The following is a 144,179-nucleotide window of genomic DNA, read 5'->3' as shown; positions in this document are numbered from 1 at the left end:
GAAAATCCCTTATTAAAATATCTGTCTAATTTTTCTTTTAAAAAAAATGCTAATACTGGAACCCAATCATTTTTGGCTTGCGGTTTTGGTACAAAAAAATAATTAATAGGTAAAAGTAGATATTTACAGTTTATAAATTTATACAAGTAACTATTGTGTTTGAATACAATATTTATACACACAAAAAAAATTCTTTTGAGGAAATGGTGAAAGATGCTGAGATTTTAAACATGATAACAAGTGTCACCGCATTTTCAATGCATCAAAGTTTGTTTCTATTGGTAATTTACCTGCTAACAGTTCGTCTGCAAAGGCAACAGCAAACAATCTACAACTAAAATCATCTGATTGTTTTTGTACTGGCATAAAAGTTATAAGTAAAGTTTATAAGTAAATCTTCGTTGCTATTAGAATAGTTTTTATATAAAGACTGAACACATTTTAAAGAAACAAGATTAGTAAATTATAAAGACTATTCAGTAAGTTATAAAGACTATCACAAATATTGACTCTTCCATTACAGCAAAATGTAAGAAACCAACGGCATGAACCATTATGCATAAGTTGAATATGTTCATTATTGACTGGCTGGTATGGATTACTTGAATATTTTTGACCATTTAGTAGAGATTGGATTTCTGCATTTGGTCCTAGTTGCTTACAAATAAGCATTTGTTCAGCATCCATGATGTTGTCATTTAGCGACGAATTATGAGACAACAAAATCTTTTTTTTTTTTTAATTTATTTTTTATTTTTTAGGTGCCCCAAGAAGTCCTAACGGTTTTGTCACAGAGCACCGCGGAAGTGCATTTAACCAGGAAGTTCACGCCTCCTTCCTTACCGTGACGCGAAAATATGTCCAGAGCTCGTTTCGAACCTGGATCTCCTGCTTATAAAGCAAGCATTCTAACCACTGCGCCACGGCCGCACAGTGGTCAACACACAATCTGTTTATCTTCATTTTTAAAATGATAAAAATTTAGAAAATTTAACCATAGTTTTTCAGGTTTTAAAGCATTTTTTGAGTCAACTGAATTGATTTCTTGATGTGATTTCCAAAACGTTTTTTCTACTGTAAACCATGAATGTTTTTCTGCACAAATGATAATCCATGCAGATTTCCATTTTTCATCATTGACAATATTGTTCAAGCGAGTTGCAACTCCACTAAAGGGTCCAAATACTTTTAATAAGTTTTTAATACTTACTTTTATTTTATTGTTCCGTTGCATTACATTTGAGAGTTCTTGATCTTGAAATTTAAGGAAAATACGCAGAAGAAACTTTTTTTTTGTTGCAAAATGTTTTCAAACCTCATACAGGTATGATACAACGATTGTTATGTTTCCGTATTATTAATGGATGTTTTCACTGCACTAATCAATACCATTTCAACACATTCGTCAAGTAATATGCACCATAAACTTGTAACTTTCTCTTTAGTTTCAACACAAGAACTCAACATATCATTATATAATGACTTTTTATTTTCATCAATGTATGGCTTAAGTAAAGAAACGTTGTATTTTTTCTTTAGAGTAGTATTTTTTTTGGTTAACCAAAGTGCACAAGTTGTTTTTAGAAATTGAATGTACCGTATATGGACCAAGCCATTTAAATGAAAAACTTCCTCCATTTCTATCAATCCTTTTTTGATTTTTTAAAAGAACTTTATCACTAAATGATTGATGGTGTTTATTGTAATCTTCCTGTTGTTTATTTTATTTTAAGCAGTTGAAGAATGTTAAGAATGTTCTTAAATGCGGTATGGTAAACTTTTTCTCGTAAAGAAATAAAAAAGTAAGAACTGCATCAAAAGTTTCTCTGTCAAAACTTTCAATGTCATGCTTCTTAATATCAATCAATCCGTATTTAACATCTACAGGTAAATTAGGTTCTCGAATATATAATAGAAAAATTGGTGAATATTTTGTTAAAGTGTGCTTGCTAACACGATGTGCAAATAATATTCATTCAATAATTTAGGGCCATTCCACAGCTTTTTCATCAAGAACTTTAACTAATGCTTCTTTTATAGTTCTATTCTGACCCTCACTTAAACCATTAGATTGGGGATGATAATCAGAAGTTACCCATTGCTTAGTTCATGTCATTGTATGCAGTTTTTTACTGACTTCATTTACAAGCTCTCTTCCTTGATCATTAATTTGTATTTTAATGCACCTGTATTGACAGGTTACTTCATATAAAAGTAGTGCAATTGAATCAGTAGTTTTGTTTTTAAGAGATTTAGCTTGTGACCATTTGGTAAAATAGTCTATACAGACAGCTAAATGTTTAAAACCATCAACCTCTGGCAAGTTACAAATATCAATTCCAAATTGTTCCATTGCTTTACTTACAATTGGAACGGAATGGAATTCTGTTAAAGAACTTATTATTCTACCATGTTTTTCGACATAGAGCTTATTTTTTACTAAACTCTTCTACGTCGAATTTAATATTGTGCCAGTAAAATCTGCTAAAGATTTTGTGATAAGTTGCATTTCTTCCACGGTGTGAGGCCATTGCTTTTGCTTGGGAATTTTCACTAAGACAAAATGCGGTAGTGGTGTAGTGTGGTATAGCTTTCGCTTTATAAGCGAAAGGTTCCGAGTTCGATCCCCACCACAACCCTGGTAGTACCGCGTTTAACTTATTTCTCCGCGTAGCGGCCTTGTTCGTCAAGGTTCGTGTTTCGGAGTGATAGAGTTGAGAAAGGGTTATAGCCACTATTAAGTAGCCTCCTCATCTGTATTGGCCTTCTCGGCCTTAAGGAGGTAAATAACAACAACAAAAAAAATGAATGTCAGATATTATTTTTTGCTACAAGCAATGACTAACTTTTTGCTACGGCATAATAATTGTCCCGTTAAAATGCTAAAATTTTTGGAAACTTTTCGAAAATTAGATTTCTTTCCTTTATCAGCCTTAATTTCTAAAGGATAAACTTTTTCTGTAAGGTACTTTTCAATTGTTACAAAATCAACATATCGCGCCATTTTTTATTCTAAGAGTATGGAAAACTTAATTTCGATACAGAAGAAACAATTTTACGACAGCGATGCATCGCAATGTCCTAAAATGTTTCATTGGGAGTACTTGTTTACAAACGGGAGTATTTATTTACTAGCCTAAAATGACTGGGGGAGTACTTTTTGACTAAGAAATAAGTACTCCGGAAGTATTTATTTACAGGGAGTTATTTTAAGCTGCTACACCGGAATAACTCTCTACCACAGTCATGCATCAATAAATCGGGTTTAGAAAACTTTGCTATGATGCGATACTACAGTAAAGCATAGAATTAAAGCGATGGCAGTTAACGTGGAAAATAAACTGAAAACACTTTCCACCAACAAATAATAATTGTCAAAAAGGATGTCTTTTATTTAGCAGATATTTTGAAGAGGTTTAATGATATTAATTTACAACTCCAAGACACTATTAAAACTCCTAGGTCATTCCACTTCAAACGGTCCAATTTCTGCAATCATCCCCACTTGACAATCTCAGATTTTGATAAAACTTTGTCAGTATGTAGTTAAACATGTTTCATAAACATTGCCAAAGTTTCAGGTCAAAATGTTTGTTATTTCGGATTTTGTGGTACTTTTTGTAAGGCTTACCTAAATTTTAATATCAGTCAGTAGCCGAAAATCGTATTTTTGGGGTCTTATATTTTTGCAATAAAAGGGTAACATATCTCAAAAACATGGGTTCTTAGTAAATCGAATGTGTAGATTTCAAAGTATCACTGCTACACGCATTAAATTTATTATAATATTAAATTAAATAAACGCATTTGTAGTGCTGCTGTTTAAATCCTTTTAGTAAGGCCAATCGTTGCTAAGTTAAAGGGTTGAGATGTATTGACTGAGAGACTGCAGACTGTTATTCAGAGTTAATAAATAAAGTAATTTATATAGGTCAAAAATTGTGTCCAAATTGCCGAAAAGCTTTTTCAACTCAACTCACAAACTCAAGTGAAAAAATTGACGATATTAATGGCACAGATGATTTATTGTGTTCAAGTGACTAGTCTTTTCGAGATTAGAATTTCACCTTTAAGAATAAAACGTGTTAGTAAGAGAGATCATGCAAGTTATGTAAAAGGAAAAATTCGGAAAGTACAAATAACAGTTGTTGAAAAAATAGCTACTGTTAGTGGTTTATCACCAAATAATAATCTTCTACCACTAAGCACTGCCAGTGTGGAGTGTGAGAATTGCATTGACAGATCAGATTTGAAAATCAAAAAATTTTTGACAAGTTTTGACAAGGAGGAGCGAAGGCAGGGGGGAAGGTCAAGAAAAATTGACGTTAACAACGTAACTTTTTCAATAAATTTATTTACTTAAAAAAAGGAAAATTAGGCAGCGTTTGTAGTCTTGTGTTACATACACACTCAACCTTCAGTATTTTAATGACACTAACTATATTTCTACTTTTTTTAAACAGTTTGGTGCTTTAAAAGTACCATACACATACAGAACTAAATAAGCAAATAAGAGATGTTTAGCCGTAACACTATTAGTTTTTCAAAGTTTGTGTTTTTCGGGTTTATGTAAGTGCATAGTCTACATTATATTATTAAAATGTTTAAACAAATATTGAAATACTAATTTAATATTGAAAACAAGATGTTAGTAGCTCTTTAAAAACTAAAAATTGTTTATTAATTGTAAACTTAGGCTCTTCTGTCTTAAAAGATTCCCAAACCTTGGTTTATACAAGTTATCAAATGCATTATTTTGTTTACTAAACTCTTTTTGTTGTTGTTGTTGTTGTTGTTGTTGTTGTTGTTGTTGTTGTTGTTGTTGTTGTTATAATTTAGACGTGAACTTCTTGATAAAATGCATTTAACAAGAAGTTCACGCCTCCTTCCGTACGAATAGGCTAGAGCTGGCATCGAACCTGGAACCTCTAGGTTCGGAGCCAGAACTTTAACCACTGCGCAACGGCTGCTCAAACTCTATTAGAAATGATTTGCTTTCAATGTGAAATTGGCTTAAGTCTAAAGTTAAAGTAAGGAGGATTGACACATTTACGGATTGTGACTCTGCACTCTACATAAATTATGATAAATATTTAACATTATCTAGGTCAAGGACTGTCGTCGAGTACACGGGTACCTGCCCGTTGTTCACTACTGGGTAGCATTATCAAATGCTACCTGTTATCCTAAATATATATATTTCATAATTTACAGATGAATAATTATATATATATATATATATATATATATATATATATATATATATATATATATATATATATATATATATATATGTATATATATATATATGTATATATATATATATATACATATATATATATATATATATATATATATATATGTATATATATATATATATATATATATATATATATATATATATATGTAATATATATATATATATATATATATATATATATATATGTATATATATATATTAAGTTTCCAATTACCAATTATTAATCGTAATATAACAACTTAAAAATATAAACTTGTTTTGTGAAAGAAGATCTTGAAAATCTTTTTTCAGGAAACAAGTTGGGTGTTTTAAAGCCAGGCGTTTAAAACACCCAACATTTTTGCCCAAAATCAAACTGGTGGTGACCCTAAAAATTATATATTTTCATATAAATGGTCAATTTATAAATCGATTAACGAGTTTAATTTCTAAAATTGATAAAATATGAAACACGCAAATGTAGATACACAATAAATATTGTATATAAACGCATTTATACACACATAATATATAGATACATATTCCAACCATTATGATAAATTATATTGAAGTTTATTCTCCTCAGGCATTTGCCGTGCAGAGTTTTAATAATGAATACAGTAGTTATATTTTCAATTTGGTCTACTGCTCCACTACTACGTAAAATATAGACATAGTCTTTAGAAGCTACATCAAATAAAACGAAGAAGAAAAAAAGAACCAAAAAACAAAAATAAACAAAAAAGCAATATAAAAAAATAAAAAAAATTCGAAAAATGATCTCGGCATCTCAGTTTAAAAAACGATTGTTGTTCATTTTTATTTTAATTTTATTTTTGTTGCTTCAGATTTGTGCAAGTTCTAAAAGAAGAAAATCCTTTTTTTTTGTTTGCTTCGAAATTTCAAATTCTTGTTACAGAATCTTTTTGATTTTGTTTATGGACTTTTCGTGGAATGACCTCATTCTGTTGCAGTATAATTTATATAAAAGCTCATTAAATATTAGGATCATTTTTTATGTACCCTCTCTTTTTAAATACTGATTTGGTAGGTAAAACAAAGTGTATGAGTTTATACCTTATTTTATCTGCTTTGTTATTGGTGTTGATTTTGTGGATTGAGCAGAATAATTGCGACCATTCTTTTGCTGTGGTGTTTTTCATGCTATTTTTGAAATGATCTTGCCACCTGAAATATTTTTCGGGTAAATTTGTGTTTTTGTAGTTCTTTGAGATGATGTATATAGTATTTGGATTGAGGTCAATAATACGAAGGGGAGGTCTATTTTTAGGTGAATTAATGTCAGGTGGTAAGGAGTTTATAATTTTTGTTAGGAGGAGTTGTTTTATACCGATTAGTAGATTTACCAGAAATCCAGGAATAAATACTTTAGCGATATCACCTAGCTTTATTACGTCGTTGTTTGTGGATTTTTGAGTTGGTTTGAGAGTTTTATTTTTGTAGCGTATGTATGGGTTATAGAATATAGGTTGCTTTAGTATTTCTTCGATTGTGAGATTTGTGTGGTTATTTGTTTTTCTGTATAAGCAACTCCATTTTTTTATAGTTTGGTGATAGTAAGAGTTTTTAACAATTCTGTTGAGTGTGTGGTGAGAAAGAAATGGTTTCCCTGGTTGGCGTTTCTGTAACTGTTGAATATGTAGAAAGCTGAATTTTTCCACGCTCCTTTTTCATTTTTATTAAATATTTTAAGATCCAACTTAGTTGTATAGATTGAAGTTTTTCCTTAACGTCTATGATATTTAAGCCTCCCTTATCAACAGGGAGTTTAGATATTTGTCTTGGAGTTTTTATGGTGCAATTGTTCCAAAGAAAACTTTCGATTTTTTGTTCTATTAGTTTAATTTTTCGGTCTCCTGGAATAGGAAGCGTAAAGGCGAGATGCTATAAGCTGTTTAAGAGTATTTGGTTAATAATAATAGCTTTTCCTTTTATCAATAATTGAAATCATTTCCAGCTTTCTATTTTTTTGCTGATTTTAGCGATACCCTCATCCCATTGGTGGTTGGTATATCGACTACAACTTGAGAAAATAATACCTAAGCTCCAAAGTGTGGTGTTTTGCCACGAAAAATTTAAGAAGTTTTTTTTTATCATTGATCTGTTCTTTCCGAGCAACAACCCTTGGCATTTGGCAGTGTTCAATTTAGTACCTGTTGCTAATTTATAAATGTTTATGATGATTGGGAGAAAGTTTGAGAGTCGGTTTGATATTGTTTTGGTAAGAATTTTGTAGTCCGTGTTTAAGAGAGATATTGGTCGCCAGTTTAAAATGTCGGTTTTATCTCCTTTTTTAAAAAGGCAAGTTATAATGGCTTGTTTTTGTGTAATAGACATTTCGTTTTTTTTTTATTATTTCATTTAGAACTGTAACTAAACTTTCACCTAAAATGTCAAAATTGGATTTGTAGAATTCGGCGGTTAAGCCATCATTTCAGGGTGATTTATTATTTTTCATAGTTTTTATTGCATTTTCGACTTCACAAAGCATAATCGATTCGTCTAATGAGCGTTGTTGCTTGGTAATTTTTTTATGTCTGTGTTATCGAGTAAAAACTTTTGTAGTGTGACGGCATTATTAGTGTTTTTATACATTTTTTTATAAAATTGTTCAAAACTTTTAGTAATATAATGGGTGTTTTTGTTTTCATTTCCGTTTTTGTCTTTTATTAGCGTGATGATTTGTTTAGATGTTTTTGCTTTTTCAAGCTGGAAAACGAATTCGCTGGATTTTTCACTATCCGTTCGCCATTTTACTTTTGCTCTAGTTTCTGCGCAGTTTATTTTATTTATTTCAAAGCTTTGAAGTTTTACCTTTAGAATTTCGCTGAGATATTTCATTCTGGGGTTATAGTGGGACTTTTAAAGAGAATTTTTCAGTTGTTTTTTGATTCTATATTCCTGAAATCGTTTTTTTTTTGCTTCAGATTTACTGAATTTTTGTGAAAAATTTTTTATTTTTTTGTTTAAGAAGATCCCAGATGTTTTGTTTTCAGAATGATATATTTTTGGCACCCTGTTTTAATAATTTTTAAAACGTTGTCATTGTAATTATATTTGCTTAAGTTTTTATTATTTAGAACCCAGACTTCTTTTCCAATTTCTATGTTGTTCATCAAAATGGTGGCGAATATAGCATTTCGGTGGTCTGAAAAATCATTGGTTCATGTTCGATTGATATGAGTTGACGCATGTGTTTGCTTATATATAGTCTATCAAGCCGAGAAAAAGATATATTGTTTGTTGATTTGTATGTGTGTTCTCGGGCATTTGGGTTAAAAATGCGCCAGGTATCTTCGATATTAAGTTTAGTTAATAAAGTTTTTAAATTACATGTTGACAAGCATTTTCTCCTGTTGATTTGCGGGTAGCGATCTTTATCGTCTAAAACCATGTTAAAATCACCCCGAGTATTGTAAACTGATTATTTGAGTTTTTAATTTTTATTTTTTTAGATATGTTTTTGAATAACCGTTTTCTTTTGATTTGATCAGTGTAGCTCGAACCAGATTTTGCGCAAACGTTTATTATTAGAATAATGTGGTATTCGTTTTCCACTATAATATAATTATAACCCAGCTAGCACACTTACGTTGGGCCAACGTATGTAAAACCATCGTAAACGTCGGCTGTTTTTTCTAATGCAAAACCAACGTTGATCCAATGTCATTTGTTTAATGATGAAATTAATACCGATGGAACTAAAAACAGCTGGCTCATTTACATTGGTTCAACGTATGTAAAAACATCGCAAAAAATTGATTGTTTTTAGGATGTAAACCCAACGTTGATCCAATGTTATTAAACCGACGTTGATTTAATGTGTATAAACCAACGCTGAATTAATGTATGTAAAAACATTGCAAAAGTTGATTTTTTTTACGATCTAAACCCAACGTTGATCCAATGTTATTCACCCGTCGTTGATTTGATGTATATACATACATTGGAACAACGTTGGATTTTATACAGTGGATTAACGTTTTTTTTTTTTTTTTTTTTTAGGTGCCCCAAGAAGTCCTAACGGTCTTGTCACAGAGCACCGCGGAAGTGCATTTAACCAGGAAGTTCACGCCTCCTTCCTTACCGTGACGCGAAAATATTGTCCAGAGCTCGTTTCGAACCTGGATCTCCTGCTTATAAAGCAAGCGTTCTAACCACTGCGCCACGGCCGCACAAAACTGACTTCCATAAGTATTTAAAAACATCAAACCTTGAATCTCTTTTCATGAAACCTACTGACAAAAATGAAATTCCAGTTATTCTTTCAATAACAATGCCAAGGCTTCTGTAACAAACAGCATTCCAACATTACGTTTGCATAGAGAAAAGGCGGATATACAAATATACATTTGTATAATTTATGAGAATTATTTGTCATTTAGATATTTCAGTTCATCATGGAAATATATTTGCTTATATATTTTTCTCTTTTTTATGTAATGAAATATCAAGCCACAAGCAAAACAAACATAAATAATGTCTGTTTAATCAGATGCAATAAATTATAGGTTAATTTATGTGTAGTAAAAATTGTTAACTCAGCATCAAAATGGCAGAAATGCGTATATATAAATGCCAATGATATATTATAAATAATAGATGTCTAACTTCCGCGTATTTTTTGAAGCAAAAATCGGCCATTATGGGGGGCAAATTTAAAAAATAGTAAATCACGGTTGTTTGGATCAAATAATATTTGATATTTAATATTCAAAATTTATAAATCATGGTTAATTCTTGTGCTGCAGCTGGTTGCACAAATAGAGCAATGAAAAACGACAACAGAGCATTTCATAAATTTCCAATTAATAATAGGGAACTCTGTAAAAGGTGGATTGTTGCTATAAAACGTGAAACATTTATTCCTACTGAGCACAGCCGCATATGTAGTGATCACTTTTTACCTTCAGATTACAGTATACCTGATTTTAATAACAAGCCTAAATTAAAACCTTTTTCTGTGCCATCTTTTATTATTGATTCAAAATCAAAAGTCAAAAAAAAGTTTAGTTCTATATCGCCACAAAAAAATAAAAAGAGACTCATTAAAAAAGTTTCAGAAACAGGCAGTCACCATCACATCAATTTCCATTCGGATATAAGTGATAACAATAATGTTGCTGCTAATAGTAACGAAATTTATATTAATAGTGTTATTTTAAAAACAACAGAGAGTATTGATTGCCAGGTGGATATAGATAGTAGCTTTAATATTATCGAAAGTAGTAACAAAATTATTAATGATGATACTATTATTTCTAAAAGTACATTATCGACAAATGCAAGTCCAACTAAAGCAAAATTAAAGGCAAAAATTAAAATTCTTAAACAAAAGTTGTGACGAAAAGAAAAAAAATAAATTCATTAAAAGTTATGCTAAAAAATCTAAGCAAAAAAAATTGTTTCTAACGATGCTGCTAATATTCTTTGTGAAAACTTTAGTGGATTGACTTTTGATATTATAAAAAATCAGTTTAAAAACAATACCTCACTTCCAAAAGGGCATAGGTATACTGATGAAATTAAAAAATTTGCAATAACTCTGCATTTTTACTCACCTTAAGCATACAATTTTCTACGGCCTATACTCCATTTACCTGCTTCAAGCTCTCTAGCCAACTGGACTTCCTCTGTAGATTGTGAACCTGGTTTTTTTGAAGATGTTTTAAGTACAGATACACCAGCTACAGAAGCATTGGTATTTATGCTGGTAGGATAACGAGGTCATTGGAAAACACCTATTGGCTATATACTGTGTAGTAAAATAACAGCTGAAAACCTTTCATGTCTTATTAAAAAAACATTAACAGTTTCCTCTGATAAAAAAGTTAATGTACGTAGCATTACATTTGATGGTGTAAATGTTAACTTTAATTCTGTTGCATCACTAGGATGTACATTTGGGAAAAGACAAGAAAAAATTAATGGAAGATTTACTTTTGAAGGCTATAATCACTACTTGTATGTAATCCCTGACCCAAGTCATATGCTAAAATTAGCTAGAAATGCATTATGTGATTTAGAGGTACTTAAGGATTGTGATGGAAAATACATTAAATGGAGTTATATAAAACTTTATATGAAATACAGGAAGAAGAAGGATTAAAATTTGCAAATAAAATCTCAATAAAACATTTATTTCCAGCGTCACAAAATGAATGTTAAGTTTGCTGCACAAACACTTAGTAGTTCAGTTGCAGATGCAATTGAATTTCTGATGTTTTCCAAACGTCCAAATTTCAAGCATGCTGAAGGAACTATAAATTTTATAAGGGTCATCGACAAATTATTTGATATGCTGAACTCTAAAAATCTTTTTTCAAAATCGTATAAGAAAGCTCTTTTTTTGAATGATTATCCTTATTGGAATGCAGCTTTTGATCAAATAATAAACTACTTATCAAAGTTGACAGATGCTAATCGTACTCAATTATCAAAACATAGGAGAAAAACCTTTGTATTAGGGTTAATTGTGGCTGCAAAAAGTCTTCAACACTTAGCCTATGAGCTTTTGACTTTAAATGTTCATCCTTTTAAATTTTGCCTAACATACAAATTTTCACAAGATCATCTTGAGTTACTGTTCTCTTGTATTTGTGGAATGAATGGATTTAATAATAATCCAGATGCCCTCCAACTTAAGTCATCTTTAAAAAGAATTCTTTTGCGCAATTCTATTGTAGGCTCAAAGCATGCAAATTGTTTAACATTTAAGGATAATGCAAATGGCTCTATTTTTGCATTAAAGTGGAGTAAAAAATATGCAATTTATTCAAATCCTGAAACAGATTTTTTAAACTTTGATATTGATATTGTTACAATTCAAAATTATCTTGATAATACCTTTATCTATAAGGAAGCAATACTAGGATATATATCTGGATTTATTGTAAGAAGATTATTATCAAAGATAACATGTTCTGTGTGTGCAAACTCACTTATTTCCCAAAACAATTTTGTGGAACATTCTTATGGAACATCAGTTTTTTCATTGATTAACATAAAAATAGGGGTGGGCTTATTGCTCCAAGAAATGATTTTATACAAACTATAATAGTATGCGAGAGTGTTTTCAAAATTTGTGTCTGCGGTGACAATTTTAAAAAACCACAAATGAATGTGGAACAAAACCTTAAACTGAAAATGATTTATGAAGTTAATAAAATTATTAGTGAAAAACATTTTTTTAAAGACCTAAATGAACACGATGCTGAGCATGAAGCTGTCACTGAAGACATGCATTCCACACAACTGATAAAAATGTTAGCAAATGACTTTTTTACAATCAGACTGCAAAGATATGGCTAATTATATACAGAAAAAGTTTTTAAAAAATCAATGATTGGTCTACGTCAACAATCTAATAAATTAATTACATTCAAAGGCTTATAATATAAATATAAAATAAACAATATAAAAGGATAATAAATTACTTAAAAATTCAGTTTATATATATATATATATATATATATATATATATATGTGTGTGTGTGTGTGTGTGTGTGTGTGTGTGTGTGTGTGTGTGTGTGTGTGTGTGTGTGTGTGTGTGTGTGTGTGTGTGTGTGTGTGTGTGTGTGTGTGTGTGTGTGTGTGTGTGTGTGTGTGTGTGTGTGTGTGAAAATATTATAAATAAAAATATTAAATTAAATTTTATTAACTGTTACTTTTCTTGATTTGTTATTTATATTGAAAGACTCTTATTTCAAAGGAAAGATATTCTTTATATACCTGAATACCTATGGAGCTTTTTTTGTATTGAAAACCTTACTAGATTATAACATAACATTGAACTAAATTTATTTAATTATTGAAGGTAAATCAATTATAGAAAAAAGTAATAATGATTTTTATGATAACAAGAAGTTTTAACCATAAATAAAATTCTAACATTTCTAGAAGGAACCTCTAAGTTGTGTTACACAGAGCTTAGTTAATAGTCAAAACAGTTTTATAAAATGTTTCATTACAATTTTTGACTCTGCTTACCTTGCAGTTATGTTATAATACCTCCTAGCATTACTGCAGAGGGTAATTAATGACTAACAGGTGCATAAAATGTAAATAGATTATAGATTAAAATTCAACTAAATCTAAGATTTGAGTTAAATGTTAAATTTTAAAATCAAAAAAACATGAAATAAGTATGATTTTGAAATGTTTAACAAAAAAAAAGAGCATATTTTACTTAATTATTAAATTTTAAATCAAAATAACATCAAATTTTTCAGATATCTGTGTATCGATTTTTTATTGATTACATTAAATTAAACAATCTTAAGCTTCGTATTTGTTTTGTTTTGATAAATAGCGTAAAGATTTTGCCCCCCATAATGGCCGATTTTTGCTTCACTTTTTCTTATGCCGATTTACGGCAGTTAGACATCTAGTTATTTTTAGTAAATCATTGATAAATGCATATATACATATATATACGATTATACACGTGTATAAATACATAATATTTTATGTTTAAATGTATATGCATAACATGAAGAAAAAAAATTCGGTTTCGATGAAAGGTAAATATAAAGTTGAGGAAACGTAAAATATAACGTTGAATCAACTTAAAATACAACGTTTTACCAACGTAAAATACAATGTTTTACCAACGTAAAATACAACGCTTTGCCAACGTAAAATACAACGTAAAGTACAACGTTGAATCAAAGTAAAACATTACGCAATGCCGACTTAAAATACAACATTGAACCAACGTTGTTTTTTGGTTGTTGGCGACGTCGCATTTGTAACCAAAATGATATAAAAACAACGTTGGCGGTCGATGTTGGGCCAACGCAACGCACAACATTGTTCTAACGTTTTATCAATGTATGTGTGCTAGCTGGGAATGACCATCAAGGTCTTCGAAATGTTCAATTATTTTAAAGTTATAATTAGTTTGGTTAGTTAAGATCAAAATACCACCTATGTGTGACGTACCACTCGAGAAAAAACCTGGAATATACTGCCCTTTGTCGTGCAACTCTTTTCGAGCCTTCCTTTTGAGGAGTCGGCGATGGTGCATTTCTGCTACAAATATTTTTGTCGTTTTTTATTTCGATTAACTCACCTTCTTCAACGTCGCTTTGACTTTCGCTGTTTCTTTTTAGTTATAGTTTTTCTTCTCGATTTTGTTAGCAGCTTTTAACAACTTGAAAGCTTGGTTCTGTAGAAACACTGACAGGTATTTTGCTGTCAGTTTGCTCTTTAGCAAGCGTAATATTTTCAATCGTTTTCTCTTTTTCCGCCAATTTTTCGCTATTTATTTCGAGAGGCTGTTTTCTTTCTTTGGGTTTTTCTGTTGAGTTTTTAATAATTTTTGAGGGTTCCTTATGTGAAATGCATTGTTGTTGGGGAGGGTGTGAGTTGCAGCATGTTTTGCAGAGAAAAGATTTCCCTGCAAAATGTAAAGCGATATTTATTCCATCAATTTTGATCGTATGTGGAATTTCTTCTAGTCTTACAGAAGGCTTTATTTGAATCAGCCTTCGACCGTCTTTCATATTTCTGTTAAAGCGGTACGTTGTGTGAGTTACTGAGTATAACTCGCTTATAAAGGGCTGCATTTGTGCTAAAATTTCATCGTCCTCAATTTTAGGGTCACATTTAACGATTATTAGAAGACCAATGTCACTCCGTATCTTAGAGTTTATATTCTGGTTACTACCAAAGTATAATTGTACAATTGTATACTTGTTTCATTAACGAGAATCGCATCTTCTTTTTGATTCATCTCTATCACCCAGTTTCCTCTGGTATTGTATGTCATACTGCTGACTTTATTTTCGCCAACAATTAGAGATATTTTTTGATAAATTTCCTGGGCTCGATTTCTTTGATATTTCTTGTTAAAAATTTCGTTAGGATTCATAAACACATTATTATCAATAACACGCTCCATACGATGAATTTTGTTCGAGACAACTCCAGCGTAACTAGCCATTATAAACAATCACCAAATAAAATTAAAAACGAATACCTTATTAACACAAATATAAAACTGTTAGTTTTTTGTGTTTTTTTCCGTATCAGCCATTATGATAAATTAACGTTGTTGTTGGGTATTGTGGTTTATCCTCCTCCGGCTAATTGCCATATAGAGACCACAAACCCGGGCCCGTGAAGATAAGTTTAGCTCACCAATCAGCATCATCACCAGCATCGCTGATCAAGAGTAAGTGAATTTAGGAAGAACGAAGTAAGTTAGAGTGAAAGTCAGAAGAAGTTGAGTTAGAAAGATAGCATAAAGAAAGCGGACAGAATTAACGTTGTTGTTGACGTTTGAAGTTATTTATTTGCTATACCAATATAACATTTGATAAAAAAATCATTATTCATGTTTGCTTGTAGCTTAATATTTTGTTGTAAAAGAAAAAGAAAAATAAAGCAAAATGTATCTTTCAATTGGAAAATTTGAATGAAAAATAATTCTTATAAACTATACAAGTATATATATATATATATATATATATATATATATATATATATATATATATATATATATATATATATATATATATATATATATATATATATATATATATATATATATATATATATATATATATATATATATATATTCTTTCTTTTTTACTTATTCATCTCTCTTAGGTCGAGAAAGCCACAACAGTAGAGGAGGCTTCTTTCAAAAGATATGTCAATTTATAAATACTTCAAAAAATTATATTTTAACGCTGCAGAAAGGTACAAAAACAAACTTGCTATCCTTTTAATTAATCAATGTACGTACAAGTTCCCTGCAAATGCTTGGAAAGATGACCCAACAGAATGGCCATCCGTTCAATACTATGATGTTAATCATTATTTAATAAAAAGTCTTAAAATCTTTTCTCATGAGGCCATGGATAACTGCAAAGCATTAGATGCTTATGTCTCTGTATTTTGTCTCTGGTTGGGTGCAAGAAGTTTTACATATGACAATAAGCTCAGGTTTTGTTGTTTTTAAAGCAGAAGTTAGGCCATCTTACAAAACAAACGACCCAACTCACACACCGTGGATTGCTGTTAAAAACAAAGGATCAATTATATTAAGTCACTGTACCTGCATGGCAGGGTAAGTTATATTAAATTTTTTTTTTAATTTTCCCCATACAATTTTCTAATCTTATGTAGGATTATGTGGGTTAAAGTTATACATAATAACTAATGTGTACGTGGTATGTATATGCTTGATAAAATAATTTAATTTGTAATTAAGTACAAAGTTCTAGAAAAATGTGATCCTACCAGAACTAATCACGTCAGAAAGACTGAAAATAATATATATGACTTTAAATGTTACAAAATTAAAATTTTATATGCAAGTGACAGAAGAATTCGTTTATGAAAATTCATTTTAAAAAATTGATGAAACTTTCTATTGTGTGTCATATTATTATACATGTATATATATATATATATATATATATATATATATATATATATATATATATATATATATATATATATATATATATATATATATATATATATATATATATATATATATATATATATATATATATACGGCCCTATCTTATATATCGGTGCCGGTCTGAAAGAGAATATATTATGAACACAACATGGCGCTACGAGTATGCAAATAAACGTGCGAAAATTAAGTTTTATAGTATTTTCTAATTACCTTGTTTAATCTTGAGTATCTATTTATAAAAAATGGCAGAAAGTGGTAAAGTTGGTGTTTCTCCTCCAATGTTAGATTTAGTTGTAGATAGGTATGCTGCATTTTGCTCCTGGATTGATAAATGGCAGGATTATGTTTTGTTGTCGGATTTAGAGAAAAAACCACTTGCGTATCAAGCTGGTATGTTAAGGTACAGAAACTTGAAACATTTACGAATCATTAAACCTAACCGAAAATGAAAAAGCAGATCCAGCTATTATATTGGAGAAAATGGAAGTGTTTGCTAAAGGTATTATTAATGAGACTTTAGAAAGACATAAATAGTTTAAACGTTGTCATGAAGATGGTGAATGCTTTGATGATTTTTTAACCGAAGTTAAATTATTAAGTAAAAATTGCAATTTTTGTAATACTGAAGATTGTTTTGGCAGTTTATTAAGAGATAAAATTGTATATGGAATACGGTGTGACAAAGTACGTGAGAAATTACTTGCTGAAAAGACTTTGACACTAGATAATGCAGTAGAAATTTGTCGTTCTTCAGAAAAAGCACGAGATGGTTTATCTGAGTTGCGAAATAATAAAAGTGAAAGTGTAGATCGTATTGGGAAACAATTGTACAGTAAAAATAAATTTAAATCACCCACACAGAATAGTGATAATAGAGATTTTAAATTTAATTCATTGGTATGTAAATTCTGTTTAAAAAAGCATCCATTTATTCGTGGATCATTTCCAGCATGGGGTAAAAAGTGCAGAGACTGTAGCATTATGAATCACTTTTCAAATAGTTCAGTTTGCCTAAAAGCAAAACCAAATATTCCTGATAGAGAAGTTGATCAACAGAGCGATGGTAAAAATTCATCAACTATGCAGCATCTAGGTGCGTTGTTTTTAGGAAGAGTTGGAGCAGATTGTGTAAACAGACCTTGGGAAATTCAATTAAAAGTAAAATATGGAAAAATAACATTTAAAATTGACACAGGCGCTGAAGTCACAATTATAGGAACTAAACATTTAAAAAAGTTTGGAATTAAAATTGAACATTTATACACTACTAATAAACGACTAATTGGTCCTGATTATAAGCAACTCAATTGTCATGGATATTTTAAAAAATCATTCTCTTTAAACGGTCAGAACAGTAAATTAATTACTATATATGTTTGCGATAATGTGCAAAATGCTTTATTAGGAAGACCAGCCTTACAAAAGTTTAACCTAGTTAAAGTAGATATTCCTGAACAATTCATGTGTGCTATGATTTCAAAATCAAAAAGTAACATTGTAGAACAGTTTCCTTCAGTATTCAAAGGGTTAGGAACTATTAAAGGTGACCCTGTACATATAACAACACAAGAAAATACAACACCATACCACATTAGAGTACCACGACGAGTAGCGTTCCAACTACTAGAACCGTTGAAGCTAGAGCGTATGAAAGAGATGGGTGTTATCAAAATAGTAAATCTACCTACAGACTGGTGTCATCCAATAGTAATTGTGAAAAAACCAAATGGACTACTTCGTATCTGTATTGATTTAACACAATTAAACAAAGACACCAAGCGTGAATTCTATGAACTGCCAAGTGTAGACGATTCATTGGCCCAACTTGGAAATAGATGTAAATATATGGCAAAATTAGATGCTAACTCAGGATATTGGCAGTTACCAATGGATATTGAAAGTCAGTTAAAATGTACATTTACGACACCTTTTGGGCGATTCTTCCCAACGAGGGGTCCATTTGGATTAACGTCACACCCTGAAATTTTTAGTAAAAAAATGGATAAAGTTATTGATGGTCTAAAAAGAGTGGTTAAAAGTATGGATGATTTTTTAGTTTTTGGAAATACAGAAATGGAATATAACGAAAAACTTGTAGCATTGTTAAATATATTTGCTGAAAATTGAGTTACCCTTAATGTAGAGAAATGTTTATTTGATCAAACAGAAGTGGAGTTTTTAGGTCATAAAATTTCAGCAGAAGGAGTAAAACCATTGACCAAAAAAGTTGAAGCAATAAAAAATTTTCCAAAACCAACAAATATCACATCTTTACGTAATTTTCTTGGCATGGCCTAGCAATTAGCAAAATGCAATCCATCGCTTGCTAAAGTAGCTGAACCCTTGCGAGATCTTTTGAGTTCAAGATCAGCATGGTTTTGGACTGAAAATCATACTAGAGCATTCAATGAGGTAAAAAATAGTTTAACCAATCCACCCATTTTGGCACACTACGATGTTAAAAAACCTGTAAAAGTAAGAACAGATGGAAGTTTATTAAATGGACTTAGCGTAATAGTTTACCAGAATCATAATGGTATATACAAACCAATTGATTGTGCATCTAGATTTAATACGACAACTGAAAAAAATTATTATCCAATTGAAATGGAAATGTTAGCAGTAACATGGGGGTGCACACGCATGTCAAAATATTTGTATGGTTTGCCAAATTTATATTAGAAACAGATCACAAACCATTAATTCCAATATTAAATTATCACTCACTTATTGATATGTCTCCAAGAATTTAACGTTTAAGAATGAAGTTATTAAGATTTTCATTTACTGCAGATCATGTTGCAGGCAAATCTATTACTGATGTAGATGCAATATCTCGTGCACCTGTATCTAATCCTACAAAAGAAGATGAGATTGCAGTAAATGATCTTAATGTGTATGTAAATTCAATAATAAAAAGTATGCCTGCTACAGAGAGTCGTTTAGAAGAAATTAAACAAAAAACTGCAGAAGATGAACTTTTAAACCATTTGCATGAAAGTATCATTTCTGGATGGCCAAATTCCAAAAAATACTGTCCGGCGAATCTCCAACCTTATTGGGATATTAAAGATGAAATAGTTAAAATTGATGGACTCTTATTGTATCAAAATAGAATAACAATCCCATTTAGTATGCGAAAAGAAATTCTTTCAAAATTGCATGAAGGTCACTTGAGAATGGAGAAATGCAAACGTCGTGCACGTCAGAGTGTGTTTTGGCCAGGTTTAAATAACTAAATTGAACAGTTAATTCGAAAGTGTGAGGCATGTATGAAGTATCTCCCATCAAAGCCGAAAGAACCTCTCCTTATTCCTGATGTCCCAACACGACCATGGCAAAAACTTGGAACTGATTTTTTTCAGTGGGCTAATAAAAACTATTTAATTATTGTCGAATATTATAGCTTGTGGACTGAGGTGTTTCTGCTTTCAAGTACTGGATCAGCAAATGTTATACAAGCATGCAAAGAATCTTTTTCTAGAAATGGTATCCCTGAGGAGTTGATGTCAGATAATGGTACACAATATAGTTCGAAAGTGTTTCGTCAATTCTCTCAACAATGGCAATTTAAGCACATTACAAGTAGTCCACACTATGCACAATCGAATGGTTTAGCAGACGCAACTGTAAAATCAGTAAAACTGTTGATAAAGAAATGCTATATGTCAAATGAGGACATTTATAAAGGTATCTTAATTTTACGTAATACTCCAATAAAATGTGGTTTATCTCCAGCGGAACTATTACATGGGCGTCAACTGAGAGATAACTTACCCAGGTTTCAATCTCGAAATAAAGAACAGTCAAAATTTGCAAGAGATATAGTCAAAGGAGAGTTCAATCTAAAAAGTACTATGATAAAAATATTGGTGTTTTTGAACCATACATCTAAAGACAAGGCCAAACTGTTGCAATTCAAAACGAAGTAACTCGTGAATGGAGTCTTAGAGGTAAAATAATGAAATGCGTTGCCCCTAGATCATATGAAGTAAAATTAAGTCACAATGAACATATCCTTCGTCGAAATCAGATTCAACTTTACGGAGCAGATATAGCGTAAACTTTAAAAAGTTTACGCTATATCTGCTCCATGCCTGACTCGGGATAACGTGGCTATAATGCAAAGAGGACAAACTATTCTTTCGTTTGATGGATGCAATAGTGGTACAACGTCATTGGAATTGGAGAACGAGAATAATAAAATAATTAAACAGAACAATTTAGTTGAAAATACAAAAGAAGATCAAACAATTCGATTATCAAGTCGTGGACGAAGAATAAAGAATAAAATACCACTCGATTATGAAGATTTATGAGTTAATTTGATTTCGTGACATTTATATATATAGTTTGTTTATTAGGGACATGTGTCATATTATTATACATGTATATATATATACCGCCCTATCTTATATATCGGTGCCGGTCTGAAAGAGAATATATTATGAACACAACATATTGATAGGTTTAAATGGAATCAACAACTTAATTATGTTTTGTAAACATTTGTCAAATTAATTAAAGTTATAAGCATCGTTGCCTTTGTGCTTGGTGCTTTTATAAATATCTCTGTTTCTAATTAATATATTTGTACTCAATTATATTTGCATTTAATGATGTTCAGTTATTTTGAAAAAAGGATCTCGATTAATTTTCTCATACTTAAATTTAAAAAAATCGCAGTAATTGGAGCCTGGGAACAAAAAATACCTCTATAGGTTTACCTTACCTAAATCTAAAGGTAATGGTTAAATAAAGTATTTTAATTGACTCTAAATTTAAACTCGTCTATCGGTTTTAATTTTTATATCAGTTATTTATACGCGTTCCAAAGTTATGATCATAAAATTTTATATGGTTAGGTTTTTTTTACTCGATTGCACATTAGACTGAACACCATTTAAAATTTTTACCATGCTCAAAAATTTACTTTGCTTTATTTTTATCTAAGTACCATTAAAATTTTTTTTATTTGTATTTAAACTTAAATATATACATATATTTTTCTGTTAAGGACACCGGTACCAGTTTATCGGAGGCCTTTGAACAACAGGCTAAAAATTCTGGGTCCGAGTACCCGGCACCGGATAAATTTTTCAATGTTTGAAATTAAGGCTCATTAAATTTCGCGCGCAGCTAATTTGGCGCTAATTAATTGACGTTGTTTTTTTAGACTTATCAAAAGTGATTTTGTAAACATAACTTTTTAATTGTTTTTTGTTTAACGTCGAGTTCCAAATGATCCATGATGTCAAATTCTTATGTAATATTAAAGTAATGGGTAATACCCATTCATTTTTTGCCTGAATCCGAGTTGGTCCCCTTCAAATATAGAATCGTGACGTGTCCGATTTTAGAACTAAGATTTATTTTAAATTTTAAAATATTTTAAAAGCACATTATTTATGCTCGAAATCAATTGGTCGAGATATTTTTATTTTCTCTCTACAATTACTATTATTAGTACAAGTAGGTTACTACTGTTATTTGACAAACAAAAATGTTTTTCTTTTCTTTGATTCTAGTTTTCTTGTATTTTCCCTAGAATGCCAGACTCTCACAAGCGGCAAAAAGCTACAAATATAACTAATACGAAATCAGATTATTTTATTTTCTGCAATTTTTATAACAATTAAAGTGAAATTAAATAATCTTTGGGAACAGTTGTCAGGCCTTTAACAATCGGTTTAGAACGTTAGGAAATGGCTTAAGGTAATTATAGTCGCAATAAGTCAATTAAGCTTATTGGTTTGTTATATGATGTTGAAAGTATTGTAAACCCTATTTTGTACTAAACAATGGCCTACTTAAATTACACGGCCTGATTTGTTGCATTTTCCGTAAAAAATAAAGAGGCCAGTTTTTTTGCGGCTTTTGTATAAAAGCTAGAGCTCCTGTTATTGTTAAGAGTCGTGTTTGCACCGTAAATGTTTTATTCTTATTTTATTGAAATTATTAAATAATAGTTAGATATTTTTATGAGTAATTACTTTATTTTTTGTTGGATTTTTCGCTAACTGATTGCCTGCTTCAGTTTATTCCAATAACACAGAATACTGAAATAGGCTTTTAGATAGCTATATCAACATATATCAACATGCTACTAAAATAACCTTAAATGCTGTTAAAACTATCCACAACTCTTCTTTGGAAATCATTTTAAAGGTTTGTAATTTTGTATTTCTTATAATTGCAATTATTAGAAATAAAGATAGATTTTCTTAGTAATATTTACACTGCAAAACAATTATGCGGCATGTTTCAAACATGCATCAATTCAAATGCAACAAATTAGGCTATTTAATTACAGTAGGCCAAGAAATATCAGACATACCAACTGTTTTTGAGTCAATGGCTGTTAAAATACTTAATTTTTCATTGCCTTATAAATGCTATTACATTTCTTTACCTATATGGTTTCGCAGCGATGAAAATTACAAATTAAAAAACTGTGGTTCAAATTAAAAAAATTGTATACAATTTTTGTCTATAGTTTTTCTAACATACGAATGCGAATTTTCATCGAAAGGTTATCACTTAAATGTAAGATGTAAGATGTACTTGTTCAAAAAATTCTTCATAAAGAAATTGTTTTCGTTTTTATGATGGAAGGGCTTTAAAAATTTAATCTTATGTTGTGAAATTCTCACCTAAAGTTTGCATAACAGGTTATTACCTCAATGCACCAATCAAAACCTAAAGTAAGAGCTGTTGTTACCAATAACCATTCTACCAATGTTGATGAATTTTTATAGGTTCATAAAGCATATACTGGAAATAGAAAATTATTTATTTATCATCCAATTAATAAAAGAGCGTTTTAAACATAATTGATATTTGATATTCTTTGTTTTATAAAAAATGTAAGAAACAACTCGTTAAATGCAAAAAAATGTTTCTTTTTTCTTTTTCATTTGGTTTTTCCAGAGAGTAAGTTGACGTAACTGCTGGTTGCATTGCAGGAAATATATTTCAAAAAGTTTATTAAGAGATCAGTTACTAAACAGGCAAGAAAAATTAATTATCAAGTCACTTATCTCGGAAATAACAAACAAGTTGTCAACCTTAAATTAGCAATATTTGACAAAATGTTGAGTTATTTTCCTGAAAAACATAATGGCTATCATTGTTGTATAACATATTTGTTATACATAATTCAAAACAGATAACAAAACTTAATTCACCCAATCAACTCAGCAATGCTGCTGTGAAAGGTGATAACAAACCCATACTTTATAGAGAAATAACTAACTGTATTAAAAATTAATCTAAATGTAAACATTTTGCATTAACTGAACAAACTTCTCATGCTCTAATTACAACACTGCAAGTTACTGTAACACTTATGAATGATTTGTTTGAAGATGGCTATACATTTCTTTATACTTCATATTTCATTATACATTGTACATCATACTTCATACTTCATTGTACATCATATTTCATTATACATTATACATCATACTTCATATTTCATTATATATACTTTATATTTCATTATACATTGTTCTTACGTCAAGTTTACAAAATGATCCATCAGAGTTAGGTTTTGATAATTATAGTTAAATGACCAGTGGTAGACCAGTTTTGAGTCTTTTAGAAATATACATTAGTGAAAAGATTTAGGCAGAAATCTGCTCTATAATATTTTCTGAGAAGGAAATATTTATCAGACATTAGATAATCCTTAAAAAATATTATGCAAGATATTGCTCAGTTGTCTGCATAAATACTAGTGTCAGCTTTCTGAAGATAGTATAGATACATATACTGTAGCAAGTTACATTGGTAAAAAATTAGAAAAAAGAATTGGATGTTGAACTTATGATAAATTTTATTTTATGCAGAGGAGAACCTATATATTAAATTCAACCTCTGTCTGATTTTTTTTATCTTTTTAGTATTCTATATGTTATTTCTCTTATTTTAATCAAACATTGCAGTCTTTTTTTTTCAGTTGAAAATTTGAAGAACAAATTTTAAAGATTTGTTATAGCAGTGTTAATTATAATGGTAAAAATCAATAAAAAGGTAAATGAGATGTAGATCTTGTATTGTTAATAACATTTTTTATAATCATTTGCAAAAAGAAATTACATATTCAGCAAGTAAAAGAATTAAAAAAAAACACCGAAAAAGACCGAATAAATATTTCAAGTAAAAAGATATTTCTTATTTCAATTACAATAAATACAAAATTACAAACCTTTGGTTTTATTTTCAATGAAGAGTTTTAGGCACTCTTAGAAATATGTAAATTTATTTGTAGTAGCATGTTGATATATAGCTATTTGAAAACCTATTTCAGTATTCTGTGTTATTGGAGTAAACTGAAGCAGGCAATCGGTTAGCAAAAAATCCAGAAAAAAATAGTGTAAGTACTCAATGAAAATCTAAATATTATTTTACCATTTTAATAAAATAAGAATAAAACATTTATAGAGCAAACACGACTCTTAACCATAACAAAAACTCAAGCTTTTATACATTAACCGTAAAAAACTGCCCTCTTAATTTTTTTACGGAAAATGCAACAAATCAGGCCGTGTAATTTAAGTAGGCCATGACTAAACTAGTTTTGAAAATTCAAAAGCGCTCAATCATTTGTTTTCAACCTTTTAAATAGCGCTACCTGACCTATTCTGTATGTCTCAATCATTTTTTGATTAGGCTCCGTTAACTTTAAGACAAATCTATAAATTGGCGGGAGATTATTATTATTAGTTTTTAATCTAGTTAATGAAAACAATTTATATGTTTTTAACTTGAAAAAAAAAATTATGCCTTAAGCGTATTGCTTGTTTTTATATTAAACTAGTTTAATCACGTGTTATTTGACTTGCTTGGAACATACTTCATTGTTTTGTATTATATTAACATAAAACAATCAAATTCGGAAGTATTCAACGAGATTTTGGAACTTTACTGGAGACCTCATTGGAAAAGGTTTTTCTCATATATAAAATCTTACATTGCCTTTGCATTGAGGTCTTTAAATATTATTTAATTTTCGATTCTGTTCAGCTTTTCAGCCCAGAGGGTTCAAGTGATACTAAACTTTTACAGCCATAAAAAATACATAAAGGTTAACCTTAAAATATTACTTATATTATATTATTTACATTATTTATATATTATATTGTATTATAACATATTATTATATTGTATCATAATATATTATGTATGTATTATATTCTTAAGATATTCTAGAAAAACTAAAAATTGGTGTGACTTGATCAATATTGATCAAGCTATATAGTAATGTTACGAAAAGTGTAATAATATTACATGCTAGCGAAAAACTTTCTCCCGAGTTCGTTAAAACACACACACCAGAACAATTTTATCACAGCTTGTATGTATTGAAGGATTTGCCTCATCCTTTAGATGTTTCACTAATCTTATAGGCAAGATACCTTTTAGAATTTTATAACAAATTTTCACTAATCCTATAATTCTTTCTATATGAATACTTACAGATGCAATTTTTCTGGTAGGTTCAATTTCATCAGCTGATAGTTGGCATTTGTTTTTTATGAATGCAGCAACCAACAGTTCCGAACCGGAATGAGCAGCAAAACCATCTTTCAGTGTAAAACCACGATCAGCCAAAATTTGATCTCCAGGGTAGTGGTATTTTGATGATTTAAAGCTTGACTCTTTTACAATTTGAATGTCGGAAGCACGACCACCCCAACATTTAGATAAAGAGTTAATGGCACCAATTATTAATGTAAGCCGAGGAAACTTTGACTTAAAAATATGTGATTTGGTTTCAAAAATGTGCTCTCAAGCTCCCATTCTTATTAAAAATTTTAATTTTTCTGACATTACATCTATCCATTTGCAAAAATATTCAATAGCTGTTGTTTTACTTATGAAGCATAAATGGGCCAATCAAAACTCATATTGTGCTTCAATTTAACAATTGTTAAAGTTATTTGATCTTCCATAATATTTCAAATTGGTCTATGATCACTATTATGTTCTCCTATACAAAGGTAATCGATAAGAGCATGTTAAAATGCCAAACCTTAAGCCGGTTAACATCAAGCAATTTTCAGGATTTTCCCGTAAAACTTGATGAATAAGGAGAATGAATAAGGAGACAAGTGCACAGGCAACAACAGTTTTTCTCGTTGTGTATCTCTTTCTGATTGTAAATAATCCATTTCATGGTATATACTTTCTCGTTCATATTCACAGACAAGACACTTCATGGTTATTGTGGGGCTAGTTGGTGAGGCTAAGGGCATATAATTTTGTTCTTTCATATTAGAGCATCCTGCTTCATTGATCATGTTATTGTGTACTATTTCTACAATGTTTTCAATTAGACTAGATCTTTCAGACTGCATATTATCTATTTCACAGTACATATTTTCTCGTTCACATATACTGATAAGAGATTTCAGAGCTATTGTGGGGCTGGTTGGTGAGGCTAAGGGCAGATAATTTCGTTTGATCATAGTAGAACATCCTATTTCGTCAGTTATGTTACTGTGTATTATTTTATCAATGTTTTTAATTTGACTTGACAGCAAATCTGGCTGACTTTTAGCAGGTGCATGGACAGCTTAAATAAATAAAAAATCAAGTTGTGTGCATGTGTTTATGTTTATTTTATTCGTTTGGCTAATCATACAAATAGATCCTTAAATTCTTACCTAATATTTTATTATAATTTAATACACATTGTCGATGAAGAGCTTGAAGTTTCTTTCCACATTATTTGTAAGAAAACTCAGAAGGTACATAATCTGGATCACTTGATTTTTTTTTTTTTTTTGACCTGTGAAAAAAAAAAAATACATTGGTACTATAGCTACATGAAATACACAACCAATATCTTTAAAAAACTAAATAACTTATGCTAAACAGCTCAACCAAAAAAACCGACCAGAAATAAAATGTTTAGAACAAACATAGTAATATTTGGATCTCGATGACCAAAGTTTGTTTTTGAGAATATTTCCATCTTTATCTAAAGCAGTACGACTGATTGCATTGAGCCAATGTTTAAAATCCGAAACAACAAACATTTTGACCTGATACTTTGGTAATGTTTATAAAACATGTTTAAGGGGAAAGGTCCCTCAAAAAATTATTTTCTAAAGCAAAACATTTACAAAGTTGTTATGTGTTTTAAATAAAACTATATTAAAAATCAAAAAGTTCTATCATAAAATATAGCACCATGTTGCCATGGTAACCTGGTAACTAAGGAAAAAAGGGAAATTAGTTCCTTCACCCTAGCAAAGATTGCAGTCGATCAGAAAGTCATTAATAGCTATTTTTTCCCAGTTTATTGATGAAAGATAGATCTATGCAATAAACAGACAGTTTTTGTTAACAACTTTTCTGTTAGCCATGTTTAATTTAAAGGTGGTAGCCATGTTTAATTTTTGCTATCATTTTACGCACAAAAATTATAAACTTTTTCTAAATTTTTTCTGCTTAAAAAACATTTTAAAAAAGTTGTTTGTTTATTGTATACATCTTTATAAGAGGAACACTTCCTGAAATTTTCATATAAATCGGTCAAACGGTTTTCGAGAGGTTAAAAACCTGCCTTTACCATTTAAGCCGTTGACTTGTTTTTTTAATTGCCGACAATGAAATCCAAGGCGCTTTTGAAAATGTTCAATATAATCCAGTTTAATTATTTCAACATCCTTGTGTGTTCTATCACCATTACCTAAGTATTCTGTGTATCGCAAGTTAAATTTCTCTAGAGAGCAATTAAATATCTTTTTTGCACCAGCAGTTTCCATCCCACCAGCTGATTTTTCATAGTTTTTATTGCAAATGTGTGCTTTTTTTTCTGCTTGTTGCTGGTTTGAATTAGTGGTATTTTGAATTTTTTCACATATTTTACATTTTCTAGATAATGTTTCAACATCTAAAACCTTCCCATTTGTGATGGACAATGCTGCGGTAACACCATTATTTGAACTATATCCCCTTTTTTTGCCATGTTTCATCAACCAAAACTCCAGTATCTCATTAAGAGATTTGCCTTCTCGGAGTTCTTGCGCAGCTTCATGCATAGTATCGTTAGCAACTGTTTGTGCTGCGGTTGTCAATTTCTGAGCAATAACATTGTAGTTTTTTTTACATAATCTTTTAGGCATATTCATTAACATGGTAAACCGATGTAGACCAGAGAAGCCTTGACCGAGTGTTCTCATTGCATATACCACTCTTTTATTGATATCATAACCTGCTACATTTTTTGATGATTTAAAGTCTAATTTAAAACCACAAATGCAGCTTAATAAAAAATTGGATGCAAATCCTTTGCAAGACTTTTCATTCTTGCTTAACAATAACAGAGATGATTGCAAACATTCAGGACATGCAAGTTTCATAAATATGGAGGCAAGAATTTCCATGTCAATAAATCTGTAGCCCCTAACATAGTCTGAGTTTCTACTTTGTACCATTACTGGATTCACTTTTCTTTTTAATGCACTTTCATATACATATTGTCAATATGTATATTAAAGTGCATCAATATTATTGACTTTCAGTATTTACATAGTTTACATCATTACTATTGACACTATTTGTACCAATATTTACAGCTTTTTCTTGCTTTCTCATTCCATAAAAAGAACGTTTACGTTTTCTAAGACGTTTAGTAGAAATCTTTACTCTATTAGTAACACTTTCATCACAATTTGCTATTTTAGATTTGTTCATTTTTACTCAATTACAGATTTTTAGCTTGAAAAGATGACTTAAAATGAGGGATCTAAGCACGGATTTTCACATATGAGGTTTTGAAATATGACTTGTAGCTTGCATTTCTAACAAAACTAAAAAAATAATGCAAAAAAAGGAGAATGTGTTTTATTGATAATTTTCCTGTAACCAGGGACGTTGCTAGGGAAAAATGACACATAAATGACCATACAAAAATGTAATTTATTTAACAAAAAGTTTTGCTTTTTAAAAACTATTTTCACCATTCAATTACTTAATAATTTTGCCTTCATATTAGCAAATAAAATCAAAAAACTCCTAAACTTTGAGGGACTTTCCCCCTTAACTACATAGTGACAAATTTTAATCAAAATCTGAGATGGTCAATGGGGGCCTCTGGACCACTTAGCATGGAATGACCCTCATTCCACGCCTAGTGAAATGAGGGTCATTCAACCACTTGGCGTAAATGAGGGTCATTCTACTTGTCAATAACACAATAGTGTGGCAACTTATCCGACATTATCTATTCAATAGAAAGTTTGATCAGTTTCATGAGTTACCATCTATAAAAGATGGTGTAACTATAGAGAATATTAAAATATTCAGTTGCCAACTTAATAAACTTAAATCTGACTTAAAAATATGAGTTACAGATATTTTGAACTTAAAGGCGTGCGGTTGGATTAAAAATCTAGGTACAGCAAATTTTAAGCTGAAGCAAAAGCAAAGTGTCAAATTAAACTTTTAGAAATATGTTAAAGAATTAAACAAAATTTCCATAATGATGGACATGAAAGCATGAAGCAAAATGAAAAATTGCCTCTCCTATATCCAAATATGCGGAAACAGGGATTTAACTTATTGATACCTTCCCCTATCTTGTATCTAGTAGAATCAAGCTTTAGTGCTATTAAGCAAATTATGGCCAAAGAAAGAAACCGCCTAAATATTTCTACTACATCAAAAATTATGTAATCACAGGTGGGCGTTGACAATATTTTACTACCAATCGAGGTGAAAAGGTGGACAATAGGTATAAAAAGTTTGACTACCCCAGATTCATATAATGAAATTGAAAACGATATAAACTTATTTGAAGATATGTAATATTGATAAACTTATTTGAAGGTACTGATAATAATAAAAACGACTTTTTACCTTTGAAAATGCCACAAAAGTGATGTTCCTGTAGCGCCATCAACTTTTTTGTACACTAATCTGATTTTATTCATTCTATGTGCCAAATTTTAGCTTTATATTACTTTTTTCCGGGTTCGACTACGTTTTAATCTAATTCCCTGCGGCTTTAAAGATTCCTACTCATGCCTATATGATACTTCATACTCATATCCCTTCATTCATGAACCTTATTCAAGTTTAGAGATTTAAGATTTCGGGCTACTTGATGTACTTTAGGACAGCTCCGTAAACATGCGACTTTCAAAAGCTTCAAAAAACGATAAGTTAAAGTTTTTGCCAGGTTCCAAATAAAATACTTTAACTTTTTCAACAAATCCGATTAAATTAGCTCCTTACATTATATTGCACAAGTAAAAAATTATGTAAAATTGAAATTTTTGAATATTTTAAGTCGCACGAGATGTTGTTAAGAACGCTCATATTTATCTATTTCGCTCAACGAGGTAAAAGTTTTATCTTGCTATACTTTCCAACGTTGTTTATAACCTATATTAAAAATCAGAAAAGAGTGGCATGTCAAAAAGTTAATTATGATAAAAATATTTTGACTTTTATGGTTGTTTTCTGCTGTTATATATGAATAATTCCGTTAATAATAAATCAACTTTAAATAATTTATTTAAAACATTAGATTACACTCATTGTAATTCAAAACTAAAATTTTAATTCTACAATTTAATGAAAAAAGCAACGTGTTTTATTATAAACCAAGCTAGCGAAAAGTATTCCTAGTAAGGGACTTTTTAAAAAAATATTTAGAGTCAATATATAGAGTCAAGTCTGCAAACTAAAACATTTTCACTCTTAGTTTTTTTTCTTTTTCTTGGATGTCTATTTTATTTTGGATGGCCATGATTTATATAATAAAGATTATAAAACTAATAATGGTTGGTTAAGCGCTTTGCTACTCCATAGAAAACAATTTAAACTCTAACCATCAAATATATATACATGTGTGCGTGTGTGAGTGAGTATATATATATATATATATATATATATATATATATATATATATATATATATATATATATATATATATATATATATATATATATATATATATGAGGAGTGGACTTGCAAAACCTGATAATTCACTTTTTTGTCATGTCGAGATAATTGGCAAAAACTGTTTTCAGAAAATCTATTTGTTATGCAGTTGTAATTGAAACACTATTGTATGCATATTAATTTGTGATAGAAATATTGGATTCTGCATGCCCTGAATTATTTTCCTGATGCAAAATTACAAGAGCTATTCAGTGGTGGGCGCAAGTCAGATTTTTTGAAAAAGTGAATTATCAGGTTTTTTAAGTCCATTCCTCATATATACATATACATAAGTTAAATCAGTGCTTCCCAACGTGAGGTGCACGCCCCACCGTTTAACTTATGTATATATATATATATATATATATATATATATATATATATATATATATATATATATATATATATATATATATATATATATATATATATATATATATATATATATATATATATATATATATATGTATATATATATACATAAGTTAAATCAGTGTTTCCCAACGTGAGGTGCAGGCCCCACTGGTAGGGTGTAGAAAATTTTCAGTGGGCAATTCGATTGTTCGGGGGCAATTGAAAAAAAAGGACTTTTTCAGTCTAAATTTAACCACATAGCTGAATCTCCAGGAAACGTCTATTATGAAGTGCATTATGCAAAATTTTTTCGCTGGAAATCATTCGGAAAACTAAGATTTGCTTCAGCAAACCAGGATTCGGAAAACTAGGACTTGATTTAGAAAACTTTAATTTGGACTAGGATTATCAGCTGCTTGTATCGTTCTGTCAATGTGTGTTACCGTTAATTTGAAATAAAAGTAGTGCAGTGCTTATAAAAGCACTGCACTACTTTTAGCCCATGAGTAGTGCAAGCAAGAAAAAAATTCGGCAGTACTCGGAAGAGTATTTAAAATTTGGTTTCATACCTGCTGTCCATGATGCACGGTTTTTGTCTATTATGCCAACATGATGTTGGTTTTTGTCTATTATGCCAACAATGCCTGAGAAATGAATCAATGAAACCAGGTCGTCTTGAAGCACAATTGAAGGCAAAACATAAAGATCAAATTAATTTAAATTTGAATTATTTTCAAATTTTAAAGAAAAGTTATGAAAAAAGAGCAACTTTACTGCTCATAATGTTAATTTTAATCGCACTCTTGAGGCATCAAATTTAATTACTCATCGCTAAATCTGGGGAAAATCATGCAATAGGAGAGCAGTAAATCAAGCCTTCAATATCAACACTTGTTAAAACTGTTTTTGGAAAAGATGATCAAGATGTGAAAACCATGCCACTAAGTAACAATACTGTCAGCAGAAGAATCGATGAAATGAGTAAAGATGTTGAAATACAACTTATCGAAAAATTATAAACAAGACTTTTTCGGTGCAAATGGACAAATCAACATCGAGAGACAGCCAAGCAGTATTACTTACATATGTCGTATACATTGATAATAATGATTTTGCTGAAGAAATGTTACTTTGCAAATCATTAAAAAGCAGCACTACTGCTAAAGATATATACAATACTCTAAAAAGTTACTTAGATATGAATAAAATACCGATGAAAAATATAACGTCCTGTGTTGCTTATGGTGCTCCTAATATGATGGGCAAAAAAATAGTCGCTTAAAACTGATGAAAGATGAAAATCCAGATATGCTTCTTGTGCACTGTGTTATTCACAGAGAAAACTTGGTAGCTAAAAATATTTCTCCTGTTCTAAATAAAATAATAAACTTGGTTGTAAAATGCATTAATTCTATTAAAGCAAGTGCAAAACAAGAGCGCATTTTTAAATTATTTTGTGAAGAAAACAACGAAGCCCATGAGTGAATTTTACTTCACACTTAAGTAAGGTGGCTTTCGAAAGGGAACTGTTTAAAAAGATTTATGAAACTGTTTGATACTCTTAGTGATTTTTTAAGCGAAAAAATTAAAATGCAATATCTGCTAACGATCGATTCCAAGGCATATTTGAGTTATTTAACCGATATTTTCGAAAAACTAAATATATTGAATAAAGAAGTTCAAGGAACAAATAAAAATCTTGTCGATGCAACAGCGAAGATATTTGGTTTTTTTACGTCTATTGAACTATTTTAAAAAGACGTTTACAAAAACAATTTAAAAAGTTTCATTGGCTTCAAAAATGTGAAGTAATTGATACCGCTATACTTAATATTGTCGAGCATCTAAAAAACTTATCAGCTGATTTAAAAAAAGATTTTTCGATTTGAAAGAAATTGATTTTCCAACTTGGTTGATGCAGCCAATTTTAGTTAATTTATCTCATATTTCAAATATGCAGTACCAAGAAGAATTAGGAAAAATGCAGAATGACGAGTCAGTTAAAACTTTATTTAATATAAAAGGATCGATGGCATGGTTTTTTGAAGAGACTAAAATTAAATACCCAAGCACAACAAAATGTGCAAGAAAACTATTATTAGCGTTTTCTTCTTCATATTTAGCTGAATGCGGATTTAGTGCCATAACTGATTTGTTACTTAAAAAAAGAAATCGTTTGGATATAACACAACGGGGAGATTGAATGAAGCTAACAAAATTAGAACTCAATAAAATAGAAAGAATGAAGCTAATACAATAGAATGAATGAAACTAACAAAATAGAAGCTAATACAATAGAAAGAATAATGAAGCTAATACAATAGAAATGAAGCTAATACAATAGAAAGAATAAAGCTAACAAAATTAGAACCCAATATAAAATCTTTTTGTAACCAGCATCAAGCACAAGGATCTCACTAAATTTCATATATTTTAGACTTGAATACCTGATGTATTTTATTTTATTTACTTATATACTACTGTGATCAAAAAGTAAGGTGAATTTTTAATTTAAACTTCCCGCCTTATTCGAATCGTCCAATCTTTTTTATTTTTAAGTTGGTAGGAATGTCATTAACATTTGCGCCAAATTACATGTCAAACTCATAATTATTTTTTTTTTGTTTACGCTTGTTTCTGAAGTACCAAAAGTGCATTCGGCGATTTTCACGATGTCTAATTTTGTTGAGCAAAGAAGTGCTATTAAATTTTGTTTGCGGAATGATATTTCTGCTGCTGAAACGTATCGAATGTTGCATAGTCATTTTTTTGAGACATAGTCTCTTCGGTGAAGAGACTATGTCTCAAAAAAATGTTTACGTGTTGATGACTTGAAACGCTCCGGACGACCATCGACTTCGATTGATGATCGCCACATCAACAAAATCAAAGAATTGATGCTTGCAAATCGTCGGTTAACCATTCGAGACCTTGTTGACATGGTTGGAATATCATTTGGGTCGGTGCAAGCGATTTTGAAGGATCATTTGGGCCTCAGAAGACTCAAATCACGTTTGGTGCCGAAATTTCTCAATTTCTTTGAAAAAGAGCGTCGCGTTAAAACGTGTGAAGCAATGCTTTTTGACTATCAAGACGTCTACAAACAAATTATTACTGGCGATGAGACTTGGGTCTACGCATACGACCCTGAAACAACCGACCAATCGAGTGAATACCGTGAAAAAGGCGAGCTAAGACCGAAGCAACCACGTCAAAGTCGCTCAAAAATCAAGGTCATGTTGACTGTTTTCTTTGAATATTGTGGTGTCGTGCACTACGAATTCCTTCCAACTGGCCAAACTGTCAACAAGGAATATTATTTAAGCGTTATGCGACGTTTGCGTGAAGCTATTTGCAAAAAGAGACCGGAATTACGGGCCAATAACTCTTGGATTTTGCACCACGATAATGCGCCTTCACACACAGCACTGGTTCTTCGTGAGTTTTTCGCCAAAAACTCTACCCATGTTGCTCCACAACCACCGTATTCGCCCGACTTAGCACCGTGTGACTTCTGGCTGTTCCCAAAGCTCAAGAGACCACTCCGGGGAAATCGTTTTGTCCATTGAAGAGATCCAGCGTGAATCGGCACACGCATTGAAGGCTATCCCTACCGAGGACTTTTCGGCATGCTTCGAAGACTGGAAAAAACGTTGGCAAAAGTGCATTGGGGCCGGGGGGTATTATTTTAAGGGGGACGATACAGATTTGGAAGAATAAATAAAGATTTTTCATTTTATAAAAAAATTCACCTTACTTTTTGATCACAGTAGTATTGTTTACTATATTTTGTTTACTTGAATTTTTGTGTGTAATAAATAACTTTTTGTGATTTCTTCCTGCAGTATATCATTTATGCTACTTATGAAAAATTTATAATATTAAAAATTATTCATATGTAGCATGGGGGGACATTTTAAGTTTGTCCATACGTACGCGTTTGGCGCGTACAGTAAGCGTTTGACGGTAGTTTGGCGCGTTTGGGTTTTGTATGCGTTTGGGTACGCGATTATATTAAAAAAAAAAAAGAAACTAAAATTCTTTCAAAAAATATTATTTTTAAAGACTTTTATTAAATGAATTTTCTAAAATATAGTTAAAAAACAAAATGAATAAAACTCTAATAAACTTAACTATAAAACACTTTTAGAAGTACTGATTGAACATCAAAGCTAATTAGGAAATTTTATAATCCAAGATTTGTTTGTGCGCGTACAAATATGTGAAGCAATAATTGTAAACCTGTTCAAGAAATATTGTGAAACTAACTCAGAAAATGTTTCATTAAATGCATCATATGTGTCAATTTTTTCTGATGCATCAAACCACAAGGACGTTAAAATGGATCCAATTTTGGCTCATTATTTTGATGTTAAAGAGGTAGTGCAAATTCGGCTGATTAACATGGATTGTGTAAATAGTGAAACATCAGATATTTTATCAGAAGTTATTTTTTAATGCATTAGAGCTAACAATATTTCTTTAAAAGTTTTGGCTATTTCTGCAGACGACACCAATACCAATTTTGGAGGTTTAAAACGAAACGGTAATAACAATATTCACAAAAAGTTAATCGTTAAGCTAAACCGTGAAATCATTGGTATCGGTTGCAATGCTCATATTTTTCAAACGCAATAAGCACTGCATCGGTTGTTTATCAATTAATGTGGAGATAATTATTCCTCAAGTTTATTTATTTTTTTACCGTTTTACTGTTCGAGTTTCTAGTTTAGAAAATTTCTCCGATAAGGCCGGAGTGGAATATCAAAAGTTGCAAGGATTCTCAAAAGTTCGTTGGTTGGCCTTACTTCCAGCTATCGAAAGAGTGTTTAAGTTATATCAGTCACTAAGATCATACTTTTTAAGCTTAGACAATTGTCCTAAACTTTTATTTAACTTTTTCAATAACGAAATGGGTGAAATAGTATTGTTTTTTGTTCACAGTCAAGCCTATGTTTTTTATAACATGGTAAAAAAAGTTGAGAAAGATGATATTTCTGCAGCTGAAGTTTTCTGAAAGAAGTATACATTTTTTACAGTGTCTATTTAGAGTATATAGATGAGTCACTTTAATCAGGTTGAAGTTTTTAAATGGTTTTTATACTTAACTGTAAAGTTGAATGGGTTGAAATTATTGAAACTATAGCTTTTTTTGAAAAAATCGAAAGAAATCACATTCGACGACAATGAATTGTTCGACGAAATTCGGAGAACTAACTTATATTGTACAAAGGAAAAGTTTTCTTCTTAGAACTCACAGTCTGTTGAATGTGACATGGGTTGAAATTTGTTCTCATTTCGAAAATAATCACGTTCCTTATAACAATTTGTTAAAATTGATGGAAGCCGCTTTATGTTTGCCAGGTACAAACGCTTCCATAGAGCGATTATTTTCGATTGCCAATGGTATTTGAACGAAAGGGAAATCCCAACTTACAATGAAAACTTTGGCAGCTATTTTGTTCATTAAATTTAATTTTAATTATTCATTAAATTTAATTTAAGAAAATATAGCTGCTCAGAATTTGCAGGAAAATATATTTAAAGAGGAAAAATGTAAAACTTATTGTAACTTCTTTTTGTGGATAAATCAATGTTTACAATTATGTAAAAAAGCTATATATATATGTATATATATATATATATATATATATATATATATATATATATATATATATATATATATATATATATATATATATATATATATATATATATATATATTTTAAGTTTTTATATTTTTTTGTGTTTTTTTTTTTTAATTTTTTTGTATTTTTCATTTTGTTTTATTTTTTGTTTTATATTTTTGAGCCGTGCACGGCTCAAAAATATAAAACAAAAAATTTCACCACGGTCGTGTTGCGAAAACACGACCGTGGTGCGAAAAAAAAATCGAGAATAAGGAAAAGGTTTTAAAAGAAGATGGTTAGGATTACTTAAATATTATTAATAAAGAAAGATTTTATTAAGTAAAATAAAAAAAATACAGGACTTTTACACAAACACCACTTTACGAAAGCTACAGAAAACATGCAAATAGTAAATTATAGATCATAAACTAAGGGCAGGCAGTGATTGTCTAATCAAACATAACAATATTTTTGTTGTAAAAAAGATAATATATTTGCAGGGAACAGGAACACTTAACTAAACATTTTGTTCTTGCTATGAAAACGTTTTTAATACAAAAAGTTTGACAGAAAAATATATATTCTTATAATATAATATATATAATTAAAGAATACATATAATCTTTATGCATTACTATAATATTCTGCCAATTGCGACAAGTAAATATATCTAATCATTTACTTGTGGCTTTACAAAGTCAATAGATTTTCTAATTTTAGGCGTAAATATAAGGAAAAAATTAGACAACAACTGTATGATGAATGTTATATATTTTTTATATCAAAACAGTTCAATATAAATTACTGTCAATTTTTCAAAATTTTTTCTTCATATGAAAATATTTTTCCGAAATAAATTGGTGGAATCTTGATTAGGAATTTAATAAAAAACATTTGCATGTCATTTATTTAGAATGCCGAAATAATTTGATACTACAAATGTTTGCACCCTATTAATGAATAATTAAAAAAGACCAGTTAATGTTAGAAATGAAATAACAAACAATAATGATGGACAGTATTTAAAAGTAAAAGCAAAACCAAATTAAAGTACAACAAAGCAAAACCAAATTTAAGTACAAAAAGAAAATGGTTATTTGTAAAAATCCCAAAACAAAGTATTATCTGTGGAAAGAAATTGAAAAACAACTATAAAAAAACATTCTGTGAAGTTGTTTTTTTAAGTTTTAATTTTAATACCCATTAATGTGGCTCCTTTATCAATCAATGAAGAAAAGTGCTAATCAAATTGTGACTGATGACCTTAATGAAAGAAATAACTTTTTTGTTCAGATTTTGAACAACATAACTCCTTCAGGTATGCCTCGTTATTATATACTTAATGTAACATTGTATTTATTGCATAAGGTTATATGTGTTTATAGCTTGTATATATATTTATACTATGTTGTTACCATGTTTTCAAAATGGCGCGACTTAGCAACCTGTAGAATACACTTGTTAGGCTTCTAACCAAGTTGTGTGCTTACAAATGTCTTATGATATATGTCCTACTTTAGTGTGTTATTGTTGTGATTGATTTTTGTGATTTGTGTTGATAAACAGCTTGGCTTTCCGTTGATGACTATCGTTAAAAACGAATAATAGGTAATCTTCTTACAGAGACTTACTCCTTTTAATCATTCACTAAAAGCCGAGACAATATTTTGCTATAAATGCAATTTACGTCCTAATTTAATTTTATCTTTAGTATTGTAAATACTTTTGATCTTTGAAACAGATTTTATAGTTAGCTTTTCAATAAATAATCACTTCAATATAACAAAGGGTTGCCACAAATAAACAGGTTAATTGATTTCCAATTTTTAAATATGATGTGTTTTTTTCTTTTATATTAATTCCATTACTTTTTTATTTTAGATTTATCATGAAGTTTTTATCCAATATAGAAAAACAAAATTGAGAATTTCTATGCTTTTTTTAATTAGTAAGTTTTTGTTAATTTGTTTAAACTTTTGCGTATTTCGTTATATTATTTAATAATTTTTATGAATATATAAAATTTTGTTCATTTTATTTGATATTTCTATATTTTATGCATAATAATTTAATAGTTTAACTTAAGTTTAAACCAAAGCTGTAGTATTAATCTATTTTACCATTTACAAAAACCTATTGAAATAGACTTTAAATTACAAGTATATTTTTGGTTGGTTTGGAACAGACCTACCATGACTCGGATTTTGAGTCACTGATTTTTTGAATTACATTTTTTAGATTAATAATCGAATTACAATTTTATGATAAAAGTGTACAAAATTTACTATTTTTGTATTTTTTTAATTTGTTAGTGAATGTGTAAATGTATTTGTTTTTTCAAAAAGTATATATACTTATATAAATAAATGTTTTTGTTTTGAATTTTATTAATTTGGTAAAAGCTCTTGAATTAAATCTTGATTACTTTTAACTAAAACAACTCTTCTCACCTGATCTTTATAAAAAACTTTAAATTTCAAAAAACACCGGGGGAAATGTTGCGCCAAGATTTTCAAACCAATTATTATCTACCGTTTACTGAAAATTATTGAAATAAAGTGACAACATAAAGAATAAATATTTTTTTTATTTTTTTTTATTTTAGGTGCCCCAAGATGTCCTTACGGTCTTGTCACAGAACACCGCGGAAGTGCATTTAACCAGGAAGTTCACGCCTCCTTCCTTACCGTGAAGCGAAAATTTGTCTACAGCTCGGTTTCGAACCTGGATCTCCTGCTTATAAAGCAAGCGCTCTAACCACTGCGCCACGGCCGCACAATATAAAATTGATAGGTGTAGAACAGACTTAACGTGACCTGTTTTATGACACCGGATAACTTGTTTATTATTTTAAAAATCATACCGGCAATTGTTGTTTTTAAATAGATATAAAATGCCAACCAGATATGAATGGCATAACTCAAAAGTTTTCCTATGCGATGGCGAGTAAAATGTTCAAATCTACAAGAAAAGATAAAAAAACTGTCCTTGCGTACATCGTGTACTTAGCAATGTTAAAATTAAAACCCCACGTAAGTATGTGCGCACCTTGAAGAGTTAAAAACTTTATTTTCATATTGGTTAAAGTAACGAATTCTAAAAAGATTAACTTTAACTATTAAATTTCAAGAAACATAGGTTTTAATAACCAAAAATTTTAGTCAATCTTTAAAAATGTGGGGATAAAAAATCGCGAGGTAAACCACTAAATATTGCAACAAAAAATGCTTACACTCTCGAGTCCTTAATACACGGGGTGTGTGAATTTTAATCCAGATTTAATAAACGGGGGCAAAAATAGACCGTTCCCTCAATAGAAAAAAACCGCAATGCATTTTCTTCGTCTTCGTATTCACCATAAAAATAAACAAATAAGCGTTAAAAGCAATCAAGTAATTAAACTTAAAAAGACTTAAAGAAAATAGTTACAAGTGTCAAAATATCTTTAGATAAACTTTATGATAACTGATTTCATCAAAAAAAATATTACTGTTGAGCCAACAATAACATTAAAATACCGCGGTGGCATAACTTTCTGTGTTTAATTATGCTGCAATAACTCACTCAAAAACAATAGTTTATCATTATCTTTCATCCCCCCAAAAAAGTAAGAAATGGCTATCTTAAAATAGTAGAAATAATTTCGATCTTTTTATTTCTCATTGGGTTAAACTATTGCTTTAAAGAAAAAGCTAAACTGTAAAAATTAAAAAAAAAGAAATGAAAAAAATTACAATGAACTTAAAAACACACATTCAAAATTTACAGTTAACAAGTTTAAACATAATTAAGTGCACTTTTTAATTTTTACTGGCATTAAACCATACGACCTCTTTAATGCTTTACTAAAATATTTAGAATATGTTGCAAGCAAACTTAAATTTTGGGAGCCAAATTAAAAAAACAACAGATTTTAACTACAATAAGGTAAAGTAGGAAGAACAACCTTTTCCCTGTATGTTGTATAATCAGTTCTGAGTCTGAACTATTTTTAGTATTTGCAAGATTTTGACTTTACCTTTTAGTAGAAATGGCATTACATTTTGAGATCCTCTAGTCACGTTAGTAGAATTATAGTGACATGAACTGATTTTTGCGTTCTTAAATGCGTATGCTATTAATTTGGAAAAAAAAAAACAAATTGTAAAGAGAACAATGTAAAAATGCTTTAAGGAAAAATACAAATAAACAATGGTAATTTTAGATTACACTCAACTATTTTTTTCGAATACAGTCTGTATTTTTTATATAAATATAAAAATACAGGCAAAGAATTACTCGGAATAGCATTAAATTGAGCCAAAATTTTTGTTAAGTGTTTTATTAAACAAACACTGCTAAATGTAAAAGTTCAACTAAGCCTTAAAGATAAAAACTAAATTAGAAAAATTGCTACTATTCGTATTCACGTAAATAGAACAATAAATCAATAAAGAACATTTTGAAAAACTTGTTTCAGATAAATAAATATAAATCACAAATATATTTTCAAATATTTGAATATATAATCTTTTATTAAATCAACTAAATTTTACCTTTTTTTTTCCAGTGTTTTTTATGAAATTTAAAATCCAAAGATTTAATCTCTTATAATGCCATAATACCTTAACAATGAATCATTTTGAATGATTAAAATGATTTGAATTAATTAAATGATTGAATGATTAAATGAATGATTAAATGAATAAAATTGAATGATTAAAATAAATACGATTTCGTTAAATCGTTTTATTAATAACAACAGAAAAATTTTTTTGATCTTAGCAAGCTTCAGATATAAATTCTTTTTTTGTTAATAAGGATACTTTGTTTTAAGTCTCCATTATTCGATACAAAAAGGCGCTTTTGTGAGTTTCTTCAATCTTTTTTAAAATCACTCTTTTCATAAAATAAAATGTAAAGTTTAATTGTCTCTAAATTTTTGTTTGCAGCAGGAACCATCCATTAATGCAATACTTCTGTGTATGATCGAATGGAATATAAAATAGAAATTAAATTTAATTACTTGGTAATTTAATTGAAATAATACTGCAGCAATGTTTGCAGCAGCCTTCCATACCAGTATTACATTTACATTTAGCATATAAAACATCCCCTTCTTTTCGACAATGCGTATATAAATAAGGTGGTGATTTTTTTTCCATTGAGGTTGAAACATTAGCTCTTACAAGAAAATAATTTATTTCAACATTGACTTAACTATTAAGTTAACAAAATTCTTTTTAAACAGCGAATACCCAGAGGCTTTGTTTTAAAGCACCTCTTGCTCCAAAACTTGTAGAAATATCGTCTATTAAGTGTACTTTTACTTGGCTTATTAGGAATTAGGTGGCAAAGAAAGACATCTTGATCTTGTTTGCTCCTGTACATCTTCTTCAGCATCTATCTTATTTAGATTAGCTATTTTTCGAAATACTAGTTGAGAAATGGTCAAAACTATTACAAAAAAAACTGCTTCAATAACATTTGAATCATGTTTCAAATTGCTTTCATAGCTAACAACTGTGTTTAATCCTAACATAATAACGTTTGTTTATTTTTGGTGAATACCAAGACTAAAATGCATTGCGGTTATTTCTTAAAGAGGGAACGGTCCAGTTTTCATTTTACAATATAAGCATTTTTGATAAAAAATTTTAGTTTCGAAATCCTAAGTAATACTTTTTACAAAACACGCATAAAACTCTTAATTCTAGCGTATCTTGCGGTCAAATGTGCATTTTCTAACAGCAATTTTATCATAACTTCAATAAGATTTAATATGATGGTTTAAGTTTTATAATTTGGTGAGAAATAAAAAACCAAAAGCTGATTTTCGACAAATCGAAATATATTATTCTTAAAGCCTGTTTAACACTGAAAGTTTTTGTTTTTATCAGTGACTGAAATAATTATTTTCTAGTTTTTAAGGCCGATTTTCACAATTTCCTTTTTTTTAGTTTGGAGACAAAGTTTTTGGTTGATAACAAGAAAAAATTAATAAATTGGGGAGGAGGAGGGAGTATCAAAATACATACATTGGTAACAAAATAAATATATTTAAATTAATAAAAAGTAAATATATATTTTTTATGAAACTTCTACAAAATTGCATTCTAAATAATCTTTAGACCAATCAAATCATTTAAAAACTAAATACACAACTATAACGAATAAACAAGATCTTGAAAAAGCTATCCGTCAATCGTTCGGCTAACGCCATTAAAATTTAAGTCCACCTAGTAAATATCAACCAATGCCGAGAGAAAAAGAAAAAATATTTCTATATGTTTGATTCTTTTGCAATCTTCATAATCGTCGCTTATCGTAACATAGATAGCAAGTATACTTTAAGGTAATTGTAAAAATGAATGTTTCCTAGTAATCAATAACTAAAAGTTGATAAACCCAACGGGTAAAAATTTAAAATCCCTAATATAAGTTATTAGGACATTTTGATAGCATTTCGATGGAAACTTCAATGTCGTCAAAACGCATTTTCTCAACATTTCCGCGACAACATAAATACTAAAACAAGATATAACTATTTTTTTTTTAATTTGATGATATTGAAAAATATGCAACAGTATTAACCTGCTAAGAATAAGCGTGTAATTCATAGACTTGATCATTAATATGTTCTGATTTGCCATTTTCAAAAACATAGGCACTAACAGTTGTGGCATCAAGAACTTCCTGAACCTCTAATTGTAAAATAGCTTCCAAAAACGAAGCTTCCAACCACATTTTTGTAGCTACAACATCAATGTCTAATATGTTTACATCATGTAAAACGACAGATACATAAGCTTGTGGCACATTAGCAAATATTTCTGGAAAAACTCTAATATCTTTTAATGGCACAGCATCTTTGTTTCCGAAATCTATGAACTCAACAACAATATCTTTTTCAGTCGAAACAACTCTCCCTCTATACCACGATTCGTCAACACAATACTTAGCCAAACACAACTGCCCAATAACAGGATTTGAAAGAACAGACAACGAATCAGCAACAACAGCAATTTCATGCATAATTCTATCGATATCACATAAAAATTTTGTAAGTTGACAATTGATTTTAGTTGCTGATTCTACAGCATAACATATGGCTTCATAACGACCAGCAGCAATACTGATTGGAGGTAAACTAATATTACTTGAGCCTGTTACATTTAGAATAGTAGGAGATAATATTGTAGTTTGTTCTTGGAAAGAGTTTGAACTATTTTCAGGTAGAGCATGTAATTCATAAACTTGATCATTAATATGTTCTGGTTTGCCATTTTCAAAAACAAAGGCACTAACAGTTGTGGTATCAAGTACTTCCTGAACCTCTAATTGTAAAATAGCTTCCAAAAACGAAGCTTCCAACCACATTTTTGTAGCTACAACATCAATATCTAATATGTTTACATCATGTAAAACGACAGATACATAAGCTTGTGGCACATTAGCAAATATTTCTGGAAAAACTCTAATATCTTTTAATGGCACAGCATCTTTGTTTCCGAAATCTATGAACTCAACAACAATATCTTTTTCAGTTGAAACAACTCTCCCTCTATACCACGATTCGTCAACACAATACTTAGCCAAACACAACTGCCCAATAACAGGATTTGAAAGAACAGACAACGAATCAGCAACAACAGCAATTTCTTGCATAATTCTATCGATATCACATAAAAATTTTGTAAGTTGACAATTGATTTTAGTTGCTGATTCTACAGCATAACATATGGCTTCATAACGACCGACAGCAATACCGATTGGAGGCAAACTGATATTACTTGAGTTTGTTACATCTGAAATAAAAGGTGGAGGTAATACGGCAGCTTGCTCTTGCAAAGAGTTTGAAATATTTTCAGGTAAAGCATGTAATTCATAAACTTGATCATTAATATGTTCTGATTTGCCATTTTCAAAAACATAGGCACTAACAGTTGTGGCATCAAGTACTTCCTGAACTTCTAACTGTAAAATAGCTTCCAAAAACGAAATTTCCAACCACTTTTTTGTAGCCACAACATCAATGTCTAAAATGCTTACATCATGTAAAACGACAGATACATAAGCTTGTGGCACATTAGCAAATATTTCTGGAAAAACTCTAATATCTTTTAATGGCACAGCATCTTTGTTTCCGAAATCTATGAACTCAACAACAATATCTTTTTCAGTTGAAACAACTCTCCCTCTATACCACGATTCGTCAACACAATACTTAGCCAAACACAATTGCCCAATAACAGGATTTGAAAGAACAGACAACGAATCAGCAACAACAGCAATTTCATGCATAATTCTATCGATATCACATAAAAATTTTGTAAGTTGACAATTGATTTTAGTTGCTGATTCTACAGCATAACATATGGCTTCATAACGACCGACAGCAATACCGATTGGAGGCAAACTGATATTACTTGAGTTTGTTACATCTGAAATAAAAGGTGGAGGTAATACGGCAGCTTGCTCTTGCAAAGAGTTTGAAATATTTTCAGGTAAAGCATGTAATTCATAAACTTGATCATTAATATGTTCTGATTTGCCATTTTCAAAAACAAAGGCACTAACAGTTGTGGCATCAAGTACTTCCTGAACTTCTAACTGTAAAATAGCTTCCAAAAACGAAATTTCCAACCACTTTTTTGTAGCCACAACATTAATGTCTAAAATGCTTACATCATGTAAAACGACAGATACATAAGCTTGTGGCACATTAGCAAATATTTCTGGAAAAACTCTAATATCTTTTAATGGCACAGCATCTTTGTTTCCGAAATCTATGAACTCAACAACAATATCTTTTTCAGTTGAAACAACTCTCCCTCTATACCACGATTCGTCAACACAATACTTAGCCAAACACAATTGCCCAATAACAGGATTTGAAAGAACAGACAACGAATCAGCAACAACAGCAATTTCATGCATAATTCTATCGATATCACATAAAAATTTTGTAAGTTGACAATTGATTTTAGTTGCTGATTCTACAGCATAACATATGGCTTCATAACGACCGACAGCAATACCGATTGGAGGCAAACTGATATTACTTGAGTTTGTTACATCTGAAATAAAAGGTGGAGGTAATACGGCAGCTTGCTCTTGCAAAGAGTTTGAAATATTTTCAGGTAAAGCATGTAATTCATAAACTTGATCATTAATATGTTCTGATTTGCCATTTTCAAAAACAAAGGCACTAACAGTTGTGGCATCAAGTACTTCCTGAACTTCTAACTGTAAAATAGCTTCCAAAAACGAAATTTCCAACCACTTTTTTGTAGCCACAACATCAATGTCTAAAATGCTTACATCATGTAAAACGACAGATACATAAGCTTGTGGCACATTAGCAAATATTTCTGGAAAAACTCTAATATCTTTTAATGGCACAGCATCTTTGTTTCCGAAATCTATGAACTCAACAACAATATCTTTTTCAGTTGAAACAACTCTCCCTCTATACCACGATTCGTCAACACAATACTTAGCCAAACACAATTGCCCAATAACAGGATTTGAAAGAACAGACAACGAATCAGCAACAACAGCAATTTCATGCATAATTCTATCGATATCACATAAAAATTTTGTAAGTTGACAATTGATTTTAGTTGCTGATTCTACAGCATAACATATGGCTTCATAACGACCGACAGCAATACCGATTGGAGGCAAACTGATATTACTTGAGTTTGTTACATCTGAAATAAAAGGTGGAGGTAATACGGCAGCTTGCTCTTGCAAAGAGTTTGAAATATTTTCAGGTAAAGCATGTAATTCATAAACTTGATCATTAATATGTTCTGATTTGCCATTTTCAAAAACAAAGGCACTAACAGTTGTGGCATCAAGTACTTCCTGAACTTCTAACTGTAAAATAGCTTCCAAAAACGAAATTTCCAACCACTTTTTTGTAGCCACAACATCAATGTCTAAAATGCTTACATCATGTAAAACGACAGATACATAAGCTTGTGGCACATTAGCAAATATTTCTGGAAAAACTCTAATATCTTTTAATGGCACAGCATCTTTGTTTCCGAAATCTATGAACTCAACAACAATATCTTTTTCAGTTGAAACAACTCTCCCTCTATACCACGATTCGTCAACACAATACTTAGCCAAACACAATTGCCCAATAACAGGATTTGAAAGAACAGACAACGAATCAGCAACAACAGCAATTTCATGCATAATTCTATCGATATCACATAAAAATTTTGTAAGTTGACAATTGATTTTAGTTGCTGATTCTACAGCATAACATATGGCTTCATAACGACCGACAGCAATACCGATTGGAGGCAAACTGATATTACTTGAGTTTGTTACATCTGAAATAAAAGGTGGAGGTAATACGGCAGCTTGCTCTTGCAAAGAGTTTGAAATATTTTCAGGTAAAGCATGTAATTCATAAACTTGATCATTAATATGTTCTGATTTGCCATTTTCAAAAACAAAGGCACTAACAGTTGTGGCATCAAGAACTTCCTGAACTTCTAACTGTAAAATAGCTTCCAAAAACGAAATTTCCAACCACTTTTTTGTAGCCACAACATCAATGTCTAAAATGCTTACATCATGTAAAACGACAGATACATAAGCTTGTGGCACATTAGCAAATATTTCTGGAAAAACTCTAATATCTTTTAATGGCACAGCATCTTTGTTTCCGAAATCTATGAACTCAACAACAATATCTTTTTCAGTTGAAACAACTCTCCCTCTATACCACGATTCGTCAACACAATACTTAGCCAAACACAATTGCCCAATAACAGGGTTTGAAAGAACAGGTGCTAAATCAGCAACAGTAGCAATTTCATACATAATTTTATCAATATCACATAAAAAATTTGTAAGTTGACAATTGATTTTAGTTGCTGATTCTACAGCATAACATATGGCTTCATAACGACCAACAGCAATACTGATTGGAGGTAACTCAACAATGTTTTTAAGTGAAACTCTATCATTATTTATCAACAACTCCTGATAGTCAGCTTCATTTAGTTTTATTTCAAATGGAACACTCTTTGTAATAAACTCAACACTTAATACTTTATCTAATAACTCTGCAGTGTCTAATGAAGCATGACAGAAAAGCGCGTATTTCGGAAAAGGTAAAAAACTTGATTCTAATCTTTTAATACGACTAACAGACAAGTACTCTCTATTTCCATAATCAATATACAACACACCAACAATATTTCCATTGAGCTTCTCAACAACTGCTCTGTACCAAACATCATCTTCTGTAAACTTTGCACAACAGTACTGTCCAATCATTGGTGTAGAAATAGACATTTCAGCAGGTTTTAAATTAGAATAAAAGTTATTAATATTATTCATTAATTCGTGCAAATCATTTTTCATTCTTTCTAACTGAGCATATAACTCTGTTGAACTTACAGCAGCAGTAACATAAATTTTTTCTATGTTTGATGGTACAATGTTAGAAATTGAATTATCCGATGTAACAGCATAATTGTTTTGTAAGAGCCATTGACTTAAATTGATTTCAGGTGAACTTCGTGTATCATAGAGAACTATCGAATATATATTGTTACCTAAAAAGATAATTTTTTAAAATCTAAAATTGAACTAAAAACTCCATTCCATTGAGTTATTGGAGTACATTAAATGTTCCCAAAATTTTTGCTGCTGTTTTTACCATTACTTATCTTTTAGGGTGGCATTTTTTTTTGGCACAAAATCACATTATCTACATTCCTTGGTGATATTAGAAGTTTAGGTTTTAAACTTTTTTAGGAATTGAATTGGATGAAGAAATTTAATTCTTTAATAATTTTTTTTAAACAATGACAATTACTTTAAATTTCTTAAATTCAAAATGCAATATAGAAATAAATAGTTGAATAGGTAGTTTAAAGAAAAGAAAGATAAATATTAATTAATAATGAGATATTAATAAATATTAATTAATAATCACATATTTATAATAAAAATTTTATATATTATAATTAATAATGACATATTTATAATGAGAAAATGTTAACATTGCACATAATTTATGTAACTGGTGACATTAGTAGTATAATTAAGTTATTAATATTTTTTAAACTATTCATTAAACAAATGTTACTAATTGTTAAATGAACATTTTTTTTTTAATTCTAACTCACTCCCAACTAGGCAGCAAGCAGCTACTATTAAATTGAGAGTTACTAGAAGAAGAAAAAAACAATAGAGCAAGGAAACGGTTGGTAGAAGACTTAAAAAGTTGAAGGTGGAATGAAGTAGGAAAACATGAAGATGGGAGAGAGTTCCAAAGGGTTGAAGTGTAAGTAAAAAAATAGACAAATAATAGTTTTTAGAGCATGCAGGGACAGATACTCAGGCTTGGACAGGAATGGTGCGCGATCGAGTGCTATTGCTGACCACGCAAATGATTTTATTTTTGACAGCTTGACCACGAGTGTTTAGATGTTTAGATAACTTTTAAACATTTTAAAATGTGCTGAAAAAAGAAATGCAAGCTTAACTTAAACTATGAAGAAAATTAAAATAATAATGAAAAAAGAAAACAATTCCTTACAAAAAAAAAAATATTACAGCACTAAAATAAAACTCAAAAAATTAAAATGGAAGCAAAAATTACTTTTTGTTACATTTTTAAATGCGTTTAAAATAAATTACTAAAAATTAATCTTTTGAAGCTTTTTATTAAAGTTAAGCAAAACACTTTTACAAATTACTTCTAATCATTGTTTAAGGAATTAACAAAATTTATTTAAATTACTAAAAAGTGTTATATATACATTACTTTTTTAAATTGTATAAACATTTATTATTTTTAAAAAGTTGCACAAAATAAAAGTTTAAAAAAATATTGTAGCCTTTAAAATAGTAATTTTTATTCATTTCATGCTCTAATTAGTTAGTCAAGTTAAAAAAAAAGTTTTAATTCTTTGTAAAAATAGAAACAAAAAAAATAAAGCAAATAAATCATTCCATTGCAACCGAAGATTTAATTTAACTTATTCATAATTTAAAATAACTTAAAAATGATCTTTCAAAAGATTTTTAGATAAACGTGGAAAAATAGTTTCACACAAATTATTATATTTAAAAAACATGCCTAAATGAAAAAAAATTTAAATATAACATTTGTTAATTTACACAAAATACGCTTAATTTAAACAATGACTATATTTACTTTTTATTTTACTTAAAGCCTAAAAATAAAAACTTCTAAAACTAAAAAATAAAGTCTTCGCTTAAAGTAAAAACTTTAGAAAAGATCAACAATTAAAAGTTATAACTTAACAATTTTTTTTATAGCATTTAAATTGTTAAAACATTAAAACCGCCATGGTCAAATTGTAAAGAAAAAAAAAATTATAAGTGTGGTTAGTTGCAATGCGCATTCCATTTCCCATTCCTGTCCAAACCTGGATACAGTAAAAAAAATGAAACTTTGCTGAATGGCGAGTCAAGCGAGAATGAGTTTTATTTGATGGAACTAGAGATGAGAGCTCCTTTGAGCAGCGACCATGCTAGTATTTGTAGAAAGAAGAAAGAGATGCAACTTTAAAATGATGGGAAGCTTAGCAGATAGAGAGGGTCCAACATTCCAGTTTTAACAATATAATATATAACAATATAACATAGTTTATTAGAAGACAAATAATTATATTTGGATATAATATCCGAACAAAAAAGAGAGCGCAAGCTGTAACCCTTTTATGCGCGTTCTCTTTCTCAAAAAAAATGAATAGTATAGATTATTTAATCAAGTGAAATTTATTGCTACATTTTTGTGTTTTTTTTAAAAAACAATAAAATTTATTTAGCTCTCTCAATTAAATTTAATGGTTTTTACATAAAGTGTAATCAATTTTGTCATTTTTAATAACAAAGAGTTTTTAAGAGCTGTTTTTTAACACAAACTGTAAATTTAGTCAAAAACAAAATTATGTCAAGCTATAATAATAAACACTTTAATAAATAATTACAACCAAAAAAAAAAAAAAAAAGTTATTTCAATATCCTTTAAAAAAAAGTTCACACCAAATTAAAATTTCAAATTGAGTGTTTTAAATTTATTCTAGGTCAGGTTCAGGATCATTATGATCACCCTGCTACTGGTATTCATGTAACACAGTATGTCCCATGCCTTGGTGCCTAGTAGGGTTTGCTTTTTATTTTCTAAGCAAATGCTAGTAGAAACAAACTGCGACTTAAAAATCCCATGTCTTGGGGCTCTTGGTTGAGTAAAGGCTAAAGGTTGTGTAAAGGTAAAATGAGAATACACAGCTTAACAGCAGACAGCAGGTTTTTACATAGGCTTCTTGCAATAATAAAAGGACATTTGTTCTTAAGAGAGATGTTCTTGTAAAAAAGAATTAAAAAAATGATTAATGTTTAATAAAGCAACTGGTCAAGATGGTGAAAAATCTGGATAAGAATGAGGCTTGACTTAAAATTGAAAAGAAGTAATTAACGCTTCTAAGATGCACTTTATGCATATTATGAATATAAACATACATGTTTGCTATATATTTAAATGCTGGTATACAACATCCTTTCATTGTTATATAAACTTTAGTATTTATATGGTGTAGTATTTGCCGAAAGAGAAGATGATCAGATGGATGTGTGATGTGACATTAGAAAGACAAGAAAAGGAGGCATAATCTTAAACAGATTAGAAAAAACGTTGTATCGAACAACGTTTGTCAGAAAAAATTAAAGTAGTTTAGGTATCAGCATGTAGAAAGGTAGCAGCTTCAGTAGAAAATGATTGTGATAGAAATAAGAAAATTTGAAGAGAGTACCTTACCTATTGTATGAATGAGCTTTAGTAAAGAAAAAAAAAAGCTCTAGATTGTTTATATTAGAGAAACAGCATAAAAGAGGAAGGCTAAAGCCTGATGATGATGATTATGATGATGATGAGCATCATTATCAGGCTTTAGCCTTCTTTTATCCTGTTGATGATGATGATGATGATAATGATGATGATGAAAATAATGATTATGATGAACATGTTATATATATATGCATATATATACAAAATATATCATGAATTTTTAATTAAAAAAAATATACTTAAGGATGTATAAATGTTTATGCAACCCCAATCACAAACCCGGCCCCGGCTATATTTTATCAAACCCAACCCTGGTCAAATATCAACCTGGACATTTACTACCAATGGTTGTAAAGTTGCAATTCATTCCTTTTTCTACAAATACAATTATGATTGCTGCTATCATCTCTAGTTCCATTAACCAAAACTCATTCTTTTTTGACTTGTCATTCAGCAAAGTCTCATCCTTTTACTGTATCTGTCACTGCATGCTCTAAACATTTTAATTTGTCTAGTTTTTTCCCCCAAACTTTAACCCTTCAGAACTTTGGAAATATAAACTATTAAAATTGACTATATAAAGTTATTGGGAAATATAAATTAAAACAAGAAAATCAAAATAAGAAAATACAAATAAGAAAATATGAAATTAAAATAAGAAATTATAAAAAACTCTGTAATTGTAAATTACAGGGTATTTTTTTTATTTCTTACTTTAATTTCATTCTTTCTTATTTATATTTTGATTTTTGATTATTTAAATTTTGATTTTCTTGTTTTAATTTATATTTCTGCATTTTTTAGTTTATATTTTGGCATAAATTAATTTATAGTTCCGCATTACCCGGTAGAAAAAAGTAAAAACATAAAAGTATTGTATAACAAAAACATAACTTAAAAAACAGATTAAATAACATACACTTTTCTTTCACAAATGCGCCTAAATGTTTATCCAACACAAAATTCTGAAAACTTTCAATGGCTTCCATATGCCAAGAACTTTGTATTGGTAAAATATCAACTAGTGAACATGGAAAAACTTGCACAGGTAATTTAATAAATTCTTCATATATCGGAAACAAATTTGTATTGGAAACTGTTCCAGTGTTACCATAATCAACATATAAAACTTCAAATAAATTTTGATTTGTTGAAATTATTGAAGCACGACACCAAGTTTGATCCTCTAAACAAATTATTTTAAAAACACAAATTAATAATCAGGCCTTGGAATTAGAAAAAATAAGGTCGGTAATCTTTTGGGACCTTAAACTAGAGGTTGGCAAAAAAAAAATTAACAGAAAGGTTTTACCATAAAACATAAAAACGAGGTTAGCAATTTTTTTGCTCAGTCGGCAGCTAGGTGTCGACATTGTCAAACGCCAACCCTAATTCTGAGGGCTGAATAACCATAAAACAAAAGACACATCAGCATGGTAATGTTTCTTATGTTAGAACCATTAATATAAACTATATTTGTTTTTCTTACACATATTACGAATAACTCATATTAATACAATTAAAGTAATATTTATTAATATTTTTCATGTTTGTCAGTCAAAACTTAACTGTCAAACAGAAAATAGACATTAAAAATATAATAATGACATAAAAAAAATGTAACTAAATATTTACCAGAAAATAATGCAACACATGGCATTTTTTCTTTCCATGAAACATTTTGATCAACAAAATCTTTTGATTGATAAAACTCATTAATTGTTTCTGTTAATTTCTTAAACTCCAAGGCATTTTGAACAACATGACAATAAAAAAGATTAGGATTAACAACATTGACAGGAACAACATCAAAGTAACTGTTTACATCTATGTTTAGTTCTTTGTAATCGTAGCCAATAGATACAGCTTTTCCATAATCTAGTAATAAAATAAACAAAAGTTTTTTTAAATTAAACTTAATTATGTTTAAACATTCTATTTTAATTGAAATTTATGTTATTTTATTATTATGTTGTCTTTTTGTGTTTTATCTTGAAAACAAAAATTTTGGTGTGCACAAAACAAATTGATTTTGTACCCAAGATATGTAAAGTGTTCAAACAAGTGCCTAGTGTCTTGAAAAACTAACTTTTCAGTATAAAATTTACATTAGTAAGTTTACTTGATTACTATTTGATAACAAGAATACTGCACTCTCTGTTTAGTTCAAAAAAGTAAATTGATTTAATAGTTTTTATGAGCAGTTGCGGGATTATTCAGAGATTGTGTTTACAGAAAAATATTTATTAAAAGCTGTACAGTAGCTGTGCAAATAAAAAACATTTTAATCCTATTTTTTCATCTTTTTACAAAGTCTCGATGGTCCTGCTGCCAGTACTCACATGAGATCATTAGAGAGAATAGCTACTTGAATCTAATTTTTACAAATGCTACTTAGCTTTATTAGCAACTATAACCTTTCAAAAAAAAATGGAGTCTTCGTTATAAGGGAATCTATCTAAAGATTAATATTTTTACAGAAAGTAGTAATTAAAAAACTAATCTGTTCAATCTTGTTCACAAAATATTAACACATAAGCTATCTGTTGAATTAAAAAATGACTAACCTTTGCATAGATAATGCAACAATCTTGCTCAATAAAAAATGATGTTGTAATTTTGATTTTTGGTTTTGATCTACTCTCATGTTGATTGTTTTTTTTTTTTAGACGGGTTATAATTAATAACATGTTCTGTATTAAGGCAAATTGCTTTATCTGATATACATATCTTAAAGCATATCTTATATCTTACATATCTTAAACACAAGCTAGGGTCAGAGACAAGACACAAATCAAGGAGTGAAGGTAAATTATTAGGATTGTTTGGAAAAAAAGTCACAAAGTTAACTGAGTAAAAGATTGAGAAATGCAGAAGTTATGTAGAGGCACTAAGTGGAAGCACATAAAAGAATGATCAAAGGATTCAAACCTGATTTCACAACAAATAGGAGATTTGATGTATATTTATTAGCCCCAAACATAGCATGTGACTATTAGAGTCAAAGGATAGTAAACATCAACACTAAGATCTGAAAAAGGAATGGTAGATTTAAATTAATCTCACAAAGAGCAAGCAAGTCTGGTGAATTTTGCAAGAGGTGAGATTCAACTGATGGAAAGTTTCTTTACAGACCACAAATATTTATAAAATATATATAAAAACAGTTTAAAGGTGGAAAAGGTTTTTCATGTTTAATATTTTGAGTTACTTTTGGCATGATTTAAGTTTAAAAAGAAATATCTTAAAGCAATTTAGCAGAAAACTAAACGAATAAGAATTTTTAGAGGACTTTAAAACAGTCACAATAAAAGTATGAGACATAATTGAATGTTGAGTAATAAGAAAATCAATATTAGTAGACAGCACAAAAGAAGTTCTTTAGAGTAGTGCCCATTATAGTATATATAAAAAAGAGAAAGAGAAGCAATATTACAATGATGTGACTTGTGGTTAAAGGTTGGCTGCAATTGCAGGTCCAACTATGTTAACAATGTATTTTTGTACCTTGTCTGAAAGAGAAAGGGCATCATTCGAAGATCCACTTTGAATATGGCTCTGAAGTATTCCATATATACTCTGAAGTATTCCATATATACTCTGAAGTATTCCATATAAGGATGGATGTGACTAGCACAATAAAGATGCAATTGATTTGATATATGGTTTCTGAAGTAAGAGTTAAATCTAGAAGATAACAAGTAGATGACTCATCGAATACATTACCGTTCATAAAAATAGCGAGATCTAGATTATTGCAAAAAAATTGAGTTTAAAACTGAGTTAAAGTTCACCAGCCACTGAGAGCCCTATGCTGTAGCAGAAGTGAGATCTTTTTTAAGCTCAAATTACAAAAATCTCTATCCAATTAGAGTGTTGACTTCTTATCAAGACAAGTATAAATGGTAGTATTATCAGCAAACAATGCCACTTTAGATGTGAGAAATTCTGGAATATCGTTAACGTAATCTATAAAAAGTAAAGGGCCTAGGATAGCACTTAATGAACTCCTAAAGTTACAGGAAATGAAGACGAGTGGTGTCCATCTAGGACAACTTTTATACTACAATTAGAAAGGAAGGATTCAATTATCTTGTTACCTTATTTGTTACCTTGTTACCTTATAACTATAAGACTATCATGCCAAACTTTATCAAAGGCTTAAGAAATGTTGAGAGCAATACCATTAATCTCTACACATCTAATGCATGATAAAACATATCGGGTATTAAAGTTAAAAAATCAGCAGTAGAGCAAGAAGATCAAAATCCATGCCTCGACGGGAGTAAACGAGCACAAGAGCGGAGAAAAGCTCTCTTAAGCTGTTCCTCTAAACTGCTTTTTACGAGAGATGTTTATTTATATAAAAATTGCTTATTAAATACAAAATTTGGTTTTATACTTGTTACAAGCATGTTTGCAACATTAATGTTACAATAATATACACATAACAAGCGTCATTTATTGCAACATGAAAAATTCTTTAAACATAAAAATTTTTTTTGGCAAAAACCGTGCCTGTTTACTATCCAGTTAATTAAATTTTTTTGACTTTCCTTTTTTTATTTTAGTTACAATCATAACTATACTTTTGAGAGGAAAAAAAATACTTTTGCGAGAGCTGTAAATTGCTCCCGTTAAACGTTTTAGGGGAGTGTGGGCAAGCGCAAGAGCTGAAGCTCTCGCTTCCTGCCGAGGCCTGAAAATCCATATTGATGATCAGAAAGTCAGTTATTAGATTCGAGATAAGAGATCAAATGTTTGTTAATTAAAGACTTAAAAACCTTGCTTATGATAGTAAGAAGACTACTAGGACAGTAGTTAGATCGTTTTCCAGAATTTTTGAAAATAGGAATAACAGATACCGCTTTGTAAAAAGGCTGGAAAACAAGACTCTGATAAGCACTTGTTAAATAGTTTTGAAAGTATAGACTACAACTCTGGAGAACAATTCTGTCAGACTATAACATGTTTGCTGCCCAGACCACAAGTTATAGACGAGTCTAAGGAGGAAAACACTTAAGATACAGAAGCTGGAAAGATATGAATATCAAGCAATGGATCAACCTGTTTGTCCTGGAGTGATATGAATATCAAGCAATGGATCAACATGTTTGACGGCTATATCAGGTAGAATGTAACTAGTGAAATCGAGAGATGATATTGATAAAAAGTTCTTAGCAAACAATTCAGTTTTGTCTTTAGGTGAGGTGACAAAGTCTGAACCATGCAAGAGAGGTGAAATAACAGATTTTCCCTTATTATTGATGCTATTAAAGTTTCTCCAGATGTCACGAGAGCCTAATTTTTGTGATAAAATACGAGATTTCATTACCTAAGAATTTGGCGTTAGACAAAACCTTTTTACAATTGTGTCTAGCAATAGTAAACAGATGTCTGTTTTCTAGAGAATTGTTTTGCTGATAGATATGAAAGTAATGATTACGATAGGAAATTGTCAAGAAGGAATAAAAGATTCCAGGCCAGCCTGAATCTAAGAAGTAATATAAGAAGCACATTTGTCAGCAGGAAGACAAAAGATTCCTACTCAAGGGCCATCATGAAAAAAATCACTTAAAGAGTCCTAGTCAGCTTTAAAGTACTTATAAGAGGTAGGATGATAGGGGGATTCTGATGATGAAGAATGAGGTAATAGTTTTAGAAAGATCAAACCGTGATCAGAAGCATCAAAGGGTGAATGCAGAAAAAATGAGCACTCACAAGAATCAGAAACAAGGCATAAGTCAGGTAGAGAAGGTGAATGACTATTTGTGTTAGAGATTAAGAATGGCAAAAGTTGTGGGCCTTAACGCCAACTGAGTCGCTGAAATTAGAGCCAAGCCATTCAGTGTGATAAGCATTAAAGTCATTAACTACAACGACATGTGCTGAAGGATAAAGATGATAAAAATGGGTTGGCCAATTTGATCAGAAATAACATTTAAAAGAATGCAGTATTGAGATGAAGAAGCGCAATACAGAACAAAGAGAAAAGTGATAAAGTAAAGTGGTGCTAAACAAAAAGCAAATAAAAGAATAGTCTGTGAACTTAAATCTAGTTTCCAGGCAAATGGGTAAATTCTTAGGAATACACCAGCATAGGCCAAGCATGTGACAATGGGAGTCTTTAAAAATTAAAAGAAGATAACCATCAACACTAAGATCACAAGATAAGATAGCTAAACTCAAATTAGTCTCACAAAGTAGGACTGTTAAACTTAGCAAGAGATAAGATTCAATAGAAAAGTTACTATGAAGACCACAAATATTAGTGAACCATAAATTTAAAGAACTTGGTGATAACGATGGTTTTTTGTGTTTTATAGCTTTTGGTACTTTTGTACTCATTTTTGGATTTGTTAAAGAACTTGACTCAATGCACAGATAGTACTCAATGCTCAGATAATACAATTCACAGATAGTACACTATTTAATAGTCCAAGCAATTGTCTTATTACTACTAATAAACCCTAAGCCATAACAAAGTGCTCCAAATTTGAAGCTGCGAAGCTGGTCAACAGATAAAATCTGTTTACCCCTAAAAATCCTAGTGTGGCTTGACAATTAAGTTTTAACATGCTTCTTTAAGTTTTATACTATGGTGAGAAATGAACCATTTTTGAAAAATCAAGATTTACAAATTTTTTTTATAGGTCAACAAGTTTAAAAGCCTGATTACACAGAAAACTTTCATTTTTATCAGTGATTAATATAAATTTTCTAATTTTAAAGCCATTTTTTTAAAAACATTTTTATATAACTGTTATAATAAATATAACAGGTTAGACAAAAAAAATAAGAAAGCGTAAAGCACTTTTATCTGAATTTAAAAACACAACAACACCATAAAAACAAACCACCAAGTTAAACCATTAAAAAATGTGCTTTAGGAAAAGTGCCTTCCAAATGCAAAGTTAAATATTCAATATGGTGTTTTTATTTCTTGGTTTCCTTCCATCATTGTTTTGCAGTATGAAAATTTGCCAACATTATTGCTTTTTCAAGAAATAAACAAATTGTTGTTCAAGAAATAAACAAACATAAGCATTACTGCACTTGTTAAGACAAATTATTTTAGTTTATTGAGAACACGCTGATCATAATGGAAACTGATAGTCAATGTTTGTATTATTACATAACTCAAATTTGCAATACTACAAATTATTTAATGATACATGGCAGCGCATATTAAAAAATATTTAAATAACCACTAAAAATATTGTTTAGTAAGACAAATTAAAATTAAATAACCTTATCAAAATCACTTGATATCTTTATCAAGTGATTTGAATCTTGATATCTTTATCACTTGATATCTTTATCAAATGATTTGAATAAAATTATTTAATTTTTATTTGTCTTACTAAACAATATTTATACTATATTTATACAATATTTGCAATTATTGCAAAATTACAATAAAAGATTATTTAATTTTAATTTTCCTAATAAATGCTATTTATACTATATTTATTCTATTTATATAACACTTATACTAATGCTAAATAATATCCATATGTTTTAATGTGAAAAATATTTTACATAGATGGAATAGTGGTTTATTATGCAAAATCTAAATAAAAATAATTTTAAATTTTAGAACAGTGGTACTAGTCATTGATTGTGATGAACATTAAAATGGCCAATATTGGTCAACATATTATATAAATAATGGTCGAGAGACAAAAAGAAAGGCTTGATCCATTTGATCAAAAACATCAAGAAGAGTGCAGTCTCAGAAAGAAGGAGAACAATAAAGAAGAAAATAAAAAGTGATAGATTAAAGAATTAAATAAAAGCACATAAAAATTCAGAGAATATAAACATGATTTCACAACAAATTGATATACAAGTAAATGCCCAAACTAGGCATGTAACTAAGATTTCTTAACAAATCAAATGATAATAGCCATCAACAACGAGATAGAAAAAAGCAAAGCTCTATAAATAAACTCTATAATGAAACAGCAAGCTCTATAAGTAGAGTCAAGGAGACCTAGCATTTATTATTTAACTTACATCTATGCCAGCCTATTTGATGAAGAAAAGCTGGTCAACATGATTTTCTTTTAGATTTTTTTTTGTTGTAGAAGAATATCAATCAAGCAAAAATTCATTAAGACTATCATTTTTAATATCACTATCTTAAAATGGTTTTATATTTATTTTAAAGCTAATTTTAGTCAACTATTTCTAAAAACTTTTGAAATTGAATTTTTGCTAGTTTGGTACACTTGAGAGATGAACAAACATTCTAAACTAAATTTTGCAACAAAATTAAAAAAACTATTGACACAAGTATTCTTTTTAGTTAGACTTAAAATAATAGCTGTTGTAACAGATATTGCAACAAACCTTAAAGAGGGTTTCTTCAGGAGACGTGTCAAAAGATCAGCTAAAAACTCTCCTGCCTCTTTTTTGAATATAAATAGCCTTTGGTCAAATTAACTTAAGTTAGCTTGATTAATTTTTAACGGAGCAACAAAACCAATACCAATATTTTTGTGTAGGTTTTTAAATTATTTTATCAGTAATACTTAATTGAAACTTATGATAAGGGGTCTTATTTACTAGGAGATTTAGATATTGCTACACCATTTTAAAATATTATATTGCTCCTAAGGGTTCATCCAAAAGTGTGCAGCAACAAAAAAACAATCTTTGTGCATTAACTAAAAAAAAGTAATAATTTTGATACCGAGAAGCGAACCTGGAACCCTCGGTTTACTAGCCAGAAGCAGAATCCACTCAACCACATTTACATTGCCAGATGAAAGAAAATTGTATTGATAAAATAATATTTTTGCATGTAAAATTTTGCACTACCTCCTCCCAAAAAAAATTTTAAATTTTTTTAGGGAGGAGGTAGTGCAAAATTTGACATAATACAAAAGGAAAATAAAGGAAAATGGAAACCATAGTTTTTATAAATATATCTATAAGATCAATTTTTCCAAATTTTTTCTTTATCCCTTTAAATTATGTAGAAAGAGCACGTGACTTAAGCACATTTACATATATAAACACAAAAATAAAAAAATAATGCAAATTTTAAAAATAAATTAATAATTATGAAAAGGGGTCTTGTTTTATTTGTCAATATTTATGCAGCTTTGGCCATATCCCTCCTGGTTTTGTTTTATTAAACTCAAATAATAGCTATGGGGCAATTCCATGTGAAAACATTTTTTTATAAAAATTTTTTATAAAATGCAACCTTTAGTCTCAGACTTAACTGATTTTTACACCACTCAAAGACTTTAATAAGTTATGAATATTTCCAAAATTTTATCATCTAATTCCAAGCGGTTTCAAAGATATGACTATTCAAACTTTGCCTTGAACTAACAAATATCCGCTATTTAAAAAAATGGATTTGGTCTTTGTTTCTGTTCTGTGTGTGTGCAATGGAAAGCAGAAAATGTGTACACTTATTTACATATTATATACACATATTTTGAGGCAAGGAATTCAATAAAACAACCTAAAAAATTTTAATTTTGACCTTTATTGCAATTTTACTGTGGCAAGTTTAATTACAAAAATGCCAAAGCAGCTCGATTTTTTTTAGATGTTGTCCTGAATAGTTTAGTTAGAAGTTGTTACAAAGAATTAGAGTGTGATCTTTTTTCAAACAGAAAAAAAAAAACATGGTCAAATTTACTTAAAACTGTTACTTAAGAAACTGGAATTTTAAAAAATTAAATGAAAAAAATGTGGTACTCTTAAGTGCTTAATATTGCAGAAAATTTTCCATTCCACCAAGAGTTTATCGAGAACCCCTACCTCCTTTATTAAATTTTACTCAGGAATGTTGAGTCCCAAAAAAGACTCCAGTTTGAAAGTCACAAACAAACTACTTCTTCCTAGTTTTTAGTATCCAGAAGCTCTAAAAATATAAAAAAGCTTATGGACTACTAATGGTAAAAAAATTAAAACTTTTAGTTTTTGAACCTGGAGCCCTTAGGTATAACAGCAGCAAGTCATTAAATCTAATGAATTTTTTTCTTTTAGCAGATCCCTGATTTTACTTGTTATGAACAAAGAAACTGTACCTCACAACTAAAAAAAAAATAATTTTTAGTTATCTACTAAAATTAGAAAACATTAACTCACTTATAGAAATAAAAATTCTTGCCCTCCTTAATGCTGTTTCATAATGCTGTTTCTTTCCACCCCATTCCCTTTATTTATCTCCCTTCATTTATTACATCTTGATTTGTTTATTGATTGAAAGAGTTTAACAAGTTTATTTGCTTAGTATATACTAACCAAATAAACTAAATTTTAAGTTCAAGTAACCAGTATGTTTTAGAATCATTTCTCTTCCTTTATTTACAACTTCTTATCAACTCTGAATACAATTGAAAAAGATAGCGTAAAATTAGAAGCATCATCTCCTGAATTAGCAATAACACTTACCATAATAGCAGTATGTTGCCTAACTGGAAGTCCCTTGCCTACTATTGTGAGAACTAGTTTCTTTAAAATATTTTTAGATTTAAAAAAAAACAGAGGTAGATGTGTTTATATCCGTTATGATAATATTTTAAAACTAATTTCTTTAAAATATTTTTAGGTAAAAAACAAGAAAAAGTAGAGGAGTTTATTTATGTTATGATATTCCAATGATTATTACATTCTGATTATGAATGAGCTTTTAGGCTTAATTATATAAACGATTAAATGCCAAATAAAATAAAATAATAAATGTTCCATCATATAAAACATGTTGTGGCCTATCATGTAAAAAGTGATAAAATAATGAAATGCAGAAAGTGATGGTGATGGAAAGCGATGGTAAATAATTTTATTAATTTTTTTTTTTACCAATTGTCTCAACTAATTGTTCCCCACTGGTCAATAAAAAAAATAACTGTTTATTATTCATTACAATTAAATTAGTCAGTAGTCAAAACTTGTTTAGTATAGTTATAAAAACTTAATAAAATATTTAGAAACATTAAATAAAAAAAATCAGACTATGATTTTAAGTTTCTATCATTACTATGATTCTAAATTTTCATCATTAGTAGATTAATTTTCTTATTAAATATATATACTAATGATGCACATTTGACATTGTTTTTATTTTCTGTTTTAAGATGACAATCCAATTCATTGTGATAATTTTAACTAAATTATTCAAGAAAAATTTAAAAAAAAAAAAATTGAGCATATACATCTGCATTTTTATAATTAAAATATAAAGTAAAATTTAAATAAATTTTTGAAATTCAAGAACGGTTTTCATAAAGTTAACAAGAAAACAGAAAAAGTAAACAACTAAAAGAACAATTTGATGTGGTCAAGCTGTTTCAGTTTCATTACTGTCAAGTTACTCTCAGGTGCTTAACACGATGTGGGATGTGGGGTGGGAATTAAAGGATGGATGAGATTTTTATTTAAATATAATAAATGGGGAGGAAAAATAGTCTTAACAAACATGTAAGTGGGAATTTTTTTTTTCTTTCTGAGTTTATATTTTCTAGTTTTAAGACCTAAACCGATCTCAAAAATTAGAAAATGATAACTGAAATTTTTTTCAGATTTAAGATTTCTTTGACAGTTTCTTTGTTTACAACAAGTAAAATAAGTCTTATTAAGCTCAAGGTGGAAAAATATCAGAAAATTATGAAACACCAACGTGTACTTAAGTGTACCACCTTTATTTTTTCCTTTGATTTTTCATGTTTTTTAAGTAACAAATTTAAGTGAATTTGACCTTGTTTTCTTTTATTTTAAGAAAAGACCACCTACAATTCTTTGTAAGAACTCTAACTTAACTACTCAGGACATCATCTTTATAAAAAAACAACAACAACAATTTTTTAGAAGATAAAAAAAAACTCATTAATTTTACACAGTATTAAGTACCAAACAAATTTTATTGTTTGGGTAAAATATCCGGAAAAAATTTTCCCTCATTTTCCTCTTAATATTGCTTTTTTTTTTCCTTCAAATTTTTTTTTATTTTTCTATGAGTGATGAGTAGGGTGTCCCAAAAAATGATGAAAATTTGAAAATCAAGAGACTACACCCACCAAACTATGTGATTTGGTCTATAAAGATAGAATATATAAAAAATTTTTATCCAAAGTTAGCAACTTTGCTAGATGTGTAATTATAAATTCAGAGAGATTTATATTTTTTTACGATTTTACGCGCATATTACTTAGACAATTTTCCTTCAATAAATATAAAAAAACCCCAACTTATAAATTTATTTCGCAGAATTAAATAATGAAATAAACAACTGTTACAGTGAAAAAAATGGATCACAATGTTAAAAACCTTTTTTTTAGTAAATTAAACGCATAGGAAAACAGTTATAAAGTATGTGCTTTAGTGAGTTGATCTTTTGGCATTTTGACTTGTAATATTTTTTCATGATCTTTTGCAACAAGCATTATATCTTGCCTTTGATCATCATTTGTAGATGCCTTTACAAAGTCTTGTATAAGCTTGATACGTCTTTCTGCGCAATCATTAGTAGTAGAGAGATATTTTACAAATAAACAGAACTTGCAAAAACTTTCACTATTATCCCAAGATTTTACTCCACCGCAAACCCATTGTTCAACTTCGCTTTTTGAAATTCCAATAATTTTAAAAAGATATCAAGACTCTGGACCTACCAGAAGAGATAGTGTTGTTTCGGAATCAAGAACTGGAATAATTTGAGGATACCCAATATGGAATGTAGGCATAAGAAATTTAAGTAGGTTATTTATCATTTTTATTTTTTCATTGTCTTAACGCTACAATCTCCAATTGTTAACACAACAAGCTGAGGAGTTAAGTACCAATTATTGCTCTTGTATTTTAAGACTTTCCCTGAAAGCATCAAGATCATTCTTTCTTGAGTGCTTTTGAAGGTTGATGGAATTAAAAATTAGTTACATTTCCACCAAGATAAAAAACAACAAGCTGGTAAAGATTTCTATAATCACCACTTGCAAAAGTATTTTCGAGCAGAGCTTTTGAACAGAAAGTTAGGGCATATTTTGCAAGAGTGTACAACACTGAACCAACATCTAGGCAATCTCAACTTATTTTTACAATATTATTTAGAGTGTTCACTTCTGTACAAACTATGTTACATTTTTTTTTAACTTTAAATATAATGCTCTATGGGGACCTTTTGTCTTTCCTGTGAGTACTTCCATGAAGTGAGACCTATGCAGCTCATATATGTGATGCCTGCATAACAACTATATTAAAGGGAGGTTAAGTTTTACACTTAGCGATTGAATTGCTCCAGCATATTTTCCCTGTGTTACTACTGAATTATCTGAAACCGTTTTCTGTGAACAGAAGAGATGTTTCTTTAAAATCAAAATTAGATTTGGAAAGAATGGCAAACATAATTATGGTCTGAGGTTATATTCCAATATTATACCTTGCTGCCACAATTAATGTTGCTTCTATAAGTTCATCAGGAGTAAGCTCTATGATTGTTTTAAACATTTTCTTTAATCTAAAAGTGTTAAACAAATAAATTTTTTATTTAAATTTGTTGTTGAGTTAATATGCCTCTATTAATAATAAAGTTGTTCTGGAAATAAAATAAATACTTGATTATAAATTAAAATTATTTTTAATAACATAGTAGTTCACATTTACCTTTTTTTTTCTTCATAAGTTTTTTGTCAAATTTATCTAAAATTTCACTACATTTTGATATACTATCCTGGCTTCCTTGAACTCTATGAATCTCTATTTGGTTTTGTTTTTCTATAATTAGAAATCTGAGACTCCTCTTTTCAGTTCTATCTCTGTAAGCTGCATCATCTTTTTCCTTAATGAACATTTTCCTTAATGAACATTTTCCTTTCCTTCATTTGGTCTTTAAAGAATTCTAGATCATTTTTATCTACTTTTAGATCATTGTTAGTTGCTCTTAATTTCTGCTCTAAAATCCATTTTTGAAATATTAAAAAGATTGCTTAATTCAAACTGAAATTCTTCTACTAGAATATTAAGTTTTGTTTTATCTCAAGTGATTTTATTTTTAGCATTTTAGTGTATTTTTTAATGAACTTCTTTAATTTGTCCTTAAGTAAATAATAAAAAAAAATTATTTTATTGATAACAATTACAGTTAAGCTAACAAAAAACAAGTACAAATTTAAAAAATATTCATTATTTTAAAGGTTACTAATTACCTTACTTGAGCTCCTTTCTGAATATAATCTCCAAAACCTGCTTTGATCTATACAGAAATAACTTCGGCAAAAACACAATTGATCCCAAAATGATTAACACAAACTCCTTCAAAACACACAAGTTCAAATCCAAGACATTTTTGAGGACACGCAATGTGAAACTTTGACGGCCTAAATCTGTAGCTTTTTTCAGAGTTTAAAAACAGGTAATATCTTTACACATTTCCCACTGAAGGCAGCTGGTTTGTGGGCAATTTGTTTATAGGATAATTAAGAAGGTAAACAGTTCTTCTAGGACTAATATAGCAATTTTATTTTCTCTTTGCACCTTGCTTTATTTTCGTTTTTTGATCATTCCATGTTAAAAACAAATAAAAATTGATATTGTGAACACTTTTGCACTAATTAAAATTATTTAACAAGACAATCTATTAGAAAAATTTATAAACATTCTTAAGCTTATCTAATAATTTATTCTGTATGGTTTTAACAATGCTTTTTTCATAACAATTATTACAAAAGCGAAAGTAATAAAAATACAGAAAAAACTGCTATATCCAAATTTTCAAAATATACATCTTGCAATTGTCGACTAGATGAACCATAACATGGGTATTTCTTTTTCTACAGACCAAATCCCAAACATTTGAGGGCACAGTCTCTTTTTTTTTTGGGACACCCTAGTGATGAGTGAAAATGCTTAAAAAACAAATATATCACAAAAATTATGCCTAAACTTGTATGTATAGAAAATGTTTTGGATATTTGGAAAAACTAAAAGTAGGAAAAAATATCCAGAATTCCGGAAATATCCGGAAAAGGATAATTCCTGATTTATCATATTCATCTAACAATGTTTTTAGAGTCTAGTTTATTATTTAAACTTTCAGGTTCAAAATTAAAAAAAAATCAAAAAACTGAAATAATTTAAGAGCAGGTGGCATCCCACCAGTGGGATGCAGTGGTGCACCAGTGGGAGTAGGTGGCATCAATGATCTGATACTGTTGCTAAAGTTAAATCTTTTTATATGCTTTTTAACTTTCATATGTTAAAGCAGCTTATCCCATATTAGAAACGATGTTACCTTTTGAACACAAACTGCAAATTACAACAATGTCTGTTTTTTTCATTACTCATGTTAACAATTTTTTAGAACCTTTAATATTTTATACTTAAATAAAAAATGTTTTTCTTTTTCACAAATTTCCCTGAGAATATTTCACTAAAGTAAGAATTTCTGTTGAAAACAGTAAGCTACTTTATTTACAATATGTATAATATATTTTATAATGAAAGTGGCAAAAGAATCCTGTTTTTTTTTTTTTTTTTTTTTAGGTGCCCCAAGAAGACCTAATTTTTATTGATGCTTATCATAACAAAAGTAAAAAAAATCAAAGAATATTAGTTAAAAAAGTAATTTAAATATAATAAATAATTTTAAAATGTATACATATAGTTAAAAAGTAAACATTAAATAACCAATTATTATCAGCTTAACGCTTCACCATTGCATAACAAATATTTTTAAGGTAACTATAAAAATTACATTTATTAACAGAAATATATTAATTGTTGGATTTGAATATACCTTGAAAAAAAAAATAATAATAAAAATTTTGTATTACATATGAAATTGGTTAAAAACCTTTTTTCTGAGTTGTTTTTGCTACTAGTCCAGATGAAATTAATTGGTTTATAACATTGTGACTATTGGAAAATTCATAAAGTTCAACTGAATATACCCCGTCTGAAAAATCTAACACATTCATTAGTAACTCTTTGTCCATGGTGAGCTCTTCAAATTTTTCACATGCTGCTTGTGAAAACATCTGAGATGTTCCTAAAAAAAAATTTATTCAAAATAAAAAGGTTTCCGTAAGCACCATCTACAGGATGGCCACATTAAATTTTTATAAAAAAAGGAGGATATTAGAGGATTTTAGAGGAGATTTTTGCATTTAATTTAGATGATTTTTTTTTGCAAAACTACAAAATTTTAAATGAAAATAGAGAATTTTAGAGGCATTTTTTTATAGGTTTAGCATCCATGTTTTTAAACTGTTTTAAATGTTTTTTTCCAGGTTTTGGACGTCAATAATGTCATTTTTTGTTAGATGACAGATTTGTAAAAACTGATTTTTACAACCCAATACTAGTTTTAGACATCAGGTATTTTTAACTTTATACTACCATAGTTTTAACTTTATAATACCTAGTTTTAACTTTATACTACATAGTTTTAACTTTATACTACCATAGTTTTAGACAATCAGGTATTTTTAACTTTATACTATCATAAAGAAATAAAAAAAATAAAAAAGAGGAGTTATAGAGGAGATTTGATCACATTAACTTTTTAGAGGATAATAGAAGATTTTAGAGATTTTTGGAAAAAGATGACTTAAGAGGATCTGATCAATATATAAAGGATATTAACTATGGCAAGAACAACACAAAAATTATAAATAAAGTCACACAAAAACTTAATTGCATTAAAATTGACATTTAACATAACTACTTTACCTAATTTACCGAAGGACTCCTATGAGATTTCTTTTAGAAAACTATTAAATTTTTTTAGTCTTTAATACCTTTAAAAATAAAAAAATCTTGAAAAAAATAAAAAAGAGATAAAACAATGTTTGTAAAATTGTTTAAAATTTATTAGTAATATTTATTTGACACTTATAGTTAAGGTTAGAAAGAAATAACAAGAAAAAAATTAAAAATTTTCTAGTTGCTATTTAACATAATTTGTAATACCATTTAAAGGTTTTATTCCAGCTAAACGACATTCAACAGCTTGTTTTGGTAACTTAATAAACTCTTTTCGTAAAGGTTTTAATTCATTCAACGCCTTTGACTCAGAATTTCCATAGTCAACAAAAAAAACCTACAATAAAAAATTTATTAGTTAAGGGAAATAAAGTTAACAACAAAAAAAGTATTTAAAACCAAAAAAAAATTAATAAAGCTAATAAATAATAAAAAAAAACAACCGTTTTAATATTCAAAAGTCTGTTGTAAAAAAATTTTCAACATTTTTTTTGAAAAAATTAGAATTCACAGCTTTTTTTCAGACAAAATTTCAATGAAAAAATGCTTTCCAGATCAATCACTCTATCAATCAACCAATTTCTTTTGAAAACAAGGAATCTCTTGTTCTTAAGTATATAATACTAGGCGTTAACAAAAACAAAAAAAAACTTTGAAATTAAAAACAACTTTAAAAAAAAAGAAAGTCTTTGTTACTTAAACCTTTATTATCTGGTAGTATTATAATCAGCTTCTTTCTCTGCAAAGGGGCATTGTTTATCAAGGTTAGTATTTTATAGCAAAAGTTGTAACAATTAAAAAATATATATATAGCTTCCTGGACTGAAGTGGCCCCTGACTTTGGAAAGGTATATACATTTAAAATGCTAAAAAAAAAAAACAATTTCTTACAGTAAAATTATTTTAAAATCTTAATAAAATATATAATTAAACCATTAAACATATAATTAACCATATTAAAAATATCAAAGATATCTCTGAAAAAAAGTTTTATTTCCTCATTGAGAATTTATTTGGAGACTAGTTGAAAATTAATTTAAAAAAAAATTATCTGAAGAGTACAAGCAAAACTTTCTTTTTAATTTATAATAGCTTTTTGTTAATTAGAACTTTATGCATACAAATATCATTGATAAAAAAAAATTATTTTTCTACAATTAAATTGCTACCTTATTTTATCACCTTATTTATTTTGATTTTATCAGGTTTCGCTTTTGTTACAGTTGCTATCCACAAAATTGTAAATAAACCATTTTGTTTGACTTACACATTAAAAGAATTTATTTAAAGAATGTAATATTTTCTTCTGTTTTCTGAGTTTAATTTTTAAATAATGTCAAGAAAGTGTTAAAATTTTTTTATTTTTTTTTTGTTATTCGCCTTCTCAAGGCCATGAAGGCCACTACAGATGAGGAGGCTACTTAATAGTGGTTATAACCCTCTCTTAACTCTATAACTCCGAAACACGAACCTCGACGAACAAGGCCGCTGCGCGGAGAAACAAGTTGAGCGCGGTACTACCAGGGACGTGGTGGGGATCGAACTCGAAACCTCTCGCTTCTGAAGCGACCGCTTTACCACTACACCACTACCGCATTTGATGAAATGAAGTTTTGTAGTAACACTAAGTTAAAAACTCAGCAAAGAAACTTGACACCATTAAGTTATATAAACAGTATTTTGGATTTGCCATCGCACAAGAGAAAGCTTAAAATAAAAAAAAATAAAAATGTCTCAATCAATGATGTCATTCATTTAAAATTTCACTGAAATCTAAACTTTATTTTACATTAAGTGTCCAGGTTACACAACTCCCAATTATGGTTAAGAAAAACTAAAATGTCTACTTTTTCGAGTGCCAATAATGCACGCCGTCGATTGACCATATGTCTAGCAGTTGAAAAAGTGTCCAAACCCTTCATTAGCTGTGTTAGCTAGTTCATGAACAATGCTAGTTCATCAAAAACATTCTCCTTCGGTAAGTCCAGTTCTAAATGATCCTGAGCTTGCTTTGGCATCGGTTCTTCTGCTACTACTTCTATATTTTCTTCCAATATTGGCATAACAATAGCTTCCATTTCAGCTCTAATGGCAGAGTATGTTTCATTTTGAATAGGGTCTTCGAAAAATTTTAAAAGCTTTAACATGGATCTTATTCAGATGCTTTTGGTCCAGGTAGTACACTGAATCCTTCCGGATAATATCGCTTTGTTATTTCAGTAGCAATGACATTTCTGCAATTATTGGTAGCAGTGTATTCATCTGGTTTTGCTGCTTGAACATTTTTTAGAACAATAGACATCAGTGGATAAACTAATGACAACGAAGTATATTTCTGACCAGATGACATAGTTGTTACCTGCTTTATTGGTTTCAGAATTGGTATAATGGCTTGCGCAAGCAACAAGTTTTCATCCATCATTTGTTGAGTTGACGCATACCCTTTTTGTTGTAAAATTTCGGTCAGACATCATCTCTTATCACCCAACACAACTTCACTAATCGCTCTAACATGTCCAACATGGAATTCCATCGAGTAAAGCAGTTTATGATGACTTCCAATATTTTTTTATCATCCTTAGATCTCAGTGCTGCTTGTTTGTTACACAATTCCTGCATTGCTAATGTACTTTGCTTGAAGTGTGCAGCCAATTGCATTGCAGTCTGAATCATATTCACAATTGCTAAGAGTTTCAGACCAGCTCCAATGACTAACTGTAGCCTGTGAGCAAACAGCGCTGATCCGGCCATTCATCAAGAAAGTCCATTGCTCAGTTTATATTTAAGCCGTTATCATGGACTATAGCAGCGACTTTCTGAACAGGAATTCGCCACTTGTCAGCAGCATCCTGCAAACAAATACTGATGTCTTCTACAGTGTGCCGTTCAGGACATTCTTGTGTCTGCAAGATTGCAAATTCCAGCTCCCATTTTGTATTAACCCAATACGCAGATCAGAAAATAGCAGACTTCATTGCTTGTGATGCACACCCAACAATTTTAGTTAAAGGTGATGGACAGAGTTGTTAGTCCTTGGCCTTGCCTTGAGGCCAAAAATTAAAGCCTTTGCCTTGAAGCTCTTGGCCTTAAAAATTTTGACCTTGGCCTTGATTGTTTTTGCCCAGGCCTTCAAAAAAAAAAAAACATAAAAATAAAGAAATAAAAGTTTTCATTTTTTATTTTTATGTATTTTTGTTTTATATTCATGTTCTTATCTTTTTTCTTTAAAATTAGTGTTTTAAAATGTTTTTAAAACTTAAATAACATGTTTTTAAAAGTAAAGCATGAAGAAAAAAAAACAACAACTAGCTTTTACAAAACTGTTATTTTTTTTTATTAAATAATCAAAATCAGCTCATAAAATCAAATTCGTTGTACCACATGATAAAAAAAGCTCTTCATATGTTGAATTAAATACAGTTTAATAATAAATTTTTATTATGAATAAAATTAGCTACTTTCTTTTGTAGTTTATAGTAGGAAAATATTGTTTGTGGTAATATCAATTTCGCATTATCACAAAAAATTGTCAAAATACAAAGACTATAGACATTTTGTTATATAAAACTGCTCTTTCTTTAATGTATGAGTTTCAATATAATAACTTCTAAACATAGTTTATTGCTATATTTTTTTCCAATATAAACAAGTAAAATTTTAACTATTTTTGGTTTCTGGTAAAATTTTGTAGTTCATCCTTTATGATTTTAAGTCTTTTGCCATTCAAAGTTACAATATAGTTACATACAGATTTTCTTTTTAACTAATGTCGCTTTGTTTGATGCTCTTTATAAGTTTATTCTAGGGGTGTACCGGATTGGAAATTTTGAATACCGGCCAGAACCAGAATTGTCAAAAAAATTCCGGCCAGAATGAGAATTATATTCATGTAATTTTTTACCTTCAAGATTGAAAGTGAAAGCTTCCACCTCAGCCTTGTTGCTACATAATATATATTTCTAACCTATGACTTATAATATATATAAATATATATATATATATATATATATATATATATATATATATATATATATATATATATATATATATATATATATATATATATATATATATATATATATATATATATAAATTAGTAGAAAATCACTTAACAACATTTTTTTTCGTTTAACACAGTGAAAAAATGAAAAAAAATTTTGTTAAGTGATTTTCTACTAATTTTTTATGGCTCTGTTCTTTTAAGAACATTGAGCACTATTTTGTAGAATACATTTATATATATATATATATATATATATATATATATATATATATATATATATATATATATATATATATATATATATATATATATATATATATATATTTAACCTATTTCATTAATTTGATACTTATTTCATTTAAATTTTGTTTTTATTTGTTTCTTATAAGTTTTAACCTGCATAATATTTATACTTAAAATTATTTCTATTTTTATACATTTATGTTAAAATTGAAATATTTACTGCATTAGGTATCCTATACTTTTTAACTATTTAAAAGTTAAGAAACATTTTTGATAAAAAAAGAGCTTGTTAGTTGTTTAAAACTGAATAGCAACTCTTTTTGCACCACAATATTCCTAAACTTTTAGAAATCATTACCAAAGTGATTACAGCAAATAAAATTAGAAAAAGTTACAGTTAAGCGGTCTAAAATAATTTTATTTTTTCGTTTGTTGCACTTTTATGCAGAGACTTGCTCAAAGTAGTGACTTTTTTATTATAAACAAAGAATTTTCAATGGATTTAGTACATACATTGACTATCTTATAACCTGCTGCTATAAGGAAGTGTGCTACATTGACTGAGGATTTGGCATAGGGAAATCTTTTTTCTTTTATCATTTCAAATAAAATTTCTAATGTTTAAAAACCCTCCACTGACGAGAGCGCAACAAGCAAAAAAAAATGAAATTATTTTAGACCGCTTAACTGTAGCTTTGCCCAACATTGCATTGTGTTTGAAAAAGAATTTGGTATTTTTTAGTTAGGTTTACCTATAGTGCTTAATTAGCCTGTAGAACAATGATTTTTTGATTTAATTTACAGTTGATGGAACATGTCTTAAAAAAAAATTAAAGAATAAATTCTGGCAATCTGGCCAGAACCAGAACGGTATAAAAGTCCTTTTTCCTAAGTGCTCCAAAAACTCTTATTCGTCTAGTATTTTTCCTTGAACATCAGTCCTTTGAAATTCGCTTCCTTCATCTTGCTTTCCTGATTCATATAATTTGCAATCCTTCCTTTGCAAGTCATCTGTCAATTGTTATCTTGCTCTACAATCTTCATCTTTTCTCTTCCAGTAAGTTCCAACTCTAATTAGTGGTTGCTTGCAGCCTTGTTGGGTTCTATAATTATTAAATTCAAAACAGGTCGAATAAAACATTGAATCGTTTAGTCGTGAGTTATTGGCACAGGATACTGTAATAAGGCGCTCTAAAAGAGCGGAAAAATTAGAGAGCACACAAACTAATAACAAGCGCGCTGGCACCAATTTGGTATATGAAAATGTAGACCACAAAAGAACGGCAACAGCTGCCTCAAGCAGGTCATACAAAGAAGAAGGTGAATCAGAAGCTGAAGAAGTAAAAGAAGGAAATAAGATTCCATCAGTTAGTGGCATGTTCAAGTTTCTCAGAGCTGAAAAATCTGTAAATATATATGAATGCTGCATGTCAACTGTAAACAAGAAATCAGAGCACATAACGACGCCGAAACTCAACGAAGAAAGCATTTAGGATCTAAAATACACAATATGAAAGAATACATGTATTCTTCACAAAAGAAAATAAGTGAAAAGAAATTCTAATTAATGTCTCTAAAACAAAAGAAAGAAATAGACAAGGCTATATCTAACTGCGTGATTGAAGATTGCTTGCTATTTGGAAAAATAAGCTTTTCGAAAAAATGGAATGTTAAAAAATTTAAATTTATTAGCACCAGGCTATAAGCCTCATTAAAGGCAAACAATTTCTAGGCGACTTTTCTGATCAATATAATGAATTTATTAGGGTGTTAATTATTTTTCTGAAAAAAATCCAATATCTCTCATTATCAACAGATACGTGGAAAAACAAGCATCTAACTCATTTTTTGGGGCTCTCGTTACATTTCTTTGGCAATGACTTTACTGTGTAACTTTAGTGATTGCAAGTTTGTTGTTTGACACTTGTCTGTTAATCTGAAAAGTTTCATTAAAAATTAATTGACATTAAAAATTAATTGATGATATTCAACAAAATAGTTGCAGTGACTGCAGATAATGCATCAGAGGTTGTGAAAGCTGTCTTGATCGATTTTGGAGTAAGATTCTCTCGCTTCTGTCATAATTTAAATTAATCTGTACAACCATTAGTAAAGCAGCCTAAAAAAAGTAAATGAAGAAACAGACAAAATAGATGAAACTCTAGAATCAGAAAATGAGTATAATACTGAGTCAGATAACGAAAACTAAGAAGTCGATGATTCTGAATTTAAATTTAGAATTTATAAAAATTTAGAAGATGCAGATTTAGATGAAGAAGAACAACAATAACAAGAACAAGGGTTGAATAAAGCAATCGCGAAATGCAAAATCCGGAAAAATATCTGTTCTTCAAAATTTTAGTTTATGCAAATCTGTGTTCTTTGTTTTTAAGGGCCAAATTAACTTAAATTTGTTAGCAAAAAAGTTATAAAAACACTCTAATAACTAACTGCATTATAAAAGTAATAACACCATAGTAGTGCTATCATTTTTATAATGCACTTATAACTTTTATAATTTATTCTTTGTTCAAACAACATAAGCAACCCCAAATTTTAATTGAAGTAGAAAAGCATCTAGAAAAATAGAGTGGATATTCAAATAATATTTAAAACTTATATAGGAACTTAAACAACTTTATAAAAACGTAATGAATAAAAAGTTTAGTATTATGAAAAAACGTTACTTATGATCCGTAAAAACGCGCTGTAATTTTAAAATTAACCAATAAAAACTTTTTATTAGTCGATTTTAAAATTAACGCACACTTTCACTGACTATTAGTAATGTTTTTCACAATGCCATACTTTTTATAAGGTTATTTAAGTGTATTTGTAAAAGTTCCTGATGTTTTTAATAATATTTGAATATTCACTCTACTCACAAATTTATAAGTACTTTGTTAAAGTAATAACACTATTATAGTTTTATTATTTTTATAATGCAGTTAGTGACTAGTTAGTGTTATTACTTTGGTAGCTGTAAGTTTATTGTTTTGTTTTTTAAAACTTTTTTGATAACAAACTTAAGATAATTTGCTCTTTGAAAACAAAGTACACAGCTTTGCATAAACTGAAATTTTGAAGATCAGATATTTTTCCAGATTTTGCAAATTGCAATTGCTTAATTCAATTCTTGAAGAAAAAAACAAAGTAAGTCCAGATTGTATTACGAAGGTTTTAAGTCTATTGTTTCGAATCAAAAAGTTAGTTAAAATGATTCAAAAATGTGGAAGTATTTGTAGTTATGCTTAAAAGGAAATTAACATAACACCAGATTTAAACAACATTAAGAACTTTATCATTGATTTTCATATTTACTGGAATTCTACATATTTAATGCTCAATCGACATGTGAAGTTAAAAGATACCGCTATTCTCATTACAGAAAACCAAAAAACATTTGCTGGAATAACTAAAAAACAAATTGAAAAATTGAAAAAGTTAGAACTTACAGACAAAGATTTAGCACTTGTTGATATTTTAATCAAAATTCTTGAGCCATTTTTTTAAAGTTACAAAAATGCTATCGGGAAGAAATTACAAGACTTTACCATTATCTTTTGTTGCCAAAAGAACTTTGTATTATAGTCTTGAAACTGAACCTGGTGATTTTAAAAAAAAAGCAATAAAAGAATTCCTATTTAGCAACTTGAGGCATCACTTTGTTAGCAAGACTAAAATTACAGACACTCAAAATAAAATCATATTGAAAGCAGCTTATTTAGATCTATTTAATTTAAAATGGTTAAGCGCAAAAGAAATTATAAAGCACAGAAAAAGAGTTAGTATCTTTAAAAATACATGGCCTCCTCCATTTCAAAATACCCAACAAAAACGATTTTGGACCTAATCTAGCAAAAAGTATAAAACAATCTGTAACAAACAAGCTAGCTGGCAGTTTAGGCTCATTTGTCTCTCAAGCAACTCCAAGAAATGCAAAAGATAAACGTATACTGGGATAAATAAACTTTTATAGAAAAGAAGCTTCCCTTAGTCCTTTAAGTTTTAGTCAACTTTGAAAAAAAAAACTCATCAAGTTTGCGAATGTTAGCTAGTGTGTGGTTCGAAAGTATTGCATTATACCATTATCTTCTGTTGCAGTAGAACCTATTTTTAGTAAAGCAAACTTTATTCAAAGAAAAGAAGCAGCCTTTCATTCAGAAACTAAAGATATACATTAGTTTTTAAGAGTGCAAAAAGAAGCCTTATATATGACCAACTATTTGAAAAAATAAATCTTATTAAATAAAGAAAATTAAATAATAAAGAACCTTTAACTTTTTTTTAAACTTTCCAATGGAAAGTGATTAGAAAGTAAAGGGAAATAGGATTAAATTTAATTAATAGTAATATTATAAATTTAATACCATGTTAAAACCTAAAGAAAGTGATTAATTTTTAAATACATTCCACTTTCTGGAAATTGGAAATAGATTGAATTCAATCCATTTCCACTTCCCAGAAAGTTGGAAGCTTTCTCTTTTTTTTTGCCTTTAATCTAATGTATATCTTTAGTTTCTGAATGAAAGGCTGCTTCTTTTCTTTGAATAAAGTTTGCTTTACTAAAAATAGGTTCTACTGCAACAGAAGATAATGGTATAATGCAATAGTTTCGAACCACACTAGCTAACAATATGGAAAAATATCTGATCTTCAAAATTTCAGTTTGTGCAAAGCTGTGTACTTTGTTTTCAAAGAGCAAATTATCTTAAGTTTGTTATAAAGTTAAATAAAGTATATAAATTATAAGTATATAAACTTAAAGTATTTAAACTTTATAATAACTATATAAATAAACTATATAAAGAAAGTATAATTAAATAAACATTTTCCAATATAAATACATTTAATTTGCAAACACTTTCTAATACTGTTGAAACTGATTTCCGAAACTGGTTAGAAAGCGAAATCGAACAGCCCTAATATTACCTTTGAAATATGATGTATGTTACCTTTGAAATATTAAGCATATTACCTTTAAAAAAGAAACATGAAATTATGCTAATATATATTCTTTTAAGAAATGCCACATTAATAAATCTTAATAATAGTTTTTATAATGTAAAACTCTTTTTTCAAGAATCAAGTGCCAGGAAAAAGGTTCTGTTCACAATGTTATACGTTGGTAATATTAATTTTAAATATTCAATCAATAATAATTCAAGTCAATAATAAAGTACAAAAATCCAACTGCACAGAACATTTTGAGTTTTTTTTTTTAAACCTGTGATTTTGAAAAGTTTTTACTTCACTGATGTTTTTGGGTTATCAAATAAAATTATTTGGCAAAACATCAGGATGTTAGCCAGGAAAAAATTTAATACAGCGTACTCATTATATTGGACATTTAGTTGTGGCGAATAAAAAAGTAAAATAAAAAGCAGAAAAAAAAGTTTGACAACTATGGCTTGCACCCACCATTTCCTAATGTCAAATAAAAAAATTTTAAACTTGTTTCATTCTAAGCAATCTTCTTAAGTTTTTTTTATCAAGAGAAGTGATTTAAATCACTTCTCTCCTTTGTGTGATAAAGTAGAGAGAAAACAAGAATGAAAGACAATTGTTTGCAATTAAAATTTGAATGAACAAATTTGATACTTTGATATATTTGAACTGTGTAGATTGCTTTTAAATACAGTTTTAAAAAGTTTAAACAATTTTTTAAATATAATATTTAGGGCTTTAAAACATTGTCAGCGATAAGTAAAAAAACTAAAGTCTATAGCTTTTAAATAAAAAAAGTTTTTAATAGTTTGATAGCTTTTTAATGAGAAATTGCTTGGCCAATTTTGGTCGAATAGAATGTTAGTTAAAGGAACTTTAATTGCAAGGAGTAGAGTGAGATTTGTTAACTGCACCAGGACAACAAAAAAATTTAATTGGCGCATTTATTTGTATTTTGGGTATTTAAATTTAAAAATAAGTATTTAAATACAAAATATATTTTTTTTTAATTTAAAAATATAAAATTTACATAAATTTTGTATTTGTAAGTAAAAAAATACTATAAAAATTTATGTAAATCTATCTTCTTTTATTTTTTATGTGAATATAACATAAAAAATACGATTCATTTAACTTATTTTAAAGAATATTATTACTTAATAATATGCAAAGACTTTTGTAACTTTTCTAACTTAAGATAAATGGTAAAAATATAAATAAAGCGTTTTTGAATAATACGAACAATAAAAAAATTAAAAAGTTTTTTTTCAATTTTTAAATGAATGATCTTGCTTGTCAATGATCAACTTTTTTAAACTTATTTCTTTGCCATGGGTACTAATTATGTTTTCAACGTGTCTAGCGCAACACCTTAAATCTGAGCCTGATATAGGTTGTTTTTTTTTACTATGATCTTTTGAACTTTTGGGAATTGTAAACCAATTGGAAATTGCGTGCTATATGCTGTGCCATTAGGCTGGCTAACACAATGAACATTATAGAAAAGATTAAAAGATGATATTCAAAACAAAAACGAATTTATGAAAAATCTAATTATTTTAAAAAGGAGCAAGCTGGTGAGAATTTTTATTTTTTTATAAATTTATACTAACTTTCATTGAAAATATTTAGTTATGTCATTTCGACTATTTTGTTAGTTTTGTCATTATATGTTTTATACACAGGTAAGTAAGCAAAATCATTTGTGAGCATCTCCTTAAAAATATTTGCATGTACATTCCTAAAAAAATTTCATTTGGTTTGTATATATTTAAATACAGCTTCAAAAAAATCAGCTCATTTTTTTGGTTTTGCAAAGAAGACTGAATAATAATAATAGATATCTCATAATAATGAAGAATAATAATAGATATCACATAATTCTTATTAACAAATGAAGCTGTTATACTGATAGAATCATTAGAAACTGTAGAAAAAGGTTAGCTTATACATAGCAAGAAGAATTAGTTTTTAAGTACTTAAAGGAAAGTCACATTTCATTGCATAACAAAAATGCTTAATGCTAATAAATGTAACTTTAACACAGCTTTGATATTTACATTGTTAAAAGTAAAATACTGTCATTAACATATTTTAAAGTACCACATTGCAATTAAACTTTATCTTAAACCTGTTAAAAATCATTGAAACTAATATAACAAAAATTACTGATGAAATCTAAATTTGGTATTTGAAAAAGATTATATTTCCTGATAATTTATTTCTTAAACAATCTTATGCTTAACATAACGTTTGGTTATCACAACTTTTTTTTTTTAATGTATTTAATGAAAAATTTTCAATAAAGATGATAAACAATTTATAGATAATATCAGTTACAAAGGTATTCAAAAACATAACTTATGTTTATAAATAAACTACATCAAAAGAACTTAAATATTGCATTAATAAAAAACAAAAAAATTTAAATCCATTTGTCAAAACGATTCTATTAAAAGTTAGAAACCCAGAGTTTATTTGGGGATACCATTTTTTTCTGGCAACAAGGAGGAGGGGTGCTGTGAAGGGTTGTCTTAGAGATAGCCCCTCCTCCCCTAGTTAAAACTCTTGGTGTGACAATGATTATTATCATTAGTTTGTTTGTGTTTACCTTGTTTAGTTTTATAGGAAGATAAGGAGTTAATTTAAAATAGCAACCCGTTATAAAAGGCATTTCTTTGAACGCATGAATTTACCGGTGGATGTAAGCATATGCTACTTTAGTTATGCTAAGAAAAACTTTTTTATTTAAGATTTTAATAAATGCTTAAGTTGCAAATACTACGCTGTTGTAAATATTCATTGAAAATTGTTTAAAGTATTTTAAACATTTAGTAACTATATTTTAGTAATTTTAATTTTAATAGCTATCAGTGTTTTAAACTGCAAACAATTTTATTCAGGTCATTGCTTTAAACAAATTTTTTTAATACATCTTTATTGAGCAAAAATAAACCCAGTCATTTTTCTGATGCTTTTAGAACATTGTCTTGTATTCAAGATTGTCACACTTGTTATGCTTGTCCTAAAAATTCAAGACAAAGTATTGTGCAAAAAAACTGCAACAACAAAAAAAGTACAAAAGACAACTTTTGCATCATTCAGAGGAACATAAAATAATGTTATTAGTTTTCAAATGTAATAAATAAAACTAACAATTTTACTTCAGGTCTTCATTTATATCGTATCAACAAAAAAGGAACCAAAAAAGCTTTGTAAACTAAAAATGATTCACAATTCTTACAAATAAGTGAAATTTAACATTGATCCAAGGCACGTAATAGAATACAAAATTGCTGCTATAAAAATGTGTTTTGACAAGTAGTTTATTTATATACATGTTTTAATTAAATTTTAATTTTATGAGCCAGTTTAAATTGTTTAACTAAAAAATATATTTTCACATTATTTTTGATAAACATTTAATTTAAAAATTGGAAAAAAAAAGTTGGTTGATTCCTAAACAACATCCTGCTGATTTTTTTAAAACTAATTTATTTCCAACAAGGCTGTAAGCAATCACTAATTGAGTTGGGAGTTAACTAAAAACAAAGAAAAAAGAGTTAATGAGCAAGGAAGCATTTGACAGAAGACTTGAAAAACTAAAAACTGTGTGTGTCAGGAAAACATGAAGATGGGAAAGAATTCTAAAGGACTGATATTCACAGAAAAAGAAACATCCTAACTATTTATGTTATTTATAATTGTTTTTTTAATTAGTTTAGAGAGCATTGAAGAGATCTGGAAAAAGATCTTTAAAAGGTGTCAAAAAATTTAAAGAGAGAAATAACTGTAGCAAATAAACTGAAGTGATATTGCTGATTTGGAACAAACAATGGCTTGCAATAACAAAAATATTAAAAATTTAAAAAGTTGTTTTAGTGGAAAAGATGAACAAAATGATTAGATTAAGATGAGAAAAAGCAGCTAAATTAGCTTAACTAGGATCATTATATTTTTAAATTAGCTACACGATTAGGTAATTAGTATCCCCTTAGACTCTGGAACACAACATTTTAAGACTCTGGAACATGACATTTTAAGCTCTTTCATTAATATTGCAGTATTCACAATCATTATATTTACTATGTAGATAAATATATATAGTAATATAAATATAATATAAAAAGTGATAATCAAATACAAAATATGATGAAACATAAATAAAAACAAGTGTAAAACTAATGTGATAAAAAATATTTTTTATCGCATTAGTTTTACATTACAACCCTATCAACCCGTTAACTCTGAAGTACGAGCCTTATCAAAAAAGGATGCTGCATGGAGAAACAAGCTGAGTATGGTACTAGCATACTACTAATGAGGATAATGAACTCATAAATGTATTAGATTAACTTCTAGACTATCAACTTTTGAAAAAATTTCAAACTATCCAAAATATATGCCAAAACATGCCAGCTTTTTTTAATATGCAAATTTTCGCAACACAGAATTAATTGTGTATAGAAATTGCTGATTAGAAAGAGTAAAACAAAAAAAAGTTGTGCAGTAGTAATATAGTGGTAAAGTGGCTTGCCTCTTAAGCGAGAAGTTAAGAGTTTGATCTAACCCCACATCCCAGGTAGTACCGTGCTCAACTGGTTTCTCAGTGGTCTTGTTTGCCAAGGTTCGTGCTTCGGAATTATCAATTACGAGAGGGTTGTAACCACATCTAAAAGTAGCTCAACTTAGGTGGCCTTCTCAACCTTGGGGAAGTGAACTAAAATAAAATTTAAGAAAAAATAAAATAAAATTTAAGAAATTTGTTTCAAATCTGTAAACAACTCAAGAAAGTACAGTAAAACATTTTTGCCAAACATATTCCAAAACTATATTTTTTGTCTATAATCTAAATAAATTAAAGAATATGTTTAAAATGCATAAAAATCATTAAATGCAAAGTACTGCTAATATAATAATAATAATAATAATAATATTAAAAGTAATAATAATAAAAATAATATTTTTTTATGAAAAAATTATCATAATGAATAAATATGCTGATTTTTTATTAAAACCCTATCACAAAAAATGGGATTTTTTAAAACCATATAACGATCCTATTTATAAGCATAAACAACAAACCTCTATATATTTTAAACCTACATACACAGCATTACAGTAGAAACTTTTTTACAGTTTAAGATTTAAATATTTTACTTTGGTCTTTTGCAGTGAATTAAATTTATATAATAAATGCATAACAGTATGATTTAAAAAACTTTTAAAATATTCATGTTATGTTAATTGAAAATACATTTTCTATGTAAGATAACTAAAAGTAGTATAATGATTTCTGTAAAAATTTCTAAAAAATTCAATAAACTTTTTGTAGAAAAACTTAAAATACCTGGCATTCATTTTTATCTACTTTTTGGATCTCAGCTCTATAATACTCATCATCTTCGCTAAATGTAGTCACACATTGAAGACCTACAACAGGGTTAGCTATTAAATCAGTATTTTCTGAATTTTTGTATACTGTCTTTATATCACTCATAAGTCGAAGAAGCTTTTCTGAAGAGTGAGATAAATGCACAAAAAATTTGTTTGGACTAAAACTAGTAATAATAAAAACTGTTTCTTCTTTTCCGATTTCAATATTTGGTGATATAAAACTAATTACAGATTCAACATTACTCTTAAAACCAATTGACTGAGAGCTTAGTGATTGGTTAGCTTTCTCTAAAGTTGGCATACCGGTTGCTGCCACTAATTTTTCATTAACCAACATTTGATTAATTGGATTATTCTTGTTGTCATATAAAATTACATCAGTTGATTGTTCTGAAATATGCATTATTAATGCAGATAATGAATATTCAGTAAATGCAAGTTTTTGAAATAGAAAATTTGCTTCTTCTGAATACTTTGTTTCAGTTTCAAGGGGTTTTATCCCTGAAAGTGAACAACAAAAAGCCATTGATGGTATTGCACAAAAGTCAGGATTCAATTCCTTTATATCAGTTTTATTAATGACCTCAGTATTTCCATAATCAACAAAAAAAATGTCACATGTATTTATTTGCGTACTTTTTATTAATCCTCTGTACCATTGATTATCTTCAGAAAATTTTGCACAACAAGGTTGATCTGTTTCAAAAATTGTTAAGTTATTTCTTACATTAACACATTGCAGTTGCTCTTGTAGATTAAACAGCTTTTCTTTGGAAGATGTAGATTGACAATAAAATTCATTCAAACTTTGAAAAAAGACAACATATACATCAATACGCTTTTGTGGACTAATTTCTGAAAACATGGGGATTACACTTTTAACAGATTTCATGGAGCCAGGAATACTGTTAGATGCAGAGTTAGAAGAAGAGTGTTGTTTTATGTAACCAACACTTTCAATTGATGATTTTATTGGTTTTGGGAGTGCAAAACCTGTAGAAATAAGTTGATCAGCAAGGGTAACTAAAGCATCTAAATTTGTATAAAGTTTTATCACTAAAATGTTTCTGCTATAAAGACGAACTGCTATACCAGCAACTTCTTTGTCTAATAATTGTTTTTTTATCAGCTCTATTGCACTCTCATTCCATTTATTATTGTTAAGAACAGGCTCAATATCTGCTAGCATACATTCATGTGCAAATGCTGGAATATCAAAAAATTGTGGAGGGAGATCTCGTAATGAATCATATGAAATAAAATCATTAATTCCAATATCTAGAAAAAATACTTCAACATGTCGAATCGTTTTTTCAACATAAATAATTTGCGATCGATACCAAGCTTTATTAATTGAAGACTGACCCAAACAAAGTTCACCTATTACAGGATCCAAAATTCTTTTTTCAAGCATATTAGAATTTACTAAAAATTTGATTCCTTCTTCCATCCTCTCATACTTAGCAGCAACAGAGGGTTCGGATAATTGGCAAAATATATGCCCATTTACAGGATCAACATAAGTGGTTTTCCACTTAGTTATTTTACCAAACGGTAACGCTTCCATGGAAGATAGGCTACGTACGCTCATGCTTGCGACTAGAAATCAAGCACGCTGGAAAAAATCAATTAAAAAATCTAATTTGATATTTATTAGTCATTTATTTAAACTACACTGTCGGGGGTTGATTTTTCAACTTTTTTTTTTAAAATCAATGGGTATATTTTTAAAAGCTGACATTTTTATATTTATTTATAAAAATGTATACCTTATGACATTTGATTGCAAAAATGTCACCCGTAAATATGAAATTGTAATATGAAAATAAAAATTGTAAATGTTTTTTAACAATTTTTAATGTGTAGCACAAAGATATTGTAATTTTAATAATTACAATATCATTGGTGTAGCGTGATACAAATAAACAAACATATAAGTATATAAGTTTGAGTATACATTGTTTGAATGCATCCAATGTTATCAATTTCTGCAAGCACAAGATTGAATTATTGTCATTAGCAGTCAAGATAAACGTGTTCCAATCAAGGTGATTTTTTGTGTTTACTAGATTTCATTTTAATTTTGCATGTAACTTAAAATTATTTCAATTTACTTTATATTTCAGAATGTCCAGAATAAGCTCCGAGATAGCTGAAAAACCTGAAAATATCAAAGTCTGGACAAAAAATCTAGTCCACTTTGAGAAATCAAAATCAACAAGATCTCACATACACAAAGTTTTGCAGCCACTTGGCATTATGAATAAAATGCCAAAAGCTTATTCTGTTATTGGTCGGTATAATTACATATCAAATTTAGAGAAGTCAGTGTATTCCAGATGTAAAATGGTTGGCGCAGAATTATCTGATTTATGGCTTAAACTGAGTTTACCAAAAATTAATGAAAGGTCTATAACAAAAAAAGGAGAAATTCTTATTAAGAAATATCATTCTGTTCTAAAATCCAAACAATGTTTTGAAGTAAAGTAGGATTATTTATTTGATATAACCAAAGTGAATGGTAACTGGCTTAGCAATGAAGATAAAGAATTTTATATATTTCAGGTGAAAACTGATGGTCAAGCTGGTTATAGCACATCAAAAATTGTTAAAGTACATTCATCTAAAGCTGGCAAGAAGAGAACTATCATAGCTGAAACAGGTACAGTAGAGGTCAGTGATGACAATAAAGGAGATAATGAACAAGATGATGAGCAAGATTCTGATTATAATCCGCTAGGCCAAAAAACAAAGAGAAAATATGAGAACACCACTGTTGCTGTTAACTTAGTTAAGAAGTCAAAACTAAGTATTAAGAGATCAGCAGAAGTTTGCAAAAATTTATCTGAATGTGGTGTTAATGTGCAAGCACCATCCAAATCTGGGGTTTATAGAGCTACAATGTCAGAAGCTCAAAAAATGGAAAAGCATATGATTAATCATTTAAAAAATGATGATTGGGTGTTGCATTTTGATGGTAAAAGAATTTCCGGGATTGAGTATCAAGTCTTGATTTTAAAAAATGCAGAAAAGGAGGTCAAGTTAGCCATTTTGAAACTGGGTCTGGGTGATGGTAAAGCTAATAGTATTTACAGTGGAATAGCTGAAGTGCTAGATAAATTTCAACTATGGAGTAGTATTAAAGTTATAATATCTGATACCACAAGTGTTAATACTGGAAGTAAAAATGGAGTTGTAAGCCAACTTCAAAGAGAATTTGAAAGAAAAAATCTTGAACCAGTTCAATTTATTGGTTGTCAGCATCATGTGTTAGACACAATTTTGAAGCATTCCATGAATGAAATTTTAGATGAAGGAAAAAGCTCATCACCAGAAATACATTACAAATTTATTTTAAACCTGCAAAAAGACTATGAAAATTTAACATCAAACTTTAAACAAGGTGAAAAAATTTGTAAAGTAAAGACTAATAAATGGAGAGATGATATGGACTTTTTGTTTGAGTTGGTACAAAGTTACCGATACATGAAGATGAATGGTAGCTATCCGGCTATAAAATTCAAAAGTCTGCCATCATTGAACAATGCCAGATGGAATTCAAAAGCAATCTATGCTCTTCTGGCATATATTTTAAATGAGTCGAATAATAATCAACTTTGCATGGTTTGTGACATCATTACATCAGCCTGGTCTGATATATGGTTTTCTGACATGCAATACTCAGAACATAATTTTAACAATTTAGAGCAAGCAATAACTTTAACTACAGCCATGAAAATCTTGAAAACATTTTGGTCCCAGGAGCCCAGTCGCATACAAGGAATTCAGAGATCTAATATCTGTGCGGAAAGAGCCATAAAAATTATGCAAGAAATTTACGCAAAAGATATTGACAAGATGAACTTCAGATTTATTCTGCACAACAACTTTTAAATTGCACAAACAATTGATCTTTGTATATTAATGAACAGAAAGTTTTGTAAAAATAAATTGCTTTTTTTCTATTAATTTGTCGATTTTTACGTTATATTTTTTTACTTACGAGGGACATTTTCGAAACTTTAGTCAGTAAAACTTTTGCAATTGGTAATCTCATGTAGAATGTCAGATTTTGGCACTATACCCATGTATAGTTGTAAAAAAATCAACCCCCTACTAAACTGGTTAGTGCTAAATAATGTCGTTCAAAAGTATATTTCCGATTTTACTAAAATCGCAGACCTAGAAAAATCTAAACGAATGCGTAATTTGCATGTTTTTTAAAACGATATTAAAATTTATAAATCACCTCGTGCGCTAAACTAAAGCTTATGTTTAGGCTGATAAAAATAAAAATAATATTCAAAATAATAAAAAAACAATACTAAAATAACAATGATACCCAAGAACAAAAAAAAACAGTAGCAATACTAATTAACCAAAAGGCAATATTAACTTAAGTTTTAGAAGTATTAAAGATGACATGACATTTAAATCAGGTATTCAAACAAATCAAATTTTTATTTGTTTTTAGAAGAAGAACAAACTCAATCTTCTAGATCAAGATCTAGCAAATCCAGATCCAGTAGATCAAGTAAAACATTCTATATATATATATATATATATATATATATATATATATATATATATATATATATATATATATATATATATATATATATATATATATATATATAAAAACACACACACACACACACACACACACACACACACACACACACACACATATATATATATATATATATATATAAACACACACACACACACACACACATATATATTAGCCTGTGTCAAAAAAATAAAAATAAAAACACATAAAAAAATTTAAATTTAAAGTTTACATAAACTGTAGGTCAAGTCTAATAAGATTACAATGATGCTTCTTTTTCCCAATTTTTGTGCAAAACTAGAAATTTTTTGAATTTTATAATAAAAAATTATCCTTGTACTTTTTTGGACTAAAATTTATAAAGTATTTACTACAAATTGTAACCTTTTTATCCGAATATATCAAATATTATCTCTAGTCATTTTTTTATTGAACCTTTCACACAATTAGTCACTGTCAAATTTTATTTCACTGCCTAGTATACTGCCCAATTAAACTTTACATTGCATAAATATAGATTAGTTTTATTTTTCCAGATAATTGAAATAATAACTAAAATGAAAGGAATTAAAAGAAAAAATTGTTCTACCAATCCAATGAGAACTCTTTATCTCCTGAAATACGCCATTAATGGTCTACCAGATAGAAAGCTTTCTACCATAAATATATATATATATATATATATATATATATATATATATATATATATATATATATATATATATATATATATATATATATATATATATATATATATATATATATATATATATATACTTATATATATATTTATATATTTATATATATATACGGCTTGACCATTGGTTGATTAATCGGCCAATGGCATCGGTTGATTATTCGGCATTGGCCGATGCATTGGCTCATAAACCAAACCAAACTGGTGCATAGTCACATCTAATATATGCAAATTGCATACCTAATATTAGGGTATTAGCTTTATATACATACATTAAACCCTATCCTTAGCCTTAATCGGTTTTTGCCGATGACACACCACTAATATATATATATATATATATATATATATATATATATATATATATATATATATATATATATATATGAAATCCACATTTCATATTTCTTAGAAGTTTTGTTTGGCGATACTAAATGTTCACAAAAATCAATTTTTATTAGATTTAGAAAAATCAAGCTAGAAATTTTTAATGAGGAAAATAATTTGATAATGTATCTATCTTTGAATGGAACACTCTAGCTTCTATTTTTCGGTATTTCTTGGTATTTTTATGGAAAAACCCAAAAAAGCTTTAACTTACTTGACTCATGCAATTCATAATGAAACTTTTGCTAGAAGTGATTATCGCAAGTTATTCAAGCTAAGTTAATTCTTCCTAGACAGAGTTATTCAGAATTTTTGATTCTTGCAGCCTGGTGCAATGCATGAGGCAAGATTCATGACTGATGCAATATATATTTTAAAAGTTCAGATTATCAAAGTTACACATCAGATATTACCACTGAACAATGAGGAAAAGTTTAACTATGCCAGCTTCATAACATTTATGTATGTCCTATGGTTCCTAAAAGTTAGAATAACAGCCTTTTACAGGGTTAAAGCTCCTCTCTGAATTGCAAACTAAATGAGGTCTTCTTGTTCTGGCAATGTTTTTTCATCAAGCCATGTTAATGTTTTGTTTATTCTGGCTTTTATTTTTGAATCCAGGAGGTCAAAAGTAGCATTAGGAGCGCGACGTAAAAAAAAGTCAAGCATGCCCAAGATCCTTTCAGCATCCATTGTATGTGGTGGAGCAGATAGTGTGGCTTTTATCATTTCTTTAGATGGATTTAAGAGATTACTAGTCAAATACCTGGCCATTTGTCTTTTAATAACTGTCTGTGTGGAGCTTATCAAAGCTGATAAAATCTTTACTAAAATTTTTTTATTTTTAATGACACAAAGTGATTGGTGTACCTTATCTTCTTTAATATTCAATATTTGACTAAATACATCCACATCTGTAAAAAGAATTGATTCTGGATTACTTTCGAAGCTGGATAATTTCTTTATTGCTTACTGGAAAATGTCCCCCTAATAAAAAAAGATTAAATTTTTATACATTGAATTTAAATTCCTATATTACTTTATAAAAAACATTAAAACTTACCAACTCAAGATTATTTTTTCCTGTTGCATTTTTATAAACCAGACTCATCCATGGCCCAGTAATTATTTTTCCTATCAGGCCCAATCCTTGCAATTGCACAAGTGTCATACCGTTACTTATGTTTTGAAGTAAGAGTTTGCAAATTATATTTTTATTATTTTATTTTTATTATTTAACTTTTATTTCGCTGATAAAATAATAATACAATTTTTCATATAAAATAAATAACATCGTTAACATAAAAAACCTTTATAAAAAACGTTTTTAATCTTTTTAATTTATAATATATATATACTGTTATAATCAGTCAGGGACTCAAAGAAGGTAAGGATGATGCGTTTATCATCACAACCTTTTCATAGAGCCCCTTTAGTCACTCATTGAAATAAAAATAAAAAATCACTTTAATTTTTAAAGAAAAATAAAAAATTTAATAAAATTAAAACACATGAGAAGAAGAAAAAAATAAGAAAAAAATAAAAAGAAAAAATACAAAAAAATCTGAAAACAAATACTGTAAACTATAATATATATGTCAGGAATTAAGGAGATGCATTTTAGTTTGTTGTTTAAATAATGAAATGCTTTTTAGGTCTTTAATATTTTTATTTTGGAAACGATTCCATATTGATGGACCACGGTTTGTAATTAGAAAACTTGACTGCTGTGATTTAATTTTTCCTAGTTGATAGCCGTTCCTGATATTTGAACGCAGATTATATTTTTCAGAAAATGATATAAGAAAGTTATCTGAAAAAACGCTTGGTAGAAGATTGTTTTTATATTTATACATAAAAACTAATATTTGTAATGTCTTAAGTTTCTCAATATCTAGAACCATCATGCTTTTCATCACTAGGGCCGAGTTTACTAACCTATTTAAATAATTAATTGCTTTGCATGCATGGTTTTGCAGACTTTGTAATTTTAGCAATTTGGTTTTATGGGTGCTGGCATTTTTAGTGTTGCTGAAATAACGGAAAAATAAAATTCAAGTATAATACAAAGTTGTAATGGAATTTTATTTAACTTTATATTCATCAAAAAAAATATGCACCTTTCAAGAAAGTTTTTTATAAGTTTTTTATGTGTAACAACAATCCCTGCCATATGGAACAAGACATGAAATCTGTTACCAACATATCGAAGGAATAGCCCTAGGGCAACATTGTTTTTTTTTAAGATAGCTTTTGAATGCAGCAGGATCTCCTTTGAAACTATACCTGATTTTCAGAGAGAAAAAAATTACAATTTCATATTTTCAAAACAATTTGTGTAACAATAAAGAGAAAAAAAATGTTTTTAAAATTATTATTGAATATTTTATGTTATACATATAAAAAATAGCCATTACCTTAGCTTCAAAATATTTTTGAGGACTGTTACGGCAATCCCATCAGTTCCTTTAGCTGGTTTTACCTTCATCTTGTTATCTATTGTTCTAAGAGCTGATAATGCCTCTAAAGCGATCGATTCCAGTGGATGAATATTGCAGTGTAGATGTATTAATTCAATGTCCATCTCCTCCTGAAGCAGGTTTCTCACACAACTATTAACAGGTGCTCTGTCTGACAGACAACTTTTGATTTTTTGAGTAAATATGTCTAAAACTTCTATTGCTGGCATTTTTTTGAACTCTGAAAATGTATTAGCAAGTTCTTTTAACACACTAACTATATGAGTAGTACAGTCAAATCCTGTACCCCCAGCAAGTTTAGCGGAGGATAGGTACTGATATGAAACGCGTTGACATGTTTGTCTAAAATGGTGGTCGCGTCGAACACCAATGTTGAACATTCACAATAAAAAAATTCCTCATCAGCTTGAACCAATGCTAAAAGACCTGGCTCAAATGCCATTCTATTTACTGTAGATGAATGGGGTGTTTCCTGTAGTTCTGCGTTGTGTAATGTTTCAGAGATTTTTTCCAACAAAAATGATACACTTTCCACTGGCACATTGTTAACAATTGCAGTATAAACACATTTTCTTATGGGTAGGTCATATGTTTTTAGTTTTTTGGTTTCTATAATCAGCCTATTATCTCCTTTTTTTTCTAAAATAATATTAGTTAAATAATGATTTTGTTCTACAATCTGTTTGTTTTCACGCTCTATCTTTTTTATCTGTTCCTGTAATTCTTTGATAGCAATTTGGCGTTTCCTTTCTATCTTTTTAACTCTTTGTTGCAACTTTGTTCTACTTATTCTAAGAATTCTCAACTCATTTATACATTCTTATTTATACAAACTCATTTATACAAACTTATTTATACATTCTGGAGTATGGAACTTATTTTGCTAAATTCTGTTTTTTCTTTTTTCGTTTGAATACTTTAATTTCCACAAATTTATAGAAAAACACTGTCTTTTAAGTCTTTTGCTTGCAAGTTTGTTTTGGATCATTAAACTTCTTTAAAAAAGAACTGTCCGTTGCAGTTTTCTGTTCTTTTCTTGTAAATTACGTAGTGCATTTTTTTTTATTTTGCATAAATTGCATTTTATTCTCTGTGTTGCGCCTGAGGCAATAGTTAAAGTAGGAGAGGTAATATTACTAGAGGTAGGAGACATTTTGCTAGAACAAGATAAAAATTTATGTTCAAGCGATTGAGTTTTAATTGTTGGTAAGTCTATTGTAAATTTCCCTTGATTGACCAGCTACACTAGGCTCTATATTTAAATCACTAGTGATTAGGTGAATATTTACATTGGATTTATTTATTTTTCTTTCATATTTAAATGGTTCTTGCAAAATATTAACAATAGCAGTCCATGACTGGTAGGGTTTCTTTTTAAGATTTTTATCGTTTTATGCAAGTGTCTAATATTGTTAGTGAATATCTTTAAATCAGATGCATCTTTAGGTTCAATGTTCAGTTTTTTAGTTTCAGACAATTTTTTGATAATTTGAATTTATTTTTAGAAAAAATGTTGTAAATGTTACCATTTAACACAGGCTTGGATTGCCATTTATATGAGTTAATTAAAAGGCAAATATCTTCTGCAGACTTGTTGTCCATCTAAAAATAAGAAAAAAAATCAGCAATAAAAAGAGACAGAGAATTGTAAGACAAAATCGCACTATCGAAAATAAGTCGTTTTGTCGGGAGCAACTGTATGCAACATTTTTAAACATGAAGGAGATTTTTACATATTGATTGTTTTATATCAAATGAAAGATCTATAATTAATTTATTTGAGCATGTTAATTTCATTTAGGAGCATTTGTATTGGTATAATAAATTTTTCATATAAAAATTACCTATTTTTGCAAGATTCGTTAACAGTATAAATTTCGAAATTATAAAAACAAATTAGCACTATGATCAAGTTTAACCTTTATATATATATATATATATATATATATATATATATATATATATATATATATATATATATATATATATATATATATATATATATATATATATATATATAACATTTTACTTTAAAAGTAATAAAAAACTTACGAGACATATAATTTGTAATTTATTTTTTTACCCAGAAAATCTTTGTATTTCATGAAGAACAAACTGCTTTTTTTTCGACATTTGTTAAAGTTTTTTATCAACTCAAAAGCCAGTCTTCGAAAAATTGTGAAACTAATCATACAGCCAGCATTATTTAGTGGAATAAACTTAGACTGCAAAAATTTGGCACCGGCTTTAAAATTTTTTCTTAAGAATACATGCCTTGGGGGGAAATGCATGTGTTAAAAGTTGACGGAGTGTATGTAGCCATTTTGATAATTTATAAAATCCATCGCAAGGTAAAACTGTATGTTATTGAACAACGGAATTTTCATTTACTTCACAGAATTTAGTCGGTTTTTAAATAAAACTGACATTAGTAAAAATGATTTTAAAGCATAAGGTCACAAAGGTCGCCTGAATATTTTTGCATGGCCGTTAAGTCAATTCGCAGTAGCTTTATTTTATTCAAAAAAAACGAGGCGACCTCTGTGACCACATGTTCAAATCAATCAATGATTAGTTTCTTAAAACCTTAAAAAAACCCTTAAAATATCAAAAGTTTAAAAAAACTATAACTGATTTTTTTTTATAGAAAATTAAAAACTGAATGCAAAAAAAAAAAACTTAAAAAGTTTAAATATGAAAAATCACTAAAAAATATGTACAAAATCCTATTTCCGCTAAGCGACGCATAGCGCGGGGTTCCTCAAAGTTTTATCCTTGGCTTTATACTTTTTTTTAATTTACATTCACGATCTCTTAAAAATTCTCTCATCTAAGGTTGCATTATTCGCTGATGATACTGCCATATTTATTATTGCCTTGATTAGAAGCCAACGTTCTCTGATTGCTTGGAGGGGGCATTTGTGTTTAAAAAAAAATCTCATTACTGCACAACATGGGGCTCTCGATGGCTGGTGAACTTTTACTCAGATAAAACTTAATTTATTTAGCTAACTGTTATCGCAACAATTTAAATCTTTCTATATTTATGAACGGTAATGTACTCGATGAGTCATCTACCATTCGTTTTTTAGGATTAACTCTTACATCTGATCTCGGAAACCATATGTCAAATCCATTACAAAATTAGCATATGCTAAGGTTGCATCTCTTTATCGTGCTCGCCACTTTCTTACCTCGGATTCTATCCTTTATTTCTATAAATCTCGAATCTTTGTATTGAATACTGTTGCCATATCTGGTGAGTTTCATCGAACGATGTCCTTTCTCTTTTAAATATGGTGCAAATACGCATTGTAAACATAGTTAGACCTGTTCTTGCAGCCAACCTGCAACCATTGTCACATCGTCATAATTTTGCATCTCCTTCTCTTTTCTATAAATACTATAATTGATACTGTTTTTTGATACTAGTTTTTTCTTCGAACATCAGTTCTCTGGAATTCACTCCCTACATCTTGTTTTTGTCTTTAAGATTTTTAACAAATATGCTTCTTTTTATTCTTGCTATTTTTCTTTTGTAATATTAAAATTCGAATTTTTTCAATCGAATTATTTTCAATTGAATATCAATCAAAATTAAAATCAAAATTTTTTCAATCGACGTTGTTAACTTTTCATTTGTATACCGACTGTGCCAACATCGATATTGGAGTGGTAAAAGTAAATGTGACACCAAAAAACGTAGAAGATGCTATTCTAAAAGGTCCAGAACCCTACCTATTTATTAAGCTTTTGTTTAAAAAATAAAGAAAAGTTCCTAGTGATTGGTTAGTTTGGAGCAAATCTAAAAATGCTTTGTTTTGTTTTCCTTGTCGTTTATTTTATACATTTCATGAGCAAAGATCAATTTTTGCTACAGAAAATGGTTCGCAGGTTAATAGAGGGTATAAAAAATTATATGATAAAAAATATAAATCTTGTTATATCCAGTGGCAAAATTTAGAAAAAAATATTAATAAACATACCACAATTGATTGCTTTAAAGTAAAACAAATACAAAATGAGACACAGAAATGGAAAGATTTATTAAAGCGATTATTAGATGTAATTTTGTTTCTTGTTGAGCGTGGATTGGCCTTTAGAGGTATTACTCATTTGATTGGAGATTCGAACAATGGAAATTTTCTAGGATTATTAGAACTTTTAAGTCATTACGATCCGCTTTTAGAAGAACATTTAAAAAACGTAAAGCAGACACAAATTGAAAAGCAGAGATTGCAAGTACATTACTTATCGCCAGACATTCAAAATGAATTCATATCATGCTGTGCAGATTACTTGAAAACTTGTATTTTAGAGGAAAGAGAAACTATGAAGTATTATTCTCTTATTGTAGACGCAACACCCGATTCTGCGCATATTGAACAAACTACATTCATTTTACGGTACGTTACTATTAAGTCCAACAAATTCGAAATTATGGAAAGATTTCTTGCATTTGTTAACTGCAATAAGAAGACTGGAGAAGATATTGCTAAATTAATTCTTGAAACCCTACAAAGGTATAATATTCTTATAAGTGACTGTCGCGCACAAGGATAACGGATCTAACATGAGTGGATCATATAAAGGTGCACAAGCTCGCATTTTTCAAATTAATTGATTGGCAATTTTTTCTTCTTTTGCATGTCATAGTTTAAATTTATGTGGTGTTCATGCAGCAGAAACTTGTTTTCATGTTGCAAGATTTTTTGGCACTATACAAAAATTATACAATATATTTAGTAGTAGCCCACAAAGATGGGAAATATTAAAAAATAATACTGGATTTTCTTTGCACACTATGTCAAATACACGGTGGTCTGCAAGAATTGAAAGTGTTAAGCTATTTGCTGAAAAAATTAATGAAATTAAAATAGCAATAAACGCTGTTTTGGAATTAAACTTAACGTCAGAAACTCGATCAGATCTTATTAGAATAAAAAAATATATGGAATCTTTTGAATGCTTAGTACTGGCAAAAATATGGCACAACGTTCTTGCAGCTATAAACTACAGAAGTACTGTTTTACAAGCGTGCAATGCAACAACTGATGTAGAAATAACCAATTTGTCGAGTCTTCTTGTTGAATTAAATACGATAAGAGAAAGTTAGGATATTATTCTAAATGAATGCAGATTGTTGGGCACATCTTTACAGATAAACATAAAATTTTCGGGGAAAAAATATACTAAAAGAAAAAAAACAACACACGAGTTAAAAAAGACACCGGCAGAAGAATTTAGAATTAATGTTTTCAATGTTTTCATGGATAGCATTATTGGAAATATGACAATAATATTTAATGCAGCAAAAGAAAGATTCTTTATTCAATGTATTATGGTTGTTCCGTGACTTAAATGATCAAGAAATACAAAGTAAGTGCGAAAAGTTACAAAAAATGTATGAAAATAATATTGATGATCATCTTAGAGATGAAATACTACATTTAAAATCAATTTATGATGCCAATATACAAAATATTTCTCTTCAGCCCATGGAATTGTTAAATGAAATTAAAAAAACAAAACTGGATGTGCTGTTTACAAACATTGTAATTGCAATAAGGCTAATTTGTACAATTCCATTGACAGTTGCCTTTGCAGAAAGGTCTTTTAGCATGTTGAAATAAAAAAAGTATTAAGATCAACAATGACACAAAATCGTTTAAATGACTTAGGACTTTTATCTATTGAAGCTGGAATAGCTATGAAAATTAATTTTGAAGAAGTTATTAATTTGTTTGCGAGCCGAATGGCTCGAAAAGCTCTATTATGAAACAGTGTTTAACATTATTTTTTGTACACTTTTTCTTAGCTTTAACTTCTAAAAGATTTAAATAGTTTTGACTTTTAAAAGATTTAATTATTTTTAATTTTCAATGACCAGAGCACGCTTTCTGGTCCTGGGTATATGATTGATCATATCGAGGGCCCGTTAAGAAAACTTCCCCAGGGCCCGAAATTTCTCTCGGCGGCTATGCACACGAATTTGCAACAGTTTTAACAATTGAAACATAGTATAGTAACAAATGTATACATGTCTGTGTTTTTTATAATGTTATTTGACGTTGAATATAATAACTAAATTAATAAAATAGATCTTATTTATTATCTTTAATTTTTTTAGATTATTTATAATCTATAATTTATTTTATAAATATATTCGATATTTATTCTATAATCTATAATTAAGATTATTTGTAATCTAAAATTTAATTATAATCTTTTTTTACGTCCTTGGTCAAACTTATAAAAAAAATTTGGTGAAAAAACCTTGGAAAGGAAAAATGGTATTCTATTAAAATCTCAAAGAAATTCGAATCAAAATTAAAAAAATTTTGTTAAATAAATCCAACTAAACTACAAGAGCTTCCGCTTTTTTTTTAGCTCAGCTGTTGAAACACTGGTTTAAAATTTAACAAAATTTAATTAACTTACAAATAAAAATACAAGCAAAAGTTTCTTAGTTCTGAAACCAGTGCACTTTAAAAACGATATTGTTTTAATTTCAGTTATAACAAAAACTCTACAACCAGGAGCACCATAGAACAATAGACATATCTGAGAAAAAATGAATTTATCAGCGCTCTAACTATTTATTGGAAAAATGAAACTTTCCCAATAAATAAAAAAGAAGCGGAAAGATATTGCTTGAATAAAGCTCTATTTTTTGTTGCTATGAGAATGGCAAAGTATGAATGCAGAAACTTTACTGTATTGACTATATTGATAAAGACAATATGTTAAATAAACCTGTTAAATAAAGGATCTCGATTTCAAAACACTGAAATTTTTCAAAAAGTATTCAATAGAAATTATAATCAATAAAGCCAGTCAAATTGCTTTTAAAAGAGCTCGTTTCTGGTTACCAACAAATGAAAAAATGTTTAATACAAAATTAAAATGTGATAAAATATGGATGGTTAGGCGCCAAAATAGCCCAATTTTCTTCAAAAAATTGATTTTTCAAACATTGTTTACAGATTTTGTAAGGGTTAAATCAAATAAAAATTTTAACATTTATTTATTCATTTTTTTTACTTTCTACTCAATTTCAGTAATTAGAGGTATGTTTAAACAGTAGTTTCTTTATTAAATACCAAGTAAAATAAAGCATAAATTATGGCCGGAACAAGAAGACAAACACCAATTCTTGTCTTGTCACCAAGTACAAAAAACATAAAATAAACTTTTATTAAATCGTCTGTTGACAAGTAAAACTCATTAAGTACAGTTTTATGGGAAATTGACTTTTATACACTATGATGCCCAAGTATTAACAACATATTGCAAGAAAAAGTCACTAAGTGCGTAAATCAATCCAAAATAATAGTATTTTATCTAGAGATATCATTATTTGCTGTTTTGCAAGTTCCTACGGCTGGTAAAACTAACTAAAACTTGATTATCTCAAATTAGCTGCAGTGTCACTTAATGAGTTTTACTTGTCAATAGACGAAATACAGATTTTGATCAATAAAATGTTTAGCAATCACTAAATAAATATTTTTTTTTTAGGTCCTAGAGGACCTTATGGTCTTGTCACAGAGCACCGCAGAAGATCATTTAAATAGGAAGTTACGCCTTGTTCCTAACCAATGGCGCAAAGTATGCCAATAGCTCGATTTGAACCCTGGGATCTCTAGCATCTAAAGGAAGCTTTCTAACCACTGCGCCACGGCCGCTTGAACCGTAAGATAAATAATTTATTAGTTCAATTATTGCATAATCAGTTGAATAATTTTTTAAACCCGAATTGTTTGACAGTACACTGAGGTATATTCGTTTAGACGCATTAATTTTTTTCTTTTTATCTTAATTTTTTTCTATGTATTGTCAACTGATATGCATGCAAGTTATTATCAAAATAATTGTTGTGTTGTGGGCTAAAAAGTTTTTCTATGTGTCTTTATTAACATGAGAGTATGTTTGATATACAAAAGCACATTTTTTAATTAAAATATATCTATAGACGCAATCAGATTAATAACGGTAATTATTGATTTTTAATCACTTTTACACAAATAAGTTGATAAATTTTAGTGTAATTTGATCTTTTGCTCAGCCAGTATCATTTTTATTGCATTTTACAAAATGCCTAAAGGAAAGTATTTGACAGATGCTGAAAAATACAAATTAATTTATATCGTGGCTCAGAAATCTCACCAGCACTTTCTATACGAGAAATAGCAAGAAAAGTTGGAAGATCTGACCATGTTGTACAAAACTACATTACAAAAGGTGACAATTACGGTGTAAAAAAAGCAACAAACGGCAACAAAGTATTAACAAATCGGCAAATTAATCGAATTCGCTTCGAAGCAAACAAAAATAAGTTGAATGCAACATAAATAAAGGATAAATTATTATTGCCTGTCACCAATAAACATGTTGAACATTTTCTACGTACAACACCAAACGTAAAGTGGAAGAAACCACATCAAAAAACAATGTTAAAAAAATGCCATAAAATTGCTAGATTACAGTTTGCTAAAAACCATATGCATTGGACTCATGAGTGGCAAAACGTAATATTTTCAGATGAAAAAAAGTTCAATTTAGATGGTCCGGAATCTTACAGTTGTTATTGGCATGATCTAAGAGGAATAAATGACCCACAAACAAAACGAAATTATGGAGGAGCAAGTTTAATGGTTTGGGGTTGATTTTCTTATTCAGGAAAATTGACTCTGTGTTGTGATTTACCAAAAATGAACTCGATAAAGTATGCAGAAATGTTGGATGATGTTCTCATAACTTGAAAACATGGACGATAATGCCATATTTCAGCAAGATAATGCTGCAATTCACACATCTAGGCATTCTATGAAATGGTTTAAAGACCACAACATCCCAGTTCTCGAATGGCCAGCTTGTAGCCCGGACTTAAATCCAAACGAGAACATGTGGGGAATGCTATCAAGAAAAGTTTATGACGCTAAAGCAGCCGGACACCAATTAAAAACTGTTACTGAGTTAAAGTGTAAAATCCTTGAAGCATGGTCCGAGTTGGATCAAACTACACTTCAACGACTAGTGGAGTCAATGAAAAGCAGAATTTTTTAGGTGATTCAGTGTAATGGAGGACACACGCATTACTAATTTTCATCTTTTAACGTAAAAAATATGACTGCGTCTATAAATATATTCCAATTAAAAAATGTACTTTTGTATATCAAACATACTCTGATGTTAATAAAGACAAATAGAAAAATTTTTTTTGTGATTTTTATTAGCCCACAACACAACAATTATTTTGATAATAACTTGCATGCATATCAGTTGACAGTTCATAGAAAAAAATTAAGACAAAGAGAAAAAAATTTATGCGTCTAAACGAATATGCCTCAGTGTATATTGTTTTCTGTTAAATAATTATTAAGCCTGTCATACGTAATATGCTCTAATATTTTTAAAAACGTAAAAGGACACAGACATATTTGACAAATTTATCCAGTTTTAAAAATTGAGCATCGTGGTGAACGGACGCGTTTTTCTTTGGAGCGATAAAAAATTAAAAAAAAAGTTTTGTGGATATTATTTTTACGAAATATTATTTATCTAATGGCTATATCGGACGAATTTGTTTCCATTGTCATGATGAGGGAAATGCTGAATCTACAAAAAGAAACGATTTTATCTTTTTTTTCGTGAAGCTATTTCAAGCATGAATCAAAAGATTGATAATTTTCAAACAAGTTTTCAAGATGTTCGTCGCGAACTAGACAAAATAAAATCAGGATTGAATTTTGTTGGTGGCGTATGCGAAGACAAAGTTAAAGCAGTAGGAGAAAAAATAAATAAGGTTTGTGAAGATTTAAAAAATGTCAGAAAAATGCAGGAAAAAATATCTTCGTACAATACCGAACTAAAACTAAAGAGCGTAGAAAATGAAGATAGAAACAGGCAAAATAACTTACGAATCGATGGGGTAGTTGAAGCAAACAAAGAAAAAGATTGGGATATAACAAAATAAAAAATAAAGAAACTTTTTAACGTACGACTCGAAATAGAGAAAGATATTAAGATTAAACGAGCCCATCGAGTGGGACTCGCTAAAGTAGAACGAGCTCAAACAATTGTTTTAAAGCTTCGTGATTATAAAGATAAAAAGTTACTCTTAGAAAAAACAATGAAATTAAAAAGGAGCAATATCTTTATAAATGAAGATTATAGTTTTACGACTCGAAAAATACGAAAAGAACTTTTTGAGCAGGCCTAGCTTTATCGACACAATGGTCATTATGCGTACAATAAACTTATTGTTCATGAATTTAAAGAAAACATCCACAAAGCAAGTGTTAATTCAACGCACGGGAATGAAGAAATTGTGCTGTTGGTTGTTTGACGCTCAGAAGTGCAGCTGGTTGTTTGACGCTCAGAAACGAGTAAGACTTTTTAAAGTTTTGATTTAATTCATTGTTTTTATCTATGGATATTTTATTTAATCTTTTTAATTATTCGTTAAAAATGGCTACGCATTTTGAAAATTTAAAATCTTTTGAGGGTAACTTTTTAAATAACCTGTCTGAAGAAAATATAAATATTTTTCAAGAAACCCAAATGAACTTAATTGACACACCATATATATTTGTATACACCATATACCTTTTAGGTATACACCATATACCTTTTGGTATATTTTGGTAAAGGTATACACCATATACCTTTTGATTTTAAAATAATAAACGATCATTGTTCTTTTTCAGTTTTGCATATAAACATTAGAAGCATGCAGCAACATTTTGAGAAACTAAAAGAATTTTTAAATATTATAAAAATATATAAAAAATTTCGAAATATTTTAATTGGATGCGTTTATCGTCCACCAAGTGGTAAATCCAAATCATTTAAAACTTTTATCAAAAATACAATTGAAAAAATAAATAAATAAAATAAAACATTATACGTTATTGGATACATGAACCTTGATGCTCTAACTTATTCAAAGTCTCCGAAAACAAAATCCATTTTTGATATGCTTCTTAAATTTAATGTCTTGTCAGCAATTAATAAGCCAACACGAATGTCAAAAACCTCGGCAATGGCAATAGATAATATTTTAATTAATAATTACCTGGAAATGGAATTTGAAACCGGGATATTTATGACTGATATTAGCGTTCACTTTCCGATATTTATAAAAGTAAGAAATTTAAAAACCATGTCTGATTGTCAACCAAAAGTTATGAATTTGAAAAAACGCAATCTTAAAACAAGTAATACTAATGAATTATCAATTAGACTAAAACAAGAAACGTGGTCCAACTTGTATACAAGGCCGTAGACAACTATTTTTGATGTTTGAGCTAAGCAACTTTGACACATGAAAAAAACTCCATATTTAAGTATGTTCATATATATAAGGAATGAGGATGCTACGCAAAAAATTTTTTGGCCTTGGTATAGATGTCATGACACTAACGAAGCTTTTAGTAATTTTAACAATTTTAGTTATATTCCTAGATTGCTTTAATGAAACCTGTCCACAAGAGAACAAATTAAGACAAAAACAGTTGCCAATCCGTGGATAGATAAATCACTGATAAAATGCTCAAAAAAGAAGCTAAAGCTCTATAATAAACTTAAAAAAAACAAAAACGCTGAAAATGAGATAAATTACAAAAGTTATAAATATTTTTACCAAAATCTTATCAAAAAGGCTAAAAATAAATACTACAGTAATCAAGTCATTAAATGCAAAACTAATAATAAGAAAACGTGGTCCATCATTAATGAAATAATGGGAAGGAAAAAAATAAATTCAACTTCTTTACCAAAAAGAATTAGTATTAACAACACTGACATATTCAGTATATATATATATATATATATATATATATATATATATATATATATATATATATATATATATATATATATATATATATATATATATATATATATATATATATATATACATATATATATATATATATATATATATATATATATATATATATATATATATATATATATATATATATATATATATATACATATATATATATATATATATATATATATATATATATATATGTATATATATATGTATATATATATATATATATATATTTATATATATATATATATATTTATATATATATATATATTTATATATATATATATATATATATATATTTATATATATATATATTTATATATATATATATTTATATATATATATATATATATATATATATATATATATTTATATATATATTTATATATATATTTATATATATATTATTATTATTATTATTACTTGCCGTATATTAAAATTTACAATGAAATAAATCGTGTTAATAAATAAGAGAGCTGAAGCAAGCAGAAGACATAAACTGTCTTATCATCGAGCCCCATTTACATGAAAGAATCGTCGGTTTATATACAAAAAAGAAAAGTAGCTAAGTAGATAATAGGAATTTTACACATGTTAGTTTCAATATAAAATTTAATATAATATAAATATTAGTGTTGAAATATAACGCAATATATCAAAGATTAACAACAATATATAAAGTATTAAAGTTTTTAACAAAAAAATAAAATAAAAATAAAGCTGCAACAAAACAGAATTATTATCAATAACTATCTTTTTAGATAATTTATATTATTTATGTATTTATTTTAAAAGAGATATTTTAAATCAAAGTCATTTTGTAATAAGAGACTCTTAGATTCTTACCTGAATTGTTCCAAAGAGATGTTTTGAATATTATTATTTTTGTAATAAATTTTGAAAAGTGTTTCCATAGAAACGGTCCACGGTTTTGGATTTGGTAAGAACTTAGTTTTAAATTAGTTTTTGGTACAATTAAGTTGTTAATTGAAAATTTAGTTGGATACTTGTGCGAAATTTCACTAAAGTAAAACAATAGGAGAAAGCCCATGTTTTATTTTAAACGTGAATTGAAGAACTTGGTGTATATTAAGTTTATAGATACTTAGAGCACCAAGCTTCCTTAAAAGAGGTTCGCAATGAAAAGTTCTGTGTGCACCAAATACAATCCTGCATGCGTATTTTTGCTTACTATAACTTTTTTTTAAATTACTTTAATTAGTACTACCCCATATAATATTACAGTAAAAGATAAAACTATGAATAAAAAAAAGGATATTTTTTTCAATGAAGCAGTGTTAAGATATGGTTTAGTTTTATATAATATGGAAATATTTATTGAGATTTTATTTTCTATATATTTTATATGTGGTTTCCATGACAAATTTTCATTTAGTATTACTCCTAAAAAATTAACGATTGGTTCCCTTTTAATAAATATTTTATTGATTAAAAGATTAGGTAATTTTAGAGGAACATCATCACCTTTACAAGGTTTGGAGAACAAAATAAATTTAGTTTTTTCTACATTTAACGAAAGCCTATTTATTACTTGTAAACCACTCGTTTATTTTTAATAGTTCTTCATTAAATATATTAAAGAGAACTTTTATGTTTTTGCTGGAATAAAAAAGATTGGAGTCATCTGCAAACAATATAACATTTAAAATATTTGATGCTAAGTACAAATCATTTATATACAATAAGAAATATTAATGGTCCTAAGATTGAACCTTGGGGCACACCACATAAAATGTGTTTTTCTTTTTCAATTTTTTTATAAATAATACATTGTGACCTGTTCGCCAGGTAATCTTCAACCAAAGTAAGTTTTTGTTTTTTACTCCATATTGTTCCAGTTTTTTTATAAGTATCTTATGGTTAACAGTGTCAAAGGCTTTTGAAAGATCAATAAAAACTCCTAAGGTAAAATAGTCATTATTGAATGCATCTGATACATGATTAATCAGTTCGATTACCACATGGTTAGTTGAATTATCTTTTTTAAACCCAAATTGTTTACTGTACAGCAAACTGTTTAACATCAAATAGTTATAAAGTCTGTTGTACATAATTCGTTTCAATTTTTTTGAGAAGCAAGGTAAGACGGAAATAGGTCTGTAGTTGGAAATATTTGTTTCGTCACCAGATTTAAAAATTGGAGTGATTACGGCAACTTTAAGTTTTTTTGGCACAACACTTAGTTTTAATGAAAGGTCAAAAATATGAAATAATGACGGATCAATGATAACGAAAACTGACTTAACAACATTTACACTAATTTTGTCAATGCCCGCACTTTTAAGATTATATATATTTACTTTTAAGACTATTTAATTTTTAAGACTATTTAACTTTTAAGATTATATATATTTACTTTTAAGACTATTAAAAGCATTCCTTATCTCGCATAGATTTAAATTAGATTCTTCCATAATAGTATTACACGGTTTAATATAAGATTCAAACACTATTGTACTTGGCAGAATTTTACTCGCCAAGTTCGGCCCTACTTCAAGAAAAAATGAGTTTAGTTTTTCAGCTATTTTTTTTTATCATAAATCATTTTCCCGCCAATTAAAAGCTTTTGGGGGAGATTATTTTTTACACATTTATTTTTACCAATTATTTGTTTAATTATATTCCACGTTTATTTAGTGTCGCCGTTGGTTTTTTCCAGCAACTTTGCATAATAAATTTTTTTAGAGTATTTTTTTGTTTTTTCAAATAAGTTTTTATAGTTTTTGTAGTTTATTTCATTTTTATATGTTTTATGCCTTAAATATTTAACATAAAATTTTTGTTTTTTTAGACGATTTTATTAGTCCCTTGGTCATCCAGGGGTTTAAAAGAGACTTGGATTTTATAATTATTTTTTTAACTGGAAATGCTATTTACAGGAAATAACTGGAAATACTGTTTACAGAATTGCGCTAAAAATAATTCATATGCATTATTGACTTCATGGGATTGTAAAATAAGATTGAAATCGATATTATCTGATAAGAGAGTTCGAAAATACAATAAGGAGTTTTCATTGATCTGTCGCGTTAAAATTGTACAGTTCGAGGGGGGATTATTTTGGGTAATGTTATCAGTAATTAAGAATGTGAAAAGTGATTTGTTAAATCAGTTTTGAAGGAAAGTGATTTGTTAAATCAGTTTTGATTTTTCCCGTTCCTAAACGACAGTTTTGAAAATTGTTAGTAACTATATTATTAAGTAATGACGATGTAGTCTTCGTTGTTCTCGTTGACTACCAGATGGTTGTCTATAAATAGAATTAATTACAATATTTTTGGTGGTTTTGTTTATAATTTCTATGCACAACGACTCATAATCTGTTTCATTAACATTAAGATCATTACGTAAAATAAAGTTAATTGATTTGTGGACAAAAATACTAACACCACCACCAGCGTAGTTAAAACGCGGTTGGTAAACTGATGCGTAATTATTTAATTCAAAATTTAAATTTTTTCCGTTGGTTTTAAGCCAAGTTTCCGTGATACAAATTATTTGAAATTCGTGGTTTAGTTGATGCAATAAGAGTTTAAGACTTTCAAAATTTTTTGTTTACATTTAATATAGAAAAGTTATTTTTGTTCTGGCATAGATATTGAGTAGATTCAGAAATTGAATAATACTCGCTTTCTAAATTTTTTCCATTAAAATAGTTATCATCACTAGCATTCTCATCATTAAAATTAAATGAAAATTTGACCTCCATTTTTATGAGTAAAATTTAAAATGATTAATTAAACAAAGTATTATATAGAAAGTAAAATATATAAATATGTTACGAAAGTAATATTTTACTTTTGTTCGCAGCCCAATCCCGAATGATCAACTTATCGTAAGAGATGAATGCATATTTTCCTGCCGCTCGTTCAACTTTCATCTGATCCCGTAGAGCTTTCCTAAATGTGACAGTTTTGGCACAATAATCTTCATTAATATAAATATTTTTACCTTTTAATTGAGATGTTTTTTTTTTAATTTCAACTTTATCTTTATAATCTAACAGTTTTAATACAATTGTTCTTGGTTTGTTCAAATCTCTCTGACCAGTTCTATGAGCTCTTTCAATCCTAATATTTGTTAACCCCAAATGCTCTTCAAAAATTTTACTGATTTTCAATTTGCTGTCAATCCACGTTTCACCTTCGTTTTCTTTTAACCCGTCAACCATTAACTTGTTTCTGCGAGATTTATCCTCCATCTCTCTTAGTTTACTTTTTAAATTAAGATTTTGCTTTTCGATGTGAGATGTTTGTTTTTTTTCCTGAGAAGTAATAGCTGTCTTAATTTTTTCTTCAAAAAGTTGTTCGTGAAAATTTAAGCTTCTTTTGATTTCTTCTACGTCTTTTTTTATATTATTTATTTTTTTTGCATGACGATTAACCTTTAGATCTACTTTATCTAATCTATCGTATATAGTTTTCGTGTTAGCACTTATGTTTATTTTATGTTGCTTCATCATTTCGTCTATTTCGTTTTTAAATTTTTTAAACATTTTTTGTATTGTTTTTTTTTACTTGATCCATTGTAATAGCCATAATTAACCAATATGTCTTTATTTAAAATTATACATTTATGTATATTTGTTTATTTAAATAATTGCAAACAATAAAAAAAAAAAAACTTTCTTTTTTTAATTTTTAAAAAAATCACGCTGCAGAAACACGTCCGTTCACTTCGAACGTTCGAACTTTTTTACTAATCTATCTATATATCTATCAATATATATACTTTCTGCATTTTCAAAAATTTTTGAACGTGTAATTTATAATAGAATCTATAATCACTTCACTAAAAACAAATTATTTTACCCAAACCAGTTTGGATTTCAAAAAAACCTCTCAACAGAGCATGCAATCATTGAATTAGTTAATCAAATAACTGATGGTTTTAAACGAAACAAATTTACTCTAGGAGTATTTATTGACTTATCAAAAGCTTTTGACACAGTTGACCATTGCATCCTATTAGATAAACTAAAGCACTATGGTATAGTTAATAAAACTTACAATTGGATTAAAAGTTATCTTACCAATAGAAAACAATACGTGTGTAATATACAATCTGGAGTTTTAAATGTTTTATGTGGAGTCCCCCAAGGATGTATCCTTGATCCACTCCTATTTTTAGTATTATTATAAATGATTTTTGCAATGCATCCTTAAAACTTAATGCAGTCATGTTTGCTGATGATACAAATATATTTCTTACTAACAATGATATCAAGAAATTATACTTAGATATAAATATTAAACTAAATAAAGTAAATAATTGGTTTAGGGCTAACAAACTCTCATTTAACTCAGAAAAAACAAAGTATATATTATTCCGTAAAAAAACACAAGAAGAAAACCTCCCTCTTAAGTTGCCTGACCTTATCTTAAATGATAACTTAATTTGGACTAATTCATTGCTTCTTCAGCTATGCAAACATAACATGGGCAAGTACGCAACCATCAAAACTTAAAAAATTTATAGTCTACAAAAACATGCTAGCAAAATCATTTACTCTAAAAATAAGCGTGAACACACCAAACCTATAATGAAAGATATGAAAATGATGGATGTTTTTGAAATAAATATCTATCAGCATTTAATTTTTATGTATCGATTCAATAATAATCTCTCTCCTGCAAACTTTAATAACAAGTTTGAAATAAGCATAAATGAAAACTATTACCTAAAAGCAAATATAAGTAACTCATATAAACTGCCTCAAAATTTTAACAAATATGCTGAATATAGCATTGCATATCGAGGACCAAATATATGGAATAGTTATCAAAAAGGATTCAAATGTATGGCTAAGTCATTAAGTTCATTTAAGTTTCTAAAAGGAAATTTTTAAAATTTGAGAATTATTTGTGCTTAAAGGGATCACAAGTAATTTTAATTATTTTAGTATTTATTTTATTTGATCTTTTTTTGATTTACTGATTAGCGCAGCAGTTTTATATCCATTAGGGTTTTTAATTTAATATCTATATTCTTAAAAATGTATAAAGGGGCTCTATGAAAAGATTTCGATGACGATTTGTCATTTTCATCTTCTTTGAGCCCCTGTCTGTTTAATTCTTTATTTTATAAAGATCATTGTAAAAAAGAAAAGTTTTCCTTTTTTTTTGTATATACAAAAACGGTGCTTGTTGACAAGATTTTACTGACTTCTTTGTTCTACGGACATTTTTTTTTTCTTGTATATATATGTTGATTATTTATTGTTAAACAGCAAAATAAATGTAAAAAAAAAATAAAAAAAATAGATGTAACTTTTATAGGAAAGGTTTAAAATGTGAAACAACGAAGGTTCAATAATATAACAAGACAGTCTTAACTACATTCACGGTAATTTTTTCAATAGTAACACATTTTATTATTTTTAGACTATTTAAAAGCATTTTGCATCTCACTTTTGTTTAAATTAACTTCTTCTATAGTTGAATTGGTTGGTCAATAAATTACACCGAGACCAATATCGAGAAAAAAAATTGCTAAATTCTTCAACTGTGATTTCTTTATTATAAGTCATTTTCTTATCAATTAAAAGTTTTTGTGGTAAATTATTATTTGTAGATTTATTTTTACCAATTATCTCACATTCCGCGTTTTTGTGTAATCATCTTTGCATAATAAAGTTTTTTTTGAGCGTTTTTTTCGTTTTTTCAAGCAAATTTTTTTTGTTTTTATAAATTATTTTATTTTTGTTTTAAAAACTTTTCATAAGAATTTTGTTTCTTCTTAGTTGGTTTTAGTAAACATTTATTTTTCCGAGGGTTGGAAAATGTATTTTTTGACTAAAAATACCAATTCATAGTGCCTACAAAACTACGCCAAGTATAGTTCATACGCATTATTTACTTCTTGTAATTTGTATTATAAGATTCCAATCAATTCTATCTGTTAAAAGATTTCGAAATTATCTTAAGGAGTTTTCATTGATCTGTCGTATGAAGATTGTAGCTTTTGATGATATTAAGAATATTGGGAAATGATTTGTTATGCTTGCTGTAATTATTCTAGATTCTAATAAGCAATTATAAAAACTATTAGCAAATATATCATTAAGTAATGTCGATGAGGTTTTAGTTATCCTGGTTGACTTGTTTATTGTTGGGATTAAATCATGTTGGGTGGGGGTATCTAAAAAAAAAAAAAATTAAACACCTTTGAAGCATGATTCAAAAGTTAAATATTTTTTTTTACTAATTGTATGAAACAAGAATTTGACAACTTAATTCTGAAAAAACAAAAAAAACAATCTATAACTTATAATTATACATTTTGTTGGTGTCAGATGCTTAAACGAGGGCCTCAAAGTATCGACACCTTAGGCAGAGATCTCTGCCTAAGGTATCGATATGCCTTAGTCCGCCGCTGTGAATAAATAAATTTTTTTCTTAATAAAACATTTACGAAGTTTAGTTTATTTTGAAAATGACAAGCAATTTCATATATATGTTTTAATCTACTTTTAACCGCTTGCCCCCGGAAGAAAATCATCAATGTTAGTGATGTGTAGAACTGAAGTTAGTAAAAACATCTTATTAGAACAAACATAACTTTATAAAAAGTAAATAAAATATTTAAAACAAACTGCGTACAAATTACACTCTAATAAAGTACCTGCATTAAAACTGTTAAAGTTATTATAAGTTATTGAAGTTATTTATTTAGAAAAGTATATGAATGCTCTTAGACTAAATGAGAATATTTTTGTTTTGTATGTTTATGTTTTTATGTCGCATGTTTATGTTGTATGTTTATGTTTTCCACCCTTTTTAATTTAATCTTAATTGTTTAATCCTAATTACTTTTTAATAATAATTAACAATTTTTAATAATAAGAATCTTTAATATACTAGTTAAACTCAGCTATATTTTTTGGATTAAATATAGCAGAGTTGCTAAAATTATTAAACTGAAAAAAATAAAAAGGCCCCAAAGTTTAACGCTTAGGTAAAGAATATGCTTTTTGTTTGTATTGCTATGTGATATATAATTGTAAAATCTTTCTTTAAAACCATTTTATAAAAAGGAAAACTGAACGACAAATTTAAAAGTATATTCATTTTTCTATAATAATTTGTAAAAAACTAACATCTAACTTAAATATTAAATGTTGAATTAACATTTAAAATGAATTAAAAAGTTTATATAGTAAAAAATTAAACTCTATTTTTAACTATATAAAAACAATATCTAAACTAAAGATTGAAAGAAAAAAAAAAAATTAACTTCAGTTTAAAATCGAAGGGATTGTTGTTTAAAACTCACAAGGTTATGTTCTTTATATTAACCGAGTACTTTATTAAAAAAATTCTTTTGCTTCAAATAAAAGATTAGAAAAATTGGAAAAAAAAAAAAAGATTTGTTTCAGACGAAAAAAACGTTCACACGCTTTAGAATAAAATTTTTCAAAAAATGTTCTCTCGCTTAAGAATAAAAATTGATCTTAAAACATGATAAAGTTTTTTGAAAACAGGATTATATTTACTTGATAAACCAATTGCAAATTTTGATTTTAAATTTTCTTTTTACTTACCAGCCATCTTAATAAACAAAAATTGTAAAATTTTTAATTAAATAATCTCCTATAAACAATTTTTAAGTAAAATTTATATCTATAATGTAATGAATATAATGCATTATATATGCATTATGTGTATACAGAGGAGAGTTTTGGTTTATCATACTCAGGTGTGTAACAATGAAGCCTGTTGTTTTCAAGAGCCACACGTACACTTTTTTTATTTTTGACAAGTGGTCTGTTTCTCAAATGGTCCCAGTTATAAGGATCATGTTTATTAAAATGATATAGGTCTAAAGTTGAGTTATGACCACTGAGCGAGGCTACCCCGGATGAATTTGTACGACGTTCTATTTCAATTATATTTGATTTCAAAGTATGGAGGTTTAAACTATCTAACAGAGAAAGCATTTTGTTTTTGATTTCCAAATGAGAATTGTACTTATTATGGTATATTTCATGAGAATTGTCAGTTTTATCTTTTTGTAGTTCTTTTTTTTGAATAGGACTCAAGTATTCTGTACTTAAAGTTGATGAGTTTGGTAAAACATCGTTTGAGGTCTTGTTATCGCGATTTGAAGTATCAACCAGAACTGGCCCTGAATATTTTATCGGATCGGAGTCTTTATCAAGTTTCATGTTCATATTATAAGACCAACTTTTCATTTGAGGATCGTCACGTAAAAAAGCAAGCAAAACAGAATTTTCTGTTGTGTTGTTGGTCATCGAAATATTTTCATTTAATGAGTTTCCAAACCGCGATGAGAGTTGAGAATATCGTTCTTTATCAATGTAAGATTTATTCGAATTTTCAAAAAGCATTTCATTTTGTTGAAAGTTAGAATTAAAGTTGTTTAAAAGTGGTTTTAAATTAGGATCTTGTTTAAAATATTTATTAAAAGAATCGTTGTGAAAATTATCAACATCGACTAATTTTGACGAACTTTCGTTTTCTTTTATCTTTTCAATACTTCTTAAACTAATCGCTGATTTTGAACGATAATGTGGTTTAAGTGTTGATTCGATCTGAAAAAAATTAACTCTGTTGGCAGGTAAAGCTGACATAACATTACGCTGACGTTGTAAATAATCCACAGAATGACCATGTTGTAAAAAAAACTTGCTGCTTTCATTTACAAAACTAGTATTTCTAAGTTTCCTTCTTTTGAGATTCAAGCTTTCAATATTCGAATCTGTTTTTGATTTGACATAGGCATATTTGTTTCTTACAGATACAATGTTCTGACGCTCTTGAGATTTTTTTGCAAAATCTTCTTTTCTAAGTAAACTATTTTTGTGAGTAAAATTTAATGGTCGATCTTTTTCCTTTATTTCTTGATTGTTTTTTTCTAAATCTTTCAACGAATATATCTTTTTATTAAAGAACTCGCTGCGACGGTCTTCAAAATCGTTTTTATGACCATTCCAAAAAGAAAAAGAATTCGTTTGATTATCTGGATTGTGAAATGCAGAAGTTACCATCTCCTGCATTACAAAACTTTCACAAAAAAAGTTGTTTCAAATTTTTTTTTCATAATAAACATTATTTACATAACCTTTATCCCTTTAGCGACAAACGAATATTCATTTATAATTTAAGCTGGAGCTTATACAAATTTTACGATATTAATGAATGCTCATTCATTCATAAGACAGAAAAATACATTAATTATGATCTCTTCCGAAAAAAAATTTGATTATAAAGTATAAAATTAAAAAACTCATATTTATCAAAATCGGGTTCATTTTCATCAAAAATCGGGTTCACATTTATCAAATATCGGGCTCATTTTCATTAAATATCGAGTTCATTTTCATCAAATATCGGGTTTATCTATATCAAATGAAACGTTCGTGTCTAGTAAACTGGAGTTAATTTTTCGTACAACTTTTTAAAAAAAAAATTGTTCACGCTCGTTAAACTCTTGTCATTTCAATGTTAACACTTTCTGTTTTATTTGAATTGCGATCAGTTAGTATTACAGATAAACATCCATTTCTAAATAACATGGGAAAGCTCATATAGAAAAGTACAAATAAATTGAATAAAGCATTTTTCAGGAGAAGACTAATAAAGAATAAGAAATTCTATAAACAAAAAAAAAAACAAAAAAAAGGGCTTGTAAAAATAATTACACTTTGTTTTTGTTTAATTTTTATTGAAAATCAAATTTTTTTTATCAATTTCACTTTTACAACTTTATTTCATTATTCGTTAAATAATCACTAATTATCATTCATTTCTAGTATAGAATTAAAAAAACATCTAAATTGACACAGTTTACCGATAATAAAAAAAAATAAAAAAAATGCGACGACCAATTTTAAGAAAACTTTAAAAATATTTAGACTGCTCGATGAATTACTTTGATTTTACAGCCTTTATAAAATAGACGACACTCACAAACACCCACTCCTCAGGGTAATTAATTGAATTAAGCTGGTAAACTTCATTTACCAAATTAGAGAGAAAACTCTATAGTTACATACACCGAAATTATTTCTTTCAAATTATAAAGCTATTTGTTAATATGCAAAGGTATGTTACTGATAGTTAATACATGGAGATATAGACAGAGAAATATAGATAGAGATATATTTCTCTATACATAGAGTAAATAGGAAAAAGGAAATTGAATACTATATACTACTAAACTTTTATGTATTCAACTTTTTTTTGATAAATAACTAAACTGATTATGTTTTACGTAGATGCAATATACGTAGACTAGATGTCTACGTATATTGCATATAACTTTACATATTTAATTAAATTTTAATTAAATGAATTTGTTATCTTCAGGTACAGGTGTTATTATTATATTTCGCAAAAACTTAAATTATTACAAAACTGTTAGGTAAGGGCTTTATCGCCAATATAGAATTTCAACTGAATGGAAAAAAAAAAAAAAAAAAGAATAGGAGAAAGAAAAAAAATAAAGAAGAAAAAAAAAAAAAGATTTCTTCAAGTGTTTCTATTAAATATAAATGGTTTATTATCTTCAGTTTTATCTTTCAGTTTTATAAAAAAGTAACGACTTTTATTTAGGGAAAAAAGCAGTCAACAATTGCAAAGCATTTTGGGATTTTTAAAAAAATTAAAAGTAACTCACCTTCTGAATTCAATATTCAAAAATAATTCTTTAGCTTCATCATTTAAATCTCTAATCACAAGCTAAACAAAGCACGATAAGTTTTACAAAAACAGAAACAAATATTTTGTTAGAGAATAGTAAAATAATAAAAAACCTTAGCAAGTAAAAGAGATCCAGTTAAAGTAGCATCCTCGCATTCATAAAGGTAAACACAAGCAGTTGTCTAAACAGTATAGCAAATTTTTATTTAAACTTTTCTCCTAAATCAATTTCTATTTGTAATTATTTATTACTGTCTATATATTATTCACTTTAATGGTTCTCATGGTACCCATGGCAGTATATTAATAATATTTAAAACCACCATCTTCAAATTCACGCTAAGATTACGAACGTAGCAAAATCTATTATAAAAATTTAGATATATACGATACCCAAAGAAATATTGACATCGTTGAAAAAGTTTAGTGAACGATCTACTTTTACCGGCTGGAAATGATTTATTGAGTTTACGTTGACGATAATAACGTCGCTTATCACTTTAGACTTATTTCTTTACATATGAGTCCTGAAAATGCACTTAATGTATAAGAAAACATGCATAGTTTGTTCCTTTTTGGTATTTTATATATTTATACAGATCTTTAGAAACAGTCTCCATTAATGTCCTCTTTGATCATATATTTATTTAGTGAAAGGTCGTGCTGGTCAACGATACAATTGGTTATGAATGCATAATATTGAGTTGAATAAACGATTGTGGATTTTTTTATTTTTATTAATGAGTTTCAAGAAGACTAAATCAAGGAGTTTCAAGAAGACCTATAATGAGCTTCAAGAAGACAAAGAAGATTTATTGTAGAACACCGCAGAGGAGCATTTACCCAGTAAGTTCATGGAGAATTCCTTACTATACCAATGTTGCTTATTGGACTAGAGCCGGTATCAAACCCTGAACCTCTTGGTTCTGAGCAAGACTGCACCAAGATTGCTCAATGCTAAAAACTCTAAAATATTCAAAATTATTCATTGGATATCAGAACTTGGGTCATTTGGAATATAAAAATGTCCTAACCTACAAACAACGAGCTGAAAAATATCAATTATTAATAAATGGTGTTAGAAAGATATATATAAAATATAAATTAACTGGTTCTATTGAAAATAGAACCAGTTATTTCATATTTCAGTTAAAGCTTAACATTTGCTAAAATGCATATTAACAAGAGTCAGGCTTTTTGGAACTCAGTTTATGGTCTATGGTCACCATTGAAATGGTCTATATATGATGATGAGAGTAAATTTCAAGTATTTGGCTCCAAAAAAACAACAAAGAGTTTGGTGCAGACCTTATGATACACCTTTAGATAAAATCTAGAAAAATTGACAAACTGGGGATGTAAGTTTGAGTATGCTTTTCTACTAATGGTGTGGGAAGACTGGTAAATATTGACGGTATAATGACAGGAGAATTGTATGTTTGAATTGTAAAGAAATGTAAAGAATTGCATTTAGTTAACAACAACATTTTGGAATCCAAAATAACTCCTTCAAAACGAACAAATTAAAAGAACTTTATGTGGTTCTAAGTGAAACTTAGAATTAAATTGTCAATAAATTGCCAAGACATTCAGAAGCAGTTGGGGTGGTGCAAAAAAGTACTAAAATGAAAAAAGACATGATATACATATTTAATGATAGTTATTGACAAAACAATATAGTTCATTATAAAAACTTAATTGTTTCTTACTTTTGTCACTTGCTTTTAACAGATAAATTGTTATATACCTAACTTCAATTAACGGAGCTAGTTTTACAATGAGATAAAAAGAGTACCAAACGTGTTTGTTTTTCTTTGAAATCATTTCTTTTTTTGAAAAACAACATAAAACTATTAAAGTTATGTAGATCCTGACATAATTTTTATTGTCTAAGTTTAGATTAGATTAACAATCTTATTTAACATTGTCCGTAACTCTGTTTGTGTGTGTGTATATATATACTTTTTGTTTGTTTGTGTGTGCGTATCAGGAACCTCCTTTTACAAGTCTGAAATAACAAGTCTTATGTGAAACAAGTATTATTGGAAACTGTACCCTAACCCTAAGGATTATCTTTATTGAAAACCATACCCTATATATGGTTTTCAATAACACTTATAATAATAATTTCACATAAGACTTGTTTTTACCAACTTGTCAAAGGAGGTGCCTGAAATGCACACACACAATATATATATATATATATATATATATATATATATATATATATATATATATATATATATATATATTTATATAGACACACACACAGATTAATATAAAAAAAGGGATGGTATTTGGTAAATTAAAAATACCATCTCGCCTAATCATTGTTATATAGAGAGATTTATAAAAAGGTGGCGGGATAATTTATATAACCCTGAAGGTGACAGGATGGCATCCCGCCTCACTTCGAGCACTGTATATATTTAAAAAATTTCTTAACTATAGTGACTTTAACATTATTAAAAAATAAAGAAATGGTATGAAAAATTTGAAACAGGTGATTTTGATCTTTCTGATTAGCCACATTTTGAGTGACAATCTTTGACCATTTCATTTATTTCAAACATTTCACACTATATTTATACCATCTTCTCACACCATATTTATACCATATTTATACTACACCATATATTATACCATCTTCAATACTAGTTCAACTAAAACTATCACAAAAAATATTTTCTAAGGAACAAAATTTAGATAAAAAAATGATATTAGCAAAAAATACGTCAAGCGTATCATCACTGATGCAAACTAACATGTCAGCAACACTAGCAGAGTCTTTGGACTGTCCAATTATCAAAAACATCAACATTTTTGCATTGTTCAAATGTTTCTGCAAATGGTGCTGGCAAGTTGAGTTTGTCAGACAGAAATTTATCAAAAACCAAAACATTAATACCTAAACGGGCTAAACCTAAACAAAATTTCACAATAAGCTTTGCTTAGAGATCCACCAACTACCAATTTTTCTGATACACTTTATCACTGGGCCAACAATCTATGCTCACTAAATAAAGATAAACATGATGAACTTGTTGCCAGGTTAGTTAACATCCGAGATCCATCACTGTTACTGTATACAGAATACTGTATGTCATATGTATACAGAAACCTGCTTCACAAGCAATTCTGATACATCAATCGCTGGTTATCAACTACATCGTTTGGACAAAATCAGCAGAGGAAGCGGTGTTACCATCTGCATCAAGGATAGTATTGTAGCTGAGAAAACTAATGTTGCCCAACTAAACTCCCCCGAAATTGAACAAATATGGCATGTGATCAAAATTGGGAAAGATATCATTCTTATCGGTTGTATCTATCGTCCTCATGACTACAACAATGACTACTTTGTTTTTGTTTTAGCTGCCATATTAGCAGCAAAAACTGTTCTTCAAAAACTAGGGTGCTTGTCAATGCTTCTTCATGGAGATTTCAATCTTAATGAAACATTTTATAAATCCATTGAAAAAGGAAGTGCTGTAGAACCATTGCCTATGTAGCTCACAAGCACCCAACCAATCTAAAATTTCAAGAATGCCTCAATGAGTGCCATCTTACGCAGCTGGTTACATTTCCAACATACCGCCAGCATAGAGATGTCCCTTTTAGAAGCATGCTTGACCTAATAATCTCAGACAAACCAGACCACTCCATAGATATCACTAGAGCAGATCATCTAGGCAATACACCCGGAGGTCAAGTACATTGCATGATACACTGACTCTTTGCTTTGACGGGGCACAATACAACAACTACTCCCATGAAAAAACGATTTATCTGGAGCAAAGCTGATTACAACTCCTTATCATTCTACATAGCATCTATAGAATGGATAAAAACATTCAATGGAAGCTCTGTACATGAAAATTACCAGATTCTAGTTAAAAACTACAATGAAGCAGTCATTAAATTCATTCCAACAATAACTTCACCGTTCAATAAAAATCAACCAATGTGGATTACGCCAGAAGTACTTGAAACTATTAGAAAAAAAGAGAAACTATGGGGTAAATATATTGCAACTGGTCGCGAAACACATGAGGCACTTCGAGCAAAACATAAACTCACCTGCAAGTTAGCGGAGAAGACCATAAACAGACCATGAGGAGAAGCTCGTCAAAGATTCAAAATCTTTCCCAAAAAATGTGCATTCTTATGTCAGAAGTAAACAAAAAGTCAAAGGTTCTCTTCGTTTAATTGAAAAGGACAATGGCACTATTACAACAGATATAAACATAATTTGCTCCACCCTCAATAACTATTTTCAGTCTGTCTTTGAAACTAAACCTGATGGCAGTATGCCAACATTTCACGATCGTACTCAAGCAATGTAAAATTAATGAAAATTGGTTCACAATTGCAGACGTTCAAAATCATCTAAGTAATCTTGAAGAAACTAAATCAATTGGTGTAGATGGAATCCATCCAAAGTCTAAAGATAGAGTTGAGTGGTATCACAAGTCCATGCGCAGCAGTATTTGTAAATTAACGGAAAGTAGGGTAGGGTGGGGTAATTTGGATTGTTGGGGTAATATGGATATATTCAATAAGTATCCATGTAGTAAGTTATCTATACATAATTCTAAAACTTGAAAATTACCAACAGTTTCTACACATAATTGGCTTCTTTTTTTTGCGTTAACAATGTTTATATTTGATTTACATAAAGAGTTAATATATAAAACACGTTGTTTTGAAAAAAATATAAAAAACATTATGTTTTAAAACTTTTGTCTGCAGACTTCAGTAATATTACTTATGGAAGTTTAATAATGTAGATTCATTAGTTGGACCATGATGTAACAATATGTAAAATTTAATTTATAAGTTCTCTAACCCATATTGATAAATAAACAAAAATCTAAAATGGGGTAAAATGGATATACAAGTAAAATAATAGTTGGGTAAAATGGATATATATAAAATCCTACTTACGTTATAGTATTTTATTACAAAAACACAAGCTACACGAAATTTAAATATAAATTTATGCTCACTTTTGCTTTTTAATATAGTATTATACATTTTTCAGTGACATATAATAGTTTTATATAATGCTTCTGAACTATTTAAATTAAGATCATAGTTCAAATTTGTTTTCCCAGAATGGCTTGGGTAAAATTTAAACTCCCATCTAAATGTTTTATATTTTATTTTTGTATTCCTCTTTACTTTATAATTAAATTATAGACTTTATATAACTAAAGTTTGTTTTAAAATATTTTAGATAAAATAATAAAACTGAATTAAATTATTATGCCTCGTGAATACCAACGCAAGACTATTGGTACATATGATCACAGCAAACTAATGACTGCCATACAGCTTCTTAAGGAAGGAGAGTCAGTATACAGTGTATCAAAGTCTTCTGGAATTGCTTATGGGACATTATACAGACGATCCCATGATCAAATTCAAAGGAATGACAAAAGAATTGGAAGCGGTCGTGGGTTTGTTTTGAATAATACTAAGGAAAATCTTCTAGTAGAAGCCTTGATGCACTTAGCTGATAAGGGTTTTCCACAAGATAGAGAAGATATCAAACTGATGGTTAAATCCTATATAACATTTATTGGCAAAAAAACTCTATTCAAAGATGACAAGCCAGGGAAAGACAGGTGCATGTCTTTTGAAAAAAGATGGAATGTAGTCCTTGGAAAAATAAAACCTGAACTTTTGACAAAAGCAAGAGCTAATGATCTTTCTCTAAAAACATTGACAGATTTTTTTGAGTTATATGACCACATTGCATATTTAATTTAGATGAAACAGGTTTACGTACAGATCCTACAGCAGGAAAAATCTTTGTTCGTAAAACATCAAAAACAGCCTATTATGTGGTAAATCAATGCTCCATCATGTGGTAAATCAATGTATACTTTACTGTTTTGTGGGTCAGCAAATGGACAGTGTCTACCTTCCTTTGTCGTCTACAAAGCCATCTACCTTTATGATGCATGGTGTCAAAATGGACCAGAAAATGCAATGTATGGTGTAACAAAATCCGGTTGGATCGAGGACTATATTTTTGAAAGTTCGATTGACAGGTTTATTATACATGTAAAGGATTATGAAAAGCCTTTGTTGCTGCTATGTGATGGACACAACAGCCATATAACATATTCTACTGTTAAAAAGGCTCTGGACAATCATATAACTTTACTTTGCTTACCTCCTAACACAAGTCATGCATTACAACCTCTTGATGTTGGTTTTCTTGCTCCATTGAAATCCCATTGGAAGAAAATCCTTAAATATTGTTTAAGAGAAAGCAGACATAAAAATGTTGACTAGTCTGTATTTCCAACTTTACTAAAAGCTCTTATCAGTAAGATAGATAACAAACTCCTGAAAAGTGGTTTTAATGGTAGTGGTCTTTACTCTGTTGACAAATCAAAACCTATGAAAAAGATAGTGAATATACAACCAAAGCATGAGGAAGTAGATAAGTTTAATAAAAAAGATAATGTTGTAAAAAACCTGCAGAGAGCAATCGATTCTGTACTTACACCTAGCCCAAGTCAACCTACACTGACAGCACTTACAAATTCAAAAAAACGCAGAGCACGTGTCCAGGCCAAAAAGGGAGAAATTTTAACAGCACAAGATGTTGTCGCAAGGTTACAAGAAGAAGAAAAGAACAAAGCTGAAAAGAAGACTGTATCAGTCAGTAAATGAAAACTGCTTGACATAACCAATACAGTTTGACTTTTTAAATACGTGAAAAGCAATAAGTGTGATATCAAATCAAATATAATGAGTATCCTTATATCAAATATAATGAGTATCCGCATTACCCCACCAGTGGGGTAATTTGGATATATGAAAGGTGTTGTTAAAAGAGGATTAGTATGTTAGTTATTTAAAATATATTTATGTTTTACTCATTGTGATTTTATTGTATACACCCTGAATGTAAAGAAAGATAACAAAAGTTTTTATGGTGGTTTTTAACTAAAAAAAAAAATTATGTTAGAAAAAAATATATCTAAAATTCTATCCGTATTACCCCTCCCCACCCTATAATTCACAAACATATTATGGCGCATTGCGTAGAAAACAATCTTATCTCCAAGCATCAACATGGTTTTCTTCGTAAAAAAGAGAAGTCTGACTAACCTCCTTTGTAGATAATATCTGCACTGTAACCAAGGTTACAGTGCCAATAATATCTACACCAATTTTGCTAAGGCATTCAATAAAGTCCCGCACAAACATCTCCTATATAAACTGAGAGCATACATCATTCAATATACAATAAACTGCTACTTTGGATCAAAATGTGGGTAAGAGATCGTAAGCAACGTGTTGTCTTAGGAGAACACGCTTCTGAGTGAAAGAACGCCACAAGTGGAGTTCCTCAAGGTTCTGTCTTAGGGCCACTACTTTTCATTTTGTTTATAAACAATCTTCCTGATAGTATTATTAATAAGATATTACTATACGCTGATGACAGCAAAATTAATGGGATCATAATTATAAGTCAGCATCGGACATCACAACACTTCAGGCAGACATTGATAACGCGGTTACATTGTCAAATATTTGGTTCATGCACTTTAACATAGATAAATTTAAGGTGATGCATGCAGTTCGCCCTAAGAAACGTTTATCACATGAGTACTCTGTGAAAATTGTGTGACGCATGCCGATGGCATGCGCCACACAATTGCAACTACAGCTATTGAAAGTGACCTTAGAATTCTCATCTCAAACGACCTGAAAAGTCAGAGCACAAGTTGAAAAACAGCATCCACAGCCAATCGCATGTTAGGAAGTTAAAAAATGCTTTCTGCAGTAGAAACTAACTTTGTGACGCACACTCTATATAACATATATTCGGCCACATCTAGAATTTGCCATTCAAGCCTGGTCCCCATATCTAGAAACAGACACTAAGTTACTTGAGGATGTTCAAGACCGCATCACTAAGACAATATCATTTATCAGCCATTTCGATAAAACAAAGCATCTGCAGATACTCAAACTTACCACCCTCAAAGAACGTCGTTTACGTGGTGATATAATCCAACAATTCAAGATTTTCAACAACATTAATAAAGTTCATTTTTTGGTCCCACAGCAACAACTAATTGTGCGTTAGGTGTACAACCTACGCAGCCATGACAAGCACCCAACCGCCAATTCGTAAGTGGATGTGAGGAGATAAACTTTTTCAGAAACAGGGTCCATTGGAACTCACACAGCATATTGTAAACGCTCCAACTTTGAATACATTTAAACATTGTATTTCGATGTGATAAACTGTTAAATCAGCATAGAGACTCCTGGAAAAGTCTCTTCCTCAAATTAATAATTCAACATTTAAATATATACATATATATTTTTTATTATTGTTACGGAATTATTGCGTTTAACATGTATTAATTTGGTTACTGAATATATTAAACTCAAACTCATTTGAAAAATAAAATTGCTGTGGAAATATTTGAAATAAAGTGCTACATGAATCAGAAGAATTAAGATGATCAAGTTGTCATATTTACATCTCTTCTTGTTTGGAAAAAAAAAGAGCTTTTTTTGAACTGGATGAAAATGGGAATGAAAAATGAATTACTTTCAACAACATTGCAAGTAAAAGAGCATATTGTGAACCCAGAAAACATAGCGCTTCTATCTCTCAACCAAATTTGACTCTGAATAAGAGAAGAATGCATTTGGTAAGGCATTTGAGGATATACATTATAAGCTTATAAAACAAAAAAAAAAGCACAATTTGGAGAAGTATTGTAAGTAACCTTGGTCCTATTTTGTTTCTTATTTACATTAATGATTTTACATCTAAAGTGGCTCTATTTGCTGACAACTCAACTTTATACAACTGTCTTGACAAAAAGTCTATTCTTTTCGATCACTTAGAACAGTCAGCCAATCTTAAATCTGATCTCACTTTTGTATAAAATTAAGCTTGCAATAATTTGCAGTAATTTGTGAATTTTAACTCCAAATAAAACTTAGTTATTTACTGCAAACAACAATTCATATTTGCAAGTGACAATTGTTACAATCCAGGTACCACAGTTAATCATTTGAGTAATATTCATATTTGCAAGTGACAATTGTTACAATCCAGGTACCACAGTTAATCATTTGAGTAATATTCATATTTGCAAGTGACAATTGTTACAATCCAGGTACCACAGTTAATCATTTGAGTAATATTCATATTTGCAAGTGACAATTGTTACAATCCAGGTACCACAGTTAATCATTTGAGTAATATTCATATTTGCAAGTGACAATTGTTACAATCCAGGTACCACAGTTAATCATTTGAGTAATATTCATATTTGCAAGTGACAATTGTTACAATCCAGGTACCACAGTTAACTAGAAGCCTTTCACATTAAAGACTATTTAATGATTTCTCATTTTTATTATTAGTAATAATAATTTTTTATTTTTTGTTGTTTATTGATTTCTCAGGTTTGTTAATCTTTTATTAACAAAGCTTGAGCAACATAAAGTAAAAAATAAGAAAAAACAAAACTAAACATAAACATGGAATTGTTGATTTGAAATTGTTAATTTTTGATTAGGTATGCAAATGATCAAACTCAATTAAAATAATATTTTTGTTTTAATAATAATAAGCCTTAGGTTTAGGAAGGCTAGGTGCCAGCTGAGATTTAGAGAAGTACTTTTTTGACAGTTTAAATAATATCTAAAAAAATAGTTTAACATCAAAAAATATTTCTTTAAATTTAAATTACCTGAGAAGCTGGGACAATTAAGTTAGCACTTCTTTTCACTGGTACAGGAGTGTTTTTATTTAGAAGTATATACAATTTGTCGTCATTTGCTAACTAAAAGAAATAACAAAAATGAAGCAATAAATGAACTTCTTTATATATCATATATATAAAAAATTAAAATAATAAAATTGATGGATTTAAACAAAATACAAATTTACATCAAACATGCAGACCGTTATCAAGAAGTTTTAATAAAAAAGATGAATTAAAATAACAACTAGACTTTAAAATCTGTCACAACAAAGTCAAACAAAAACACAAGGGATTGTTGTGTATTCCTGATTTGTATATATGACAAATACTGATGCAGAAAAAAACTATATGTTTTTTAGAAACATTGAAACAAATCACAAGGGTGAAAATTAACTGAATAACAGACACTGTTTTTGTTGGTAACACGTTTTGTCACACAGTTTTGTAAGTAACACGTCACACTGTTTTTATAGATGACGCATCACACAGTTTTTGTACATAACAAATTACACAGTTTTTAAAGGTAACACACCACACAGTTTTCATTGGTAGACATTTGAGCAACTATGGTACCATTTTTTGAAAAAAGATGAAACCTTACAAGGTTTAACCCTACATTTTTTGAAAAAAGATGGGTAAAAGTAGGGTTAAACCTTACAAGGTTTAACCCTACAGAGAATGAACTTAGCCAAGACTATATTTCAGGGATTATCCAGGTCATATTTTAAAAATCCCGAAAATTTTTTCCAAAAAATATGCGGAAAAATCTGGGAAATATTTTCAAGAAACATCCAAAAAATTTCGGAAATAAAAATGCATTTTGTGTAGCTAAGAATATTTACATAATGATAACATTTTCAAATTAGTAATATAGTGCTGTGAATGTTACATTGAAAAATTATGAGGCGCTGGCAAGGTTAGGAAATTTTTGTTTTTTTTATTTTATTTTTTAAAAAGTTTTATGTTTTTTTAAATATTATTGTTGTTTATCATTTTTTTTCAAATTTTGATAGAATATGTGCATACATATAATATATACATATAATACATAGAATATGTGCGTACATAAACCAACTGTTATAGCCAACCCAGAGGACAAAGGACCTAAAAAAGTCGTCTTTTGAACGTTTAAAAGACATTCAAAAGACATCTTTTTCACATCCGGACCCACTGCACAGTGATTTGAAATAATCAAAAAGTGGCATTAATTCAATATTTGCGAAAATCCCATATAAAAAGTTCTGATTATGCAAGATTGTTGCAAATTAGTCATATTTTCATGTTCTGAAAGAACTTTTTTTTAATACCACTTAGCACTTTCCCGCAGATGCTCAAAGTTGCCATTTTTTAAAGAGCAATTATTTATTGAAAAGGCAATAATTTCGAACTTTTATTTTATTTCTTAAACCGCACCTGTGAACTTCCATATATTATATATCAATTGGAAGAATATTAAACAGGCTTTCAGAGTTTATTGTTGAATATTTTATAAAATTACATTTCATGCTGTAAAAATGCAGAGAAAGATAACTTTTTATACTAGGATATAATAGCATGTTTAAATGTGACTTTTAATAAATTCTGTTAGTTTCTGTAAAAATCTGAATACGTATGGATAAACTTCGACCCTTCTTTTAATCCAATATAGGTTTTGATGCTGCCTGGACCCGCCTAAGAACAACTATTTTCAATACTTAAATAGATTTTTTTTTTTACATAAAACATGACAGACATTTTTATTCAGTGCTAAAAATGACCCTCCAATTTTATTTTTTTAATATTTTCCTTAGTATAAATAAAATAAAATTATTAGATTAAAAACATAATCAAAAAAATTGATTTAAAAAAAGAAAATACAAAAGAGGTTTTCGCCAAGTAAGGGGACTTGCGGAATAAGAAAAAACATGCAAAATAGAAGTACTGATATCATTTAATAATAATGGTTTTGAATTATTTTAATTAAAAGAAAATTTCGTAGTTATAGCTGAGTATTTATTCACTATTGGATAAACTGCTATCGGCTTCTATATCAACGCAATCTAATTGTCGATAAACATCAATTAGTTCAGGTAAAACCTCTTCATTAACATCCTTACTTCTTGGAATTTCAATCAGTAAAAGTTGCAACACCTCTTCTGGTAGTACTGATTTACATACAGACTTCAAACGACTTTTCAAAATAATACTAGAAATATAAGGATCTGATTTTTCTAAACCTCGACAAAAAACATCAGTTAAGCTGTTAATTCTTGAGGTTTTTCTTGCATGATCCATATGATCTTTTCTATGACATTTGTGAAGACTTTCTCCAGCATTTTTGTCAAAAGTTCCAAATGGCAAAATTAATTCAACCATGATTTAAGCTCCATGAGCTAACACTTTATGAACACAAATAGAAATTTTATACCATGAATATATCTTATTGATAATAAAAACTGTTTGTAGACAATAATTTTCAAATTTGATTGGATCAATTGGAATTTGACAAGACAAACAAATGAATATTGTTTTTATATGGACAATAAGATTTATATCTATATCCAAAATTTCTGATAACAATATTGGATGAGAAAAAGCTCGCCGTGCAGTATTGCCATTATTAGATGAACCATTGCCACCTGGATGGGGTTTGTCTGTGTAAATTTAATTTTTCCCAAAATCTTTTTTGTATAAGACTTTTTCGAGCTTTTACATAACCTTTATTTATTTTTCTATTTGGTAGCCATATTGTAATATCAGAAAGTTCATTTATTTGTCATTCAACAAAACAATTTATTTCGATAATAAGTTCTTTACTTTCTTTAGCATACTTTAAGATCATTGGTCTGCAAAATCTTACAGAATTAGGAGTTGAGTTTGCCCAAAACACATCCCAGTCATATTTTTGAAGTCTTAAGGGTACAATTGTATCAGAAAAAAGCAAATCATCTCATGAACTTTAAAATAACTAATTGAACTTTTGATTGAATTGGTAAAAATTACTGGCTCCATCAAATCCCCAATTTACAACAAAAATAAACTCAATTGAGTCCTTTTCTTTATTAGTAATTTTAGATATAATTTGCGCCTCTTGTGATTCTACTATTCTTTGAACAGTATGTATTAGAAGATTTTGTAATGGCACATATGCCTTTTTGTCAGAGATGTGCATATTATTTGGCCTACATTTTTTTTTATTTTCCATAATATCGCTGTAAAGCTGATAAATATCTGCACCTCTCTCATTACTTTCCAATCTTATCTCCATGTACTGAGATTTAGTAAGACCATAATTTAATAGAAAAGCAAAGTCCCTTTTCTGGAGACATTTCTTTGTCAATGCTTTTATTGATATCATATACCAATCGTTGATCTTGTAGAATGCACCTGATAATTTTTTCTAAGTTCTCATTACCTATTTGTTTGGCTGCGTATTTTGCTGTTTCAAATATATATACACTTTGTTTTCAGCTGCATATATAAATAATCCATTAATCCTTTTTTTTGAATATAAATTCTTCTCTTAGACCTCTTTACTTTTCTCTGTGTTATTTTAAAATCTTAGATGACTATTTACAATGATATAAAGCTCTATTATGGCCACATTTTATTATGGCGACATTTTCATGCATTTTTTTCAAAAAAACTCTCACGTGGAATATTAAACCAATCAAAAACATTTCCAATACAATTAATACCATCATTAAAACTTATGATGGCAGAACACACACCAATTGTAAGTACTTTTCTGCTTCAATAAACAGATTTGAAACATTTTATTCAGCTTTTTCAGACAGATTAGAAATTCTTTTAGCTCATTTTCCTTTGTCTTTAAAAGGCAATGTATGCCGTCCTTTCTTTAATTCTGACATTTCTAATACGTTTGAGATTTCCAGATAACTTCTTTAAATTTAAAATTAAATTCATGTTCTAACCAAGAAATTGACTTTCTATGAAATTTATACTTGGAGTATTGAACATCCTTCATTTTTTGTTTGTAATGTTACTGGTGATGTTATTAAAATGTTATTCCGACATTTTAATAACATCACCAGTCACAAAAGAAATAAAATCTTTATTCTTTAACTTCATTTAAGACAATTTGTACTTTATTATTTATTTACACAATTTTAAATCGACGAAAAGATTTTTTGTAAATTCTTTCAACTTGCAAAAGCTTTGAGGTTATATTAATTTAAAGGAAGTATTTTGAGGTTATATTAATAGTAGGTTTTAAAGTTACCACAAATAATCTTTTTATGACAATATTATGAGATTTGATTGAAAATGACAGTCATGTTTTATGTAAAAAAAAAAAAAAAAAAAAAAAATCAATTTTTAAGTAGAAACATTTTTAAATTGAAAATAGTTGTACTTGGGCGGGTCCGGGTGGCATCAAAACCTGTATTGGATTAAAAAAAGAAGGGTCGAAGTTTATCCATACGTATTCAGATTTTTACAGAAACATACAGAATTTAATAAAAGTCACATTTAAACATGCTATTATTTCCTATTCTAAAAAGTTATACCATGCCTGTTTAACATTCTTCCAATTGATATATAATATATGGAAGTTCGCGGGTGTGGTTTAAGAAATAAAATAAAAGTTCGAAATTATTGCTTTTTCACTAAAATTCTCTCAGAACATGAAAATATGACTAATTTGCAACTATCTTGCATAATCAAAACTTTTTATAACGGATTTTCGCCAATCTTGAATTAATGCAACTTTTTGATTATTTCAAACCACTGTGCACTGGGGTAGTCACAATGGAACGCACATACATAAACTGATTTAAATATGGATAAAGCAGTAAAGAGAAAACATATATTGACTGAGGGTTTAGGTTTGGCAAGCATATTTTATATAAAAGAAAGTTTCAATACTTATTTAAAAAGAGTTTATAAATTAATATAATTTATATAAAGAATTATTAAATTGAATTAAACTGGTAAAATAGTAAAAATAATTCAAAATGAATATGCGTGTACAAATAAAAAAAATTAGCTTAACCTAATTAAATATACCATAAATTAATTGATGAATTAAACCTTTACTGTTTTAATTATTTGATGACAAAATATATTTTTAACTTGTATTTCCAAAAAACTATTTAGACATCCGGAAAAAATAAAATTTTAGAAAAATATCCGGAATTCCGGAAATACCCAAAAAAAGATAATCCCTGATGTTTACTATGAGGTTATGTTGCCATTTAAAAATCTAATTTATTGTTATAGTAATAATTCACACATTTTAATTTGAGTTGAATTCAATGTGAGAACTACAGAGAAGAAACTTCAAGATTGAATCTTAGAAAGTACCTTAAGTCACACCTTACATTATACTTGCTAACTTTGACTTGACTACATTATACTTGCTAACTTTAACTTGACTACATAATACTTATTAACTTTGACTTGATTACACTTTACTAGCTAACCTATCGGATTTGAATTAGAAATTTATAACATAAAAATTTACTTTTTATATTTTAAACATAAAACACAACACAATATAAAGAATTAAACAAAACAGTGTGGAAAAATATAAACAACAGTAATCAATTTTTACAAAATTGGCTTTTTATTTGACTAATTGTTAAGGAAAAATTGCAATAGCAGAGTTATTCAAGACAATTCCCGATGTACCAAATAACTACTTATATAATGAGTTAGAAGAAATTTAAACCTACAACCTTGCAATATATTTTATGTATATTCATATATAAACATATATATATATATATATATATATATATATATATATATATATATATATATATATATATATTATATACATGTTATAATATGTTTTAAATATATATATTTCATAACAAAAATGTATATATATAAATATATATATATATGCATATATATATATATATATGCATATATATATTTATATATATATGCATATATATATATGTATGCATATATATGCATATATATGCATATATATATATATATATATATATATATGCATATATATGCATATATATGCATATATATGCATATATATATATATATATATATATATATATATATATATATATATATATAAATATATATATATATATACACACACACACACAAACACACACACACACACATATATATCAACTTGTTTTAAGCTAAAAAGCGGCTAGAAAAAAAAAAAAGTTTCAAACTTCAGGTGCTGACAAAGTGCAACAAAAAATACTTTTTTTAAGAATCAATCTTAATCACTTAAAATGAATCAGCATGAAATTAAAAAACTCAAACAAAAAAAAACTTTGAAAGAATAACTTTTAAAATTTGGAATTTTAAAAAGCCTTACCTTTATGCCTATATTTTTTGAAATACAGTTCAAGTTAAAAACATCAGTATTAAGTGTATCATCCCGACCTTGAAGTAAACCAGCCTATTAAAAAAAGAGAAAAATTTTATCACTAAACTATCAGCACCTTTATTCTGTTTAATAAGAAGCCTATTTAAATTATTTGAGCCAACTTTGCTAGATTTTTATAAAAAAATTCACCTGAAGTGCTGCTCCCTGTGCTAACACTTCCTCAGTATGAATTGTATTTAAAATTTCTGAAGAGTCAAACTTATTTTTCATTAACTGAACTAAGCGAGGCATGCGACTCCCACCACCAACTAAGATTACCTAATATAATATAAATATAAATAAAAATAATATAAATATAAATTAAAAAAATTTAAAATAATTGAAGTAATCTAAATAAAGATTTGCAAAATATAGTAACATACCTTGTCTATATCTGCTACTTTAAAATTAGCTTCTAAAAGCAATTCATCAACTAATTCCATACATTTAGAAAAAACAAAACCACACAATGATTCAAATTTTGCTCTGAATATCAACAACAGATTTTTTAACAATACTATTAAAAATATTATACAGCAAATAAAAATATATACTTTAAACTATTATACTGACAATAAAATATTTAAGATTAATAAAATGATAATAAATACAGATAAAACAAATGAATGTTAAACAAATCTTGCATCCTGGATGACATACTAATATATATATATATATATATATATATATATATATATATATATATATATATATATATATATATATATATATATATATATATATATATATATATATATATATATATATATATATATATTATATATATATATATATTAAGGTGGTTCTAAAAACAACTTTTTCTGAAAATGACTGCTGGCACCCCCTGAATATGTTGTATATAATTTAAAAAATGCTAGATTTAAAAAATTTATATATATATATATATATATATATATATATATATATATATATATATATATATATATATATATATATATATATATATATATATATTAAGGTGGTTCTAAAAACAACTTTTTCTGAAAATGACTGCTGGCACCCCCTGAATATGTTGTATATAATTTAAAAAATGCTAGATTTAAAAAATTTTTGAATAAAAAATATTTTAGGGGTTGCTACCGACCCTCGAACATTATATGGGTCCCTAATATTATTAAAAAAAAAGTTTTTCAAAATTATGTCATGTTGGGTCTCAAATGAAGGGAAATTATATAAAAATTTTAAAAATATTAATCATTTTATAATTAAATTTTTATTTTAGATTTTATTAAACCAAAAGTTACATTTTTTAACTAAAAATGAAAAATAGGGAATTATATATTCCCTATTTTGATTATAATTTAACAAGATTTTTTGATTATAAATTTTTTTATCTATGTTTTTATATATATATGTATATATATATATATATATATATATATATATATATATATATATATATATATATATATATATATACATATATATATATGAATATATACATATATAAGCTTCGGCAGGAATGGCGGGCTATAGCCCGCATCCGCCTCCACACCCTTGCAAATCAGTTTACACAGGCGAAATAAAGCCTGTGTAAAATATAAATTTTTGGTAAAAATAAAGTTAAATATTTTTATGTTTTTATTTAGTTATTCTTTTAAAAATTTCTCAAATGATGTAATTTTGTAAAACTGTTTGTTTTACTAATTAAAAAAGGAAACTATTTCATTCAGAATATGCTAAAAAAATTATGAAAAAATTTTTTTTTTGAATATTCTGATCTAAAAATAAAAATTAGAAACCAAATAAGTTATTTCAAACAGCTATAACTGTTCAGTATTATTCTGTGTTAAGTTGAAAGATAAATAATTAGTATGTTAAAAAGCAGGCAAAATACGCATGCGTTGCAAAAGAATTTAACATAATAGTCCAGGTTTTCAGTATTCTTTAGAAATTTGTAAACTTATACAATAAGAACTGTTAGATAATAAAAACAATTTCCTTTTTGTATAAACTCACATTTTGCTCAATTGATTAAAGTAGTGCATAATTCCCTGTGTAACTCCACGTTTGGTTTTTTTTTAAAAAACCTGCAACACAAGCACAAGAAAAATGAATCAACTAAAGAAGCACAATAAAAAATGTTATATTTTATTTCAATAAGACAATATATTAATACTCAAATAGATCTTGAAAAATTGCTACGTTCATTGAAAATTTTTTTAAGCAAACGCCAAGATGCTTAGAAACGTGATGGTTGCGAAAATAATAAAGAAAAGTGATGTTTGCGAAAGTTGTTTTTCTGCCATTTTTTGCAATGCTTGCAAATTATTGGTTTGACTATATCTGGAGTAAACTCTACAAAAATCTGATTATACAACTGATAAAACTTAAAAATAAAAGAATAAAGTCTCAGTAAAAATCGAGAAACAAAACCAAAATCAAAGCATAATAACAAAAACTTACTAAGTAGAGCGAACACTTATAACTCCGAGCGAAAGATAAAAACTGCAGATTAACTTTGAAAAACTTTTACCTCAACTTTACAAGTATACAACTATTCAAAGTTTAATTACCTAAGTTTATGTCTAAGTTTATTTAAATGATTTGTTGCTCTCCAACTTGTAAATAAAGTGATTGTAGAAATTTTTATATACGATAAAATTTTAATTCGCAAAGAAGAAATGAAATGAATGAATTTTTATAATAATATAATTAAGATAATTCATTTTTGCTACGATATGATATATACAGCAGTATAACTACTATATAATGTATAACAGCTTTTTATGTTGTTTTATTAGAATGATTAGTTATATTTTAACATTTAAATATTGTTTTTTATTTATTTAATTAATTACTAAATTATTAAATTAAAATTAAATATAAAAAATCATTTTAAAAAAATTGTTTTTCTGTCTTTTTATCACTAAAAAAATATCTATTATTACAATTAAAATTTTTACTAGAATCAACAAAATAAAATTTCAGAATAAAAAAAATTTCATCAAAACATTTTAATTTTTCAAAAAAGCCAGTGCACAACTTTCTGGGCAGGCGGCCCACATAGCCTACGAAGACATATATAAAATATATATTTAGACATAGATATATATAATATTTATAATATATATATATATTTATTTACTCCTGCCTAAGCCTGTATATATATATATATATATATATATATATATATATATATATATATATATATATATATATATATATATATATATATATATATATATATATATATATATATATATACATATATTATATATAAAATATATATATATTTATATATACATTTATTTACTCCTGCCGAAGCCTGTATGTATGTGTATATATACATATATATATATATATATATATACATATATTTAAATATATATATATATATATATATATATATATATATATATATATATATATATATATATATATATATATATATATATATACACATATACATATAAAAACTTAAAAAGCAAGGAAAAAAACAAATAGAACAATAGTAAAGTAATAAAATGATACCATAAAATAGTATAGTTATAAAATGATATGATGAATAAAAGTATTTAGAGCATGATGAGACAGATACAGTAAAAAGATGACTTTGCCGAATGATGAGTCAAGCAAGAATGAGTTTTGTTGATGGAACTGGAGGTGATAGCTTCTTTGAGAAGCAACCATTTAGAGAGAATTGAAGAAAGTTCTGGAAAACAATTTTGTGAGACTATGACAGTAATGTTGTCTGGACAAGAAGCTGTAGAAAAGTTTAATTGAGAAATGACTTTAGCAACAGAAGCCAGAGTGATTTGGATATCTAACAATGGGTTAATCTGTTTAACTGGAAAAGCAGAAAGAGTATGGCAATTAGATTCAAAAGTTAAATTAGAGGAAAGGTTAAAGCAAATTAAAGGCTAAAGTAAATCAGAGCAAATAATTCTGCCTTATCCTTGGGAGAGATAAGATCAGACCCATAAATTGGAAATGTAATGTTAGACTTACCTTTGCTAATGATACAAGAAGCTCTGAACCAAAATCAATTAGCAGACGAAAAGAAAAAAAATCAAGACATTCACTGATAATTTAAAAGAGTAGCCATCCACAGAATTCAAGCAACTTCCTCAGAAGCAGAAAGTGTTTTCTCCTAATCTTACAAACAAACAAAATATCTAAACTGTTAAGTTTTCGAAGTTCTTTTCTTAGACCTTGCTTTAGGCTATTTATGGATATTATTAAGACCATTACTTATTATTTGTTCAACCAAAACCCAAACAGATTTGTTTGGATTTCAATTTGGTGATAGAGTTGGGTATGGCAATTAATCCATTTTGTTTTATTTCATCTTTGCTTTGATTGTACTACCTGTATCTTGTAGAAATTGCCATATTTTGTGCTTTATAATTTTTTTAAACCTTCCGGATCATGCATGATGTTGGATACCACCTGCTGTTATAAATGTTTTCAAATTATTTCTGACTTTTTTAATCAACAAAAAATTTTTTTGCTTATATATAAATATATATATATAAATATATATATATAAATATATATATATAAATATATATATATAAATATATATATATATATATATATAGATAGATAGATATATATATATAAATATATATATATAGATAGATATATATATATATATAAATATATATATATAAATATATATATATAAATATATATATAAATATATATATATAAATATATATTAGGGTGGTGCTAAAAACAACTTATTTTAAAAATGTCAGCTGACAACCCCTAAATGTTTTTTATATAATAAAATAATACTGGATTTAAAAAATTTTTGAATAAAAAATATTTTTACGGGTGCCACAAGGCCCTTATACATCAAACAGGTTCCTAATATTATAAAAAAAAAAGTTTTTCAAAAGTATGTCATGTTGGGTCTCAAATGATGCAAAAATATATAAAAATTTCAAAAATATGAATCATTTTATAAATATATTATTATTTTAGATTTCAGTAAATAGAAAATGACATTTTCTAATTTATAACAAAAAAAAGGGAATTTAACAAGATTTTTTTAATTATAATTTTTTTATCTCTGCTTTTTATAAAACAATGATTATTTTTGAAATTTTTACATAATTTTGCTTCATTTGAGCCCCAATTAGTAAAAACACTTATCTAATTTTTGATTACTTCAAGACTGTGTTTCACCATTAGTAGGTTCATCAGGAAGAATACCTTCTGATAGTGAAGCACAGTGTTAAAGTAATCAAAAATTAGATAAGTGTTTTTACTAATTTATTATTGCTCTGTTCTCTTAGAACATTGAGCACTCTGTTTGTAGAATACACTAACATAATTTATATATATATATACATATATATATATACATATACATATATATATATATATATATATATATATATATATATATATATATATATATATATATATATATATATATATATATACATATATCATCATAATATTAAAAATGAGTGGAGTATAAACTTTACAAAATAAGGGCACTCATACAGTTAACAAAAATACTTGTGTGAAAACTTAAATAAATTTATTTTTACCTTGGAAGCTGACAATGAAAATCAATTCCATCATGTAAGGAATCTACTGCACATGCAATTGTATGTAGTTTTGATAAACCATGTTTACAATCTTCAGCAGCAGCACTTAATTTACCAAGAGCACGTTTATTTTCGGAGATGTCTTCTTTATGTATTCTGCAAACAAAAAAAAATTAAAATGAGTAAGAATTCCAAACAATAAAATATTATAGAAAATTTTATAGAGGGGTTTACTGAAAGTGACAACAGAAAATATCATACAAAAAAAAATTACTATTAAAGGTTTAAAATTTTTCCTTCCCTTACCCCTAATTAAACCAGGGGTAGAAAGTGACCGGGATCCCAATCCCGGCTAAAAATGAGACATCTTGCAAACCTGGCCCTGGCAAAATTATAAGACTTAGTAGGGGTTAATAGCCGGGGCAAAACTTTATAATACTTTTTGTATTATAATTTTATATTTACATTTTCTATTATTACATACCTGCATACATTTATATATTTTTAAACTCTAATTTACTTTCAACAAGATTGCAACCAACCACTATTAAACTATGAGTTACTTTAAAATAGAGAACAGGTTAAAATACTATAAAATGGTTAACTGAAGACTTAAAAAGTTGCAGGTTGTATTAAAAATGAAAACATGGGGAAGAGTCAAAAGGATTTTTTGATGTGCAAGGGCAAAAACTGAATTAATAAAAGTTTTTATAGCATGAAGGGACAGATACAGTAAAAGGATACAACTTATTGAATAAAAAGCCAAGTAAAAATGAGCTTTGGTTTATTTTAATAGTGATGATAGTTTGTTTGAACATTGACCTTGATATTTTGTAGAAAATGATATTTTGTAGTATTTGTAGAAAAAAAGAAAGAAATGCAACGTTATAATAATGGGAGAATGGTTCAAGCTTGGCAGATAAAGCAGGTCTAACTACATTTACACTTTAGACTTTGCCTTAGAGTAGAGGGTTGTTATTCATCAATATAGGAATGCCAACAATATTGCAATATTTTTTTGCAGTAAATAAATGAGTTTTGTTGCCTTAAAAAATTTAAAGCCACAAGCCACTGCAAGCCTTAGGCTGTTACAGAAGAGAGATCAGATTAAAAACCGGCGCTTGTTCTAAGCAATCAAAAAGTGAGGATTTTTTGTCAAGACAAGAGTATAAAGTTGAGTCCTTAGCTAATAGAGGTACTTTAGATGTAAAATTCTTATGAAGATTGTTATTGTAGTGTTCAATTGAGAATAACTTTAGCATTAGAAACCATAGTGATTTTAAGTTTACCAATAGGTTAATCTGTTTAACTGGCAGGAAGAGCGCGGCCATTAGATTCAAGAGTTGAACTAGAGTAAGATTGCAAAAAACTCTGCATTATTCTGCTAAACATCAGCTTAACATTATACAGGACCTTTTTACATTGGCTTCTTGGAATAATAAAAGGACATTTGTTTATAAGAGAGATGTTCTTGATAAAAAGATGAAAAAAATGATTACTGTTTAATAAAGCAACTGCTCAAGATAATAAAAAATGCAGAGTAGAATGAGGCTTGACTTAATATTAAAAAGAAGGAATAGAAGCTTCTAAGCTTTTATTCCAGAAGGAATAAAAGCTTCCAAGATGCGCTTTATGTATACATATTATGAGTATAAACATATATTTTTGCTATTTATTTAGATGCTGGCAAACAATATCCTTTCATATTTATATAAACTTTAGTATTTATATGGTGTGGTCTTTACTAAGATAGAAGATGATCAGATGAATGTGTGGTGTGAACCTAACACGACAAGAAAAGGAGGCAAAGTCTTGGACAGATTAGAAAAAAGAATCTTATCAGACAAAGTTTATTAGAGAAGATTAAGTGATTTAGGTATCAGCATGTAGAGAGGTATAAGCTTCAGGAGATTTTGGTAGAAGTAAGAAAACTCGAAGAGAGCGCCTTATATATTGTATGAATGAGGTTTAGTTAAAGAAAGAAAATGTTCTAGATTGTTTATATTAGAGAAACAGCATAAAAGAGGAAAGCTAAAGTCTGATGATGACTACAACAATGATGATGATGATTATAATAATGATGATGATAATGATCATGATGGTAATGATGATTATGATGATCATAATGATGTTTATATTTGCATATGTATACAAAATATAAAATGAATTTTGAATCAAAAAAATATAATTTAGGATGTATAATTGTTTATGCAACCCCGGTCACAAACCAAGCCCCGGCTATATTTTATCAAACCCAGCCCCAGCTATATTTTATCAAACCCGGTCCCGGTCAAATCTCAACCCCGGTCATTTACTAACCAGGGGTTTATACCAAAGTTTTCTTCTCCTAGGATACCTTCACCATTGCTAAAGAGCCTCACCTGCCCTATAATAAGATCAATGCCAAGGACACATAATTTGAACTTGTACAAGTTATCTGCTAGAATGTTTAACAAATATAACAGTTTCAAATGATAAACCATTTATTATTCTTTATACTCGTTACACAAATACTTTTGATAGTGGCACATTAGTACAAAAACATGAAGATAGTGGCATATTAGTACAAAACATAGTGGCATATTAGTACAAAAACATGAAGATTGATTGCATCTTTATTATGCATAGTGGCATATTAGTACAAAAACATAGTGGCATATTAGTACAGGCATAGTGGCATATTAGTACAGGCATAGTGGCATATTAGTACAAAAACATGAAGATTGATTGCATCTTTATTATGGATAGATGAATATTTAACTAATAAAAAGCAAAGGAATGTATTTGGAGGTGTATCATCATGGATAAATCTAATTAGCTGTGGCCACATGAATATGTGCTATTGTTTTTTAAACAATAGCACATATTTTTGTGGCCACAGCTAATTATATTAATCCATAAAAAAAAATTAATAGCTAAATTTTTAATATAGATTATATAACCTACATTAATGTTGAACATTAATATAGATACATAATCTATACAGACTATATAATATTAAAAATTTTATTTTAATAAAGATTATATAATCTATATTAATGAGCAATATTAATAATCAAATTTAACTTAAATTAAATTTTATATGCTGATGATAGTAAAGTAATAGCTAAAGTTAAAAATGAAATTCAAATTTTTTAATGCAACTGTGTTCAAATTTTTTTAATGCAACTGTGTTCAACTTTTTTTAATGCAACTGTGTTCAACTTTTTTAATGCAACAGTGTTGCTAAATTTATTTTGTAAAATGACAAAATCGAAAAAATGATGTATTGACAAATGACAATGATATTATAGAAAAGTGAGCAAAAAACTGGAAAATTCAATTTGAAAGATATAAGTCATCCATATCGGTAATAAAAGAAATATATCAGAAATATCAACAATAATGTAAATAATTGAGAAATTAAAAATTAAATTCATCGTACTATATACAATTGATTTAGGAACCACAAATCAAAACTGCATCATTTAATGTAAACTAAAGATTTGGTATAATATGCAAAATATTTAAAGTATAAAGATGGTGAATTAAATACAGCTGCTGTATTTCAGTTATATACCTCAGTAGTTAGAAATTGCAATAAAGGTATGTTTTACTAATCTTAAAAAAATATATTAGAAAATATTCAAAAAGAAGTAACAAAAATCAGTGATTTATCTCATCTAATACAAAAACAAGCTAAATATTAATAAATAACAATAGCAGTAAGCAATAAACAAATAAAATACAAACTAAGTAATAATAACATTAGCAAGTAATAGTAAACAAAAGAAAATATCAAAGTATATCAATTTTTATAAAAATTTTTCTTTCTTTTTTTTAAATTTTTCAAAATTTTAAAAGTCCTTCTCTAAATTCATGATTCCAAAGCATAAACCCTAATGAGGAAGAACACTGTACAGAGAAACAGACAGTAGTACTGGTAGAAATAAAGAAAACAAGCAAGCACTCTATCACTGAACTACAGCTACCTTCAGGACTAAATGTTATTATAGATATTTTTTAAAAACTAAATTAGATCAGATATTTATCAGATACTTTTTTCGGATGTTTTCTCATAATTTTTTAAACTTTCCAGATGCATATGCATACTTATCAAAGCTTCCAACAAAGTGAACAAACCATAAGAAAAAAAAGTTACAAGATAAGGCAGAAAAATACTTAGAAAAGAAACCATTTCTGTCATTGTAATTATTTAAAAATGAATGGGCACGCACAACCAGTGAAAAAATTGGAGCCAATCGTAAAATTGTTGGTCGAAGTAAGTTCTGTAAATCAAAAAAATATAACTTTAATAACTTTTGCCTCAAATTTCTAAATACCTTTTGAACTCTTCAGTAAAGTATTTTATTAAGACGTTATCAAACTCATTTGAACCAAAATCACTATTTGATTTATAGTGTACCATGTGGTACATTCCATTTATAACTTCCATTATGCATGCATCCATAGAACTGCCCCCAAGACGATATATTAACACTGTACTAAATTAAAAATAAAAAAATTAAAAAAAACTAATAAATAATTTCTTTTCTCTCACAGATTTAGTGTGCTAAAAATTATTACATGTTTTGACTAGTTTATTTCAAAAAATATTTTTTAATTTTAAGGAAATCTGAAAAAAATTATTAAAATTGTCATACAACCTAAGTGACACTCATATAAATTTTATCAAATCTAGTATTAAAAATTATAGATATAAATGCATTTGCAACATAACTAATTCAACGCGTTTAATATTACTGACATTTTTAGTGGCAAAAATAAAAAAACCAATAAACAATACCTATGTTCTAAGGGATCATTTTGACCAATCCCTAAATGAAATTTTTTTTATTAATTATATATATATTTTTATTAAAAAATAAATAAGATTTTGAACAATAGCACATTTAAATTATAAATTTAAAATAATTATTTAAATGTTAGCTATAAGTTAATAACTATAAAGTTTTTACCATATGCTAAACATGCAGCAGCAGGTTCAGAAATTACTCGAAGGATATTACACCCAATATTTTCAGCTGCTTCACTAAATAAAGATTTTTATCATATCTTTTGGTTTTTTAATAGTTTTTCACAGTATATGGACAGAGCTCAAATTAAGTGATTGTGAATTGCAATATCTGGAAATGCTTCCAGTCTTTAAATTTTTAGCTTTTTAAAAACTGTAAACTCTGTTTTAATCACTTAACTCAATAGCTGTCATTCAATAAAAAATATTTATATCAATCTTGAATTAGGATATATAATCTTATTATAAAACCATTATTACTATTATTTTTATAATTGTTAAAAATTATGATTTAAATTTTAATATTTTTATTCATTTTATAAATCATAAGATAAAACTAGAAAAATAAAGCATGAAAAAGGACGATATAATTATTAAATAACAACAGCAAATCACATAATATAAAGTGTGATATAATTATTAAAAAACAACCAAAAATAAAACAATAAAGTATGATATAATTATTAAAAAAACAATTGCAAATCACATAAAGGAGTTTAGCGGTGATCAAATATTCTAAATAAAAGAAATCATAAAATAAGATATAAAATAATTTTGTATATTATTTAAACGTTATTCAATATTTTCCTATAAATTAAATGGTTGTAACTCATTTGGCAGATATGTATACAAAATTAAAGACAGGAGTTAAAAATATATAAAAACTAATTTAAACTTTTTATACTCATTTTAAAACAAAACAAAAAAAACTCTAATAACTTATTTTAAAATACATCTTTTTTATTATTTCTATTATCAGTTAATTAATTTCTAACTTAAAGCATTTAAATTTTCAAATAAAAATTTCTCAAACTTTCCCCCTAAACAAAAATCAATTTTAATGTTTCATATAATGCACAAATAGCTTTAGCATAATTTTTTTTGGTAGATTTTTAAATGACAGTGCACATTTTTAAACCTTTAGTAACTATTATATATGTATATGTATATATATATATATTATGAAATTTGGCATGGGGGTAGTCCTCGAGGGGGAGAAGGTTCTTAGCTGGGTTTTGACCCCGTACCCCAATCCCCGGGGTCAAGGGGGCCCAAAAATGGCCCCCCTGACCCCGGGGTCAAGGGGACCATTTTTTGGGCCCATTTTTGTGTACAGATATCAGGTAAGCCAGTTTAAATATTGGCCCGGGCAACGCCGGGTAACTCCAGCTATCTTATCTTCTTATCTTAATCTTAATCTTAATATATATAAAGGGCAATGTGTGTTTGTGTGTGTGTTTGTTTGTTTGTTCTCTATAGAAATCCAAACCGCCGGACCGATCTCGATGAAACTTGGCATGGGGTAGTCCTCGAGGGGGAGAAGGTTCTTAGCTGGGTTTTGACCCCGTACCCCGATCCCCGGGGTCAAGGGGGACCATTTTTTGGGCCCATTTTTGTGTACAGATATCAGGTAAGCCAGTTTAAATATTGGCCTGGGCAACGCCGGGTAACTCCAGCTAGTATATGTATATATATAATATATATTTTATTTATTTTTACTGTAAATCATGACGGAGTGTTGCTACATCGACTATCTTAGCCTGTTTTGCAAATGATCATAAATGAATATATATATATATATATATATATATATATATATATATATATATATATATATATATATTCATTTATGATCCTTAAATTGCCTGGTATTTAAAAAAACAATAATTAAAAATATGTGAGCTTTGACTGTTATTATTTTTGCATTAGTAAATTTATTTTATTTAGTAATTTATTGTTTGTTGTTTTCATTAGTTTTTGCAATATGATTGACTGTTTCATTAAAACATGGTTTTAAATAAACTGAGAATTTAATGACCAGAAATATTTCCAGATATTGCAGATATATCTTGTAAGAATTGCAGATATATCTTGTAAGAATCTGGAAAACACTAGAAACTAAAAAGTTTCTAAGATCTTACAATATTACTTTTAAATTGATAATATTAAATCATATCTTTTGGTTTTTCAATTTTTTAGTTTGATAATCACAAAACTAAACCTGAAATCTAATGCTCTTTATAACAGTTAAATTATTATTAGTCATTAAAACAAATATTTTAGCTTATTTATA

General features: G+C 28.3%; 4 protein-coding genes across 4 annotated transcripts in view; 1 reads left to right on the top strand and 3 right to left on the bottom strand.

The window, feature by feature from the left end:
- The first annotated feature begins 9,989 nt into the window (after positions 1–9,989).
- LOC136088394 (THAP domain-containing protein 2-like) lies at positions 9,990–10,604 on the top strand. Its single transcript, XM_065812101.1, has one exon. The coding sequence runs from the start codon at positions 9,990–9,992 to the stop codon at positions 10,602–10,604; it is 615 nt and encodes a 204-aa protein (XP_065668173.1).
- A 33,056-nt stretch (positions 10,605–43,660) lies between these two features.
- Positions 43,661–85,494, bottom strand: LOC100210185 (tudor domain-containing 6). Its single transcript, XM_065814606.1, has 6 exons — positions 83,744–85,494; positions 69,408–69,537; positions 68,290–68,484; positions 54,111–54,353; positions 53,395–53,661; positions 43,661–49,209 (listed from the first exon to the last, which is right to left on the bottom strand). Exons 1-6 carry the CDS (start codon positions 85,379–85,381, stop codon positions 44,219–44,221), a joined length of 7,464 nt encoding a protein of 2,487 aa, XP_065670678.1. The 5' UTR covers positions 85,382–85,494; the 3' UTR covers positions 43,661–44,218.
- Positions 85,495–107,568: 22,074 nt separating this feature from the next.
- Positions 107,569–108,252, bottom strand: LOC136088393 (uncharacterized). The gene has a single exon (XM_065812100.1). It carries the CDS (start codon positions 108,250–108,252, stop codon positions 107,569–107,571), a length of 684 nt encoding a protein of 227 aa, XP_065668172.1.
- Positions 108,253–113,978: 5,726 nt separating this feature from the next.
- Positions 113,979–144,179, bottom strand: part of LOC101240689 (heat shock 70 kDa protein 14) — a 73,057-nt gene continuing 42,856 nt past the window's right edge. Inside the window, exons 7-17 of the mRNA XM_065814605.1 lie at positions 142,050–142,123; positions 141,878–141,908; positions 141,414–141,575; positions 137,092–137,247; positions 131,947–132,049; positions 131,714–131,842; positions 131,513–131,596; positions 125,200–125,292; positions 115,567–115,635; positions 115,431–115,492; positions 113,979–114,316 (exon numbers count right to left, since the gene is read on the bottom strand). Of these exons, the coding sequence (XP_065670677.1) occupies positions 114,235–114,316; positions 115,431–115,492; positions 115,567–115,635; positions 125,200–125,292; positions 131,513–131,596; positions 131,714–131,842; positions 131,947–132,049; positions 137,092–137,247; positions 141,414–141,575; positions 141,878–141,908; positions 142,050–142,123 (1,045 nt within the window). The 3' untranslated portion in view covers positions 113,979–114,234. The remainder of the gene's footprint in view (positions 114,317–115,430; positions 115,493–115,566; positions 115,636–125,199; positions 125,293–131,512; positions 131,597–131,713; positions 131,843–131,946; positions 132,050–137,091; positions 137,248–141,413; positions 141,576–141,877; positions 141,909–142,049; positions 142,124–144,179) is intronic.

This window comes from Hydra vulgaris, chromosome 12 (genome assembly GCF_038396675.1).
Source record: "Hydra vulgaris chromosome 12, alternate assembly HydraT2T_AEP".
Classification (NCBI taxonomy): Eukaryota; Metazoa; Cnidaria; class Hydrozoa; order Anthoathecata; family Hydridae; genus Hydra; species Hydra vulgaris.
The sequence above is the reverse complement of the archived record's forward strand: the minus strand, read 5'-3'. Positions and strand labels throughout refer to the sequence as shown.

Coding starts and splice junctions, on each gene's coding strand:
- LOC136088394 (XM_065812101.1), top strand. CDS start 9,990: ATGGTTAATTCTTGTGCTGCAGCTGGTTGCACAAATAGAGCAATGAAA.
- LOC100210185 (XM_065814606.1), bottom strand. CDS start 85,381: ATGAGCGTACGTAGCCTATCTTCCATGGAAGCGTTACCGTTTGGTAAA. Junction 54,354..68,289: donor AAAAACAACTCAGAAAAAAG/GTTTTTAACCAA, acceptor TTTTATTACTAG/ATTATGGAAAAGCTGTATCT. Junction 49,210..53,394: donor CGCATTTGTGAAAGAAAAGT/GTATGTTATTTA, acceptor TTATCTTTTTAG/GTAACAATATATATTCGATA.
- LOC136088393 (XM_065812100.1), bottom strand. CDS start 108,252: ATGATGAAGCAACATAAAATAAACATAAGTGCTAACACGAAAACTATA.